At 47.6% G+C, this 117,269-nt stretch overlaps 3 protein-coding genes across 6 annotated transcripts; 1 reads left to right on the top strand and 2 right to left on the bottom strand.

Annotated features, from left to right (window-relative positions):
* Positions 1-626: 626 nt before the first annotated feature.
* On the bottom strand, positions 627-57,801 carry SOCS7 (suppressor of cytokine signaling 7). Of its 4 annotated transcripts, XM_009190457.3 has the most exons (10): positions 56,623-57,801; positions 47,934-47,998; positions 44,835-44,939; positions 44,286-44,387; positions 43,282-43,412; positions 41,641-41,809; positions 29,957-30,085; positions 10,767-10,902; positions 10,223-10,373; positions 627-6,709 (listed from the first exon to the last, which is right to left on the bottom strand). In XM_009190457.3, exons 1-9 carry the CDS (start codon positions 57,597-57,599, stop codon positions 10,253-10,255), a joined length of 1,935 nt encoding a protein of 644 aa, XP_009188721.4. In that variant the 5' UTR covers positions 57,600-57,801; the 3' UTR covers positions 627-6,709; positions 10,223-10,252. The 4 variants fall into 4 exon arrangements, 3 of the variants coding, with proteins under 3 accessions (XP_009188721.4, XP_021784828.2, XP_021784829.2); XM_021929136.2 differs by lacking the exon at positions 44,286-44,387 and having other exon boundaries at positions 56,623-57,778; XR_002518131.2 differs by lacking the exons at positions 627-6,709; positions 10,223-10,373 and adding an exon at positions 29,642-29,785 and having other exon boundaries at positions 10,818-10,902; positions 56,623-57,778.
* A 7,423-nt stretch (positions 57,802-65,224) lies between these two features.
* GPR179 (G protein-coupled receptor 179) lies at positions 65,225-84,797 on the top strand. Its single transcript, XM_003912900.5, has 11 exons — positions 65,225-67,163; positions 70,792-70,900; positions 72,610-72,697; positions 73,118-73,353; positions 74,187-74,255; positions 74,633-74,742; positions 75,062-75,300; positions 75,482-75,620; positions 76,277-76,382; positions 76,918-77,064; positions 78,761-84,797. The coding sequence occupies exons 1-11, from the start codon at positions 66,370-66,372 to the stop codon at positions 83,804-83,806; spliced, it is 7,083 nt and encodes a 2,360-aa protein (XP_003912949.3). The 5' UTR covers positions 65,225-66,369; the 3' UTR covers positions 83,807-84,797.
* A 3,465-nt stretch (positions 84,798-88,262) lies between these two features.
* Positions 88,263-115,875, bottom strand: MRPL45 (mitochondrial ribosomal protein L45). The gene is made up of 8 exons (XM_009190455.3): positions 115,654-115,875; positions 113,964-114,141; positions 113,107-113,224; positions 107,944-108,042; positions 92,673-92,721; positions 90,707-90,856; positions 89,191-89,364; positions 88,263-88,972 (listed from the first exon to the last, which is right to left on the bottom strand). The coding sequence occupies exons 1-8, from the start codon at positions 115,786-115,788 to the stop codon at positions 88,886-88,888; spliced, it is 990 nt and encodes a 329-aa protein (XP_009188719.1). The 5' UTR covers positions 115,789-115,875; the 3' UTR covers positions 88,263-88,885.
* Between the last annotated feature and the right edge of the window lie 1,394 nt (positions 115,876-117,269).

Here is a 117,269-nt window from a genome sequence, read left to right as displayed (position 1 = left end):
ATTACAGACTTGAGCCACCGTGCGTGGCCTAACATGACTTTTATATGCACTGGGAAACCAAAAAATTTGTGCAACTTGCTTTATTGTGATGTTCACTTTATTGCGGTTGTCTGGAACGGAACCCACAAAATCCCCAGGATATGCCTATACACACGTTGTCAACCAGAGGAACAACCTGGTCCTTTTCTCTCCGAAAAGCACAGCTTAAGCAACAGTAGGCTAGAAAGGCGGCAGGAGGGCTATGGGTTAAACTTAGGAAAAATCTTGGTGCCAGCCACGGGGAATACTAGGAATGACTGCTATGGTAAAATATGAACTCTCCCTAGGTAGAGCCCCACGCTTCTGCTCACCAAGACAAAAAGGCCACAGGCAGTCCCAGAAAGCTCTCTGGAATGCTCCTGCACTTCCTAGGGAAGGAGAAGGTAGCTCTGAGCAGTAGCCATCAGCCTCAGGGATTTTTCAGCACCTCTAATTCTGACAAGCCTAGTGCTGCGTGCACTCTGCTTGGCTGACATCACAAGGATCACCCATTCCCCGGGGCTGGGTCATCAGATCCTATTGGGGCATATCAGGAGTCACATGAGATGGGAGAGGGAGTGAAAAACACCAACCCAAAGAACATGAAATAATTTCTAAACATTTTTATTTCAAATCTCTTTTCACCCCTCCCCAAAAAGACATGGGTAGGTACAGCAATCATAAAAAGGAGATACAAACACAAGAGTCAAATGTCTCTCGCACTGACACTTACAAAAAACTGGGAATTGTACATGGGGTTTCCAAACAGGACCTGCAGCAGCTACTAATGTCCCTTTACGAGAGTCAAACATGCCTATTAATACAGTATATACAGACACCCCATTCTGGAACTAATCTACAGGGACATCCCTAACCCCACCCCCTCTATCCCCAGAAAAATACCAAAACACACCCAAAGTGCATTTGTTTTGTTTATATCAAAACCTCTTTCCCTTTCCCCATCCCACCCTCAGACCCCCCACCCCATTTAAGATTGGCCTGCAAGTCTATTTTAACCATTTAGTATTTTTTTATAGTTTATGAAAATAAATTATACAGCAACTATTTTAATAAATTAAGCACAAAAGGAAGGGCAAAACAGGAAAACTAAATGGGAAGACAAAAGCCAGGCCACGCTTTGGCTTGGAGGTCAGAGGGGGGCTAACGGGGACAGAAGTGGTTGCAGGGGGTGGCTCCCTTTCTGGTGAAAAATTGGCAACCACCCCGAGCCAGGAATGACACCCCTCTTCATCGAGTTTCTTAAAAACAACCAAAAACGTACAGCAGTGGCTATGCCACAGGCAGCACCAGTTTGGGCATTCCAACAGCCAGCTACCCAAAGTGGCACCTGGACCCTACCTGTCCCTTGGACAAGGTTCTGGGCCTAAGAGTGAGGGGCAGGTCCCCACCCAAGGGAGCACCAGAGATGGAGGAGTGAGACCAGGCTTCTGCTCCACCTGAGCTGGTTAGGGAGCTCAGGACGAAGCTCTGAGCGGGGCAGTGTGGTATGTGATGATCCCAGAGTCTGAGGAAGAGTGTCCTAAGTTCCTCACACTCGATCTCCAGGAGGAACTACGATCGCAGTCCAGCTGCAACCAAACATGCCCGTCTTCCCGCTGTGGCCAGCAGCTTTCTGTCTGCCCCTCCAGGCCTCTTGGCATTGAGGAGGAGCGGGTAGGAGAGGGAAAGGGAGCAGTTCCAGGTCCCCTCTAAACCCTCTAGAAATGAAATGGGAGTGAAGCAGGTCATGAACTAAGCATGCAGGGCTGGCTTCCTGGGAGGTAGATGGGATGGGACAGGATAGCAGGTGTGGAGAGGACAGGAAGGAAAACAGGAAGAAACTGAGCGACACCTACCAGGAAGGTCAAGAACCAATGAAAAGGACAAAGACAATATGAAATCTGCATGTAAAGAAAAGTCCTTTTCTGGCACACTAGAGAATCATCATTTTCAGTACAACTCATTACGCTACTTTCCTAACTGCAGTACCCGAGTCCCCAGTGCCTGTCTCTATGATCCAACCCCCATTTCACTGCTCCCAAGACTTTGCTCTCCATTTTCTCAAGGCCTCCGATTGTTTTGTGCTGAGCGAGAAGGCTCCAATGTGAAAGCAGGGTTTACCACAGGGACGTGCAGACTTGACCTTTGTGGCCCAACCATTCTATAGCTATCATGGCGAAGGAGGGGGGCACACTTTTCTTCTTTTTTTTCTTTTTCTTTTTTTAATAAAAAAGGTTTTACTCCCCAGGAGCAAATAAATCATTTTCAACTACTGATAAACACTGCTGCAGTGAAAAGAAAGATGGCTACAAGTATGCAATAGCACAAATTCAGTGGAAGAACAGCTGTGTTGACGATTAGAGATAAAAATCACTTCTCCATTCCCTCCTTTCCCATAAACCAAACCCAGGATTCCCATAGGGAAAATGTCTAACTCAATAGCTCCTCCCTTACATGACAGGGGGCGTGTCATTCTCTTAAAAGTGGAAACAAATGCCAGGTCTCCGCCCAGTGGAGATGCTCTTAACACCCCAACTGGTAGCAAGACTTCTGCAAATGACACACACACACACACACACACACACACACACGCATACGCATATGCACACACACAGACTCAGACGTTCCAGCAGCCGTAGAGCTTTATCCCAGTGTCTTGTCCACTAACTTTAGGGCTCCAAAGCTAAGGGAGAGAGGCAGCAGGGAAGGGAAAGCTCTAACTGAAGGAAAAAGCTCCTCCTCTCCCCACTTTCTGCAGGGAGCAGAGGGCTTCAAGCATGCCATGCTTTCCTGGGAGCCCCGGGGTGAGGGCTGACAAGGCTGGATTCCAGGGCACTTCTGGTTCTACTCCCACCTCTCACCTCTAGGCCTGAGAACTAGAATTACCCCCACTCCCCAATTCTTCCTGGATGTCTGTTACAGGGGTGTCTGCAGCTATCTCCACACCATCCCCAACCTCAAGGGGGGCTTACATGATTAGCCCAAGTGAAATGTAGGGAAGTGGAAGGAGCAGGAGCCATGCGGGAGCTTCCCTTGGTCACACCTTTCTCCTCAGGGAGGCGGTGCCACCTCCACGGCTCAGGTTCCAGGATGTAACATTCACTTTACCTAGGTAAAGTAAAAGGTGACCAGGCCAAGGTCAGCACCAATGGTTCCAAAGAGCCAGCTGCCACCCACTTATCTAGTGCCCACACCAAAACCCCCACCCGCCTACTCCTATGCTCCTAACATAGCACACAAATTTCAAGTAACAGCAAGTTGTAGCAGTAGTTGTCACTGGCTCACACTGGCTCTCAACCTGAGGAGGGTTACAGAAGATCAGTCATAAACAGGTGAGGGTTATACAGGCACTGAAGCCACTAGTCTCACCCACCCACAACTTAGAAATCAATAGTGGGTCTCTAGATGTAAGCCTTTTCCAATTTGTGACTTGAAAATACAACCAGAAAGGAAATTTTTTTTTTTTGAGATGGAGTCTTGCTCTGTCGCCCAGGCTGGAGGGTAGTGGAGCGATCTCAGCTCACTGCAACATCCGCCTCCTGGGTTCAAATGATTCTCTTGTCTCAGGCTCCCGAGTAGCTGGGACTACAAGTACAGGCCACCATGCCCAGCTTATTTTTGTATGTCAGTAGAGATGGGGTTTCACTATTTGGCCAAGCTGGTCTTGAACTCCCAACCTCGTGATCCGCCCACCTCAGCCTCCCAAAGTGCTGGGATTACAGGCGTGAGCCACTGCGCCCAGACCTAGAAATGAATACATTTAAATGAGCTCTACACAGCACTGGTGAAGGAGGGGTGGGCCTGGTTGGGGAGGTGAAGGGCAGGTGCTACCCCAGCTGCTGCACCTGTTCCTCTGCTCCATTTACTCTCTGACCAGGCTGCATCCCAGAGAGCTGGTCCAGCCCCATGCCTCCTCCTCATCTTCCTCTAACTGCTCTGTGCAAGGCCACCCTATGCAGGCACCAAACACCCACACCTGTCTCCTCTTGCACTGCTGTTTTGCAGCCCACTCCACAGAGGAAGGACTAGGCTGCAGCCAGGGCTGGGACCAGTGCACCGACAGATCACAGACACAGTTCAACACGACCTTCCCCAAGAGAAGAAAGGTGGGTGGTGAGGTTGGGTCACACCTCCTCAGTTGGGTTGTTTTGTACCTGAGTGTATGAGTTCTCCAGAAGAAACCCCAGTAACATAAGGTGTGTGCAGGTTCTGCCTCCCTCACATGGCCTGAGCTGACCATAGTGAGGCCCTGGCAATGGGCAGAAGCCTTGCTGACTCCTTTGGGCTTTGGGCTCCACCTAACCAGCATAAACCCTCGGCACTCAGGTCTGCCTGGTGGCTGAGAAGCTTCCATCTAGACAACTGCACTGGAAAGGATTCTTTAACCATGTAGCTCTAACAGGGCTGTGCACTGTTCAGTACATGCCATGCAGATTTCTGTTTCCTTGCTTTTGTTCATGTGTTTCTCATTTCACTGTCTGTCCTGCCATTAACTACAACCCAAAACCTCAGAGGCACAGAACTTTCCCAGACCATCTGTTCTACCCTGATCTTATCCACTACAAATGTCTTTAGATGGTCCTTGATTTTCTGCTTGATGTGCAGCAGTCACCTAAAAGCTCCCTTAGGCCACAGATTACGTCTTTTACCTTTTTTGTTTTCTATAGTATCTAGCACAAAGCCAGGCACACACACACTAAAAAATAATCTTAAAATTATGAGTGGTTGAAAAGGAACGAAAAAAAGAAAGCTCCCAGGCTGCATATCCGCCACCCAAGGATCTCAATGGATTCCAGACTTCAGGCTCTGTATCAGGGTGGCACTTCCTGCAAGATGGCGAGTTATATCACTTGTACTCTCAAGAGGCAACACTCACATGCTAAGCCAATTTCTGGGATCATAATCTTGCTTAATTGGTAATAGTTGGTAATACTACCATGGAAGCCAAGAAAAGAAGAGGTACCATATGACAAATGAGAGGTGGGCTGTGTTTATGGTGCAAAGCTCATCTTGTGGGCCGCCCCTCCATGGTCAGGTAATGGTGCAAGTTTCCTCCCTGTTCAGCTACAAGGAGGAAGACTGGTCATTACATGCAGGACTAAGGAAGAAGGCAATGCTCCCAGATGAGGTGGTCCTATAAATTACCAAGACACTGGGGCCCCACCCAAACCATCAGGAAGCCACAAACCTGACATTAGTATCTTGTGAGATGAGGCAGCTATAAGCATGGGGAACCCAGAAAGAGTCTCACAGAACACACGCAAAGGAGTCATGAAGACCCAACAGCTCCACTGTTACATCTCAATAGCAAACCTCTCCCCAGAGCAGCTCTACAAGAAAGCAAACTCACAGCGTCATATGAATTGGCCATGGCCAGCCGCAGAAACCATTAAAGACCATTGGAGTTTTTCTGCCCGCTCCTCCTGAGAGCCAGAAGACAGGCAGCTCTCAAATCGGCACCTGACAGACTTTCCAGTGAGTGGAGACCAGCAAGCTCTGATCTGGAAATGTCTGGGTTGCTAGAATGAACACAGGAAAATATAGAAGCCCTTGCTACCTCCCATCTCAGAAGTGGGACGGCAGTGATAAACCTAAAAACATGAGATGCGATGCTCTCCTCTGACCTAAGGAAATCCTGTGAGGGCTGCGTTCTGAGAGCTTTCTCTAGGAAGAGCACAACTGTGGGAGCTGCATTTCTCACCTTCCTCCACATTCCCCCTCATAAGCTGACAGGCATATGGAAGTAACACTGACTCCTAAGTCATGAGTACAGTTTGCCATGAAGAACCTGGAAGCACGCTCCATTAAATTCAGCAGCCCATGATTGGCTCTGAACCACCCAGGTGATGAGAAAAACGATTGCCTTGACAGCCAGCAGAAGCAATAGGGATGCCGTTACCATGACCAGAGTGACATGTACAGTTATCTCAAGGGGGAATGGGTTGAGAGCAGAGAAAGAATGGGTTAACTTCAGGTCATGGAACTTAAGGAATTAAGTAAATGACAACTAGTACAGCTTCCATGAGAGGTGTTTCTGAACTCAGATTCCTAAACCTTAAAAAAGGATGCAGGAGTCACTACTTCCCCCAGCTAAGGCCAATTGCCAGGTTTTGCCCAATATTCTTTTCGAGACCACCTACCCTCCTTTCTCTCCTGCTCCTACCACAGCTGCCCATGGCAACAAGAAGCAGACTCCCCCTCCCTCAGGAACTCTCAGTCCTTTGCAAACCTCAGGCCCTTCCTCCCATCTTCCAGGCCCACGGCACAGACTCTAACTCTGCCTTTGGCACCAGCTGAATGGCCGTCCCGTCCCCTCCTCCCACCCCTTCTTTGGACCTGCTCACCCTTCATACCACTTTCAATCTAATGGGCACAAACCCCAGCTGCCTTCAAGGTGAGTTTTCCATACCAAGTAATACAAATATCAAAAACAAAACTTCTGAAAAAGAAACAGTGTTGAGACTTCTTCCAGTTTTCCAAGGAGCCCCTCCAGTCCCAAGATGCCCAGGGGTGGGTATGAGGTGGAGCCCCACGCAGAGTACGGTCATGTGCTTCTTCCAAGCCCCAGGGCTGCGTGGGGAACCGAAGTCTCTGAACAGAGAATCCCAATCTTCCCGTTCCCTCACTTTTCCTCTTCTTTTCATGGTAGCTTAATTTGGTTCTTCAAAGCTGGAGCTTGGCAACCAAATGCCTAGGTAAAAAAGGAAAAAAAATTAAAACAGTTAAACAGAACAGAACCAAAATGGAGTGAAAGAACAGCCAGGCACTGGAGGTGGAGCAACACACCTCAAAAGGAGAATGGAGCCTGGAGAGCTGAATGCTTCCACGAGGGCCACATGTGACTAGGGATGCAGCAGTGGCCTTTGTCAGGGGACCTGAGCAGCCTATGACTTGGATGACAAAACAAGGTCCCGAAATAACTAATAAATATATCCTACCACATTGCATAAATTCTCTCTTTCCCTTTCCCTTACCCCTTCATTTCCTACCCACTTTTTCCCTGAGGCTGAATTGCTCTAGGGACTGAAAAGGGAAGTGAGCCCCTGGAGTAATCCCTTTTGAACCTGGCTAGAAAGAGCTCTATATTTCTTTTTTTGTTTTGTTTTGTTGGAGATGGAGTCTCGCTCTGTCACCCAGGCTGGAGTGCAATGGCATGATCTCGGCTCACTGCAATCTCTGCTTCCTGGGTTCAAGCGATTCTCCTGCCTCAGCCTCCCAAGTAGCTGGACAGGCGTGTGCCACCAAGCCTGGCTAATTTTTGTATTTTTAGTAGAGACAGGGTTTCACCATGTTGGCCAGGCTGGTCTCAAACTCCTGACCTTGTGATCTGCCCGCTTCAGCCTCCCAAACTGCTGGGATTACAGACGTGAGCCACCACACCTGGCCAGAGAGCTCTATATTTCTGCAGCTTCTGTCAACTGGACAGGGTTGACACAGAATCACAAAGGCCACTGTTGCGTCCACCTTCCGATTTGAGACAGGCACTGTTCTCGCCATTACTCTGTAGCCTGACTCCAAACCCCCTGGCATGAAATTCCACAGGTAACAGCACACATAGACCAAGCAGGCCATTCAGAACTCCCAAATTAAAATCAGTCTGAACAACCAGAAGTCATAAAGACCAAATTTCATACCCTAAAGACCTTTCCCGACGGGGCACAGTGGCTCATGCCTGTAATCCCAGAACTTTGGGAGGCCAAGATGGGTGGATCACTTGAGTGAGGTCAGGAGTTCGAGACCCACCTGACGAACATGGAGAAACACCATCTCTACTAAAAATACAAAATTAGCTGGGTGTGGTGGTGCACACCTGTAATCCCAGCTACTTGGGAGGCTGAGGTGTGAGAATTGCTTGAACCCAGGAGATGGAGGTTGCAGTGAGCCAAGATCACACCATCGCGCTCCAGCCTGGGCAACAAGAGCAAAACCCCATCTCAAAAAAAAAAAAAAAAAAAAAAGACTTTTCCCTTGGGAAGTGTTACATTCCCCCCCTTCCAGGGCTCCTAGGGTCTACAGCAGGAGCAAGTTCAGCATTACGCTTATTCTTTGCTACAGGCATCAATCCTGATGTCACAGCAAAAAGGGATCCTGGGAGTTCAGTTCAAACCTTTGCCAGTGCATGACTGCCCCCAACACTCAAGACAAATGGCTACCCACTGGCCTGTTCCTGATCATGCCACATCCCTCTCAGCTGAGGCAGGGCCTTTATACCTCTAGGTCCCCTTGCCCAGAATGTTCTGCTCCAAGGCACTCCCATGGCTGGCTCCTTGATATTCGGGTTTCAGCTGAAATGGCACCTCCTTGCAAGTCTCTCCCTGACTATCTAAACTTGAGGAGTACCCCACTACTAATCACTAAACTTTACCCAGTTTTATTTTCCTCACAACACTGTATAGTCACCTGAAATTAGCCCATTCATTTATGTTCGTGTTTGTTGCCTGTCTTTCCTTAGAAGGGAAGCTTAGTGAGAACAGGGCCTTTGCTTTGCTCAGCACTCTATTCTCAATTCTGGTGCCGAACAAACACAAATATACAGCTATCTGCTGAATGGAAGCTCTTGAGGAAAAGCATCCCAGTTTTGGACCTCTCTGCTAAAAACGTTCTTCTAAAGTTGGACTGAAATCTAGTTCCTTGTAACTTACATTCATTTTGGTCCTTGTCCATGTCTCTTTTTGCTGTGATATGGGAAGGCCTTGGAGCAGAGCATTCTGGGCAAGGGGACCTAGAGGTATAAAGGCCCTGCCTCAGCTGGAAAGGGTGTGGCATGATCAGGAACAGGCCGGTGGGGAGCCACTTGTCTTGAGTGTTGGGAGCAGTATGCACTGGCAAAGGTTTGAACTGAACCCTCAGGATCTCTTTTTGCTGTGACATCAGGATTGTTGCCTGTGGCAAAGAATAAGGGTAATGCTGAACTTCCTTCCCACTGGAACCACAGAGAGGAAGTTAATCACTCTCTTTCTCAGGAAAACCCATCAAATGCATCTTTCAGCTATCCCTCCCTAAAACCTCCATGCTCCCGGTTAATCACATTTCTTTCTAGGCCATTTATTCCTGTATGATGAAGTTTGAGCTCTCCAATGCTACAAGGCCCTTCTCTGAATGTGCTCCCTGTTTATGTGGGTTCTTCTACAGCACTGCACCCACAGATGTGGTCCTCTAACTGAATGGCCTAATTACTCTTCAAGGGTAGTCAGGTAGGTGGACCTCCCTAGTGCTCTCTCTACCTCTCAGCCTAATCTCAAGTGCAAAGCCATCATGCAGAGAAATCCACCTAGACACCAGACATTAGATGTTTAGTCACTTCCAAAGGCATAGAATTTGCATATAATTGAAGAAATGATGAGACTGTACATCTACTCCAGGATTCACACCAGAAGAAAGCAGTCATTACACACTGGCAGTCAATCTTGCTTTTCACCACCACCACCAAAGTCACGGCTCCCTGGCAATTGTGTTCCCTACTCAGGAACTTGGCCCCACAATGTTCACTTTAGTGCGATTTAAAAGACTAATTGGAATTCATCTGCACAAACCAGTATTGCAAGATATTTTACGGGAAAATAAATGAGTAGAACTGTGTAATGATGGGAGAAGAGCCTCGTAGATAAATGAATTCCTTAGTTAATTCACTTATTCTCTTCAACAATTTACTTTGTAATGGCCCAAATGGAACTCTAAATAGAAGAGTGGGCTGTTTTTCTTCATCCCCATATTCCAAGCTGTGGGACATGGTGGAGTCTCACTCAAGTGCATGCCTGTTGCAATTAAAGGCATGTTTGTGTTCTCTTTGATGAAGTTTCCTTTCCCTTTAGCTTCCTGCTTTATATGCCAATTGTGTGGTATCAGGGAGATCAGCCCAAGTCTGTATGAGAGGAGGCTGCACTCTTCTTTTTATTTTTTTCAATTACCCTCTCCTTGCCAGAGGCCGCACTCTTAGCTACACTTGGGTGTCCCCCTCCTTGCTCACATTCAGTGATTAGCTTGCACATTTCCTGGCAATCTGCTTTCACGTCTGTCTGCTTTCCTCCCAAATGGGTTGTGTGCCCCTTGGGGACTCCACAGTCAGATCTTGTCATTCTATGGGCAAATGCTTGGATCGGGGCTATCCATGTTGGGAGATGCAGGGAGGGGGCCCAAGGCTCAATGCATGATGATGACTGCCCAGTAAGAAATGTGGCTGGGCAGTGAGGCGGAGAGCTCATACCCTTGGTGGCGACCAGCAGGGAGCCCCTCGCTACGTGGAGGGTTCCACCTCTTGCTTCTGTTTGGAAATGAGCTGCGCTTCCTTTAGAGACAGGTATACCTCTTCCTGAGGATCATAGTAGTAGAACTTTCGGATATAAGAGATCAGAGGTCTGTGAAAAACAAATGAGGGATATACACAAAAGGTTTTTATGCAAAATATAAAAGAAGTAACTCCTTTGTTCAACTCTTCTTCATTCCCTACATGGTAGAGACCAAACACAATTCCCATTTTCTCAGTTATTATAGTTCTGTCTTCCTTACCCTTACCACTTCTACTCTATTCTGCAGAAGGGAGGCTGACACACACACCTTCCTCCCTCTGGCTGCAATATGACAGTTCTAAAGTTAGGTGCTAAGACACAAGAAATGTGAAAGAATGATGTCTGCAAATATTTTATGCCAGACTCTGCCTGTGAAGGTAGCTTGCAGGCCTCACTGACATTTGTTACCTCCCCACAACCCCCTTACTCATTCCTGTCCCAACCCTAAGAACCCCATTGTACTTAGGCAGTGGGAGATCTGGGATATGATCTATCCTGACGAGCTGTCGTATCCGGAATCTGCAAAGGTGCTGGAGGGATTTGACATTGCTGAATCGGGACACTGGATAGAGCAGCTGGACAGGAGTTGGTGGCAGTCCTTCAAGAAAGAAAACAAAGAAAAATATTCAGAGAAACAATGGAGCTAACTACCATTTCTTGTATGAAGAGAACCTAGGGAGGGGAAATGGGACTTCTTTATGGTTCATATATGTATTCTGTGCAAAAGCCCCTCCACAAAGGGCTGTTGATTTCCATTTCCAGAAGAACCACCACCACCTTCACACTTAAGGAAGTCTATTCTCTGCCAAAGGCCTCCCTAGCATCACTTTTGTGTGTGTGAGTGGTTTTTTTTTTTTTTTTGACAGAGTTTTTCTTTTTTTTTTTTTTTTTTTTTTTTTTTTTTGGTGAGACAGAGTCTCACTCTGTCACCCAGGCTGGAGTGCAGTGGCCGGATCTCAGCTCACTGCAAGCTCCGTCTCCCGGGTTTACGCCATTCTCCTGCCTCAGCCTCCCGAGTAGCTGGGACTACAGGCGCCCGCCACCTCGCCCAGCTAGTTTTTTTGTTTTTTTTTTTAGTAGAGACGGGGTTTCACCGTGTTAGCCAGGATGGTCTCGATCTCCTGACCTCGTGATCTGCCCGTCTCGGCCTCCCAAAGTGCTGGGATTAAGTGCTGGGATTACAGGCTTGAGCCACCGCACCCGGCCTGAGAGTTTTGCTCTTTTTGCCCAGGCTGGAGTGCAATGGCGCGATCTCGGCTCACCGCAACCTCCGCCTCCCGGGTTCAAGCAATTCTCCTGCCTCAGCCTCCCGAGTAGTTGGGATTACAGGCATGTGCCACCACCCCGGCAAATTTTGTATTTTTAGTAGAGACGGGGTTTCTCCATGTTGGTCAGGCTGGTCTTGAACTCCCGACCTCAGGTGATCCACCTGCCTTGGCCTCCCAAAGTGCTGGGATTACAAGCGTGAGCCACCGCACCCGGCCTGGTTTTTTGTTTTTTTGTTTTTTTTTGGAGACAGGGTCTCGTTCTGTCACCCAGGCTGCAGTGCAGTGGGCCAATCTCAGCTGCACTGCAGCCTTGACCTCCCAGACTCAAGAAATCCTCCTGCCTCAGCCTCCTGAGTAGCTGGGACCACAGGTGCATGCCACTGTACCCAGCTAATTTTTGTATTTTTAGTAGAGACGGGGTTTCCCTGTGTTGCCCAGGCTAGTCTCAAACTCCTGGGCTCAAGCAATCCACCTGCCTCGGCCTCCCAAAGTGCTAGAATTATAGGCGTGAGCCACTGTGCCTGGCTCCTAGCATCACTCATAAAAGCTGAGAGTCCTGCTCCTTGGAGTAGTCCAATGATGCCAAACTAGAGACACTGCTTGGACCCAAGTGGCCAGTCCCAGGCCTGAGGCTCTTGGGAAGGCCAAGAATCAAAAGGATCCCTGCTGGGAATGGGAGATACTTGTTGGACACATCTACTAGTATCCTGAGAGTGAGGACTCAGAAAAGCCGTTCAGAGGAGTCCCCACCAAATTCCAACTGGTTCAGCAGAGAGGCTGGTAAGTAGAAGGTAACAGCTGGGATCAAAGTTGACAAGCCTATTATTCCCGCTATTACTTCAAGCCAGGACAATCAGGTTTAGCCCCTCTTATACTCACCATCCACAACCCCCACTTCCTGCTTCTGAAATTTTAGGCCAGGAAACCAAAAAAAGATGATGCTTTTAAAAGAACAACCACCACAATAACTTGGGCAAGCTGGGTTTAGTACTACTCAGTGCAAACCTGCCTGCTGATTGATGCCAAATAGACTCAATGGGAGTACCACCTCCTTATGTATTAGCAGGCTATGTGCTGGGGAATCCCACCCCAAAAAGGGCCCCACGCCACAGCACAGAGACATCCAGAATGGCAGGAACACTGGGGTTCAAGGGAACTAAGAATATTTTGCTTTCAATAAACAAAGGGGCTATGGAAGGTAAACAAGATTCTTTGAGAAAGAATCTGAGTTGTAAAACCTGTCAAAGAATTCTCAGCCATTGTCATATCAAAAGACATTCTGTAGACAATTCTGTAGACACAACTGATTGGAAAATAAAATATCTACTATTATTGGGGTTTAAGTTCAAACAGTTTTTTTGTTTATTTGTTTGTTTAAGACGGCATCTTGCCCTTGTCGCCCAGGCTGGAGTGCAGTGGCGTGATTTCGGCTCACTGCAAGCTCCAACTCCTAGGTTCAAGCGATTCTCCTGCCTTAGCCTCCCGAGTAGCTGGGATTACAGGTGCCCACCAACATGCCCAGCTAATATTTGTATTTTTAGTAGAGACGGGGTTTCACCATGTTGGCTAGGTTGGTCTCGAACTCCTGACCTCGGGTGATCCACCTGCCTCAGCCTCCCAAAGTGCTGGGATTACAGGTGTGAGCCACCATGCCCGGCCCAGATAGTTTTAAAATTTTGTTTGAAGGCATGAAAACAAAACAAATGAAAGCTTGCACACTGCATCCCAAAGCTTTTTCATGATCACTGACAACAGACTTTCTGGGGGGGGGAAAAAAAAAAAAGAAATCAAAATATATTATTTTATTGTTACTGAGCAAGTAAGCTCATCTTAAAAACATACTCAGGCTAGGTGCAGTGGCACATGCCTGTAATCCTAGTACTTTGGGAGACCAAGGAGGAAAGATCACTTGAGGCCAGGAACTCGAGGCTACAGTGAGCCAAGATTGCGCTGCTGCACTCCAGCCTGGGTAACAGAGCATGACCCTGTCTCTAAAAAAAAATAATAGTAATAATGATAACTTATTTAGTCTTTAAAACTATACTTTGAGGCAAACACCACCATCCCCATTTCACATATAAAGAAACTGAGGCCCACTGAGCTTAGAGAACTTGCTGTGGCATGGAGCCAATAAAGTCGGCCTGCCTTGAACACCTGCCCTAAGGAAGAATTATCGGTGGCTCTACCATAGCCGAGGAACCTCTCAGCAGGGTTCTCCAGGAGGGTCTCTAGAGTGCCTACACCTCTGCCCATCTAACAAGGAGGTTGTCCAGGACACAGCACTCTGGTTCATGACCAGCCTCTCCTAGTCCTCTGCCTGGCACTCCCACCCCTTCAAAACTAAGTCTTGTATTTTGAAGCCCTACTGCTCTCCTCCAGCCACATGGTTGGTCCTCTCAATTAAAAGAAAAGAAAAAGAACTCATACGTGAATTTTTCCTTGAATATATTTAACTCAAGCGGTTTTAAGAAATAATTTTGGGTTCAAATGCCTCTTTGAATTTGTCCTGTCCCTCACTGGTATTTATATATTCTTTAGTAAATTAAACTATGGCAAACAGAAAGCTTTGGGGGGTTGGCTGTAATATTGGTAAACTCAACATGATGTTTCAGAGATAAAAGTAATTTATATATCTAATAATTTATTCCCAGAGATAACACTGTGCTGAAAGAGATCAGGATAATATACAACATACAATTATCTGATTGTTTGCCTACTTAAATTTTAATGACCACATATACTTGCCTATTTAATCATATTACTTTTAGCCTTTAGGTTTACAAATAGCAATTTGAAACCTGTTAATTTTCTGATATTCTCTGGTGTTTATCTGACCATTTACTGTTTGCCCACAAGCGCAGCAAACGATTAAAACTCTCACATTTAAAGCATGCTAACAGAAGCAGTTAAAAATAGAAAGAATCCAGGATAAGACCCAACTGGGGTTAAAAGAGTAAGGGTAAAGTCAAACATGAATCATCAGTAACTTTCTTCCAGTCCTCATGGGCACAAACCTAGTCTGTAGCCATGCACTATTTTTCATTTGTCTCAACAAAGACCATGTTAGGGGTAAGAAATCTCTTCCAGGTATAAACACCCAAACACCCACGTCTTTCTGCCACACCAAAGGTTTTTCTGTCCCCTGAAGACAGAATCAGATCAGGAATCACATCTGTTTCACATTCCAAGTCTCATTTTCTTAACAGTATAAGTAAAAATAGAATAAACTAGGGAGTCTAGTTGACTTATATATAATCCTTCAAAAAGAAAAAAATAAGCACAAGGGCAATAGTAAAAGGCAGCCCAGTGCGGTGGCTCGCGCCTGTAATCCCAGCACTTTGGGAGGATTGCTTGAGCCCATGAGTTCAAGATTGGCCTGGGCAACATAGGGAGACCTTACCTCTACAAAAATTAAAATTAAAAAAATTAGCCAGGCATGGTGGTGCACACCTGTGGTCCCAGCTACTCAGGAGGCTGAAGTGGGAGGACTGCTTGAGCCCAGGAGGCTGAGGCTGCAGTGAGCTATGATTGCACCACTGCGCTCCAGCCTGGGTTATGGAGTAAGACTCTGTCTACAAAAAAGATATTTAGCTAACAGTGAAGTACTGTTTTTTAATATCTCACTCCTTTCTTCAGCTTGAAACAGCTTAAGAAAAACTAAACAATAGTTTAGTTTAGTGGGAGCAGGGGTGAGAGGGCAGAAGATTCACTTTTCCTTATATTCCCTTGGGTACTATTTGACCTTTTTATCACATACATGTTATTTCAAAATTTGAAAAGAAATACATGTTATAACTAAAAAATGAGTTATGCAAGGTTACAGGATATAAGATGAATATGCAAAAAGCAATTAAATTTCTATATTCTAGCTATAAAAAATCCAAAATTCAAAAATAATTAAAATTAAGAAAGCAATTTACAATAGGATCAAAAACAAATGCTAAAAAATAAATTTAACAGAAGAAGTACAAAACTTATATTATGAAAAAATACGGGCCAGGCACAGTGGCTCATACCTATAATTCCAGCACTTTGGGAGGTGGAGACAGGTGGATGGCTTGAGCCAAAGGGTTAGAGACCAGCCTGGGCAACGTGGTGAGACCACATCTCTACTAAAAATATAAAGATTAGCCGAGCATGGTTGTGTGTGCCTATAGTCCCAGCTACACAGGAGGCTGAAGTGGAGGGCAGATTGAGCCAGGGAGGTAGAGGTTGTAGTGAGCCATGATGGCACCACTGCACACCAGACTGGATGATAGTGGGACAAAAAAAAAAAGACTGAAAGACAGAAAGAAAGATAAGGAAGGAAGGAAGGAAGGAAGGAAGGAAGGAAGGAAGGAAGGAAGGAAGGAAGGACAAACAAAAGAAAAAATACAAAACATTGTTCAGAGTTTTAAAAAGACCTAAATAAGCAGAAAGACAGCCTATGTCCATGGATCAGAAAACTTAATATTGTTGACATGTCAATACTCCCCAAATTGATGTACAGACTCAACTCCACACTCTTGCCAACACCAGGGTATTAAAGGGTATTAAAATCTCAGTAGGCTTCTTTGCAGAAATTGACAATCTGATCCTAAAATTCATATGGAAATGCAAGAAATCCAAAATAGCCAAAACCATCTTGAAAAACAACAAAGTTGGAAGACTCACACTTTTCCATCTCAAAACTTACTACAAAACTATAGGAATCAAGACAGTAATGGCATAAGGATGGACATACAGCTCAATGGAATAGAACTGAGTCTGGAAATTAACCTTCACAGTTACAATCAACTGATTTCAACAAGGATGCCAAGACAATTCAATGGGAAAAGAGTATCTTTTCAAAAAATGGTGCTAGAACTGAATAAAAAGAGTAAAGTTGGACTCCTTTCTCATGCCATACACAAAAATTCAAGGCTGGGTACAGTGGCTCACACCTGTAATCCCAGCTCTTTGGGCGGCTGAGGTGGGAGGATCACTTGAGGCCAGGAGGCAGAGGTTGCGGTGAGCCAAGATTGTGCCACTGCACTCCAGCCTGGGTGACAGAGAAAGAGTCTCTCTCTCTCTCTCTCTCTCTCTATATATATATATATATACACACACACACACACCAAACAAAAAAAAAAAGAAAAAACAAAAATTAACTCAAAATGGATAGTAGACCTAATGTAAAAGCTAAAAGTTTAAGTCTCCTAGAAGAAAATATAGGCATTAAGCTCCATTGCCTTTGGTTAGGCAAACTTTTCTAAATATAACAAGCAAAAAAAAAAAAAAAAACAACAACAACAGGTAAGTAAGAATAGGAACTCATCAAAATCCTTCATGCTTCAAAGAATACCATCAAGAAAGTAAAAAGACAACCCACAGAATGGGAGAAAATATTTGTAAATCACATCTGACAAGGGACTTGTATCTAGAATATATAAAGAACTTTATTTATTTATTTATCTATTTTGAGATAAAATAAAAGCTGGAGTGCAGTGGCGTGATCTTGACTCACTGCAACCTCCACCTCCTGGGCTCAAGCAATCTTCCCATCTCAGTCTTCCAAGTAGCTGGGATGACAGGCATGCACCACCACACTGGGCTAATTTTTAAATTTTTTGTAGAGACAGTGTCTCCCTGTCTTGCCCAGGCAGGTCTTGAGCTCCTGGGCTCAAGCAATCCTCCTGCCCTGGCCTCCCTAAGTACTGGGCTTATAGGCACCATGCCCAGCCTGTAAAGAACTCATAACTCAATAAGAAGACAAACAGCTCAATTACAAAATGAGCAAAGGATGTGAAGAGACACACAGTAGCCAATAAGCAGATGAAAAGATGTTAACATCATTAGTCATTAAGGCAATGCAAATCAAAACCACAATGAAATACCACTTCATACTCACTAGGATGGCTATATTCAAAAAGATGGACAATAACAAAGTCTTGGGTGCAGTTGTTTTGGGAGTCTGGCATGGGGTTAAACATGGGATTACCATATGACCCAGCAATTTCATGCCTAGGAATATATCCAAGAGAATTGAAAAGATATTCACATAAACAGCTGTACATGAATGTTCAAAGCAGCATTATTTATCTCATAATAGCCAAAAAGTGCAAACGACCTAAAGAATGGAGAAACAAAATGTGGTATATCCAGAGTGGAATGTTACTCAGTCATAAAAAGGAATGCAGTGCTGACACATGCTATGACACTGGTGAACTTTGAAAACATTATGCTAAGTAAAAGAAACAAGACATAAAAATATTGTATGATTCCATTTATGTGAAATGTACCAAATAGTCAAATCCATAGAAACGGAAAACAGATCAGTGGTTGGTAGGGGCCAGGAGGTAGAGGGAATAGGGAGTAACTGCTAATAGTCTGAGGTTTTCATTTTGGTGTGATGAAAACATTCTACAATTGATTGTGGTGATTGTTGTACAACTCTGTGAATATACTAAAAACCACTGAATTGCACAGTATTTTTTCTCTTTCTTGAGACACAGTCTTGTTCTGTTGCCCAGGATGAAGTGCAGTGGTGTGTTCTCAGCTCACTGCAACCTCTGCCTCCTGGGTTCAAGCAATTCTCCTGCATTGGCCTCCTGAGTAGCTGGAACTGGGAATGCAGGTGCTCACCACCGCTCCTAGCTAATTTATGTTTTTTTTTTTTTTTTTATCAAGATGGGGTTTCGTGCCATGTTGCCCAGGCTGGACTTGAACCCTTAGGCTCAAGCAATCTACCTTCCTTGGCTTTGAATGACACATTTTAGATGGGTGAATTGCATGTTATGTGAATTATATCTCAATAAAATTGTTAGATAAAAGCAAGGAAGGAAGGGAGGGAAAGAGGGAAAAAGAAATACCCCAACATGAAGAGCCTTCTGCTGGCCAAAGGTGAGACAATACGAGCTTCAATAATTGTAACTGTAATGAATTAAAAGCCAGTAAGTGGGCCAGGCACAGTGGTTCACACCTATGCCTATAATCCTAGCACTGTGGGAGGCCGAGGCAGCTGGATCACCTGAGATCAGAAGTTCAAGACCAGCCTGGCCAACATAGCGAAACCCCATCTCTACTAAAAATACAAAAAAATTAGCCAGGCGTGGTGGCACGTGCCTGTAATCTCAGCTACATGGGAGGCTGGGGCAGGAGAATCACTCGAACCCGGGAGTTGGAGGTTGCAGTGAGCCGAGATCGTGCCACTGCACTCTAGCCTGGGTGACAGAGCGAGACTCTGTCTCAAAAAAAAAAAAAAAGAAAGAAAGCCATTACGTATGTTTAATTCCATGAATTTTATATATATTTATATAAAATATATATATACATATTTTTGAGACACAGTGTCTCTCTGTCACCCAGGCTAGAGTACAGTGGTGCGATCTCAGCTCACTGCAACCTCTGACTCCTGAGTTCAAGCGATTCTTCTGCCCCTGCCTCCCAAGCAGCTGGGATTACAGGCACATGCCACCATGCCCAGCTAATTTTTTATATTTTTAGTAGAGACAAGGTTTTGCCATATTGGCCAGGCTGGTCTCCAACTCCTGACCTCAGGTGATCCAACTGCCTTGGCCTCCCAAAGTCTTGGATTACAGGCGTGAGTCACTGCACCTGGCTGAATTAATCACATATATATATATATGATAAAAAATATAGGCCGGGCGCGGTGGCTCAAGCCTGTAATCCCAGCACTTTGGGAGGCCGAGGCTGGGTCGGATGCACGAGGTCAGGAGATGCAGAGACATGATCCTCGGCTAACACGGTGCAAACTCTGCCTCCCGGGTTCACGCCATTCTCCCGCCTCGGCCTCCCGAGTAGCTGGGACAACAGGCGCCCGCCACCAGGTCCAGCTAATTTTTTGTATTTTTAGTAAAGACTGGGTTTCATCGTGTTAGCCAGGATAGTCTCAATCTCCTGACCTCATGATCCACCCGCCTCAGCCTCCCAAAGGGCTGGGATTACAGGCGTGAGCCACCGCGCCCGGCCATTAATTATAATTTTTAAATGATCACCTTCAAAGGATGATACGGAACCAATTCATTATCTTGAAAATTAGTAAATAAAGAAAAAGAATCAAGCATTTATCCTGCTTTTTCTATATGAATTTGGTAAAAGTTGAGGAGAAATGTCTCTAAAAAACTATTCCATCTAATAAATAAAAAGTGATAAAATTAGAGTATCATGATTTTGCAACTCCCAATGAACAGCTGCTAAGATCACAAAAAGAGACACAACCAGACACCATGTGTTTCCTATGGGCATGCCAAATACTGCCTATATAATCTTGCTAAAAGGATCAAGCCTCAGTTTTTTTGTTTGTTTTTGAGATACAGTCTCATTCTGTCGCCCAGGCTAGAGTGCAGTGGCATGAACATAGCTCAGTGTGGCTTTGACATCATGAACTCAAGCGATTACCCTGCCTCAGCCTCCTGGCTTTTTTTTTTTTTTTTTTTTTTGAGACACAGCCTCCCTGTTTCACCCAGGCTGGAGTGCTGTGGCGCAATCTTGGCTCATTGCAATCTCCGCCTCCTGGGTTCAGGCAATTCTCCTGCCTCAACCTTCCAAGTAGCTGGGATTACAAGTATGGGTCACCATGCCTGGCTAATTTTTATATTTTTAGTAGAGACGGGGTTTCTCCACGTTGGCCAGGCTGGTCTCAAACTCTTGACCTCAGGTGATCCACCTGCCTCGGCCTCCCAAAGTGCTGGGATTACAGGCCTGAGCCACTGCGCCTAGCCTCGGCTAATTTTTAATTTATTTTTTTGGTAAAGACAGGGTCTTACCATGTTGCCCAGGCAGGTCTTGAACTCCTGGGTTTAAGCGATCCCCCTGCCTCACCTCCCAAAGTGCTGGGATTTTAGGCATGAACTACTATTATATGTTCAGCCAAGCCTGAGTTTGAATCAGACTCCTGCTAATTTGTAAGAAATACAGAAGACAGGACAACATGCTAAACTCCAACAAGAGTATGTAATTAGTAAAATCTAGGGAAATTCTCCAGGTCAAACAGCCCAATTATTCAGTAAGTAAACTGTAAGGAAATGAAAGAAAAATCCAAGAATAAGAGATTTAAAAGATATGAATTTTTTTTTTTTTTTTTTTTTTTTTTTTTGAGACGGAGTCTCGCTCTGTCGCCCAGGCTGGAGTGCAGTGGCGGGATCTCGGCTCACTGCAAGCTCCACCTCCCGGGTTTACGCCATTCTCCTGCCTCAGCCTCCCAAGTAGCTGGGACTACAGGCGTCCGCCACCTTGCCCGGCTAGTTTTTTGTATTTTTTAGTAGAGACGGGGTTTCACCGGGTTAGCCAGCATGGTCTTGATCTCCTGACCTCGTGATCCACCCATCTCGGCCTCCCGATATGAAAATTTTTTTAAATGAGCAACATCAAACTATAGTGCTCAGGGATACACATTTGGGTGATAAAAGCATTCATGGAAAAATGAAAGGAAGTGATTATTATAAAGACAGTTGTAGAGATTAGTATGGGGAACACGGAAGGATTTCTGGAGCACCTGGAAAAGTTTTGGTTCCTTTGCCTGAGTGGTATTCATCTTATAATAATATTAAACCAGCCGGGCACTGTGGCTCACGCCTGTAATCCCAGCACTTTGGGAGGCCGAGATGGGCGGATCACGAGGTCAGGAGATTGAGACCATCCTGGCTAACACGGTGAAACCCCGTCTTTACTAAAAAATACAAAAAACTAGCTGGGCGAGGTTGGTGGGCGCCTGTAGTCCCAGCTACTCGGGAGGCTGAGGCAGGAGAATGGCGTGAACCCGGGAGGCGGAGCTTGCAGTGAGCCGAGATCGCACCACTGCACTCCAGCCTGGGCAACAAAGCGAGACTCCATCTCAAAAATAATAATAATAATAATAATAATAATAATAATATTAAACCATGCATATGATTTTTGTGGTTTTCTATTTTATTAAAAAAAAAAGAAAGAAAAGAAATTTAGATGAAGTAGTGCTGTCATGCCGCTCCCCATCCCCAGCGAATCCAAATTGGGTGAGCCTTTGGATTCAATTACCATTTTACAGAAAATTCAGAGGACAGAGAAACATATTAAACAATGTCATGGAGATGCAATAGGTAAACTCCAGACAGAACAATATTTTAAATATATAAATTGCAAGAAAAAAAGGGAAAAAGAAATGGAGGAAGAAAACCACAAATTAAAATAGAAGTGCTGCCGGGCCTGGCGGCTCACACCTGTAATCCCAGCACTTTGGGAGGCTGAGGCGGGTGGATCACAAGGTCAGCAGTTCGAGACCAGCCTGACCAACATGATGAAACCCCATCTCTACTAAAAATACAAAAAATTAGCTGGGCATGGTGGCGGGCACCTGTAATCCCAGTGACTTGGGAGGCTGAGGCAGGAGAATTGCTTGAAACCGGAAGGCGGAGATTGCAGTGAGCCAAGATTGTGCCACTGCATTCTAGCCTGGATAATAAGAGCAAAACTCCATCTCAAAAAAAAAAAAAAAAAAGAGCTGGGTGCAGTGGCTCACGCCTGTAATCCCAGCACTTTGGGAGGCTGAGGCAGATGGATCACGAAGTCAGGAGTTCAAGACCAGCCTGACCAACACGGTAAAACCCTGTCTCTACTAAAAATAAAAAAATTAAGGCCGGGCGCGGTGGCTCACGCCTGTAATCCCAGCACTTCGGGAGGCCGAGATGGGCGGATCACGAGGTCAGGAGATCGAGACCATCCTGGCTAACACGGTGAAACCCCATCTCTACTGAAAATACAAAAAAAAAATTAGCCGGGTGCGGTGGTGGGCGCCTGTAGTCCCAGCACACGGGAGGCTGAGGCAGGAGAATGGCATGAACCCGGGAGGCGGAGCTTGCAGTGAGCCAAGATCGTGCCACTGCACTCCAACCTGGGCGACAGAGCAAGACTCCGTCTCAAAAAAAAAAAAAAAAATTAGCCAGGTGGTGCGTGCCTGTAATCCCAGCTACTCAGGAGGCTGAGGCAGGAGAATCGCTTGAACCCAGGAGGTGGCTGGTTGCAGTGAGCCGAGATCGCACCACTGCACTCCAGCCAGGGTGACAGAGGGAGACTCCATCTCAAAGAAAAAAAAAAAGAACCTGGGCATGGTGGTTCATGCCTGTAATCTCAACACTTTGGAAGGCTGAGGAGGGAAGATCACTTGAGCCCAGGAGTTTATGACCAGCCTGCGCAACATAGAAACACCTTGTCTCAACAAAAAAATTGAAAAATTAGCCAACCATGGTGGCCCATGACTGTAGTCCTAGCTACTCGGGAGGCTGAGGTGGAAGGATCACTTAAGCCTGGGAGGCCAAGGCATGACTGCACTACTATACTCCAGCCTGAGTGACAGAGACCCTGTCTCAAAACAAAACAAAACAAAAGTATATTTAAAAACAAAACACTAGTATGCAATGAAGAAGTGGACAGGTATACAAACAGGGCAGGAGTGGCCATGGGCTGATGGTTGCTGGGGCTGGGTGATGGATACATAGGGTTTATTACATCATTCTGCATACCAAACAAATAAACATAAAGAAGGTAATAATCCAGGAATAAGTCTAGTTTGCAAATACACTCAAGGGAGTCTTACAGTGTTGCTGGAGGGGGTCATGCAGCCAGAGCAAGGAGGGGAGCCCAATCAGTGGCATGACCCTGTACCTATAAAATAAGGACAAACCACTTACTGGGGAGATGCCCAGAGACACTGGTCACAAATCCCCAGGAAAGGACTCCTGGCTTCCTTCTTTCACAAGCATAAGTGTAATAATCTCTTCTTAGTATGCCTAATACCTCATCAGCAAATGTTTGAGTGTTCTAATATACAAAATAATATAGAGCAGGCTGGGCGCGGTGGCTCACCCCTGTAATTCCAGCACTTTGGGAGGCCGAGGCGGGTGGATCACCTAAGGTCAGGAGTTCGAGACCAGCCTGACCAACACGGTGAAACCCCGTCTCTAAAAAATACAAAAAATTAGCCGGGCGTGATGGTGGGCGCCTGTAATTCCAGCTACTCAGGAGAATTGCTTGAACCCAGGAGGCAGAGTTTGTGGTGAGCCGAGATTGCGCCACTGCACTCCAGCCTGGGCACTACAAAGCAAGACTCTGTCTCAAAATAATATAGAGCAAAGGAAAGACAGTTCTTGCTCTGGATGACCTGGCAATCAGATAGGTAAGATAAAATAACGACAAAGGGCATCTCAAAGGATATCACAAGGATATCTGAGGGGCCACCCAGAGTATCATTCAACACATATATCTTGAGTACCACCTTTATAGGGCCAGGAGAACACCAGAGATACCACCTTAAACACTTCCTATGCACCTACATCTTAGAGACCACTGAGAAAAGTAACATCTGTTGAGTGCTTACTCTGTGTCAGGCATTGTCTTAAATATTTTACATGAGTTAATTCTTGCATTCCTCTAAACAACCCTATAAGTTATGTACTATAATCATCCCCATTTTACTGTTGAGGAAACTGAGGCAAGAGAGGTTCAGTTCATGCCTAAGATCACAGAGCTAATAACTGGCAGGACCTGGGGTAGCACTCGGTGCTCTGGATCCAGAACCTGTACTTTTTAACCACTATGGTATATAGCAATGGTTCCCAACTGGGTATGATTTTGGCCCCCAGGGACATATGGAGACATAATGTGATTGTCACAGCTTTGGGGGGGCGGGTGAGTGCTCCTGGTATTTAGTGGGCAAAAGTTAGGGCTTCCTCTAATACACAGGACAGACCCCACAACAAAAAACTGTCCAGCCTAAAATGTCAATAATGCTGAGCTGAGAAACTCTGATAAACAGGGAAGACATGTCACTGAACAAGTAATTATAAACTTAACAAGAGTTACAAAAGAGGAAGTAACCAATTTCCTTAAAAAGCTGTCCAATTCGGCCTGGTGTGGTGGCTCACGCCTGTAATCCCAGCACTTTGGGAGACCAAGGCAGGCGGACTATGAGGTCAAGAGTTCAAGACCAGCCTGGCCAACATGGTGAAACCCCGTCTCTACTAAAAATACAAAAATTAGCTGGGCATGGTGGCAGGTGCCTATACCATCCGAGTACGGGAGGCTGAGGAAGGAGAAACGTTTGAACTTGGGAGGTGGAGGAGGTTGCAGTGAGCCGAGATCATGCCACTACACTCCAGCCTGGGTGACTGGGGGAGACTCCATCTCAAAACAAACAAAAAAGATCTGTCCAACTCAAAGCGTGTTTTTTTTTGTTTTTGTTTTTGTTTAAGATAGGGTCTCACTCTGTCACTTAGGCTGGAGTGCCGTGGCGCAATCACAGCTCACTGCAGCCTTGACCTACCAGGCCTAAAAGATCCTCCCACCTCAGCCTCCCAAGCAGCTGGGACCAAAGGCGCATACCACCACGTGTGGCTAGGTGTTTTTGTTTTGTTTTGTTTTTGTAGAGATGAGGTCTCTCTTTATTATCCAGGCTAGTCTAGAACTCCTGGGCTCAAACAATCCTTCTACCTCTACCTCCCACAAGTGCTGGGATTACAGATGTGAGCCACCAAGTCTGATCAAAGTATGATTTTTTAAAGACATTTTTTGTTCATGAACTTTACAGATGAAGATTCTCTCAATTAAAAAGGGTATGTTTGCTTTTAGCCTGGCTCTAATAGGATCAGAGGTTTTGTGTGAAATCAGTCACACTCTCACTGCTCTCTGGTGTTAGGGGTTTAGTTTTTTTTGTTTTTGTTTTTGTTTTGAGATAGTCTCTGGAGTGCAGAGACTTGGCTCACTGCAACCTCCACCTCCCAGGTTCAAGCAATTCTCCTGGCCTTAGCCTCCTGAGTAGCTGGGATTACAGGCGCCTGCCACCACGCCCAGCTAACTTTTGTATTTTTAGTAGACACGGGGTTTCACCATATTGGCCAGGCTGGTCTCAAACTCCTGACCTCGTGATCCAGCCACCTCGGCCTCCCAAAGTGCTGGGACTACAGGTGTGAGCCACTGCGCCCAGCAGGGGTTTAGTTTATAATTGTGAAATGGATGAGGCCAGACTGAGATGTAATCAGTGACCTCAGATCTGCTGGGACCAGGATTCAGTATTACAATAACCCCAAACTTCAAATTAAAAAAAAATTATATATATATTTACATTAAAAAAAAAAAAAAACAATGAGAAAGGATAAGGTCAAACCAAACTCAGGCACCATTATTTTACCAAGGGTTCTTCCCCCAGATGCTAATTATTCAATTTATTCTATTCTACTTAATTTATCTCTGTTCCTTATTTGTCACCACTCAGAACCTTCCCATTAGTCCTAGCTTTGCAACTCCTGTGATCCCTGGTATCCCTTTGACACCAGTCTTTTTTTTTTTTTGAAATGGAGTCTCACTCCATAGCCCAAGCTGGAGTGCAGTGGCATGATCTTGGCTCACTGCAACCTCCAATTCCGGGGCTCAAGCAATTCTCATGTCTCAGCCTCCCAAGTAGCTAGGACTACAGGTGTGTGCCACCATGCCCAGCTAATTTTTTGTATTTTAGTAGAGATGGGATTTCACCATATTGCCCAGGGTGGTCTTGAACTCCTGAGCTCAGGCGATCTGCCCACCTTGGCCTCCCAAAGTGCTGGGATTACAGGCATGAGGCACCATGCCCAGCCTGACACCAGTCTCAACACCTTCCTACTGCATCCAGCTCTGGGAACTGAGCCAGAAAAACCTGAGATCGCATCCTAGCTCTGCAACTCACTGGACCTCAGTTTCTTTTGCTTTTCCAAAAAGAAAAAAAAAAAAGGAGACTGTACTATCCCCTCAAAGGATAACACTTGGTTAAATGGAATAACACCTGGCTCCTTGTAGGTGTTCAGTTTTCATCATTCCAAAGTTTGAACACACAGGATCCTTTCTGAATCGATCAAGTTAAAATCCTTGACGCAGACTAACAGAGCTCAACCTAAATGCTAATACCTACCTCCTTCTTCACCCCAATCCTCTCCTCTAATAAAGTCAAGCTTATATAATGCCTTCCCCTTTATGATAAGCAAAAGAGGGCAGCAAACAGTGGTAAAGGCTTTGTCTTCTTTGGCCCTATCCTTCAAAGTGAGGTCACTTAGGGTTGAGAGGCAACAACTCTGCTTTGCCCTCTCAACTTGATTACAATTTTAAGTCTACACAGATCTTTAACTGGAGCATTTGCACCCTCCTGCCCCCAATAAACATGGTTCTACCTTCTTCAGGTAGTTTCCATAAATGCCAGCAAACTTTCAATCTGATTACTACTACCTCTTCCAATAACAGACTGGTGGGAAATAAAGCCAAGGATTTGTAGTCGGGCCCAGGTTTGAATTCTGGCTTCAGCACTGATCAACTGAGTTAACTTTAGAGTACATAATCTAACTTTTGAGCCTCAGCCTCAGTTTCCTCACTGGCAAAATGAAGTCTTATGTATTATTTTATTTTTAAATTTATTTTATTTTATTTTTTTGGAGACAGAGTCTCCCTCTGTTGCCCAGGCTGAAATGCAATGGTGCAATCGTGGCTCACTGCAACCTCCACCTCCTAGGTTCAAGTGATTCTCCTGCTTCAGCCTGCTAAGTAGCTGGGACTACAGGCACCCGCCACCACGCCTGGCTAATTTTTGTATTTTTAGTAGAGGTGAGGTTTCACCATGTTGGACACATTATTATTATTATTATTATTATTATTATTATTATTATTTTTGAGACAGAGTCTTGCTTGGGGGCCCAGGCTAGAGTGTAGTAGCACAATCTCAGCTCACTGCAATCAGCCTCCTGGGTTTTAAGCGATTCTCCTGCCTCAGCTGCTGGAGTAGCTAGGATTACAGGCGTGTGCCACCACGCCCGGCAAATTTTGTATTTTTAGTAGAGGCAAGGTTTCACCATGTGGGTCAGGCTGGTCTCGAACTCCTGACCTGAGGTGATCCACCCACCTTGGACTCCCAAAGTGCTGGGATTACAGGCGTGAGCCACCGCGCCAGGCCATATTATTTTTATAGATTGATCTGTATTACCTAACTTTGAGGTTGTTGTAAAAATGTCAATATCTTTAAATAAAGAACCTGGCCAGTACCTGGCATCTAACAGGCACTCAATATTAACAGTGGCAAACACTATACACTCTAGCCCTTAATACAATGCTAAGAATCTTGGTTAAAATATCTGCAGACAGGGTACATTTGTAGAATGAAATAAGCTGCATCTGAGGAGTCCAATATTCCACGAAGTTTCTCAATATTCTACCAGTAGAGTGATGCTCCAGAGTCCAGAATACTCTCTGAGATTTTCCAGACTTGCCCACAGGCAGAGCTGACTACCCTAATCTTGCTGGTCACCGCCACAAGCTTTATACTGACTTGAACATGTGCTCTCACCTTTGTCTTCCTTCCTGTCCCCTCTGTGAGACTATGACTTCTCTGAAGGCAGAAATGTAGCTTATTTTTTATAATAAATTGCAAAACAAATGTTTGTTAAATAAAACCCCCCCCAAAAGCCAAAAACTTTAAAAACTGCTAAGCAGAGTCAACTCTTATATGGAAGGAATCTAACTTTTCCCTTTAAGCAAGTCAACTGCACAAGACCCAACTGTGTTGACAGCACTGAGGCAAAACTAAATGAAGTGAGAATTAATACAGTTCACACCCTGTCATGCCTGATTTAAATCACCAAGATTACAAGAAACATTCCTGTCACCTGGCTCAATCCTGTTCCTAGTCTTCCGCCTGAGGCTCCCCTGAGCTCCTACAGTTTAGACCAATTTCTTGGCATTCTGTTTAAGAATCTTAATTTGATTCAATGGTAAAGCATGAAGTTCTCATTTTAAATTGTTTATTTTTTTGTTTTGTTTTTTTTTTTTTGAAAGAGTCTGGGCTCTGTCACCCAGGCTGGAGTGCAATGGCGCAATCTCAGCTCACTGCAACCTCTGCTTTCCCAGGTTCAAGCAATTCTCCCTCTTCAGCCTCCCGAGTAGCTGGGATTACAGGCACCCACCACCACGCCTGGCTAATTTTTGTATTTTTAGTAGAAACGGGGTTTCACCATGTTGGCCAGGCTGTCTCGAACTCCTGACCTCAGGTGATCTGCCCTCCTCAGCCTCCCAAAGTGCTGAGATTACAGGTGTGAGCTACCACCCCATGCCTTTTCTTTTTGAGACAGGGTCTCACTGTGTCACCCAGGCTGGAGTGCAGTGGCTTAATCTTGGCTCATTGGAGCCTCTGCCTCCCAGGCTCAAGTGATCCTCCCACCTCAGCCTCCCAAGTAGCTGGGACTACAGATGCCCGGCATCACACCCAGCTAACTTTTGTGTATTTTGTAGAGATATGGTTTCACCATGTTGCCCAGCCTGGTCTTGAACCCCTGGACTTGAGCAATCTGCCCGTCTCAGCCTCCCAAAGTACTGGGATTATTACAGTGTGAGCCACCATGCCTGGCTTAAGTTGTTTGTGTCTTACAAGTTCCTCATATTAATGTCCTTGTCATTTTGTCTTACCAACACTATAAAGGCAGATTGCTCCAAAGAATCCCCTCTTGCCCTCCACAAACTATACAGACACCTCCCTAACTTAGTGTGCAGGAAGACTATACAATCACACCAGCAAGAATAGCAACTGCCCAGTGCTCCCAAATGGAGAGAGGTCTTGTATTCATCAATGGTAGGGACGGCAAGATACAAAACAAAGAATTTACTGTTCAGCAGCAAGTTTAGTACAACATGGGCAAACCCACAGCAGATACTTCCTAACAGAGCGCAATGTGCAACTGGATTTGGCCCTTGTTTTTTCTTTTTTTGGGGGAGACAGGGTTTTGTTCTATCACCCAGACTAGAGTGCAGTGGCACGATCACGGCTCAGTGCAGCCTTGACCTCTTGGGCTCAAGCGATCCTCCCATCTCAGCCTCCTAACTAGCTGGAACTACAGGCATGTACCACTATGTCTGGCTAATTTTTTAAAGAGATGGGGGTCTCAAATTCCTGGGCTCAAGCAATCCTCCCACGTTGGCCTCTCAAAGTGCTGGGATTACAGGCATGAGCCACCATGCCTAGCCAGACTGAGCCCTCCTGACACTCGCGCTGCCTTCCTGGTAAACATTCTCTTACCTTTCCCATTCCTATGGGTAGGACCTGAGAGCTCTCACCTTTCTCCTTCACTTATAAATGTTGACATGCCTAGATCAGGGACACCTCCAAATGTCAAATGTTCACATGATGCCTGGACATCAGAGGTGGAAGCAGTTTTCTCATTCACGTGGTCAGAGAAGCAAAGATTCTTCCTCAGTATGCTGAGAGATTAACGTACAAAGGCAGGGGATTAACCACAGGACCAGGAGTGGTAGCTACAACAGCCAGGGGAAAGAAGCTTAACCATGGCCTTTTGTGGGGGTGGTGTTTTTTGACACTAAACTGGATCATACCGAAGTTAAGTTAAATAATTAACAGAAATACAGCCTTACCTGGAACCCTGGATCTTAAGAAATACAGAAACTTTCCATTCTTGGAGTGCATAATGGCTCTCTTAATAAACTCTACAACAGATTGACAGCGGTCCTCAAACTTAGGATGACACCACAGGCTGAAGGTTCCTGCCATGGAAAATTAAGAAGTAAAAATTTTAAAACTTACTTTAGAAGATAGGAGAGGCTGGTTTGAATATTTTAACAATGATTCTCACTTTTGGGAGGGCAGTTTGGGGGCAAGCTGGCTCAAAAGTCTCTGAAGCTACCTGTTCCTGCTTATCTCACAGTTAACTGTAAAAAGATGTTGCCTTTTGTAAGACATAAATTAGATCTTACAAAGTTTTTGTTAAGTAAATACAAGTTAAGTACTCCTTATCCAAAATGCTTGAGACCAGAAGTGTTTCAGATTTTGGATTTTTTTCAGATTTTGGAATATTTGCATTATACTTACCCATTGAACATCCCTAATCCAAAACTCTGAAATCCAAAGTGCTCCAGTGAGCATTTCCTTTGAGCATCATGTCAGTGTGCAAAAAGTTTCAGATTTTTAAGCATTTTGGACTTCAGTTTAGGGATACTCAACCTTTAATAATTTCAAATCAGAAAAAAAGATATGAAATTTTTCATCAAGTATGAACATTAATCTTTAAATCACAGACTTCCTCTCTCTATATATATGTATTTATGTATATTAAGTATAGGTACAGTCATGCATTACTTAATGAGAGGAATATGTTCAGAGAAATGCATCATTAGGCAAACATCAGAGTGTACTTATCCAAACCTAGATGGTATAGCCTACTACACACCTAGGCTATGTGGTAGAGCCTACTGCTCCTAGGCTACAGACCTGAATAGCATGTTACTGTGCTGAATACTGGAGGCAACTCTAACACAATGGTAAGTATATGAATACTTAAACATATTTATGTTTAAATATGTATCTAAACATATTTAAACATAGAAAAAGTACAGTAAAAATACAGTAATATAATCTTATGGAACCACCGTCATATATGTAGTCTATCATTGACCAAAATGTTGCTAAACAGTGTATGACTGTGTGTGTGTGTACACATATAAGCAGGTCTTTGAATAACATTTTGTTCAGTGTTGTTTCCTTATAACTTTTTTTTTTTTTTTTTTTTTAGACAGGATCTTGCTCTGTCACCCAGGCTGGAGTGCACTGGAGTGATCTTGGCTCACTGCAACCTCCACTTCCTGGGTTCAAGTGATTCTCCTGCCTCAGACTCCTGAGTAGCTGGGATTACAGGCACCTGCCACCACGCCTGGCTAATTTTTGTATTTTTAGTAGAGACGGGGTTTCGTCACATTGGTCAGGCTGGTCTCGAACTCCTGACCTCAAGTGATCCACCTGCCTCGGCCTCCCAAAGTGCTGGGATTACAGGTGTAAGGCACCATGCTTGTTCCCTTATAATGTTGGTAAGAAACAAAAATTGGCCGGGCGTGGTGGCTCAAGCCTGTAATCCTAGCACTTTGGGAGGCCGAGACGGGCGGATCACAAGGTCAGGAGATCGAGACCATCCTGGCTAACACGGCGAAACCCCGTCTCTACTAAAAACACAAAAAATTAGCCGGGCGAGGTGGCGGCGCCTGTGGTCCCAGCTACTCGGGAGGCTGAGGCAGGAGAATGGCGGGAACCCGGGAGGCGGAGCTTGCAGTGAGCTGAGATCTGGCCACTGCACTCCAGCCTGGGCGACAGAGCGAGACTCCGAAAAAAAAAAAAAAAAAAAAAAAGAAACAAAAATTGATTTCTGGCCAGGACCACTGTCTGTGTGGAGTTGGCACATCTGCATGGGTTTTCTCTGGGTATGCTGGTTTCCTTCCATATCCCAGAGATGTGTGTGTAAGGTGAAATGGCATGCTAAGCTGTGCCAGTCTGAGTGAGTGTGGGTGTGTGGGTATACACCTCCCGATGGAATGGTGTCCTGTCCAGAGTTGTTCTGCCTTGCATCCTGAACTGCCATGATAGGCTCCGGCCACTTGTGATCCTGAGCTGGAATACTTGGGTAAATGATTATCTAATTTGTTTTCATTAATCTTTCTTACATGTGTGTATAGTTTACATATATTTCACTGTTTAATATTAGAAGTGTTTTGGTCTTTTTTTTTTTTTTGAGATGGAGTCTAGCCCTGTCACCCAGGCTGGAGTACAGTGGCGAGATCTCAGCTCACTGCAAGCTCCGCCTCCCGGGTTCACGCCAATTCTCCTGCCTCAGCCTCCTGAGTAGCTGGGACTACAGGCGCCCACCACCACGCCTGGCCAATTTTTTGTATTTTTAGTAGAGACGGGGTTTCACCATGTTAGCCAGAATGGTCTTGATCTCTTGACCTTGTGATCCGCCTACCTCAGCCTCCCAAAGTGCTGGGATTACAGGCGTGAGCCACTGTGTCCAGCTGTGTTTTGGTCTTTATGTAGAAGTTTGGTCTTTATTTCAGCCTGACCAACATGGAGAAACCCCATCTCTACTAAAAATACAAAATTAGCCGAGCGTCGTGGTGCATGCCTGTAATCCCAGCTACTCGGGAGGCTGAGGCAGGAGAACTGTTTGAACCCAGGAGGCAGAGGTTTCAGTAAGCCAAGACTACACCATTGCACTCCAGCCTGGGCAATAAGAGCGAAACTTCATCTTAAAAAAAAAAAAATTGGTTTTGTTATGCGTCATTTTGCTTAAAGTCAGTTTCTAAGAACCTATTAATGACCTTTAAGTGAGGACTGACTGACTTATGTACGTACACTGACCCTTGAATAATGACGGGGGGGGCATGAACCCAATCCCAATGGCCCAACATCCTCCTCAACCCCACCAAAATCAAAAATCCACATATAACTTTTGACTCCCCAAAAACTTTACTAACAACCTACTGTTGACTGAAAACCTTACCAATAATATAAACAGTTGATTAACATATGTTTTGTATGTGACATGTATTATATACCATATTCTTACAATTAAGCTAGAAAAAGGAATACTATTAAGAAAATAAGAAAATATATTTACTATTGATTAAATGGAAGTGGATCATCATAAAGTGATCATAAAGTGGATCATCATAAAGGTCTTCATCCTCATTGTCTTCAAACCAAATAGACTGAGGAGGAAGAGGAAGAGGAGTGTGTCTCAGGGTTGGCAGAGGTAGAGAAGGTGGAAGGGGAGGCAGGAGAGGAAGGCACACATAGTATAAATTTACAGAAATGTTATAATTTGTCTAACTTTTTTTGCTTTTTCTATTTTTTAGAAACAGGGTCTCAGGCCGGGCGCGGTGGCTCAAGCCTGTAATCCCAGCACTTTGGGAGGCCGAGGCGGGTGGATCACGAGGTCAGGAGATCGAGACCATCCTGGCTAACATGGTGAAACCCCGTCTCTACTAAAAATACAAAGAAAAACTAGCCGGGCGTGGTGGCGGGCGCCTGTAGTCCCAGCTACTCGGAGGCTGAGGCAGGAGAATGGCGTGAACCTGGGAGGCGGAGCTTGCAGTGAGCCGAGATCGCGCCACTGCACTCCAGCCTGGGTGACACAGCGCGAGACTCCGTCTCAAAAAAAAAAAAAAAAAAAAGAAACAGGGTCTCACTCTATCACCCAGGCTGGAGTGCAGTGGTATGATCACAGCTCGCTGCATCCTCGAACTACTGGGTTTAAGTGATCCTCCTGGCCTAGCCTCCTGCATAGCTGAAGCTATCAGCCCAGGCTGGTCTTGAACTCCTGGCCTCAAGTGATCCTCCTGCCTTGGCCTCCCAACTGCTGGGATTACAGGCATGAGCCTCCACACTCAGGCTTGGTTTTTCATTTCTCTAAAAATGTTTCCATATGGTACCAATTCTTCTTCCACCATTTGCTTTGGTTTTAGTGCTCATATCATCGAAGGGTCCAAGTCTAAAATAACTCAAAAGCAGTCTCAAATAACCTGAACCCTTCTGCCAGATTGCCTGACATCAATGTTTTCTGGCACTGTTTCTTCTATGTCTTCTTCCTCGTCATCTGGCACTGGCTCAGAAGAACTCATCTCTATCAAGTCATCTTCAGTTAATTCCTCTGATGTGCTGTTCTTGAATTTCTCTAAAATCCCTCTCTTGAAATCTTTCACCCCTTACCTTCTATTTTTGCCATATCTCTTTCATGATTTCCTTGATTGGCTCTGTCACAGATCCTATGAAGTCACACATAATTTCTGGACACAGTTTTCTTCAGCAGGAATTTATTGTTTTCGGCTTGATGGTTTTCACAACTTTTTCTTCTGAGACAGGGTCACACTCTGTTGCCCAGGCTGGAGTGCAGTGGCATGATCACCCGCTCACTGCAGTTTTGACCCTCCCGAGTACCTGGGACTAGAGGTATGCATGACCATGCCCAGCTTATTTTTGTATCTTTTGTGGAAATGTGGTTTCACCACATTGCCCAGGCTGGTCTCTAACTTCCAGGTTCAAGTGATCTGCCCACCTCAGCCTCCCAAAGTGCTGGGATTACAGGCATGAGCCACTGCACCTGGCCCACAATTTCTTCTATAACAACTACGGCATCTTTTTTTTTGAGATGGAGTCTCACTCTGTCGCCCAGGCTGGAACGCAGTGAAGCGATTTTGGCTCACTGTAACCTCCACCTCCCAAGTTCGAGTGATTCTCCTGCCTCAGCCTCCCAAGTAGCTGGGATTATAGGCATGCGCCACCAGGCCTGGCTAATTTTTGTATTTTTCGTAGAGACAGGGTTTCGCCACATTGGCCAGGCTGGCCTCACACTCCTGACCTCAGGTGATCCACCCACCTTGGCCTCTCAAAGTGCTGGGATTATAGGCGTTAGCCACTCCACCCGGGCAACTATGGTATCTTCAATGGAGAAATCCTTCCAGACATTCATGATGTTCTATCGGTGTCTTCTTCCACAGCACTTAAAATCCGTTGCATAGAGTACCAAGTGCAATGAGTGTGAAAGGTCCTTATCACCCATCTGATCTAGAGGCTGAATTAGAGACACTGTGTCTAGGGGCAAGCAGACCACTTTGACACCTTCAGTGTTGAACTCATGGGGTTCTGGGTGGCCAGGGGCATTGACCAATATCAAAAGAGCTTTAAGGGCAGTCCCTTACTGGCAAGGTACTTCCTGACTTCAGAGACAAAGCACTGATGAAACGAATCCAGAAAAAAAGGTTCTCATTGTGCATGCCTTCTTGCTGTACAACCAAAAGACTGTAGCTTTATAGGTAAAGGTAGTCCTGATTATTAACCCAATTGCATTTGCACAAAACGAGAGAGTTAGCCTACCCTTTCCTGCCTTAAATTCTGGTTCTTACTTCTCTTCCTTACTAATAAATATCCTTTGTGGCATTTTCTTTCCCCCAGAATAGGGCACTTTCATCTTCATTAAAAACCTGTTCAGGCAGATATCCTTTCTCCTCAGTGATTTTCCCCATGGTGTCTGGGAACCTGTCTGCTGCCTCTTGGTCAGTAGAAGCTACGCCTCCTGTTATCTTGACATTTTTCAAGTCAAATTGTCCTAAAATTATCAAACCATCCATTGCCGGAATTAAATTCTCCAGCTCTAGTTCCTTCACTTTCCTCTTGCTTTAAGTTGTCATATAATGACTTTACTTTTTCCTAAATCATATTAATCTATAGGTATGCTTTGCTTTTCTGTTTTCTTTTTTGAGACAGGCTCTTGCTCTGCCACCCAGACTGGAGTGCAGTGGAGCAATCATGGCTCACTGCAGCCTTAACCTCCTAGGCTCAAGTAATCCTCTCACTTCATCCCCATGAGTAGCCAGGACCACAGACAGGCATCACCATGCCCAGCTAATTTTTAAATATTTTAGATCTCACTATCTTGCCCAGGCTGGTCTTGAACTCCTGCCCTCAAATGATCCTCCCGACTTAGCCTCCCAAAGTGCTGGGATTACAAGCATGAGCCACTGCACCCGGCCAAGGTATCCATTTCTTATAGTAGCAATCTGGCACCCATATAAAAGCTGCATTTTCACTATGAGATTAAAAAGTATTTCATAATAAATGAAAGCAGAAACAGTGGCTTCACGAACGAATGTCTTTTCCTTTTCTTTCTTTTTTTTTTTTTTTTTTTGAGACGGAGTTTCGCTCTTGTTGCCCAGGCTGCAGTGCAATGGCATAATCTCGGCTCACCACAACCTCTGCCTCCTGGGTTCAATCGATTCTCCTGCCTCAGCCTCCTGAGTAGCTGGGATTACAGGCATGCACCACCACATCCGGCTAATTTTCTATTTTTAGTAAAGACGGGGTTTCTCCATGTTGGTTAGGCTGGTCTCGATCTCCCGACCTCATGTGATCCGCCCGCCTTGGCCTCCCAAAGTGTTAGGATTACAGGCGTGAGCCACCACACCCAGCCTTTTTTCTTTTATTACAACAGTCCTTATGCTGAATTCACTTATCTTGAAATGGTGAACCACCACAGCTGCAGACCTCAAACTATGTACAAACTGAGCAATTTTTCTTGTGATGTTCTAACTTTTCTCTGCTTCTTAGGAGAACTTCCAGCAACACTAGTGGCACTAGTGGGTCCTACAGTATTATTCAAGGTTTACTGTATTGCACTAAACACAATGAAAACTATACAAGAACCATGAGAGATCAATTTTTACTGTGATACACAATTAGCTGGAGAGAGAAACGCTCACGTGGTGATGACTAGCGTCACACAGCATTTTAAGTGGATACTTGCAACACTTGAGCTCACCACAGTAGTAACAGGGAGTTGGCTATGAAACATTACAGTAGTACATCCAGTATGTAACAGTTAATTTTATGCAGTTATGATTTAATACTGCACCTTTACATTTGTTTACATTTTCTCTCAACAGTGAATGGTGCCATGTACGGTTTGTGTGCATAAGTTTTGATAAAGTTTTAACTTTTTATAATAGATTTGTATTTATTTCATGGTAGCAAATGTTAAAATAGACTAGTATCCACATATATTTTATTCATTCATAACATACCTTTTTAACTTTTTTGATATTTCTAGGCTAGTTTATCTGTAAGATTTTACAAACTGTCACAAATCTCCTAAATATTTTCCAATGTATTTATTTTTTTAAATCCATATATAAACAGACTTGCACAGTTCAAACCCAGGTTGTTCAAGGGTCAACTGCATATACTTCTTAGAGACCATATGGAATAGTCGAGGAAAGACAGGAACAGCAGTTTTGTGGGTCTCATTCATTCATGTGTGTGTTGAGTGCAAAAAATAAAAATCTAAGTCTTTCCTTCTTTAACTGTAAAACCCCATGCCAACATATTACAAAGATCCCACCTCAAACTTTAAAATCCCAAATGGAAAAGGGAATCTGAACTCCTATGACTTAAAAAAATAAAACAACAAAAAACTCAAAAAAATGAAGCACCAGATTCCAAAGGAATCACCCACAAAAAAAAAAAAAAAGAAAAAGAAAGGGCCAGGCGCATTGGCTTATACCTGTAATCTCAGCACTTTGGGAGGCAGAGGTGGGCAGATAGCTTGAGCGCAGGAGTTCAAGACCAACCTGGACAACAGAAAAATCCCTGTCCTGGCCAGGCACGGTGGCTCACGCCAGTAATCCCAACACTTTGGGAGGCTATAGGTGGGCAGATCACCTGAGGTCAGGAGTTCGAGGTCAACCTGGCCAACATGGTGAAACTCCGTCTCTACTAAAAATACAAAAATTAGCCAGGCGTGGTGGCATGCGCCCAGGAGCTACTCAGGAGGCGGAGGCAGGAGAATCGCCTGAACCCAGGACGCAGAGGTTGCAGTGAGCCGAGATTGTGCCACTGTACTCCCCTGGGCAAGAGAGCGAGACTGCCTCAAAAAAAAGAAAAAAAAAAAATTAGTTGGGCATGGTGGCACCCATCTGTAATCCCAACTACTCAGGAGACTGAGGCAGGAGGATCGCTTGAACTCAGGAGGTGGAGATTGCAGTGAGCCGAGATCGTGGCACTGCACTCCAGCCTGGGCACAGAGCCAGACCCTCTCTTTAAAAAACAAAACAAAAACAAAACAAAACAAAACACAAAAAAGGGATAGTAATCAGTCAAGAGAACTGCAGATTTGAGTCTCTCTACCTACTCTTATAGTATAACTTTAAAAAGACAAAGACAAATGCTCCACTGCAAACCGGTAACTGAAAGGCCCATAGGTTTCCATTAAAAATTCCAGTTATAGGCCGGGCACGGTGGCCCAAGCCTGTAATCCCAGCACTTTGGGAGGCCGAGACGGGCGGATCACAAGGTCAGGAGATGGAGACCATCCTGGCTAACACAGTGAAACCCCGTCTCTACTAAAAAATGCGAAAAAACTAGCCGGGTGGGTTGGCGGGCGCCTGTAGTCCCAGCTACTCGGGAGGCTGAGGTAGGAGAATGGCGTAAACCTGGGAGGCGGAGCTTGCAATGAGCTGAGATCCGGCCACTGCACCCCAGCCTGGGCTACAGAGCAAGACTCCATCTCAAAAAAAAAAAAAAAAAAAAAAAAAATTCCAGTTATAGGCCAGGCACTGTGGCTTATGTCTATAATCCCAGCTCTTTGGGAGGCCAAGGCAGTAGAATTGCTCCAGTCCAGGAGTTCAAGACCAGCCTGGGCAACACAGTGAGACGGTGTCTCTACTAAAAAAATATTATTTTTTAATTAGCTGGGCATGATGATGCATACCTCTAGTCCCACCTACTAGCAAGGTTGAGATAGGAGGATCACTTGAACCTGGGAGGTTGAGGCTACGATAAGGAGTGATCTCACCACTACACTCCAACTTCCAACTTGGGCAGCAGGGTGAGACCCCGTCTTAAAAAAAAGAAATTCCGGCCGGGCGCGGTGGCTCAAGCCTGTAATCCCAGCACTTTGGGAGGCCGAGACGGGCGGATCACGAGGTCAGGAGATCGAGACCATCCTGGCTAACACAGTGAAACCCCATCTCTACTAAAGAAAAAATAAAAAACTAGCCGGGCGAGGTGGCGGGCGCCTGTAGTCCCAGCTACTCGGGAGGCTGAGGCAGGAGAATGGCGTAAATCCGGGAGGCGGAGCTTGCAGTGAGCCACTGCACTCCAGCCTGGGTGACAGAGCGAGACTCCACCTCAAAAAAAAAAAAAAAAAAAAAAGAAATTCCACTTATTCAAGGAAACAAAGTCCCTTTAACAAAAAGTAACTGGTGGCCAGGTGCAGTGGCTCACACGTGTCATCCCAGCACTTTGGGAAGCCGAGGCAGGCAGATCACGTGAGGCTAGCAGTCGAGATCAGCCTGGCCAACAAGGCGAAATCCTGTCTCTACTAAAAATATAAAAATTAGCTGGTCGTGGTAGTGCACACCTGTAATCCCAGCTACTTGGGAGGTTGAGGTACAAGAATTGCTTGAACCCGGCCAGGCATGGTGGCTCACTCCTGTAATCCCACCACTTTGGGAGGCCAAGGCAGGCAAATCACGAGGTCAGGAGTTCAAGACCAGCCTGACCAACATGGTGAAACCCAGTCTCTATTAAAAATATAAAAAATCAGCTGGGCGTAGTGGCAGCCGCCTGTAATCCCAGCTACATAGGAGGCTGAGGCAGGAGAATTGCTTGAACCCGGGAGGTGGAGGTTGCAGTGAGCCGAGATCATGCCACTGCACTCCATCCAGTCTGGCGACAGCGAGACTCTGTCTCAAAAAAAAAAAAAGAAATTGCTTGAACCCAGGAGGCGGAGGCTGCAATAAGCCGAGACTGTGCTACTGTACTCCAGCCTGGGTGACGAAGTGAGATTCTATCTCAAAAAAAAAAAAGGAATCAGAGAATCATTTGAAAGACCTCTCCGGCGGGGCGCGGTGGCTCACGCCTGTAATCCCAGCACTTTGGGAGGCCGAGGCGGGCGGATCACAAGGTCAGGAGATCGAGACCACAGTGAAACCCCGTCTCTACTAAAAATACAAAAAATTAGCCGGGCGCGGTGGTGGGCGCCTGTAGTCCCAGTTACTCAGGAGGCTGAGGCAGGAGAATGGCGTGAACCCGGGAGGCGGAGCTTGCAGTGAGCCGAGATGGCGCCACTGCACTCCAGCCTGGGCGACAGCGCGAGACTCCGTCTCAAAAAAAAAAAAAAAAAAGAAAGACCTCTCATTCCTGGCATCTTACCTATCAAAAACTTACAGGTCAAGTATTTATTTATAATTCCCATGGCCTAGTCATTTGAATAGGTTTAACAAAATACTTCACTCTGAAAAGCTTTGCTTCATATTTTGTTTTTTACTTGTGTATTTTAATTTTTACAAACAGCAGAACAGCAGGCAGTCCCCCTCACCTACCCCACCTAGTTCATTTCCAGGTCATTGAATTAAAGTTCCTTTCTCTTCATGTTATCTCTAAGGTAGAAGTGGGTACAGAGGAAACCATGGACAAAGCTATGCTGACCTAAACAGCTACTTCCTGCCTTACAAGAGAACCAGGCAGTATGGGCTGAGAATGGGGAAGATGCTGTGATGCCTGAGAAGAGGCAGGACAGAGGCTCTTACCTCAGATGCAATGTCTCAGAGCATTCATTTAAGGTTGACCACCATGGGAAGATTGTGAGGGATGGGAAACAAATCCCTGAAACACCCCAAAGAGCTCTATGCTTTTTAAGTTTGTAGCATACACAGGTATTTTGACAAAGGATGTATTACCCAGCCTCAGAACCAATGACCATCACAAGTTTCTGGCCCAAGTTAAATACAGATACCAAGTCAATCCAGAGAGCTGTGTTTAACAAGTCGGCTTTTAGGTATGACTGGCACATGAAGTACCACCTGATCACAAAGGAAGAGGTACCACTAGGAGGATGGCAGATAGTCTAAAGCATGTTGATCTCACAAACTCTTAGCATTTTAATGAGTATTTCCTAAGAGACTACAACACTGACAAAAAGAGGAAATTATCACCATGCTGCCTGGGAGAAAGGGACTATCAGACAAAGAAATTCAGACACGCCTGTAATCCCAGCCCTTTGGGAGGCCAAGGCAGGTGGATCACCTGAGGTCAGGAGTTCGAGACCAGCCTGGCCAACATGGTAAAACCCTGTTTCTACTAAAAATACAAAAATTAGCCAAGCGTGGTGGCACAGGCCTGTAATCCCAGCTACTTGGGAGGCTGAGGCAGAAGAATCACTTGAACCCAGGAGGCGGAGGTTGCAGTGAGCTGAGATTGTACCACTGCACTCCAGCCTAGGTGACAGAGCGAGACTCCGTCTCAAAAAAAAAAAAAAAAAAAAAAAAAGAGAAATTCAGAACAGAACAGTTACAGGATCAACACTAAATTCTCCTCTTTGTATATGTGATTTAACAAAGTATCTCTAGATGATAAGTTTAATTCCAAACAAAGCTTGTGAGAATTTGCCTAATGGTCCTAGGTTCTTTTTTCCTTTTACCTAAAGAGTTTTACTGGCTCAGTTCTTGGCAGCCTCTCCAACAGTTTTGTTCAGGCCCTCCTATTTAGGAGACAAGATGCTGCTGACAAGACTTTTAAATGGAACCCTTACTCTCCCTTCCCTACCCCCTCCATTTCTTCTAGTGACTGAAACAAGTGCCCATATCAATATTCAACTAAGTCTAAGATAATTTTTCCCCTATTCGTAGTTCCATTCCCATGAATCTCTTCCACAAAAAAGTCAGACAGCAAGGGCAGAGCAAAGCAAGTGGGGGAAGAAGGCTCTCTTATCAGCATCTCTTACCTCTGTAGTGCTCCATTCTAGTGTGGTGGGTGATACCCTGCGATCGGAAACTGAGGCTCAGGATGTAACGAGGATCAGAACTGTCTCGTACCAGGAAAGAACCATCTGGTTTCCCTTTCAGCTTCATCTCTGCATCTTCCCAATTCATTGGCCCCCAATACCAACCACACTATCAAAGACAAGAAGCAGTCCACTAGTTATCAGGACAGAGAAATGTCAAAGTTTTCAGCACAATCTGTCTTAACATGGGAGAACCCTCTGCATTCTCTCCAAAACATTTTAATAGGTAAAAGCCACTTACAAGTGTCTCAACCATTAGCAATGAACATCACGCTCACTATACTTTTAGCCCTCCAAAGTAACAGAATAATAATTCTGGCCGTGAGCTGTGGCTCATGCCTGTAATTCCAACACTTTGGAAGGCTGAGGTGGACGGATCACTTGAGGTCAGGAGTTCGAGACCAGCCTGGCCAACATGGTGAAACCCCATCTCTACCAAAAATACAAAAATTAGCTGAGTTTGGTGGCACATGCCAGTAATCCCAGCTATTCAGGAGGCTGAGGCAGAAGACTCGCTTGAACCTGGGAGGCGGAGGTTGCAGTGAGCTGGGATTGTACCACTGCACCGCACTCCAGCCTGGGTGACACAGTGAGACTATGTCTCAAAAAAAAAAAAAAAAAAAAAAAAGGCTGGGTGCAGTGGTTTACACCTGTAATCCCAGCACTTTGGGAGGCCAAGGCAGATGGCTCACCTGAGGTCAGGAGTTTGAGACAAGCCTGGCCAACATGGTGAAACCCCATCTCTACTAAAAATACAGTAATTAGCTGGGCATGGTGGTGGGCGTCTGTAATCCCAGCTACTCGGGAGGCTGAGGCAGGAGAATTGCTTGAACCCAGGAGGCAGAGGTTGCAGTAAGCCAAGATCACACCATTGCACTCCAGCCTGGGCGACAAGAGTGAAACTCAGTCCCAAAAACAAAACAAGACAACAACAACAACAAAAAAAAAACAACAAAAAAGAATAATAATTCTACAATTATGTTACCAAAGACCCTACCAAGAAAAGAAGAGGGAATTGGGTCCGTTAATCAATCAAAATCAGCTTAGACTGTAAACATTTCTCCAACAACCTTTATCAGGTCCAAAATTTTTTCCCCAAATTCAATTTTATTATATCTCATGGAATTAACAGCAGTAGCACACTGCTTTTGTCACTGTAAATATGGAAGAAAGTAAACTATTCTTCCTCTAAAAACAATAAATAGGGACTGAGTATGGTGGCTCATGCCTATAATCCTAGAGTTTTGGGAGGCAGAGGCAAGAGGATCACGTTGAGCCTAGGAGTTCAAGACCAGCCTGGGAAAAAGCAAGACCAATCTCTACAAAAAATATAAATAAATTTTAGCTGGGCTTGGTCGTGCGTGCCTGTAGTCCTAGCTACTTGGGAGGCTGAGGCAGAAGGATCCTTTGGCCCAGGAGTTCGAGGCTACAGTGAGCTATGATTACGCCACCACCCCCTAGCCTGGGCAACAGAGCAAGACCCTGTCTCTAAAAATAAATAAACAAATAAATAAAAGTGTGCCCAGGTACAGAATTTAGCTAATGGGAGAAGTGATCCGCCAGTCCTTAGGTACCACCTACCTTCTCCAACTCTCGAAGGCTGGCTGCAAAGCTGCTTGAGTCAGGCCGATAGAGAGGACACTGGAGGTGCTGTGGGGGTTGGCTGTGCAGGGATTCAGCTGCTCGGATGGGAGCAATCCGGGGAAATGCATCTGCAGGGCAAGAAAGTGGTGGTCACTTGTTTACCCTCACTGCTCCCAACCACAAATAGACCCTCCCCCAAAAACAGAAATGCTAACTGAAGAGGGCAAGGCATTAGAAGCTAAGCTGGAAAGGGTAGAAGCCAAAGCAGTGGGAAAGAGCTGGATGGGCTGGAACAAAAAGCTGTGTGGCCTTGTGTAAGCTGTGAAGGATGGGTGGGGGCAGTTAACCCCAGGAAAGGGGAGGGGAGCTGCTCACTAACCTGACTAAGGTGACTACTTCAGGGGCTTCACCAGCCTAGAGCGATTCCAACTTCTCCCACCTCGAAGTGAAGTGCCGATAAGGCAGCCTTGGAAATAGTGACTCGCTTACTTGCCCAGGAAGAGTAATGATTTTGCCAGGCAAGTAGAAAACAAAGCTGATTTCATTCATTTTATTTCTTGGGTACTGGTAGCTGGCAAAGCAGGTGTGGGCTACTGAATGCTTGGTACTTATTTACAAGGCTGCAGTAAGTACTAAAAGCTTAGAATAACCACAGAACCTTGAAAACCAGCAACATATTAAACCTCACTATCCTGAAATTAAGGCAGTTTCTTAAGTGATATCTACTCAAGGATTGCAAAACAGTCTCAGCAGCAAAGAGATGAAAAATTCAGTAGTCTTTTATCCCTAACAAAAATCAGATTGACCTCCATAAAGAAAACGGGTTAGGAAAACCAGTTCTCGGCCTCATTTCCAAGGAGTCTGGTACAGCCAAGGGGAAAAGAGTTAAACTTTCTACTAAGCTATTATTTCCATAAATAGATTTCTCCCATCCTTCTATGGTACAAAGTATCACTTTGTACTCCCAACTCTTACAAGTCTTGCCTCTAAACTAAGCTAACCTGGGGCATGGGGTGGAGGAGGCGGAGGTAGGGGGAAAGACTGCAAGGAAGACCCCATCGGAGCCACAAGGACAGATGTAGGCAGCGTCCCACTGATATCATCTAGAAGAGAGAACAAAAGCAAGAGGTTCAGAAATGTGAGCACAGAATGAGCACGGTGAAGGCAGAGGAGAGGGAGAAGGACTATCAGGCTGCCCTCTGGGGCAGGATGGCCCAACCTTCACCCAGTCTTTTTGGACAGAGGGCAACAATCACCTTACTCTGGTTTGCTTTTGGAAAGCAGGGTAGTAAGGATATTCCTAATGCAGCCCAATAGCAGTGGGTTCAAGGCAAGATAAATGTAAATCGAATTAATATATGCACAGTATTATAGCATGCAGGTGAGACCCATTTAATTGCTTAGGGAGATGACGGGGTACTGAGAAAGAGCTAGGAAATAATTAAGTCATCATCGGAAACACAGAAGCATGGTCGGCCCCCAGCAAAGAACAAGTCCCTGGAGCTCACCCTCCCACTAGGCAAGAAGGAGGAGAGGGGAAGAAACTATACCTAGGAGGCTGAGGCTTCTTCTTGGAGGAGGAGGGGGAGTTGGAGGGTGTGGAGAGGTCAGGCCCCGCTGAGAAATGTCCACATCCACAAGCGACACAGTTTCACCTGAGGGATTCATGGAGCAAGCAAGTTACAGAAGCGCCTTGCTCAAAGCTGACACAGAAAGCAAAGGGAAGCAAAGGGCAAGCAGGCGAGGCTGGGAGTCTGCTGCTCTCAGAAAGCTCAAAACCTAATGCCCCGAGGGCTGAAATCACCCCAACACCAGGAAGTCAATTTTTAAATTCTATCATTAAACCTTGGCCCTGTTAAGGGTCAAGGATTCTTTAGGACAAAACCATGGGACTGACGGTGGAAAACCATCTAATTCTGATTCCGTCACTGACTTACAACGTACCCTCAAACAAGAGGTCTTCTTTATCCAATGGAACCCACACCATTTATTTTTTCAGAACTGTGTATCAATTTCTGCCTTAGGAAGCAAGCCAAGTGGCTTGTTATATGCCCAAATAGACATGGAAAGCAAGGGCCAGAAAACCTAAGAACTGCACGGTAAGCGGAATACAGATAAAGTTCCCAATGTTAGTCCTAACTTCTTCCTAGAGGGCAGTCCATATCTTAATTTTCCAGAGTATTCACGCATAAGAGAATCTACCTGAATAAGATATCTGTTCTTAATAGCTGAGGCTACAAAGGCCGAAAGTACAATTTATATTCCTAAAAATTAACTACTTTCACAGTCAGACAAAAGTCAAGTAATCTAAGAGGCAGCTTCTCCATAGGAAGTTGGTGGGAGGAGGCACATGGCCTCTCTTCTTCCCAGCATGTCATGCAGTTCTGTTCCCTGCCATATATAAGAGTCCTTGCCACCCAACTCAGTCTATTCCCTCTCCACTTGAGTCATGAGAGGATGAAGGGTATTTTATTAATATTAACACAAGCTGATAGCCAGGAATAGGGTTATTTTGGCAGGCCTGATCCACAGGTCAGAACTCAGAATTTCTCTAATTTAGCCCTTAGGGTGTTCCTTCCAACACCTTTTTTTTATTCAGGGCTGAATGAGTCCCTCGGCTAGTATTTTAATGTTTCCCCATTAAGAAAATGAGGTGACCAATATTTACCAGAAGGACAGAAACTGGATTTTCAGAACCTAAATACACAGTTTTTTTTACAAAGGTCTTGAATATTAATTAAGATAAACAGAAAAGCTCTTCTAAAAGTCATCAGTGAGACCCGGTGCAGTGGCTCACGCCTGTAATTCCAACACTTTGGGAGGCCAAGGTAGGCGAATCACTTGCACTCAGGAGTTCAAGACCAGCCTGGGCAACATCGTAAGACCCCGTCTCCACAAAAATAAAAAAATTAGTCAGGTATGGTGGTGCATGCCTGTAGTCCCAGCTATTCTGGAGGCTGAGGAGAGAGGATCATTTGGGTCTAGGAAGTTGAGGCTGCAGTAAGCTGAGACTGCACCACTGCACTCCAGCCTGGGAGACAAAATGAGGCCCTGTGTCAAAAATAAACAAACAAAACTCATCAGTGGAAGTTCTAGAAAACTGGTACCAGACTCACCACACAGCTTGGTAATTGAGAGGCTGGCTGCCCAGAGCAATGCAATGGGGCCAGGCAAGCGTGTTTCCTGACAGGCCAGAGTAGTCTAGACTGTTGGTAGGGCACTTAACATAAAGGATGTCATTCCAGAGGGCTGAGGCTGACCTGAACCTCAAACCACAAATGTAGGTAGCGTTCCTTTTTTTTTCAGACGGAGTCTCACTCTATCACTCAGGCTGGAGTGCAGTGGCAAAATCTCTGCTCACTGCAACCTCAGCCTCTCAGGTTCAAGCGATTCTCTTGCCTCAGCCTCCCGAGTAGCTGGACTACAAGGTATGTGGCACCATGCTCAGCTAATTTTTTGTATTTTTAGTAGAGAAGGGGTTTCACACCATGTTGGCCAGGCTGGTCTGAAACTCCTGACCTCAGGTGATCCACTCACTTCAACCTCCCAAAGTGCTGGGATTACAAGCCTAAGCCACTGTGACCGCGACCAGCCATGTTCCTTACTTTAAGGAGGAAACAACTATTAACTAGAAAGACATGCTATCACAACATAAGCTTTTTAAATTCTGGGCTTGGATAAGAACAGAGACCTCCTTCTCCACTACAGTAGATGTCTATACAGGTACCAATTCACTTGTTTTGACAGTTCACAGCAGTCTACCCAGCTGCAGGTCTCATTGGCCTGCTTAACATTTTCCTGGAAGCATCCATTCCCAAATCATATGTCTTCCAATCACCTTTTTGAGGGACATTATATCCAAAGGAGTTTGAGATTGAGATTTTTTTTTAAAGGCTTCTCAGTCACAACCAATGAGAAGTACTCAGTTTCTGAGACACAGGCAGTGTGGCAAAGCCCCACTTTTCTACAGCTTATTCATGCAGGAGCTTCACATGTGACTGACATAATAGAAGGTCTCCATCTCTGAAAAAGCTCCCTACGAAATGAGAAGGCAGTTACCCATCATCCAAAGGAGATTCTACAGTCTTCCTAGTTTAGCAACTGTGTTCCCTGCTGCAAGAGGGCAGACTTAAATTAGATACAATAAAGAACTCTAACAGCTGCAGGAACTGCAAGCCCCTAAAAAGACAAGAGCTCATGTAATCCCCTCTGCCCAAAAAAGTCTTCAAAAATAGACCAGATAATCATGGATCATTTTTATGAGATAACCCATGAACTCCCTTGGAAGCAGAGACAGAAACTGTATGACTTCTAGAGAGTCTTTTATGCACTGTAAGCCCATAAATTTGTAATTCCTAGTTTTAATTTATATGTGATTACCCTGAGCTAAGCACTGCATAACTGCTAGGGCCACCCAGGTCACCCAATTACCAACAAGCAGCCTTTACCTCCAACTATAAAGCATCCAAAGTCAAGAACACATTCCATACCATAAAAATAGCCTCATCTCAAACCCACTAAGCATGGAATGAAGGAAATAACTGCAGACACGCCTACAGCTCCCTGTGACGCATCTGCAAGTGTTTCCCAACAGGTCTCAGAACACCCCTGTTTTCAGATGTCAGAAGACAGAAAGATATTACCCTTACCTGTGAACAGGGGGCTGAAGGAGACTGGAGAAAAGGCACTTTGAGTTCTTGTCAACCTGGGTTTCCTAGGGAGTGAGAAAGCAGAGAGGGAATAGAGGGGAGAAATGAACACATACGCATTTAAGTCACCACAACACTCAGTTCCAGATGCACTGAAAAATAAAGCAAACCCTAGTCGTTGTCAGCAACACTCTTGTAATAAAGCATAAAATAAAGGGGAAGAAGGAAATAATTAAGGCAATTCCTTAAATAGCTTTGGCTACAGAATTCACCAGCCTACAAAGCAATGAGAAATCCCTTTGGAGCTCACCATACCCAGTACATTAAAAGAGTAAAACACCTTGAGTGGTAATTAGCAAGTCCATTTCAAGAGGAAGGAAGTCTGATGCAGAGCTGACTTCCATCTGGGAGCCAAGAAAAAGGCTCTTGACCTGAACAGGCACCACCTCAGAGCAGATTTTCCCTCTGGGCTTGCCTGTAGGATAGGTCATTCCAAAGTGAACCAGGGAACAGGTTCTGACCTGAGAATAGCACTGTAGGATGCACATGCAGTCTTCAACCTTGAAGACCTCTGATTTCCGCACAATTGCCCCAAGGCATGAGTCAAAGCCATCAGCTAGCTACTAAGTGGGCCTCCTCAGATTAGGGGCTCTGCCTAGCACCCAAGAAGAGGGCCCATTCCTCTCTCTGAGCTGCCACTCACACGGCCCTCCCCATGACTTCTTGATGCTGTTCCAGGCAACCAGTCTGAAAACCCAGATCTTTTGGTGAATATACCAAAGATCACTTCTTACCACACTTTCAAGTGGCTTTTCAGCAATAAATGAAAGAAACTCAAAAGACTCCAATGAACACATTATGGTCGGAAGTGTGTTAAACTCAAAAAACTCACCTCAGAATGACTGAACTTGTCGAGGTGACAGAAATATAATATATGCTGGCCGAGCAGTGTCTCACAAGGTCAGGAGATCAAGACCATCCTGACTAACATGGTGAAACCCCATCTCTACTAAAAATACAAAAACTTAGCCGGGCGTGGTGGTGGGCGCCTGTAATCCCACCTACTCGGGAGGCTGAGGCAGGAGAATGGCATGAACCCGGGTGGTGGAGCTTGCAGTGAGCTGAGATCGCCCCTCTGCACTCCAGCCTGGGCGACAGAGTGAGACTCCGTCTCAAAAAATAAAAATAAAAATAAAAATAAAAAATAAAAATAAGAAATATGCTATATGCTGGCTGGGCACGGTGGCTCACACCTGTAATCCCAGCACTTTGGGAGGTCGAGGTGGGCAAATCACAAGGTCAGAAGTTCGAGACCAGCCTGGCCAACATGGTGAAAAACCCCGTCTCTACTAAAAATACAAAAATTAGCTGGGTGTGGTGGCGTGCACCTGTAATCCCAGCTACTCAGGAGGCTGAAGTACGAGAACTGCTTGAGCCCGGGAGGTGAAGGTTGCAGTGAACCAAGATCACGCCACTGCACTTCAGCCTGGGTGACAGAGTGAGACTCCATCTCAAAAAAAAAAAAAAAAGGAAATATGCTATATGCTGATTATGGTAGAGATTATGATGACTATATATAAATTTGTCAAAATGAATAGAGCTGGACACTTAAAAGGGTAAATTTTGCAATATATAAATTATATCTCAGGCCCGGTGCGATGGCTCACACCTGTAATCCCAACACTTTGGGAGGCTGAGGTGGGCAGAATGCTTGAGCCCAGGAATTCGTGACCAGCCTGGGCAACATGGTGAAACTTTGTCTCTACAAAAAATACAAAAATTAGCTGGGCGTGGTGGTGTACACCTCTAGTCCCAGTTACTCAGGAGTGTGAGGTGGGAGGATCACCTGAACCTGGGAAGGTCAAGGCTGCAGTGAGTCATGATTGAGCTGCTGCATTCCAGCCTCGGTGACAGAGTGAGACCCTGTCTCAAAAATAAATAAATAAATAAATAAATAAATAAATAATATTTATTTATTATTTTTTTATTTTTTTATTTTTTATTGTTAACAATAAAACAGACTTAAAGAAAATCCTACCCCAGAATTAAGTGTTTGTCTCCTAGCATTGTAGCTGGCTCACCTTCCAAAAATACTCTTACCCAAAGGTCTAAATAGAACTTAAACTCTTTTCAACTATAAATTGCACCAATAAAGAGGGGCAAAAGCAAAGAAAATCCAAAATGAAATTCTATTTTAAATTATTTGATTTCAGAAGATGTTTATGCATTTATGTTTTAACATCGATGTCTGAGCTTCTCAGAATTCACTTCAAACAAAATTCTAAAACCATACCATGAAGATCTTATTCAGAAAGAGCTGAAACCCTGGTCCGTCTTTCTCTTGACCTAGCTTTACATTCCCTTGGCAACCTCTTCCGTACTTGAGGGGTCTGATGATCACGCTCACTATGAATATTCCACCCACAGCACCCACAGGAGAGGTGGCTACATAAAAATAAGATACGGCCACACAGTTGCTTTGCTCATAAAAGTGGCTCATGACTGCAGCTTAGTTCCAACAATCCAGAGGACTGGAATGCAATGTTAATTCCACTGGACATGAACTTTAGGACTGCTGAAGAGCTTCCAAGCTGATTTTTATTTGATAACTTGTGGGTACAACATTAAACCCAGCAAGTAGAAACCTAAAGCACTGGCCTTTCAAAAGGTTCACACCTCAGCCATTTGGCCGTTTGCCTCTTTTCAAAGGAAGCTGCATTACTCTGCCATCTGCCCATGCTGGGGACGAGTCTCTTCAGTGCCAAGCACTGAAGAACGGCAGGACCCAAATGCACACATCTTGCGGAGGCCTTCTCACTTCAGCTCATCTTCTCCCCCACCCCCGGCATTTTGAAGAAGAAAAATCATAGTTTCTAGGATCTAGAAAAAGAAAAACATCTGAATCCAGGGAGAGCTGTTCGAGAGTGCCAGAATGGTTTTTCCTGGCAAATAAGGGGGCTTCATAGCTGGATGCTTGGAAAGGTAAAAGGTCTAAAGTCTAGGAGGCTTAAAAGGCTACTAATAAATAGACATGCTTCTTTCTCTCTTTGGGAAGACAAGCCTAACTACAAACCCAACGCAGTATCTGTCTCAAGCGTCCTGAGAGCATTATAATGGCAGTCATTCATGAAACAACCAATCTAGATGACTATAAAAAAAAAAAAACAACAAAGCAAGGTACTGATTAACATAAAATTGAGGATGGTGGTTACCAGGGGGAGGGATAAGATGTAATTAGAAAGCAACACTCTTCAAAGGTACTGATAACATTCTATTTGTTAAGTTTAGTGAAGGTACCTATGCTTGTATTTTATTATTATTAAAAGACATACACTTTATACATCCCCTTTTGTACACATGAACCATTTGGAATGATAAAAGGCCATTCTAAGCTGACACACTATATTTTGGAGAGCAATATAATGGAATTTCAGATAATATTTTAAACTAACCCTCTATACTACATTCCCATGCTATTTATTCTTCCCCAGATCACCTCAACAAGCATTAGGGTGCAAAGTTATACCCCTGTAACTTTGCCAGTAGGCCACTTTCATCTTAGCAGCAACAAAGACTGGAGGAGTAGGGTGGGATAAAACAGCATTTGGTGGGCTGTGCTTCAGGTGACATAAAAGGACAGGGCAGAAGGCCTCAGGCAAAGGTCTTTGAGACTAGCAGTCCTTTGTGTCAGCTAAGTTACTGCCTATGCTGTAGGTAACAAAAAAACAGGATGCCTCTGTCCATTTCTACCCTGCAAATTATTAACTGTACTACAACAGATTTATGGGATAAAGGAGTTAAAAGCATTAGATTAGACAGAACAACAACACATAGACGTAACCATTGGCCGGTTTTCAAATTCCTTGAAACCTAAAATAAAAACAGTGAAATAATAATAACCTATTTGCCCATAAGTGCCCTGTACTGATGCCCTAAGACTTACACGTCCTTTTCTAAAGTAACTTCCAAATTAGGATGTCCAAATACCAGATTTTACGGCTCCAATGTACCTCTGCCCCTGCTAAAGCACACAGTGCCAAGACAGCCAGCCTGTGCCATTTCCAACACGTCATAAGCCAGTGTCTGTTCATGTGCTACAGGCACAAAAACCATGTGTTCATTTTTAGTTCCAATACACAGACATCTGTGCAGCAAGGTCAGATCCAAAACTCCATCATAAACCCACTAAAGAACCTATAGAGGGAACTTCCAGGGAAAAGCCAAGAGGCACGGTCCAAGGTCTAAAACCTTAGAAATGATGTTGGCAGAGAGAATGTTAAGGAGTAAGAAGCACGGCACGGGACTCAAATGGACAGAGATTTTTTTTAAGCCCAGGAGTTCATTCTAAAAGAGAGCTGCCAACCGCAACCACTTCATGGAAAAAATAGTTAAAAAGATCAACATTGTGTGGACCCAAAACCCAAACATAAAATCAGAACTTCCTCAACACACCATAAAATCATTTTGCTCTCAGCATGTCATGCTATTACTCAAAAAGACCCCTTTAGACCTGAAGACCCAAGGATACAGTGAAAAAGGTTTCTCACGTCTGCCAGGTCTGTCCACGACAGCAGGGCCCCAAATGGATGCCAAAGCAGCCTGCCTCTCTTTCCAGAATTCTATCTTTCCACCCCCCACCAAATACATAGACAGGAAACCACCACAGAACCGTCCTCCATTTCTCCACCTCACTACCATGAAGACGGCCAGTAATAGCCTCATTTGTTAACTTGGTAAAAAACTAATGTTGAAAAGTGAACAAGGTACCTATTTCCAACCAAGTGTGTATTACATGATGATTCAAAATGGTCAGATCAAATTAGATCTCTCACCAAATCCAAAGGAAGGCAATCAGTTCAACATATGAGAAACAGACATGGGAACTCCACTGGTTTTCCTGAAATAGCAATGCTAGATTACACTGAGGACCACAGGCATCAAGCCCAGCTCTTTGAATTCCAACATATGTGTGTTATAAGCCCTAGCCCAGTTCCCCAGAACAGAAACCTGATTAGTTGCTGGGCCCATTTCTTTCTTTCTTTCTTTTTTAAAGAGATGGAGTCAGCCGGGCGCGGTGGCTCTAGCCTGTAATCCCAGCACTTTGGGAGGCTGAGGTGGGCAGACTGCCTGAGCTCAGGAGTTCGAGACCAGCCTGGGCAACACGGTGAAATGCAGTCTCTACTAAAATGCAAAAAATTAGCCAGGCGTGGTGGCATGCATCTGTAGTCCCAGCTACTCGGGAGGATGAGGCAGAAGAATTGCTTGAACCTGAGAGGCGGAGGTTGTAGTGAGCCAAGATTGGGCCACTGCGCTCCAGCACGGACGACAGAGCGAGACTACGTCTCCCAAAAAAAAAAAAAAGAGAGATGGAGTCTGGCTCTGTTGCCCAGGCTGGAGTGCAGTGGCACATCATAGCTCACTGTGCCCTTAAACTCCTGGGCTCAAGTAATCCTCCTGCCTCTGCCTTCCAAGTATTGGGACTACAGGTGCGCACTACCACACCCAATTGGTGAACCCATTTCTTACCTCGCTTAAAAAGAGTTATCTAAGTTGGCCCGGGGGTGGTGGCTCATGCCTGTAATCCCAGCACTTTGAGAGGCCAAGGCAGGCAGATCACCTGAGGTCAGGAGTTCAGGACCAGTCTGGCCAACATGGCAAAACTCCAGCTCTACTAAAAATTAAAAATTAAAAAATTAGCCGGGCATGATGGTGTGCCCCTATAATCCCAGCCACTGGAGAGGCTGACGCAGGAGAATCGCTTGAACCCAGGAGGCGGAGGTTGCAGTAAGCCAAGATTGCACCACTGCACTCCAGCCTGGGCCACAGAGCAAGACTCCACCTCAAAACAAAAAACAAAACAAAAACAAATCTCTAAACTAACTCATACTACACTGAAGACAATATATCCATGTAGGTCCACTTACTAGACTCAAAAGCAACTAAAAGGAAGTTTTGCTTAGTGCTAAAATGTGGGAATTGTTAAACCTTCTAAAATGATTGTAGGAAGGCAGATGTTGAGAATAGCAAAGGGAATTATGCCCAGAGGTTACTGTAAAAGTCCCAAATTGTACAGCAAAGACTGTAGAAGCCCATAATTAACTCCAATCAACAATGAGGACAAAGGCATATACCCTTTGGCAAAAGACTGAAATTTCTCACCACTTCCAGGTCCTACCAATCAAAACAAGAGAAAAGCTAAAAATCCAACCTCATCCTCCCACTATTGCGGACTTAGGAGGTGCAGATCCACAGAAATCACAACTACCCTGGCCAGACTCACCAAGTTTCTCACAGCTGCGAGGCTGCCAGCAAGACTGGCACATAGTAAGCTGTGGAAAAGCTCACAAGCAGCACCAAATCCTAAGCATTAAAAAATTTACCAGCTCAGTCTTATTACTTATCTTCTAAAAAGCACAAACTATTCCATCTAGATTTCTTCTCAACAATCTATTCTTATAAGGACAGGAACAAGACAGTCAACACTCACCCATTTTACAGATAGGGGAAAAAGGGAAGCATGAAGACAACAAATTTGGTCATCTCCCAGCTGATGTTGGAGTTTACATGGAATCTAGACTTTCACATTCTCTATACAGCATGCTGCCTCCAAACAGCAGTCAACTAAACGTTTATACACAAATACCTAGCTCTTCTCCAATTCATCAGAAAAAGCCCTTGGACCAAAAAATGTAATTCTCCAGTGCCCTGAACTAAGCTTCTTTGCAAAGCTACAGCCCAATTTGCTCTGCGGCAGAAATCTGTATTGTGCTTAGTGTGAGGGTTGGTGGCAGAGCAGCCAATGACCATTAAATTCTGCTTCCAAAGGCAAAAAACCGTATAATGTTATATGCCTTTTCCTCTTCCTAATCTGTTAGACGTAGCAGCTAATTTCACGCCACACCTCGTATTTGGCATCTCTGGAATCTCAGATGAACTCCTGGTCAACATGGAACAAAGGCAAGACAAACCACAAGAAAATTAGCAACCTATCCTGTATCATTACCCATAGCTTTAATCCCGCCCTCCCCTGCATCTGATGAAAATTTCATCTGTGCTGGTAAGGGGAGCATTGAATACAGAGCCTACCACAAAAAAGCTGTTTCAGCAGCCACACACCAAGATCTGAACTCCCAGCATGAATTCACTAGGAGGCAAAGGCAGAAACACTGGCCTACCTAAAGGGGCAACACACTGATTTCTTCAGAAAGTTTGGATTTGGCCTGATCTCCAAGACGAGTCCATGGCACAGCTGTTCAGAAAGGGCAAGAAAGCCAAATCCACCCAACATTTTCTTCTTGGAGTACCCAAGTTCCCTTGAAAAGAGAAGTCCATGAATGAGTGGTTCCCAGTCAGGATCAACTGGGGAGCTTTTAAAAAATTCAAACTCTTAGGCTTTTCAAAAAGCTCCCCAAGTGATCCTAGTTCACGGTAAGGTTATCAATTTATACCTGTTCTTTAGCTTTGGTTTATGGCTGCCAGTATGTCTCAAGAATCCATCACGTAAACCACAACAAAACCAATTCCAATCTTTCTGAGAACCTGCTCAAAGAAGTACAAACCACAATGGCAGTTACCACAAGGTTAACTCATTTCACTAACACCAAAGTTGACAGTTTTGTAAACCAACGCTACAGATCTAACACTGGATGCCAAAGATCAGTCCACCCCTCAGAAATGCAGGAAAAAAACTCAATGTCTACGTTTGGAATTTTCATCAACTGGCCTAGAACTCATGTACCTGTCTCTACCTTGTCTATGTCTTACTGGTAGTTAGAATTCTCAAATGGCCTTGAGAGAGCACAGAACTATTTTCTCGAGACAGGCTCTCACTCTGTCAGGCAAACTGGAGTACAGTGGCATGATCACTATTCACTGCAACCTCCGCCTCCTGGGCTCCAGTGATCCTCCTCCTTCAGCCTCCCAAGTAGCTGAGACCACTCCCGGCTAATTTTTTATTTATTTTTTGTAGAAATAAGGGATTTTTTTTTTTGTAGAGATGGGGTTTCGCATGTTGCCCAAGCTGGTCTCAAACTCCTGAGCTCAGGTTATCCGCCATCCTCGGCCTCCAAAGTGCTGGGATTACAGGTGTGAGCCACTGTGCCCAGTCTATTCTCTATTCTCACAGACAGTGGTCAGCACCCAAATTTGATATGCCAAGTTCATCTAAGGGAACAACCAGGAAAACATTAAAACTTTGAACAGATGTCCAATTGATTGCTGGCCTACAACTGCATTTGAAGATTCTCCTGTCATTTGCATGCATGAGTGTGAAGGGGGGTGCGGTGCTGCTACACAGAATAAGCAAGGCGGTCAAGATGCAACACCAGCTTTTTGCCCCAAAGGCCAAACATTTCCAGCAATCTCCCTTCCAGGGATAATGGCACACAGCCGCCTTGGAAAACCTTAAAAAGCTATGCCAGGGTGGGGATGGGGGGATGGTCTGAAACCATCTTCCAACAAGAGATGCAAACCAGCTCAGAAGTGTCATGGAGTGTGCACTCTTTAAGAGTGAAAGCTGTTTCCACAATTAGCTCTGACCTTATGCGAGATGTTATCACCTTTGGTACCAAGTCTCTGCCTCCTCCTGAAGACCCTATCTTAAGAACTGTCAGGATCGCGGTAGCAATAGATAAAAAGGGAAACCTAACAAGAAAAGGAAGTTTGTCGGCCAGCCCCCCGCCGGTCTCACCTCCCCGCGTCCAGCTCCCGGCCCGCAGAACCTCCCATGTCTGTCAGGCTCGCAGCTGAAGCAGCCAGCTCTCCAGAAGGCCTCTTGCCGTTCCCATCCCCACCGCCGGAGCCACCGTTGCAGCTCTTGGTGCGAAAGAGGCGACTGAGGCGGATTTTGAAGGAGCCCTTCCGAGAAGGACCCGCGAGTGGCCGGAGGGGCCCGGGAGGAGGCGGGGGTGGGGGAGGTTGCTGCTGCTGCTGCTGCTGCTCCCCTCTACTCAGGCGCCCCAGAGGGACCAAGTCCTGCAGCGGGAAGGGCACCGGAGGTAATTCAGGGCCTGGGGGCTGCAGCAGAAGCCGGCCGCCCCCTCCTCCTCCGCGACCCGGGCTGCTGAGCTCCTCTTCCGAGCAGCTGTTAGTCTCCAGGCTCTCGGCCTCCGATTCCAAGCCCTCCAGGACTAGCAGCGCATCGCTCGTTTCCGTGGGGTCCTCCCCGGCCTGCGGGGCGACAGCAGGCGGCTGGGGCTGGGGAGGGGGCGGCTGAGGGGGACACGGGCACGGGCAGCAACCCCCACCGACTGTCTTGACCCCCGGCCCTGCCGGCTGCCCGAGCCCCAGAGCCGCCAACTGCGCCTCTAGTCCAGCCGCCGGGCCCCAGGTCCGCTCGAGCGCCAAGCCCGGCGGCAGGGCCTTGGGGTCCAGGGCACAGCGGTGCCGGGGACACAGCAGTTCCGAGGGTCCCGGCTCCGGGGCCGCCTCCACGTCCTCCTCCTCCGGCGGCCGACCCACGTTGCGGAACACCATCAGCTGCGGCGGCCGGGAGCCCCGCGGGCCGGGCCGCGCAAGGAAGGGTGGCGGCGGGGGGCCATGGCCCGGGGGCGGCGGCGGCGGGCCTGGCTCGGGGGCCGCCTCTCCATAGCCAAGGAGGCGGCTCAGGACGCGGTACGAAGCGGCCGCCGCCGCCGCCTCGCCATCCCGGAGCTCGGCCCCCTGCATCGGGGAGAGGGAGGGAGGAGGGCGGGCGGCTGGAAGCCGGGCTGGGGTGGGGACTAGGCCGGGCCCGGCCGGAGCCCCGCCCGCCGCGGCCCCCGGAGCGACAGCGCTAACGGCCGCCGCGGCCTCTGCCTCATAGAGGGGGGCGGGGGACGCGCGGAGCCCAGCGCGAGCCCAGGCCGCGCTCTGCCACCGCGGAGCACCGCCCCCCAAGGCGACGTCACTTCCGGAAGGGCTTAGCCACGCCACTTTCCCCAGGGCGTGCTCGCGCTGGCCTCCACGGCGAGTGACGTCGCGCGCGCCCCCGGCCGCTATTGGCGGTGAGCTGTCTGTCGGCTGGCGTTGGTCTCCTTTCCCAGCGCTTGCTTTTCACTTCCTGGGCGCCCAGGCCCAGGCCATCCCATTCGGTAGAATGGAGAGGCCTTGGAAACCATGGTCTGGTCCTGGGAGAGAGCCGCTGGCCTTGGAAGCACATATGGTTCTCCCACCTATGCCACTTTGCGATGTGTGACCTTGGCTGAGTCATTTCATCATTAATCTGTATCTCTCTCCTGGCACCCAGTGAATGTTTGTGGAATCACTACATGAATCGTGTTCTAGACCCAGTGCTGTACTGATAAATGTGTAACAACCAGCCGTCTGGGGGGAGAAAGGGAATGTATGCACATATATAGGTACATAAATTTGTCGTTAAGTTTTACTGACATAAAGGATGTGTAGTTCACAATTTACAAATAGTAGCAAATTGGCAAATTCCATATAACTTTCTCACAGAATGCTTTCATTGATTTTTGCCAAACTCTGATATAGGTAGACGAACTGTGATTGCAGTTGACCAAGGAGTGTAATTGTAAACGTGAATGTTGGTTGATACGAGTGAAAAAGACAAAACGTAACCGGATTGTCAATGATGGGAGCAACTTCTTTGCTGAGTCAGAAAACGGTTTCAAATACTGGAAGAATATTTACTCAATTTTTGTGCTATTCATAATGTAACGGGTACAGACAACACATTAAGTTTTTGTTGTTGTTGTTGAGATGGAGTCTTGCTCTGTTGCCCAGGCTGGAGTGCAATGGCGCGATCTTGGCTCACTGCAACCTCTGCCTCCCGGGTTCAAGCAATTCTCCTGTCTCGCTCCAGGTAATTTTTTGTATTCTTAGCAGAGACAGGGTTTCACCATGTTGGCCAAGGTGGTTTTGAACTCCTGACCTCAGGTGATCCACCCACCTCGGCCTCCCAAAATGCTGGGATTACAGGCATAAGCCACCATGCCCGGCCTTCTTATCTGTTATATAGGGATAAGGATTGCAACTTTGCTTACTTGCAGGCATGTTGTGAGGATCAAATAAGGTCAAGCTTTTTGTGTGGAGGAGGTGAGACTGGAGGCAGGGAGCCCACTGAAATAGTCCCAGTGGGAGATATTGAGAAATACAAGGGAAAAGGAGGAAGGATTAGCCGCAGAACTCAGTGACTTCAATACCTGAGGGTGCATTGAGGGGAAGAGGGTGGAGGGTTGAGTCCTGCAACCAGAGGGACCTTTTCAGAATGGAAGTGTGTTCATAGCCTGTGATTATAATTGCTCATGGTTTCCCAATGTTCTTAGGCTAATGTGTGATCTTGTGATCTGACCCCTGTGTGATCCAACTCCTGCCTCTCTAGCCACATCCCCCGCTAAGCTCCACCTTGTTCTCTCTTCCCTGCATTCCCATCAGCCTTGCGGCAGGCTCCCACACATGTGGGCATTGCATAAGCTATTTCCTTTTCTTGCAAGACTTTTCTCTTTTTGCTTAGTAAACTCCTACTCATCCTTCAGATTGAACTCACTCCTCACTACCTTAGGGAAATCTCCCTGCCTGGGCACTTCTTCCTCCCCAGGCTCTGAGATCATTCCTTTGTTGCACTTACTTGCACAGGTGTAATTTGCAATCTGTCTGTGGGGTCAGTTGATTAAAAGCAGTCCTCCCTACTAAACTGTAAATTCTATGAGGGCAGAAGCCATGTTTGCTTTTTTGCCCCTTGTGGACTCTCCAGTGCCAAGGACAGTGCCTCGAATTGTTGTTCAACCTTAAGCCCTGTGAGAGGCTCCTGAGACAAATTCTGCACAACAGAATTATCTTTCCTCACACATAAAGAGACAAACTGAAACTCACTGAGTTATTTAGCTAGAGTCACTCAGTTCAAAAGGATGCAGTGAAAATCAAAACCAGTTCTGACTCCAGAGAGTTCATTCTCTTTCCCTGGCTGCCTCTCAGGTGTCACTCAGGTTTCTGAAGAAAAGAAGAGTGATTGAGAGGGGCATGTTTACTCACGTCTGTAATTCCAGCACTTTGGGAGGCCAAGGCAGGTCGTGGATCACTTGAAGCCAGGAGTTTAACGCCAGCCTGGGCAACATAGCAACACTCTGCCTCTACAAAAAAATTTAAAATTAGCCAGGCATCGTGGTGTGCCCAAATGTGGTCTCAGCCACTCAGGAGGCTGAGGCAGGAGGATTGCTTGAGCCCAGGAGGTGGAGACTGCAGGGAGCTGAGATAACACCACTGCACTCCAGCCTGGGTAACAGAGCAAGACCCTGTCTCTATATAGATAAATGAATAAAATAAGAGAAATTGCTGTAGAATCACACAACACCTGAGGCCTAAGAAGACTACCCAAGATCCCTAGCTTTCTGTCTGAGAAATTCTCTGGCCTCAGAGCCCATTACAAGCCGATTACAGGCAAAGTCCGTGGCTCTTCATCGCCCTCTGCTGTCCAGCTGCTTTCCTGGCCACAGAAGAAGCGGACTATGTCGGTTATCTGGAGTATCTCTACTTGCACAGAGTGCACAGAGATACAGGGGAACACCCCCGAGCTCTTTCCAAGGCATGGCAAGCCAGGGGGTAGACTTTTCCCATTTCCATAATTGTCCGTTTCCGTAGCCCAGATCCTGGAAAAAACATTGAAAGTTAAATTCCAAGCAAAGAAAATGTATCTTTGCATTTGTATGACTTGAATTTGTGTTGGGTTTTTTGTTTGAGACAGAGTTTCATTCTTTTTTTGTTGTTGTTTATTTATTTATTTTTTATTTTATTTTATTTTATTTTTGAGACGGAGTCTCGCTCTGTCGCCCAGGCTGGAGTGCAGTGGCCGGATCTCAGCTCACTGCAAGCTCCGCCTCCCGGGTTTACGCCATTCTCCTGCCTCAGCCTCCCGAGTAGCTGGGACTACAGGCGCCGGCCACCGCGCCCGGCTAGTTTTTTGTATTTTTTTAGTAGAGACGGGGTTTCACCGCGTTAGCCAGGATGGTCTCGATCTCCTGACCTCGTGATCCGCCCGTCTCAGCCTCCCAAAGTGCTGGGATTACAGGCTTGAGCCACCGCGCCCGGCCTTGTTGTTGTTTAGATGGAATTTCGCTCTTGTTGACCAGGCTGGAGTGCAATGGCGCTATCTTGGCTCACTGCAACCTCCGCCTCCCAGGTTCAAGCAATTTTCCTGCCTCAATTTCCCGAGTAGCTGGGATTACAGGCATGTGACACCACGCCCAGCTAATTTTGTATTTTTGGTAGAGACAGGGTTTCTCCATGTTGGTCAGCCTTGTCTCGAACTCCTGAGCTCATTGATCCGCCTGCCTGAGCCTCCCAAAGTGCTGGGATTACAGGCGTGAGCCACCGCGCGAGCCTCAGAGTTTCATTCTTGTTGCCCAGGCTGGAGTGCAATGGTATGATCTCGGCTCACTGCAAACTCCGCCTCCTGGTTTCAAGTGATTCTCCTGCCTCAGCCTCCTGAGTAGCTGAGATTACAGTCTCATGCCACCAGGCCCAGCTAATTTTTTTGTTTTTAGTAGAGACAGGGTTCCACCATGTTGACCAGGCTGGTCTCAAACTCCTGACCTCAAGTGATCCACCTGCCTCAGCCTCCCAAAGTGCTGGGATTACAGGCGTGAGCCACTGCACCCTGCCAAATTTGTGTTTATTGAGCTGACTTTATGTCTAAATATACCTCTTTCACTGAGCACTATAAAAGTGGTCCTCAGCCGAGCATGGTGGCTCAAGCCTATAATCCCAGCACTTTGGGAGGCCAAGGTAGGCGGATCACTTGAGCCTGGGAGTTTGTGACCAGGTTGGGCAACAAAGAGACCCAATGTTGTGAGGATGTTGTGAGACCTCGTCTCTACAAAAAATAAAAAAAATTAGTTGGGCGTGGTGGCATGCACCTGTAATCCCAGCTACTTGGGAGGCTGAGGCAGGAGAATCTTGAGCCCGGGAGGCAGAGGTGGAGTGAGCTGTGTTCATGCCACTGCACCCCTGCCTGGATGACAGAGTGAGAGACCCTGTCTCAAAAAAGTAAAAATAGAAAATAAGTTGGGCACAGTGGCTCATGCCTATAATCCCAGCACTTTGGGAGATTGAAGTGCTCAGATCACTTGAGTCCAGGAGTTTGAGACCAGCCAGGGCAACAAGGCAAAACCCCATCTCTATCCCTCGCCAAAATATATATATATATGTATATGTATTTACCCAGGTATGATGGCATGCACCTGTAGTCTCAGCTACTTGGGAAGCTAAGGTGGAAGGATCCATTAAGTAAGTCCTGGAGGTGGAGACTGCAGTGAGCTGTGATTGTGCCACTGCACTTTAGTCTGGGTGATAGACGCTCCAGCTTGGGTGACTGAGCAAGACCCTGTCTCAAAAAAAAATAAAAAAGTGGTCCCTACAGAGGAATACTAGTTAAAAACTTTTATGAAGGATGACGTAGAGAATTTAAGGTCTTGGCCAGTCACGGTGGCTCACGCCTGTAATCCCAGCACTCTGGGAGGCTGAGGCTGGTGGATCACCTGAGCTCAGGAGTTTGTGACCAGCCTGGTCAACAGGGTGAAACCCAATCTCTACTAAAAAATACAAAAAATTAGCCGGGCATGGAAGTGTGTGCCTGTAATTCCAGCTACTCAGGAGGCTGAGGCAGGAGAATCGCTTGAATCCGCTAGGTGGAGGTTGCAGCGAGCTGAGATCGTGACGCTGCACTCCAACCTGGGTGACAGAGTGAGACTCCATCTCAAAAAAACAAAGAGAATTTAAAGTCTGGCACAGTGGCTCACACATGTAATCCTAGCACTTTGGGAGGCCAAGGTAGGAGGATCACTTGAGCCCAGGAGTTCGAGACCACCCTAGACAACATAGTGAGACCTTGTCTCCATAAATTCTTTTTTTTTTTTTTTTTTTGAGATGTTCCGTCTCTCTGTTGCCCAGGCCGGAGTGCAGTGACGCGATCTCGGCTCACTGCAACCTCTGCCTCCTGGGTTCAAGCAGTTTTCTGCCTCAGCCTCCCGAGTAGCTGGAATCACAGGTGTTCACCACCATGCCTGGCTAATTCTTTTATATTTTTAGTAGAGACGGGGTTTCACCATCTTGGCCAGGCTGGATCTTTTCTTCTTTTCTTTTTTTTTTTTGAGACGGAGTCTTGACCTGTTGCCCAGGCTGGAGTGCAGTGGCGCAATCTCGGCTCACTGCAAGCTCCACCTCCCGGATTCATACCATTCTCCTGCCTCAGCCTCCTGAGTAGCTGGGACTACAGGCGCCCGCCACCATGCCTGGCTAATTTTTTTGTATTTTTAGTAGAGACGGGGTTTCGTTGTGTTAGCCAGATGGTCTCGATCTCCTGACCTCGTGATCTGCCCGCCTCAACCTCCCAAAGTGCTAGGATTACAGGTGTGAGCCACTGTGCCCAGCTTTTTTTTTTTTTAATTAGCCAGGTATGGTGGCACATGCCTGTAGTCCCAGCTACTCAGGAGGCTGAGGTGGGAGGCTCACTTGAGCCTGGGAGGCTGAGGCTGTAGTAAGCCATGATCTCACCACTGCCCTTCAGCCTGGTGATAGAGCGAGACCCTGCCTCAAAACAAAAAAAATGATAAAGAATCCAAGGAATTTCTGAGATTCATTTGGTCATTCAACAATGGGCTAGGTTTGGGGATGCAGTAATAAATGAGACAGACACAATCCCTGCCCCTCTGGACTTTGTGGTTGGTCTAGTTAGTCTTAATCATGCCACTTTCTGAATATATGAGCAAACGCAAATAATTAAACATCTCCGAACCTGTGTTTCATTTGTAAAAATGGGTCAGTAATAATCCCCCCTTGACATGGCTATTGTGGGGAATTAAATGAAAACTTACATGTAAAGGTACTTAATAAATTCTGCAGTGCTATACAAATGTTAGTTAATACATTTTTTCCCAAGAAGCTTTTCATGATAATAACTTAATACATTTTTTCCCAAGAAGTTTTTCATGGTAATAAGTTACTATTGTCTTCACCCAGTGTGAAGTAACCAGCAATAAATAACAGTAACCAGTAATAAATACCAAGAAATGGAATAAATCACTCTCAGAAAGGCCAAAGAAAGAGCTATGGATGTGCAATACAGGTTTCTGCTCCCAGCAGTACCACTAACTGGCTGGTTGACCTCATGAATGTCACTTTCCCTTCAGTGTTTTAGTTTCCTAATTTGTTTAAAAAAAAAAAAAAAAAACCGTCTGGGCTGTGGGCCCTGCTAGTTTGCCATCATAGAGATTCCCCTGGGGGCTTGTCCTCTAGCCCCCCCGTCCCCACAGCCTTGGCACTCCCACTCAGGTTGCACAGCACAATTGTTCTTTGCAAGGCTGGGCACGGTGGCTCACACCTGTAATCCCCGCACTTTGGGAGGTTGAGGCATGCAGATCACCTGAGTTCAGGTTTCAAGATCAGCCTAGCCAACATGGTGAAACACCATCTCTACTAAAAATACAAAAATTAGCCAAGCGTGGTGGCGCACGCCTGTACTCCCAGCTACTTGGGAGGCTGAGGCAGGAGAATCACTTGAACCTGGGAGGCAGAGGTGGCAGTGAGCTGAGATTGTGCCACTGTGCTCCAGCCTGGGCAACAGAACAAGACTCTAAGAAAAAAGAATTGTTGTTTGCAGAGGTCAACTGGAAAGCAAGGGACATTTTTGGCAACCACCACTCATCCTTCCTACATACACTCAATGATCTTGGACATCAAAGGTTCAAGACATTGGGGGTTTGGAGGGGGTTCGAAGGGAAGAAGCCAAGAGATGGCCTGTGCCTGCGGGGCCAGATTGCCTCGTGAAGCAGGAAGCCCATCATCGATGGAAAAGTGATGGGTGGGCAGGCAGGAGCTTTGTTCTGTGGCTTCCCCAAGAATCCATGCCCTTCCGGATCCAAGGAGGCTGGCTCAGACAGCACTGACTCGGGGCCCCCCAGTTACTGTGCCTAGCTGCAGGAAGGAGGTGAGGGGTAAGAAAACAGGAAAAAGCAAGAGAGAGTAGCCACAGTTTTCATGAAGAAAAGGAGAAGGAGCCAGGTGCGGTGGCTCACACTTGTAATCCTAGCACTTTGGGAGGCTGAGGCAGGTGGATCACTTGTCAGGAATTCGAGATCAGCCTGGCCAACATGGTGAAGGCCCCGTCTCCACTAAAACATACAAAAAAAAAAAAAAAAAAATTAGCCGACCATGGTGGCACATGCCTGTAGTCCCAGCTACTCAGGAAGCTGAAGCAGGAGAATCGCTTGAACCCAGGAGGCAGAGGTTGCAGTGAGCCGAGATCACGCCACTGCACTCCAGCTGGGTGGACAAAGAAAGAATCTATCTCAAAAAAAAAAAAAAAAAGGTAGAACTTAGAATGACAAAATGAAGGTTTAAGAAGTAGAGGCAAAGCTGTGTTCACTGTCTTCTCCATGCCTGCCTCTCTCCCGCCACCATTGCCGCTGTGCTTGTCGACTTTGTGGTTCAGAAGGAGGCCTGGGTTGTGGGGACGGACACCTGGGTGGAGTCTCCAGCTCTGTCACAAACAACACCACTGTGGTTCTAGGGAAGTCCCTTGACCCCTCTGCAAGGAGGCTTTGTTATAGTCCCTGAGGCTGAGTAATGGTGATGGTGGTGGTTTGGGTGGGCAATGTAGGGGAGTCAGAGCTCTGGGTGTAAGTCTCTGAGTGAGCTGCTTTGTGACCTTGGGTGAGTCTCAGTGTCTGCATCTGTGAAATGGGGATAAGAATATTCACCTTACATGGCTGTGGGGAAGATTCATTCAGATAAAGCACATGAAAAGCACTTTATAAGCTGCCTCAGTCTGTACAAAGACCGATTACGGTACTATTAGGCTGTCTTTCCTACCCTCGGCATCCCCATTCTCAAATCCCGGCTCAGCAGCACGGGGTCACGGGGGTGCAGGCAGCCAGAGCAGACTGCCAGGAGATGCAGCGTGGCCCCTTAGTGTGCCTGTTGCAGTTGCTGCCAGGAGCTTGAGTGGAGCAGAGGGGTGGAGAGAGGGGCACAAGCTCATCTGTGGTTGCTATGGCGCCCCATCCTGGATTTGCCCATTTCTCCTAATGGAGCAAAGGGCAGGCAGAGGGAGGGAGAGAGGGAGAAAGAGCACAACTGGTGCCTTCGTCTCCCCTTCCCTCCCATCTCTCTCTCTGGAGCAGATGTGGGTGGGGGATGGAGGGAGCCTGGATACTGGATAGGAGGGGAGGAAAGAGTTGGGTGCCAGGATTAAGAGGTTTGAGACAGTGGGCCGCACTGAGAGAGGAGGGGGCAGGGCCCTCATACCTACATCCAGAAGCCAGCTGGTGACGTTAGAGAAGAAAAAAGCAGGCGAGCCAGCACCAGCGTGAGAGGGAGAGGGAGAGAGGAAAAGGGAATGCCAGCATAGGAAGTGTGGAGGCAGACAGCCCCCAGACTGCAGCCAGCCTCTGCCTGGGCTCTCCTGAGCCTGGATCCCAGGGTCCTGAGAGCTGTCCCAAGGATGGGCACCAGGGGAGCGGTCATGCCCCCTACTGTGTGGGGGCTGCTGGGCTGCTGTTTCATCTGTGACTGGGCTCTGGGGGGTCCGCGGCCCCTCCGCTCTCTGCCCCCTCTGTCTTCCCAAGTCAAGCCAGGATCTGTGCCCATGAGGGTACCCCCAGAGGGGGCTGAGGCCGCCCTCACTTATCTCTACTCCGGAGATGCCCAGCAGCTGTCACAGGCGAATTGCAGTGAGCGGTATGAAGCGCGTGGGGCAGGAGCCATGCCAGGGCTCCCCCCAATCCTACAGGGAGCAGCGGGCACCCTTGCCCAGGCCGCCAATTTTCTTAACATGCTGCTGCAAGCCAACGACATCCGTGAGTCCAGTGTGGAGGAGGATGTGGAATGGTACCAGGCACTGGTCCGCAGCATGGCCGAGGGGGACCCAAGGGTGTACAGGGCTTTGCTGACCTTTAACCCTCCACCAGGGGCCAGCCACCTACAGCTGGCCCTGCGGGCCACCCGGACTGGGGAGGAAACCATCCTTCAGGACTTGTCTGGGAACTGGGTGCAGGAGGAGAACCCACCTGGGGACCTGGACACCCCTGCCCTGAAGAAGCGGGTGTTGACCAATGACCTAGGGAGCCTCGGCAGCCCCAAGTGGCCACGGGCAGATGGATATGTGGGGGACACACAGCAGGTGAGGCTGTCTCCTCCTTTCCTGGAATGCCAGGAGGAACAGTTCCGACCTGGCTGGCTGATCACACTCTCTGCCACCTTCTATGGACTCAAGCCAGACCTAAGCCCAGAGGTCAGGTAAGTGGGTTTGTGCAGGATTTGATGTGTGTGTGGGGATGTAGGAGAAGGAAGTACAGGTCCCCTCAGCTGTGCATGGACCATTTGGCACAAACATGTGCATGCCTGGAGGGCACACAGATGTGGGTGTTTGTACTCAGCTGTGTGTACTCACAGTCGGCTCTGGGAATCTGTAACTATCTATTAACACATACAGGTATGAGTGTACATGTGTATAAATCAATCCATATTTATCTGGGTTTATGTGCTTGAGCACATGCAGGAATGTCTGTGAGCCTGTGCATATACAAATAGGTATACATATGTAGCATACCTCTATATGCAGGTATACACATGTGTGTAGAGATATGTCAGTATAGCCGGGTGTGGTGGCTCACGCCTGTAATCCCAACTTTGGGAGGCCGAGGCGGATGGATCACCTGGAGGTCGGGAGTTCGAGACTAGACTGACCAACACGGAGAAACCCCGTCTCTACTAAAAATACAAAATTAGGCAGATGTGGTGGTGCATGCCTGTAATCCCAGCTACTCTGGAGGCTGAGGCAGGAGAACCGCTTGAACCTGAACCCAGGAGGTAGAAGTTGCGGTGAGCTGACATCGCACCATTGCACTCAGTCTGGGCAACAAGAGCAAAACTCTGTCTCAAAAAAAAAAAAAGAAAAGAAAAGAAAGAGATATGACAGTATAGACAGGCAGAGGTCTTGGCCCCCCAGGCCTGAGGAGGGAGTGTAAGAGGTAGGAGAGGTCTTGGTGTAGATGACAGTGACAATCTATGCACCAGGCTTGTCAGAGGAGAGCCGGGTGGGCCCTCCAGGGGTTCAACCTGCTGCTGTCTAGCAATTGAGAGCTGTACAATGAGGCTTCCCAGGAGAAGGAAAACTTTTTTTTTTTTGAGACAGAGTCTCTCTCTGTCACCCAGGCTGTAGTGCAGTGGTGCAACCTCAGCTCACTGCACCCGCAGCCTCCCAGGTTCAGAGGACTCTCCTGCCTCAGCCTCCTGAGTAGCTGAGATTACAGGTGCACACCATCACGCTTGGCTAATTTTGTATTTTTAGTAGAGACGGGGTTTCACCATGTTGGCCAGGCTGGTCTCAAACTCCTGACCTCAGGTGATCTGCCTGCCTCAGCCTTCCAAAGTGCTGGGAGTACAGGCATGAGCCACCATGCCCAGCGGAAGGAAAACTCTTGAGGGGGCTTGGAACCAAAGCTCTTTCTGCCAAGGAGCTGGCTGAGTCCCCAGGGCCAACTCTTTACAACAAGCAAGCCCTACTATCCTGCCAAGCAGAAGCTTGTGATTCTCCTCCAGTAACTTACCTCCTCCCTCAACCACAGGAAAGGATTGAGGGTCCTATTGGGAAGGGAGCAGCAACTGAGCCCAGGACTGCAGGGCATTCAACATTAAACACTGCTTCTCCAGCTCTGTGTCCCCATTCATTGTTCCCACCAGGATTCCCCTCCTGCCAGCATGCAGCCTGGCTCCTTGCCAGCTCAGCCCAGAGCAGAGACTGGGGAGCTGCTGGTCCAGGCAGTGCCAGGTCAGGGCTCCTCAATTTCATATCTCCTTTGCTGTGATCAGTTCAGACCTGGCTTGGGCAGAGAGAGGAGATGGTTAACAGCTGAGCTGATCTCTGTGTGTGTGCATGTGTACATGCATGAGGAAGTGTGAAAATCCTCTTCAGAGATCATCATGGCTCCTGCCATGTTTTGACATGTGCCCTCTCTCTACTCCTTGATAGAAACCAGGAAATGATAGGATATCAAAAAGCTGAGGGGTGGAAAGAACAACCTGGTAGAAAGAAAATTGTTGTCCACAGAGACAGTGAACATTCATAATACTGGAGAAATGGAATGCACGCATGCCCTTCGCACACACTGCAGGTGCTGGGCTAAAGTTTGCAAAGACTGCATTGTCCCCAGATCTAGTGCCTGTAGGGGCAGAAAAGTGTGATCCCTTTCCTCACTCATCATAAGGGTCACAACACTCCTATAACAAAAGACAGATTACCAAGAGAAAGGCATGACGAATTTATTTAATCAAAGGTTTTTTTTTCTTTTATTTTTTCCTTTTGTTTGAGATGGAGTCTCTCTCTGTTGGCAGGCTGGAGTGCAGTGGCACGATCTCGGCTCATTGCAACCTCCGCCTCCCGGATTCAAGCAATTCTCCGGCCTCAGCCTCCTGAGTATCTGGGACTACAGGTGCATGCCATCACACCCGGCTAATTTTTGTATTTTCAGTAGAGACGGGGTTTCAGCATGTTGGCCAGGATGGTCTCGATCTCTTGACCTCATGATCCACCTGCCTCGGCCTCCCAAAGTGCTGAGATTACAGGGGTGAGCCACCGCTCCTGGCCGTTTTTTGTTTCGTTTTGTTTTGTTTTTTTGAGATTGCCTCTCGGTCTGTCACCAGGCTGAAGTGTAGTGGCGCGATCTTGGCTCACTGTAACCTCTGCCTCCTGGGTTCAAGTGATTCTCCTGCCTTAACCTCCCGAGTAGCTGGGATTACAGGCATGAGCTACCACACCCAGCTAATTTTTGTATTTTTAGTAGAGACAGGCTTTCTCCATGCTGTCCAGGCTGGTCTCGAACTCCTGGCCTCAGGTTATTTACCCACCTTGGCCTCCCAAAGCGCTGGGATTACAGGTGTGAGCCACTGCACCCCGCCTATTTAGCCAAAGTTTTACATGACACAAGAGCCTTCAGAAATGAAGACCCAGTGGCAGAGGCTCAGTGGCTTACACATATAATCCCAGCACTTTGGGAGGCCCAGGTGGGAGGATGGCTTGAGTCCAGGAGTTCAAGACCAGCCTGAACAATATAACCAAAACTTGTCTCCACTAAAAATAATTTTTAAAAACTAGCCAGGCATGGTGGCACAAGCCTGCAGTCCCAGCTACTTGGGAGGCTGAGGTGGGAGATCAGCTGAGCCAAGGAGGTGGAGGTTGCAGTGAGCTATGATCATGCCACTGCACTCCAGCCTGGGCAACAGAGCAAGACTGTGTGTCTAAGAAAAAGAGAAAAAATAGACTCAGGGAAAATTGTTCACTGTTATGCTTAGATTCCATGAAGCATGGTCAGCCCTGTAGAACTGTGATTGGACAAAAAAGGCTATGATCTAATGGTGGTAGACTAAGTAGGGAAACTCAGCCAGGCCTCTGTTCAGCTTCCTCTTGGCCTGTCTATGTAGCATCCTTCCTCCCAGGTAGAGGGCAGGATCCCTCTGGAATGAGGGTCATATGACCTACTTACTATCAGTCAAGGCAGGCCAGAGAATTTCTTTATGACCAGCTCCTACACAGAAAGGTAGGGGAAGATGAGAGTAATATTTCTTGGTTTTACATCTCGCTCTGGGGGAGGGGGATTCTAGTGTCTATGACCTGCCTTGGGGAAGGGGAATTCTGGTTTCTAGAACTCACTTCAGCGGGGAGAAAGAGGGATGGGAGACAAGAGGGAAGGAGAAGGTCGGAGATACCTTACTTCTGAGCCCTTCTAATCTCCTTTAGTTCAAAGTCCTCAGCATGCCAAAGTGCCATAATTTGGAGCATCGTTTTCTGGGCCCCAACAACGCCCAGGGACACACATCCACTTTGGCATCCATCACTGTGCCCCTAATTGCCAATTCACTGCCGTAGGGGGCAGGTGCAGATGGACGTAGATCTCCAGAGTGTGGACATCAATCAGTGTGCAAGTGGCCCAGGCTGGTACTCTAACACACACCTGTGTGATCTCAACAGCACCCAGGTAAGGATGAGGAGGATGGGGGGGCACTACTAGAGTCCTGCCTCCCTCCCCTTTTCCCATCATTGCCACCACGCAGCTCCCAGGAGCAGCAGACAAAGCTACCCCAGCATCTCAGGGCTAAGGGGAGTTCCTAGTGATTGGCAGAGGTGAGATACTAGGCTTTTAAAAAGTCAGGTTACCTACAGCCTGCCCTCCCTTCCCCTATTCCCCCTACTCTTGCCCTCACTCCTTTGAAGTTTCAGTGTTCCTTCCTGTCTGCTCTCCTTTCTGGTACTCAGTGCTCCAGGACCCCTCTCCAGGGTGACTTCCTGAGCCTCAGTTACTTATCTCCTTTCCTTCCCCGGGAACACATTCTTCATGTAACACAGCTCTGGGCTCCTCTTGGCCCACAAAGGATGTTCCATTGGTCTGTCTACAAAAGGATATTCCATATTGCTGAAATAAATGGAATTGCTGGTTGGGGTGTAGGAGGAATCTAACCAACCAAGGAGCTCGAAGAGGCCTGGGACCGGTGAATGTGATGGAACCTAGGCCAGATGCAGGTCGATTCAAAGCTACGGGTGCAGGTGACTCACAATGATGGAGAACACTGGCTGGTAATCATGCAAACCCAGTACTGGGAAACTGGGAGGCCAGTGAATTCACCCACTCCATGGTTACAATCACTGCCTGCTTGTTCCTGAGCTGAGCTGAAGCCAGAGCGAGCCCTGTGACCTGCTGGGGCTGGCAGGCATATTGTTCTGTGTGCACAGGTGGTCCTACTGCTCTTCAGGGAACATGTGTCTGCAGCTAGAGGTGGAGGGATGGAAAAGGACTCCCACCATCCAGTTCACTGTTTAACCCAGACACATGCACTTCTCTGGGTGCGTGTTTGTCTAATTGTACAGACTGTGGCAGGAACAGAGTGTAGTTCGGTGGTCCAAGCAAGAGGGGAAGTTGGACCACAGCTTCACAAGCACCACACACTAACCCTACTAGGTGAGGTCAGGGGCTCGATATAGAATCTTCCAAGGTTAACCCCTTCCTTTGCGTCACTGATGTCTGTTCCCAGCCACTCCCTATAATAGATCTGACCTCATTTGCTCATATTCCCTGCCTGGCTCTGAGGTCTGCTCTGTCCCCTGCCAGGCAAACATCAATAGGAGGAGGTGGAATAAAGGCTGGCCTTGGCATCCCACCAGCCTGGCATTAGCCTGGCATTAAGGCTGGGAAAAACAGTCCTGTGCCAAAGCCAGATGGTCCCTGATGAAGGAAGCTGCTCCTCTGTGGGGGCCTTTCCAGTCTATTTGTGTGCCAAAGATGGAAGCTGATGGGGACCCTTTGAAGTAGGATGTAGGCACACAAGGCGTGGCTGGGCTCAGAACTTTCCCTACTTCCATCTCCCGCAGTACCTTGCCCTAGCAAGAGCTGGGCACTAGGAAATGGGTCTTATGAGGCTCCTGTCACTGCCGGTCTGAACAAAAGGGTGATTTCTCCCTGGGCTCTTTGCTTAGGATCTCTTTGGGAAGAGAGAAAACAGCAGGGGCCAGGTAGGGTTTCCACAGAGGGAAGGCTTCCCAAGAGCTAGAGAGGGCTTCTGGAGGGATTCCCTAGTGTGGACACAAGTCCCATGGATAGGGAGGTAGATGGACCCTCCATCTCTCCCAGGAGGGAAATTTCTTCCAGAGATAGCCCCACATAAACACATACTGTGTTTGTCGTCCCCATAGTGTGTCCCCCTGGAGAGTCAGGGCTTTGTTCTTGGCCGCTACCTCTGCCGCTGCCGACCTGGATTCTACGGGGCAAGCCCCTCTGGGGGTATGTAAGTGTGATGGGGGCCAGACATGCGTTTTATAGGAGAGGCTGGTTGGGTGGGTACATCTGGGGAAGAAAGCCAGATTGGGGTGAGACACTGGGAGGGAACTTGTGGGGCAAGAGCAGAAGGTTGAGAGAGGCAGGAAAGGCAAGCAAGTTGCAGTGTGGGGGTGTCTGCACCTTCTGAGTATGAGCTTATAACATGCAAATATGATGCAAGTTGACCTCTCAAGGAGCCCTAGCCTGGTGTCACCTCTTCCTGGTACTCTTCCATCCCAAGGAAGCACCCATTCCCACTTGTCCCTGGAGCCCCAGATCACAGGAGAACAGGGAGAGGGCTGTGGTGACTATCAGGAGAAAAGGCTGGGATGTCAGGATGCTCTAGCTGGGCCCCTCTCCCTGCACCCATCTTATTCTTTATAGGGTTAGAGAAGAGTGCTTTCCAGACTACCGGGCAATTCGGGTCCCCAGAAGGCAGATCTGGGAGATTGCTGCGGTGCCTGCCATGTCCTGAGGGCTGCACTAGCTGCATGGATGCCACACCGTGCCTGGTGGAAGAGGCCGTGGCTCTGCGGGCTGCCGTGCTGGCCTGCCAGGCCTGCTGCATGCTGGCCATCTTCCTGAGCATGCTGGTCTCCTACCGCTGCCGCCGGAACAAGGCAAGGAAGGCCCTACACCTCCTGCACACATGTCCGACCCGTCTCAACAGGAGACCTGAGATTACCTAAGACCAGAATTTAGGAGAAATTGGTTCTAATCTCGATTCTAAATCTAACTCACTATGTAGCATGATGCAAATGATTTCTCCGCCTTGGACCTGCTTCCTCATCTGTAAAATAAGGGCATTGAACTTGATTCAATAAATGCCAGTTGAGTATCTACTCTAAGCAAAACACTGCCTAGGCTCTAGAGGAAGTGATCTGGGCTCGCATGGAGCTCCCAGTTTAATGGAGGAAGCAGACATGTAAATAAAATGACAGCACAGTGCGATGGGGGCAAGGATGGAGGTGTCTGTCAGCTGCCGTGGGAGCTTATAGAAAGTCATTCTGCCTGAGATGGCATGGGAAAGACTTTCTGGATGTGACATGAGCCAGGCTTGAAGGTTAACTGGACACTTACTGGGCCAAGAAGGGGTACCCTGTTCTAGACAAGGGAGCAGCCTGACACAATGCTTAAGGAATGAGTAAGATCCCTTCCAGCTCCAGCAGCCTCTGATTTGAGCCTAGGTCTGCAGCAAGGCCCTAAGTGGGACTGGGAGGAACACAGGGATGTGTGTGTGGGGATGATGTGAAACCTTGGCCTTAGCCATGTTTAGTGCCAGTGGAGTTGAGCCTGGGGTGACAGGGGGCATGGCTATGGGTAGAGAGGGCAGAGCCAGTGTTACAGGGTGAAGCCTTAGCTCAGGGCCACTGAGTTACCCTTCACATAGGCTTGAGAGCCTCTAGAACCATCATCCAGACTCTGCTCATATGCCTCTCTCCTTGCTTCACAGAGGATCTGGGCATCTGGAGTGGTCCTGCTAGAAACTGTCCTTTTTGGATTCCTGCTGCTTTACTTTCCTGTGAGTCTGTGGCCAGAGGCTGGCCCCACCTTCCAGCATCCCCCACAGCCAAAACCTGGCACCCTCCAAGCCCCAGAACCCTTCCTCTTCTCTGCCCTCTGGAGGGGATTCAGAGACCACAGATTTCCCCTACTCATACCCACAAATGATAAGCTCTATGAGCTCCGGAGCCCCAGGCTTAAAAGAGCTCTGTGACTTGCAGTGTGATTTAGGGCAAGTTACCTAACCTCTTTGACACTTCAGCTGCTCCTCTGCAGAATGAAGGTGGTGATGGCTCTATTGCGGGGGTGTTGGGAGGATCCACAGTGTGCTTAGCATAGGCCTGGCCCACAGCAGAAGCACAGTGGAGAGCAGAGATTTTTGCCCCTTCCCACCAGGTCTTCATCCTATACTTCAAGCCCAGTGTATTCCGCTGCATCGCTCTTCGCTGGGTGCGGCTGCTGGGTTTTGCCATTGTCTACGGCACCATCATACTCAAGCTTTACAGGTACGGCCTGGGACAGACTTTGCCCTCATGCTGCTCATTCCAGACCACCCCAGCTCACTCATGGAATGGTGTTTTTCAAAGCCAGACTCTTGCCAGCCCCACTCCCCTGTACCCCCAAGGCCAACTCCCATCACCATAGCCTTGTCCTCCATGTTACTTTTTGCGGGGGTAGCAAGAGGCAGCAAATCACAAAAAGGATGGAAGGACAAGTACCTGTGTGGAGGAGAGGGCAGCAATGGACAGACACCAGGGTGCTGGTGCCCTCTTCGCGGTCCACCCAGGTCTCTGCCATCCACCCTGTGTATTCTAACCCTCGCAGAGTGCTGCAGCTCTTTTTGTCTCGAACGGCCCAGCGGAGCGCCCTTCTGAGCAGCGGGCGGCTGCTGCGGCGCCTGGGGCTGCTCCTGCTACCTGTGCTGGGCTTCCTGGCTGTGTGGACCGTGGGTGCCCTGGAGCGAGGCATCCAGCACGCACCTCTGGTGATCCGAAGCCACACTCCCACTGGCCGCCATTTCTACCTCTGTCACCACGACCGCTGGGACTACATCATGGTTGTGGGTGAGCTGCTTCTGCTGAGCCCAGCCTTCTGCTAGTCCCTGACTCTGTGCCTCAGGGATTCTCTTGTTCTGGTTCTCCTGTCTTTTCCCCAGACCCCTGGCCCAGGCTCCCCCCAGCACACCCTTCAGAGAAAGGGGTGGGACGGCTGCTGAGGCAGTGCTGGCTCTCTCCCTCCCTGCAGCTGAGCTGCTGCTGCTGTGCTGGGGCAGCTTCCTCTGCTACGCCACACGGGCTGTGCTCTCGGCCTTCCACGAGCCACGCTACATGGGCATTGCCCTGCACAATGAGCTGCTGCTTTCCACTGCCTTCCACACGGCGAGGTGAGGACGGACCCCCCTACCCACACCCCCTTCCACTCTAACACCACTCCTCACCTCTCACAGGTGAGGTGCCCCCATCCCATGCCATCCTGGCGACACTGCTATGCCTCAGCACTTTGAGGAAGGCCCCCACTTCTGGTTTTCTCCCTACCCCCCAGATGTTCCTTCTGTACTCCATGCCTGGCCCAGGTGAGGAGGCCCCCAACACACAAGAGGAGGAAGAGGACCTTCCTCCTAACTCCTCACCCCTCCCAAAGCACCTCTCCAGCACCCCAATATACCCCTTTCCATGCATGCTCAGTCCTCCCTGCCTTCTCCCCTTACTCCTCAGCCATAAGAGCAGCAGTGTGTCCATAAGGACCAGGCCCTGTGGTGGAGGCCGTTAACCCACAGAGTGGGCCTAAGAGTCTGGAGCACAGGTCCGTGCTATACACAGCCAAAGAAAGTGAGCTGGAGTAGTCTGGGAGGGCTTCTTGGAGGTGGGGATTAACAGGATTGAGGTGGGACCTAAATCCTGGAGAGAGCAGGAGAGGACAGAATGCCCCCTCGTCCTAAGGGTATCAGGGCTAGGGCTGGGGTGAAATGCCAGTGAGAAGGCGAAGTGGAAGAGGCCATTCCCACCTGTGGTAATGACCTGTGCCCCCATCCCGCCCTAGGTTTGTGCTGGTTCCCTCCCTGCACCCGGACTGGACCCTCCTCCTCTTCTTCTTCCACACCCACAGCACCGTCACCACCACGCTGGCTCTGATCTTCATCCCTAAGGTAAGGCCCTCCCCTCCTGCCTGTGAGGCCGACCCCAGCCCCTCTGTCTGGGGCACTGTGGAGCTGTTGTCTCGCAGTGCCCTCTGCAGGCCAGGGTGAGGACGGCAGAAGTTGCTGGGTGAGTGAGCAGAGTGCCAGGGGCCCTAAGCTAGGAGCCGACTTGAGTGGAGACACTCTCTGCTTCCAGTTCCTGGACAAGGGAAAGAAGAGCCAGGGCTGGAGGGGCCCCCTCCTGCAATTGGAAGGTTAGCACACTCTGAAAATCTACTCAGAAGCAGGTACACAGAGAGAGGTGGGAGAGCTGAAGGACCCAACTAGGAATTGCAGGGTCAGGGACCTGGAACCACCCCGCTCTCTGAGCTAGAGAAGGTCAGGGAGGATGAGGGGAGTAAAACTCTAAAGATCCCCAGAATTCCAAATCAGAGAAGGGGGTGAAGCGTCACAAAGTAAGGACGCGTTCCACAGGGCTGGTGAGTGCAGGAGTGGACAGGGAGCCAGGGTGAGTCTTTTTCCCACTCATATGCTCCCCTGCCAGTTCTGGAAGCTGGGGGCTCCTCCCCGAGAGGAGATGGTGGATGAGGTGTGCGAGGACGAGCTGGACCTGCAGCACTCGGGCTCTTACCTCGGCAGCAGCATCGCCTCAGCCTGGAGCGAGCGCAGCCTGGACCCTGGAGACATTCGGGTATGTGCCACCCTCCCTGCCTCCTTTCAGTGCTAGCTTTTAGCAACGGGGCAGAGGAAGGACTGGGCCCTGCCACCTGGGCTATGTGCCACTGCAAGTCCTCTTCCCTCCAAGACCTGCCCTCTCCCTTCTCCACCACTGGCCTAAACTGATTCCCCTGACTCTATTCAAAGGAGGCCACACACACCCAAGTGAGAAGACCCCAAAGCTCCAGAATGAGATCCTGGAGGCTCAGGCCATGTGGCAAGCTAGAGGCAGGGCCGAGAGTAGAGCCCTACTCCCTCACATCCTTCACTCTCACTCAGCAGGGGCATCAGGTCGGTGGCAGACTAAGAAATCCCTCAGCTGGCCGGGCACAATAGTTCATGCCTGTAATCCCAGCATTTTGGGAGGTCGAGGCAGGCGGATCACTTGAGGTCAGGAGTTCAAGACCAACCTGGCCAACATGGCAAAATCTCGTCTCTACTAAAAATACAAAAATTAGTCGGGCATGGTGGTGCATGTCTGTGGTCCCAGCTACTCAGGAGGCAGGATCACTGGAGCCTGCTAAGTTGAGGTTGCAGTGAACTGAGATTACACCACTGCACTCCACCTTGGGTGACAGAGCAAGACTCCGTCTCAAAAAAAAAAAAAAAAGAAAGAAATCCTCAGCCCCCAGCAAAGCAGGCTGGTTGGTGCCTAGGGCACCTAGGGACAGCTGTGGGGTTGGGTAGTTCAGGTGGCCACCAGGATCCCCTTTCCCTGGACCTGACAGGTCTTAGAGAGAGGAAGTTCTTCCTGGGTCTACACTGGAAGAGCATGCTTATTTTAATTTATGTGCTCAAGGGTATCATTATAGTCACCAGAACCCTAACAAGAGGCTCAGTGGGTAAGATATAAGGAGAGCTGATAATCTAAGCCCATTGTTTTATACAATCCAGAGTCTAGGAACCATTGTGGTGAACCCCTCCACCTCTACTGGGGCCCTCTTCACACCTGACTTGTTTACAGGCTCACAAAGCAGAGTCCTCCGCATCTCCCGAGTCCTTCCTTGTCCCAGCTGCCTCTGCCTGTTTCCCCCTTGTGTCCTCAGCCTCTAAGCTCTGCCTGCCCTGCATCCTGAGACCCCAGTCCAGCTGAAGGGCCAGGGAGTATGGAGGGACAACTCCACCTCGACCCTCCACTTTCTGGAACACAAGCCAATCTGTGGCCCCAATGCTGGGTCTGGGGAGAAACCCAGAACAGAAGACTTTTAAAGCCCTGTTCCATCACTTACACCTGAACACTGCACATCTCATACCCACTAGTCTCATCAATCTCATATAATGCTCTTAAGGAAGTTAACACTGGTCACCCAGGTAACAGTGCTTTACAGAAGATCCAGAGGCTCAGAGGGAGGGGTCATGAAAACAGCCTCCAGGCACACAGCATATTGAGGGTCCCCAGGCTACAGACTTCTCACCAGACCACAATGCCCCAGAGAAGGGGGTACATCTGAGCCCTCTGAGCTGACTGGATCTGGCTGGGACTCAGGTTGGCAACTGGTCTCACAGGAACAAAGAGGTGAATTCTGAGAGTTTTGGAAGCAGGGATGAGATACAGCTTGATGGAAAGAGATCCCTCAGGGAAAAAGGTCTAATTAAGGGCAGACTAACAGACAGCCAGAGGATGGAGAGAGCTCACCTGCAGCCCTGCTTTCCTTCCTGCCGCCCCACAGGACGAGCTGAAGAAGCTCTATGCCCAGCTAGAGGTCCATAAAACCAAGGAAATGGCTGCAAACAACCCCCACCTGCCCAAAAAGCGGGGCAGCTCACGCCAGGGGCTGGGCCGCTCCTTCATGAGGTACCTGGCGGAATTCCCTGAGGCCCTGGCCAGGCAGCACTCCCAGGACTCAGGCTCCCCGGGCCGTGGCAGCCTGCCCGGCTCCTCCCGCCGCCGGCTCCTCAGCTCCAGCCTCCAGGAACCGGAGGGGACACCGGCTCTGCGCAAGTCCCACAGCACCTATGACCAGCGCAGGGAGCAGGACCCGCCTCTTCTTGACTCACTGCTGAGGAGGAAACTGGCCAAGAAGGCCTCTCGAACAGAGAGCAGGGAGTCGGTGGAGGGGCCCCCTGCCCTGGGCTTCAGGTCAGCCAGCGCCCACAACCTGACGGTGGGAGAGAGGCTACCCAGAGCCCGGCCCGCCTCTCTGCAGAAGTCGCTCAGTGTGGCTGGCTCCAGGGAAAAGGCCTTGCTCATGGCCAGCCAGGCCTACCTGGAGGAGACCTACCGGCAAGCAAAGGAGCGGGAGGAACGGAAGAAGGCCGAGGCAGCCATGGCCAGCCTGGTGCGGAGGCCATCGGCCAGGAGGCTGGAGCGGCCTCGAGGGGCCCCCCTGTCAGCTCCACCTTCCCCTGCCAAGAGCAGCAGCATGGACAGCTCTCACGCCTCTGGGAGGCTTCATGAGGAGGCTGGGAGAAGGCTGCCTCACCCACCTATCCGGCACCAGGTCTCCACCCCCACCTTGACCCTGTCTGGGACCTGCCTGGGAGAGCCAAGGATGCTATCTCCCACCTCCACCTTGGCGCCAGCTCTGCTGCCGGCTCTAGCTCCAACCCCAGTCCCTGCCCCAGCACTAGTCCCAGTACCCCCTCAAAGCCCCAACTTACTCACCTACATCTGCCCCTGGGAGAACGCAGAACTGCCAGTCAAGAAAGAAAATGTGCCCCAGGAAGGCCCCTCAGGGCCAGAGCAAGGCCACCACTCCCCTGCCCCAGCTCGAGCCAGGCTCTGGAGGGCCCTCTCTGTTGCAGTAGAGAAAAGCAAGGCTGGGGAGAATGAGATGGACGCAGAGGACGCACATCACCAGAGGGAAGCTAACGATGCGGACGAAGACAGGCCCAAGATCTTCCCTAAATCCCACAGCCTCAAGGCCCCTGTTCAGCAGGGTTCCATGCGCAGCCTGGGGCTGGCGATTAAAGCTCTGACCCGTTCTCGGAGCACCTACAGAGAGAAGGAGAGAGTGGAGGAGAGTCCCAAGGGGCAGAACAGCGGGACTGTGGGAGAGAGTGTGGGGGCACCCTCTCGATCGCCCAGGCTAGGCCGGCCCAAGGCAGTGAGTAAGCAGGCCGCTCTTGCCCCCTGTGATGATGAGGAGTCCCTCCAGAACCAACAGAATGCTCACACCAGCAGGATGCTCCAAGTCTGTCAACAGGAGGGCAGCAGGGAACAAGAAGACAGAGGCAGGAGGACATCCCAGGGTCTAGGGGAGCAGAAAGCTGAGAGAGCAGGTAAAACAGGGCTTGCTGTGCTGAGGCAAGTTTCCAGGGACAAAAATGTCAAGCAATCAAAGGACGCCCCTGTTGGGTGGCAGGAACTGCCCAAAGTTGGCATCCAGTCCCTGGGCAGTGTTGACCACAGGGTGGCAGAGGTATGCCCCTGGGAGGTCACTGAATCAGAAACACGTCAGCCAGATAGTGGCAACAAGGCCGAAATCTGCCCCTGGGAGATGAGTGAAGGAGCCCCTGAGTCGAGGGCACTAAGACAAGACCCAGGTGACTCCCAAGAAAAGAGCGGGGAGGCCCGCGGAAAATCGGAGCCCACGGATGTGGTTCCCATGATGCGGAAAAAGCCAGATAGGCTGGTGAGGGAGCAGGAAGCAGTGTGTCCCTGGGAGAGTGCCGATCAAGGAGGTCTGTGCCCTGGGTCAGCTCCTCAGGACCCTGGCAGAATCAGAGACAAATCTGAGATTGGGGGAAGTGTGGAGGCCAGGAAGGTGGAGAAACCTGGGTGGGAAGCTGCTGGCTCAGAAGCTCATACATCTGACATCGCCAAGGCAGAGCTGTGTCCCTGGGAGGCAAGTGAAGGAGGCGAGGATGGGAAACTGGCCCTAGAGGTAGTGAAGGATCTCCCTCAGGAAAAGCAGAAAACCAGGAAAGCAACCTTTTGGAAAGAACAGAAACCGGGCGGAGACTTGGAGTCTCTTTGTCCATGGGAGAGTACAGATTTCCGGGGCCCCTCAGCAGTCTCAGTTCAGGCCCTGGGAAGTTCAGAGTGTTCAGGGAGTTTGGGTAGTGGCATTGCTGAAGTGTGTCCGTGGGAGGCAGGAGATGCTCCTGCTATCCGGAAAGCAGAGATCTGTCCCTGGGAGCTGGATGATAACGTGATGGGGCAGGAAATGCTGAGTCTGGGGACAGGTGGAGAATCTCTCCAAAAGGAAAAAGCCTCCAGAAAAGGAAGCTTTGGAGAGATGGGGGAACACACTGTGAAAGCAGTGCAGAAATTAAGTCAACAGCAGGAGTCAGTGTGTCCCAGGGAGAGCACGGTCCCTGGGCACTCCAGCCCATGTCTAGACAATTCCTCATCCAAAGCTGGTGGCCAATTCCTACGCAATGGAGGAAGCAGAGCAACACAGGTGTGTCCACAGGAAGATCTCAGGCCGGAGGCACAGGAAGCAACACCTGCCAAAGCAGAAATCTGTCCCTGGGAGGTAAATGAAAGAACAAGAGAGGAATGGACATCAGCACAGGCACCAAGAAGAGGAGACTCTCAAAAGGACAAGGAGAAAATGCCTGGAAAATCAGAAATCAAAGATGTCACAGCTTGGGAAAAGCCTGAGGGGCAGATCCAAAAGCAAGAAGCGGTCAGCCCCTGGGAGAGTGTGAACCCTGGCAGCTTCTCCCCACAACCACATCCTCAAGACACAGAGAGACCCCAAACCCTTCTCCAGATATCAGGCAGTGTGGGAAGCAAAGCTGCCGACATTTGCTCTTTGGATGTGGAGGAAACCCTGACTGCTGGGAAGGCAGAAATCTGTCCCTGGGAGGTGGGTGCTGGAGCGGGGGACGAAAGAGCTTTGGGAGCTGAGGCCATTAGGATATCTCCAAACGATATAGGAAAGGTTTCTGCAGATCTTGGACCCAGGGAGACAGCTGTTACTGTTCCAGAGAAGCCACAGAAGCCAACCCCAGAGTGGGACGTGGCTTGTCCCTGGGGGAGTGTGGGTCCAGATACTCTGGATGCTGATGGACCAAAAGCTGGGTTCCAGGAACTGGACCATATGGGGTGCAGGCCAGGTGAGGTGTGTCCCTGGGAAGCACAGGAAGCTGCTACCAGTGAAAAAGCCAAGCTGTGTCCCTGGGAGGTGAATGAAGGAACTACTGGGAAGGGACTGGACCAAGAGACAGGGAGTGAATCAGCAGAGCAGAGGGAGAAAGCTCTAGAAAAGGGGAGACTCGCTTCCCTGGGAGAAGACGCATCAAAACGGATGGCAAAACTGTGTCAAGAACAGGAAGCTATTTGTCTTTGGGAAAACAAGAACCTGAGGGAATCCCCTGCTCAGGCGCCCAAGATCTCAGACTTGCCCAGCAGCATGAGAAGTGAAGTGGCAGAGGGACATTCCTTGGAAGCAACAGAGAAGGCAGACCTGAGACAAGACCCAAAGGTAGGTTCCTTCCCAGAACACATAACCCAAGAAAAAGCTCCAGCTCCAAACGCAGAAGAATTCACCACCGAAGATGGGGAAAAAACAAGCCATGAGCTACAATCTGTCTATACATGGGCGACCACTGCCCCAGCAGTTTCCTTCTCCCACCCAAACAGACAGCGCCCTGACCAACCTAAAGCCAGTTCCCAGAGACTGGTCAGCACTGGGGGCAGGGCCGCTGATGTGTGTCCATGGGATGTGCCTGATGCAGGTGTGTATAAACCTGACAGAAGTGCCAAGGCCGAGACCTGTCCCTGGGAAGTTACTGAAAGAATCCCTGTCAAAGGGGTGTCAAGGCAGGATGGAAAAGGGGACTCTCAAGAAGAGAAAGGCAGAGCCCCAGAAAAATCAGAGCCCAAAGGTGTGCCAGTTCAGAAAAAGCCAGAGATGGCAGACTTCAGGCAGCAGGAGGCTGTGTGTCCCTGGGAGAGTCAACATGGCAAAGATCTGTCCCCACAGCCAGCCCCAGATGCTTCTGACAGCAACAGAGGAAGTTCTGAGGCAGCAGGCAGTGTGGAGACCAGGGTAGTGGAAGTGTGTCTGTGGGAAGTGGAAGAGGCTCCCTCTACCAAGAAAGCAGAGATCAGCCCTTGGGAGGTGGGTGGAGGAGCAGCAGAGGAAAGGGAACTGGAACAAGAATCACAAGGGCAAGGAGAGATGTTTCTTCAGAAGGCAGGACCTGGAGGGACTGAAGAACACTTCTCAAAAGCAGCAGCAAAGCCCAGAGAGCAGGAGGTAGTCTGCCTTGGGGAAGGCACAGGCTCAGGAGGGCTCTTGCCCCAGTCAGGTGCCCTGGACCCAGAACTCAAAGTCAGCCCCGAAGGAGCAGGCAGCATGGGGAGCAGGATGGCAGAGCTGTGCCAATGGGAAATCACAGATCCAGAAGGAAATAAAATAAAGGGTACCATGGCAGACATCTGTCCTGGGGAGGAAACTGGAGTCCCACCTGAGGAATCTGGCCTCCTAGCTTTAACAGCAACTCAGAGAGAATTTTTCCCCACAGCTCCTGAAAAACCACTATGCCTTTTAGTCCATGGGCCTCTGGATCACTTCTTTCCAGAAAGCAAAATCCCCTGCCCCAAGGTAAGCAGGCCAGCCAGTACTTTCACTCTTGAAGGTGTCAGAGAACTACAAGGACCTTCAGGGCTTGAGCCAAGGACCAGCTTAGCCCCAGAGCCAAGTCTCCAGGAAGCTGAGGCTCAGTCTTCCTCCTCAACTGAAGACTCAGGCCAAGTGGCTTTTGAAGCTCAGTATGAAGAATTCACCCCTCCAACTGTCTATCCTTGGGATTGGGAGTAACAGCCTTATTAGGTGAGGTCAAACACAGAGCTAGCTTTCAGGAGCCAAGGCTCTCTCCAAGTCCAAGTGTTCCCAAAGAGCTGAATCAAAGACAGCTTGGCCACTTCCCCTCCTTGAGAAGACCAGAAGTCAACTCATCCCAAAGACAAATTGTATGAAAAGGGTACAGCTTGGACCCCAATGGGAAGGCCCATCCTCTCTTTACTTCTAACTTTTCTTCCTGTTCGAGGAAACAAAGACTGGACACTCTGCTTCCAAGGACTCCTCCCATCCACCTATAGTACTCACAACACAAACCACCTAAGTCTGGACACTCACCCACAGAGCCAGTGTTAGGGACGAAAGGAAGTCAGCTGTGCCCAGCCTGCCTTCTCTCACAGGGAGACCCAATTCTCTGAAGTCTATGACGGAGCATTTTTTGAGAAGAAACTAAACCATACAAAGTGTTGGCAACATAGGGATGGTGGACCATAGAAGGCTATAAAGGCCACCATAGGAAGCTGAAGAGCCATTTAATTGAAGCTGAAAGATAAATTGGGGGAAAAGCTAAAATGACTCAAAATAGGTGCCTGAAAATGCATTAAGGACCTTGTCATTTTGACTTTGAATCTCCTGTTTCTGCTTTATTGCTTCTCACACCTGCCTTGCTTGACTGCTGAAGCAGAAACGACTAGGCACGCTGACATCCTTACCAACATCTGGCATCCAAAGCAACGTAAGAGAGAAAGAACACAGAAGAAAAGCAATTTCCCCAGGTCCTCCCCACAGTCAAGGGAGGTCTTCCTTCTAGACATCCTTGTGTGCCTCTTGCTAGTTTTTTAGGGGGTCTCCCCCTCTTCCTGCCCCAGCTCTCACCAGTCTCCAGAGCTCGCCTCACTGGCTCATTTGTCTCCCCCTAGCTTTTCAGCGCTGCCATCAACAGGACCTCTCTCTTTTGTCAAAGCAACTGGAGTCAAGGGGAATCTCTGGTTCTGATGCAAGACCCACCCCTCCCCCCACCCCCACCTCTCCCTGCCCAGGAATCACTTGCTCAGTAACAAGAGGCCACATCAATCTCCTTCCAGAGGAGCTCAAGAAAGGCGGTCCTGTACACAGCCAGCACTCTAATTCTTCTGCCCTCTGAAAGAGGAGTGCTATGGGGCAGGTTAGAAGCCTGAGGGGCGGGAAAAGGGCACTGTTGAAGACAAAGCCTTCTTTCTTAGGGAGCTCTTTCTTAGCTCGGCTCTCTTGTCTCCTCAGTTCAGGCTACCCTTGCTTAAGCAGTACTAGATTACAAAGTGCTGAGATTAGATGATAATACCAGAGGAAAATGAGGAAGGAGAAAAACATACAAAGAAGTCCCAAGATTGGCAAAGGGAGGTGGGAAAGCAGGGAAGGGGCAGCTAGAGATGGCAGAGCTGGACGGGGCACTAAAGATGGCAGTAAGTCACACCCTCTAACAGTACAACAGTACCGACACTGATGTCATTCATGGGGAGAAAAAGATGAAACAGGGAGACCAAATACCCAAAGGGAAAATGAGCCGTTAACATCTAGTCTGCATATAAATATCCTGGGTGGTTATGGGACTTCACAGAGAAAGTAACAAACTACTCCATTTCTAAAAGGGAGCAGAGGAATGGAGTAACCTACTCTCCTTTGGGGACCAGATGTCCTCATTCCCTTACCTAGGGCCCTTATTCTGGGCTTTTAGAGCAGTAATTTAAGTGTGGTGTTGTTCTGGGCTCTGGCTAGTTAGCCTTACAGTTTCTGAGCTAAAGTGGATTTCGCTGTGCACCCCAAAACAGTCCCGTTGGGTCTGGTCTAGCTGGAAACAGCAAAGTGGGTTTGCCGCCAAACCCACTCTTGTGAAATAAACCATGGGGAGCGGAAATAAAGAGTGCTTTTTCTTGATGCTGCAGTTGGCTCTAGCTTATTCATAATGATGATTATCTTTTTTAACATTTTTAAACAGTAACAGAAGATAGATAAGGAAAGAACAATGCCTGCTCCAAGGCTCAAGGTAGTAACACTGCAGCCTTGGGACTTTCGGTTATCTGGCTAATGCTCTGCCAGTGCCCAGGTCAGTGCTGACACTGCAGATGGTCTCTGCCTGGTCCTTCTAGCGAGCCCCTCACATCTGGAGGCCATTTGCTCAGCTGGATTTAATCCCAAGGGGAAATGGAAATTGCACTCATCCTCTGGCTCTCTGGTGGCAGCTACTGCTTAGCTGCTATTTAGGATTATCTAGAGAACCCCGAGATATCCAGGGGAGTGGGATGAAGGTTTATTTGAAGCATTGTTTTTACATATTCAAAGGAATCAATGTATTGTTTGCCCACTAATGTGCTTTTTTTTTTCATTTCTTTGCTTCCTTACCCTGCAAGGATTATTTCCCCTTCCTCCATATTCCCTGGCAGTGGGTCCTGCTCAAAGCACGTCCCTTCTCATTTTGCCTTAATCCAGGGCTCAAGCGAATAGGATGTGATCAAACCTCACTTGGGCAGTAATTAAAGTGATGTACACTTTAAGCCAAAAAGGTTGGGACTAAGTAGTATGATGAGAGTGGTTGATGAGAGACACCAGGGCTGTCTCTTCCCTAAGCATATATATCTTTGTTTCCATAGTTAACACTTAACAGGCTGGGCATGGTGACTCACACCTATAATCCCAGCACTTTGGGAGGCCAAGGCAGGTGGATCACCTGAGGTCAGGAGTTTGTGACCACCCTGGCCAACAAGGTGAAACCCTGTCTCTACTAAAAATACAAAATTAGCCAGGTGTGGTGGCGCATGCCTGTAATCCCAGGTACTTTGGAAGGCTGAGGCAGGAGAATCACTTGAACCTGGGAGGCGGAGGCTGCAGTGAGCTGAGATCGCACCATTGCACTCCAGCTGGGGCAACAAGAGCAAAACTCCATCTCAAAAAAACCACAAAAAAACATTTAACAGCTGCTGTGAAAACATCAGTCTCTCCTTAGCAAGCTCGGCTTTGGTTGCTGAGGTAGGTAGCCGAGACCGGAGAGTTAGCTGGCTGGCCTTGACCCAGATTCCAGTTTCTTTACCCCAGTTCTGTGACAAGGTCAGTACAGATTAATCTTTACTTTTAAACATGACTCTCTTCAAAGAAAATCTGTAGCTTGGAGAAAGCATAGAATTTAGGCCCTATTTTTCTTTTCTTTTTTTTTTTTTTTTTTCAGACGAGTCTCAAGCTGTCACGCCCAGGCTGAGTGCAGTGGCGCCATTCCCTGCTCACTGCAAGCTCCTGCCCTCGGGTTCACGCCCATTCTCCTGCCTCCCCAGCCTCCTCCCTGAGTAGCTGGGACTACAGGCGCACTTTCACCTCCGGCTAATTTTTTATTTTTTAGTAGAGACGGGTTTCACTCGTGGTCTCATCTCTCCTGACCTTGTGATCCTACCTCACTGCCTCCCAGTGCTGGGATTACAAACCAGGTCCCGGCCCTCTTTTTTCCTTTTTTTTTTTTTTTGAGACGGAGTCACTTCAGGCTTGATGCAGTGGCTTGATCTCAGCTCACTGCAAGTCTCATTCCCTGGTTCACGAGCCTCCTGCCCTCAGCCTCCCAGGCTGGGACTACAGGCTTCTGCCACTCCTGGGCCTCCTGGCTAAGGTTTTGTATTTTTAGTAGAGACGGTTTTCTTTTCACTGCAGCAGCTAGGATGGTTCTTAATCTCCTAACCTTGATCCACCTGCCCCGCCTCCCAAAGTGCTGGGATTACAGGCTTGAACTAATGGAATGTCAGAGTCTCACAAGAGGAGGACGCACACTGGACTGATGAAAGCAACAGTACTACAAGCTAAGTTTATTGGTACAGTAACCTTCCTGGCTGCATGGCAGTGTGGCTCATGCCTAACCCTGGGTGCTAGCACTTTGGGAGGACGAGGCAGGCAGATCACCTGAGGTCAGGAGTTCGAGACCAGCCTAGCCAACACATAGTGAAACCCCATCTCTACTAAAAACAAAAAATACAAAAATTAGCTAGGCATGGTGGTGCATGCCTGTAGTCCCAGCTACTTGGGAAGCTGAGGCAGGAGAATAGCTTGAATCTGGGAGGTGGAGCTTGCAGTGAGCCGAGATCATGCCACTGCACTCCAGCCTGGGCGACAGAGTAAGACTCCATCTCTAAAAAATAAAACAAAACAAAAACAAAGTGATTTCTCTTGTCACGCTCAGATGACCTAGGACACATGGGCATGTGAGATCCCACACCCTTCTAACAGCCCATCTGGAGCTAAGGAACAAGGAGGGGCTGGCCTATTTTCCTCTGCACAGGTTCATACTCTTGTACACTCACCTTCAACACTGGGCTGGAAAGAACAGTCCCCATCTCCAAGTGGTGCTAGAAATCAGGGAACCAAATACTGCAGATAAATTTTCCAAATGTAACCATCTCTCCATGGTCCCTCCCTCCCCCAGTGCTTCCTGATACAGCCAATAATTAAGAACACAATCAAAGGCTGAGGGACAAATTATTTTTTTGGATTTATATTTTTCCATAAAATACAAATGCTGATTCATCAGTGAGTCAGTAAATGAAAAAGGGCCTCTTAAATATCTTATAAACACTAATTATTCTTTCCCAGTCTAGATTTCCTTAAAGTCACATCACTCACAAGCAGGCTTATCTTCCACTTCTGCCATTTGAAGACCGGTCTATGCCCAGCCTGAACCAGGGGAAATGTACAGAACTCACCAAAATTTTACCAACACTCTGACAGCGTTTTATTTCAAACTCTGATCCCTGCCCTGTGATTACAAAGAGGATGCTGCTGGTTCTCTCTCTCAGTCCCTGCTGTGGAAAAAACTGGTATCCAATGTTCTCTGAAACATACTGTCTTTCATCTAGACTCAGAAGCTAGACATAAAATTTAAAAAAGAAGAGTGTACATGGCCATGTTATACCTGCCACCTGCTAGGGCCCAGCCATCAGCCATGGTTGCTGAGGATGAGACTACTGAAAAGACCTGAGCAGGATGGGAGAGAACAAAGGCAGTTCTTTCTATAGCATGATGGGAATGGGAGACTTCAAAGCTTCCAGCAGCCTCATCACCCAGGCTTCACCCTAGAAGTCATTTTTGTCATCAGGCTAGCTGAGGCTTCTGGGCCTCTCCTTGTGCCTCTTCATATTCTTCTTCTGGTTTCAGCTGAGGGCCAGGGATCATCACCGTCTGAAAGAGTAGGATGCCAAGTTACCCACCAACCAAGCCCATGGCTAACCCAGAAGAACTTCATCCCCTGCTCCCACCCATCCATCCACCCACCCACCAAGCCTTCCCTTCCCCGGTGGTGCATCACCCCCTCTTGCCACTAGGGGGAGCCCAACAGAGTGGCTTAGCAGACCCCAAGTACTGCCTCAGCTCTCTTTAAACCATGCAAGCCACCTTACCTTAAGGATGGGCTGCTTAGGGGGTGCCCATGGCGGAACGATCTTGCTATGCATTCTCCAGCTTCCATATGGGTTTGTCAACTGCTTTTCGAATACAACATACTCCAGGACATCCCTGGGTACATCTTCCTGTCCATACATCAACCGGCCAAACCGGTCATAGATGGCCAGAGTCTGCAAGGATAAAAGCAAATCTGGCCTCTTAGTTTTTTTGGTGTGTGTGTGTGAGTTGTTTGTTTTATTGTCACACAATCTTTTTTTTTTAAGATGGAGTCTCACTCTGTTGCCTTGGCTGGAGTGCAGTGGTATGAGATTGTCTCACTGCAACCTCCGCCTCCTAGGTTCAAGCGATTCTCCTGCCTCAACCTCCTGAGTAGGTGAGAGTACAGGCACACACTATCATGCCTGGCCAATTTTTCTATTTTTAGTATACACGGGGTTTTGCCATGTTGGCCAGGCTGGTATTAAACTCCTGACCTTGTGATCTGCCCGCTGTGGCCTCCCAAAGTGCTAGGATTACAGGCGTGAGTTACTGTGCCCAGCCAGAAAAAAATCTTTTTTTTTTTTTTTTTTTGTTTGAGATGGAGTCTCGCTCTGTCGCCCGGGCTGGAGTGTAGTGGCCAGATCTCGGCTCACTGCAAGCTCCGCCTCCGGGTTTATTTATTCTCCTGCCTCAGCCTCCGAGTAGCTAGACCACAGGCCTCGCCTCACCTCGGGCCTCGCTAGTTTTTTGTATTTTTTTTTTAGTAGAGACGGGTTTCACCGTGTTAGCTACAGGATGGTCTCGACTCCTCTGACCTTGTGGGATCCGCCTGGCTCCCTCGGCCTCCCAAAGTGCTGGGATTACAGGCTTGAGCCACTGTGCCCGGCCCAGAAAAAATCTTAACGGGTAGAAAAAAATTATCTCGGAATTCTGAATCTAGGACTATCTGATCAACTACTGACACTTTACTCTTACAAGTTCTTTGACAGGCGGCAGGGATGGGGGAAGTCAAGACCAAGAAGGAGTGAGGCACAATGGCTCATGCCTATAGTCCCAGCACTTTGGGAGGCTGAGGTGGGCAGATCACTTGAGCCCAGAAGTCTGAGACCAGCTTGGGCAAAATGACAAGACTGGTCTCTACAAAAAATACTAAAATTAGCCAGGCGTGGTGGCATGCCCCTATAGTCCCCGTTACTTGGAGGCTGAGGTGGGAGGATTGCTTCAGCCCAGGAGGTTGAGGCTGCAGTGAGCCATAATCACATCACTGCACTCCAGCCTGGGTGACAGAATGAGACCCTGTCTTGGAGGAAAAAAAAAAAAACAGGAAGGGTGGGAGAGAATATCCTCACACATGTCTTAGTAGAGCCAACATGTAACAGTGGGAAGGCGACAGCAGCACAGCAAGGAAGACAGATCACAGTGTACCTTTTGTTACTGCTTACAGTCCTGGGCAACCACACCCAGCACTCCAGAGGGAGGTGCCCAAGCTCAGTGTGAAGAAAAGCTGGGAGGAAGGCAGACTAGTGCCTCTACCTGCCGGGTGTGCATGCGTACGGTGACCTGGCCGTACACGTTGCCCTGGTTCATCATACTTGAACAGCGAACTTGAACAACATGGGAGGGCTCTAAAGATTCCACGAAGCTCCAGCGGACGGTCTTATATTTGATGTCCCAGGTCATGTCCTAAGGGCAGAGGAGAACAAGTTCAACTGGATTTTTCCCTCCCTTTAAGGAAGCTGGTGCTGCCACACTGCTCTTACTTCCTGCAAGACTACAGCCAACAGGCAGCCCATTTCCCACCACATGCTCTCTTGTGCCTGTTTTCTCTCGCACCTTCCCAAGTTTTGATTAAGCTATTGGGCAAGTTCACCTGACAACTCTCTCTTTATCTAAATCACAACTTCAGACCCACCTTCCTCTTTGAGCACCCTTCTCCAAATCAATGAAAACCACATTCCAAACTGCCAGCATGCCCAATACACCATCATCCCTCCCATACACTTTCATAATCTGGCAATTATTGCATGTACTTGTGTTGACTGCATATATATATATATTTTTCCCACTCACCTATTAACAATGAAAAGTGGGAATTTTACAGGACTTAAGGGCTAAACTGCTAGGACTGGGGAAGACTTATAGAAACTGAAGTTCTATTGATAGAAACCCAAGGTTCTTTTTTCTTTTTGAGACGGGAGTCTCGCTCTGTCGCCCAAGCTGAAGCAGTGGCGCGATCTCGGCTCACTGCAAGCTCCACCTCCCAGCTTCACACCATTTTCTTGCCTCAGCCTCCCAAGTAGCTGGGACTACAGGCGCCCGCCACCATGCCCCGCTAATTTATTTGTATTTTCAGTAGAGACGGGTTTCACCATGTTAGCCAGGATGGTCTTGATTTCCTGACCTTGTGATCCACCCGCCTCAGCCTCCCAAAGTGCTGGGATTACAGGCGTGAGCCACTGCACCCAGCCCCAAGTTCTTATTCTTGAATCCCTAACTGAACTACAAAGTTCTTATCCTTGGGGGTCCCTCCAAGTGCCTCACACTGCTGTTACCACTCAATATAAGCCTCACGAACTCTGGTTAAATCCTTCATGATAGTGCAGGCATATGGAGATGTGGCCTCGTATAGTCCATATCCAAGCCTCAGGATGCTCCTGCAGTGTCATGACTGCTGGTTGAGTGACCTCTTTTATTCACCAGGGCCCTTACCAGAGTCCGTGTCAAGACATTATCATTCGGCTACAAGCAATGAAACTTCAGCCTGTACCTTAAACTTCCTACACTCTCAAAACTGATCCTTCCTAAGAGAAACCAGGCAGGGCATGGTGGGGCTGGCTCATGCCTGTAATCCCAGCACTTTGGGAGGCCAAGGTCAGTGGATCACCTGAGGTCGGGAGTTAGAGATCAGCCTGACCAACATGGAGAAACCCCATCTCTACTAAAAATACAAAATTAGGCCATGTGCAGTAGCTCAGACCTGTAATCCCAGCACTTTGGGAGGCCGAGGCGGATGGATCGCGAAGTCAGAAGACTGAGACCATCCTGGCTAACACGGTGAAACCCCGTCTCTACTAAAAAGACAAAAAATTAGCTGGGTGTGGTGGCGGGTGCCTGCAGTCCCAGCTACTCAGGAGGCTGAGGCAGGAGAATGGCATGAACCCGGGAGGCGGAACTTGCAGTGAGCCGAGATCTCGCCACTCCACTCCAGCCTGGGCGACAGAGCAAGACTCTGTCTCAAAATAAATAAGTAAATAAATAATTAGGCGGGCATGGTGGTGGGCACCTGTAATCCCAGCTACTTGGGAGGCTGAGGCAGAAGAATCACTTGAACCCGGGAGGTGGAGGTTGCGGTGAGCCAACATCGCACCATTGCACTCCAGCCTGGGCAACAAGAGCGAAAATCTGTCTCAAAAAAAAAACAGAAAAGAAAAGAAAAACCAGAGACGATGTCTAGAATCTGTCCAGTCACCCCAAAGTTCTAAGGAGGATGAGAACTTACTGGAAAACAGTGTTCAGTTACCAAGGTATGAAGTCGGTCATGGTCTGAGCTACAAAAGAAAACAATAAATATCATTGATTACTGCTCTTATAATACCCTGTATGAAGACTGAAAATGGCCCTGAAAATGGAAAACAATTCATTTTTACAAATGTTTTCGGCACATCTTGTATAAGCCAGGTATATAATATGCTAAATTCTAGGGGCACAAAGACAAACAATAATGTGATTTACCAGAAAACCCTGAGATCTAGTAGCAGAATAAAATTATATTACAAAAAAAAATTTTTTTTTTTAATTATGTTTAAATCTAAGGAGCAGGAGGAAATTTCTCTAAAATTACCATATATCCTTAAGATGGGTACCCTCACTGGGACATAGGACCTGATTTTTGCTCTAAGCTGGTATGAGCAACAAAGTTCAACACAAGTAACAATCAATAGCTTGTTTTATCTCCTCTTGCCTCTGACCTAGCATCAGTACCATCTGGCTTGGCCTTATATCTTTTTTTTTTTTTTTTTTTTTTTGGAGTCAGAGTCTCACTCTGTTGCCAGGCTGGAGTGCAGTGGCGCGATCTCGGCTCACTGCAACCTCCACCTCCCGGGTTCAAGCCATTCTCCTGCCTCAGCCTCCTGAGTAGCTGGGATTACAGGCGCATGCCATGACGCCCACCTAATTTTTGTATTTTTAGTAAAGATGGGGTTTCACCATGTTGTTGGCCTTGTATCTTACAATCTCATCTTTGAACCTAGTCAAAGATAATCATGTCTTTCCTGGTCCTATTATCTCTCCTTTATCTTGTTGCTGCCAGAGTGGCCAAGTTATGCTGACTCTATACAGTAATGGTTAGAAAAACACAAAACAGCCGGGCGCAGTGGCTCACGCCTGTAATTCCAGCACTTTGGGAGGCCGAGACGGGCGGATCACGAGGTCAGGAGATCGAGACCATCCTGGTTAACAAGGTGAAACCCCATCTCCACTAAAAATACAAAAAAAATTAGCTGAGTGTAGTGGCGGGTGCCTATAGTCCCAGCTACTTGGAAGGCTGAGGCAGGAGAACGGCATGAATCCGGGAGGCAGAGGTTGCGCTGAGCTGAGATTGTGCCACTGCACTCCAGCCTGGGCGACAGAGCAAGACTCCGTCTCAAAAAAAAAAACCAAAAAACAAAAAAAACAAAAAACCCCACAAAACAGATAACAAACCCTAGCTGCTGTAGGTACAAGATTTTAGGAGGGATCCTAACTGATGAGTATCAAATCTAAGGCCATAGATTAGCTTCTTTCAGATACACACACGACTTTTCCCCAGTTTACTATGAGCAGTTTAACTCTTTGTTCCCTTTGAAAAATCTTGCTCTCTAAGCCCAGAGTGGGTAAAGGATTAGTTCTAACATGTCTATCTGCTTCCCTTTCATCTCCATTCCTAATAGGAAAGATTCCAAGTCATTTCCTCTACTGTAGGAACAGACTAGACTAGACTGAGCTGTGGTGACAAACTACCATGACTGGCACCTCTGAGTGAACTCTTCCTCCTCACTATCCTGGCATAGAAGTCTTCGGTGGAAATAAATAAACTCAATTTTCCATGAGTTCACTTACTATTTTGCAATTGAATTTACTCTGAAAAGGTAGACATCTGCTTCTGCAACATAACAGACTGAGTTAATGTAAAACTACTCCTACTATAAACATTTTAAAATGTTGGATAAAATGGGCCAGATGCGGTGGCTCACCCCTGCAATCCTAGCACTTTGGGAGGCCAAGGCAGGCGTATCATGAGGTCAGGAGATCAAGACCATCCTGGCCAACATGGTGAAACCGTGTCTCTACTAAAAATACAAAAATTAGCCAGGTGCAGTGGTATACGCCCGTAGTCTCAGCTACTCAGGAGGCTGAGGCAGGAGAATCTACTAAAAATACAAAAATTAGCCAGGTGCAGTGGTACACGCCTGTAGTCTCAGCTACTCAGGAGGCTGAGGCAGGAGAATGGCTTGAACCCAGGAGGTGGAGGTTGCAGTGAGCCAAGATCGCGCCACTGCACTCCAGCCTGGCAACAGAGTGAGACTCCATCTCAAAAAAAAGAAGGACATGTTGGATAAAATGTGAAATAGACAAATACACTTTTTTTGGTTGGGGGGGATTGCACCATGGCCCTCCAGCCTGGGCGACAGAATGAGACTCTGGGATTACAGGTGCGTGCCACCACATGCAGCTTATTTTTAGTAGAGTTGGGGTATCACTATGTTGGCCAGGTTGGTCTCGAACTCCTGGACTCAGGTGATCTGCCCGCCTCGGCCTCCCAAAGTACTGCAATTATAGGCATGAGCCACCATACCCGGCCAAAAAATAATTTGACAGAAACCACCGCTAAGGAAACCCAGACATTGTAATTATTAGTAAAGACACAAATCAATTGTCCTAAATATGCCCAATGAGCTAAAGGAAACCACGGACAAAGAAGTAATGAAATCAGAAAAACAATGTGTGAACACATTGAGAATATTGCTAAAGAGACAGAAATTATACAAGGGAACCAAACAGAAATTATGGAGCTAAAAAGTACAATAAATTTTAAAATTCACTAGAGGGGTTCAACAGCAGATTTGAGCAGGCAAAAATCAGTGAACTTGAGGATAAGGTAATTAAAATTACATAGTCTAAAATGCAAAGAGAAAAAAGAATGAAGAAAAACGAACAAAACCTTGAGGAACCTATGGGACATCATTAAGTATACCAAATACACATCACAGGAGTCCCAGAAAAAGAAGAAAGAAATGGATTGAAAAAAAAATTTGAAGAAATAATGCGGCCAGACACAGTGGCTCACACCTGTAATCCCAGCACTTTGGGAGGCCAAGGCAGGTGGATCACCTGAGGTCAGGAGTTCAAGACCAGCCTGGCCAACAGGGTGAAACCCTATCTCTACTAAAAAGTACAAAAATTAGCCGGGTGTGGTGGCAAGCACCTGTAATCCCAGCTACTTGGGAGACTGAGGCAGGAGAATCACTTGAACCTAGGAGGCAGAGGCTACAATGAGCCGAGATCAGGCCACTGCACTCCAGCCTGGGCAACAAGAGTAAAGCTCAATCTCAAAAAATAAAATTAAATTAAATTAAATGCAAAAAAGAAAGAAAGAAATAATGGCCACAGACATCCCAAATCTGATGAAAGACATTAATATGTACATCCAGGAAGCTAAAAAACCTGCAAGCAAGATAAATTAAAAGAAATCCATACCAAGAAACATTAAAACCAAAGTGTCAAAACCCAAAGACAAAAGAATGAATCTTGAAAGCAGCAACAGGCTGGGCATAGCAGCTCATGTCTATCATCCCAACACATTGGGAGGCAGAGGCAAGAGGATCACTTGAGGCCAGGAGTTCGAGACCAGCCTGGGCAACAAAGCAAGACCCCTGTCTCTACAAAAAATTAGGGGAAAAAAAAAATTAGCCAGGTGCTGTAGCACACACCTGTAGTCCCAGCTACTCAGGGGCTAAGGTGGGAAGATCGCTTGAGCCCAGCAGGTTGAGGCTGCAGTGGAGCTATCATTGCACCAGTGTGCTCACTCCAGCCTGGCTGATGAAGTGAGAACCTGACAGGAAAAGAAAGAAGGAAAGAAAGAAAGAGAGAGAGAGAGAAAGAGAGAAGAAAGAAAGACAGGAAAGAAACAAAGGCTAAAGGGGATCCTTCAGGCTAAAATGAAAGGACACCAGAAAGTAACTCAAAACCACAAGAAAAAAACAAAAAACACTAGTAAAAGTAACTACATAGGTAAATATAAAAGCCTGCATTATTGTACTTTTGGTTTGTAGTTCCTCATTTTTCATTCTATATGATTTAAAAGGCAAATGCATAAAATAATAATTATGAATTGATGTAATGGGCACCCAAGGTATAAAACTGTAATCTGTGATAATGAAGCAGGAGAGACATAATAAAGTGGGAGAGAGAGACATATAGGAGCAGAGTGTTTGTATATTATTGAAACTAAGTTGATATTATTCAAACTAGGTTGAACTAGCCACCGCGCCTGACCGTGTTTCTCTATTTCTGCAAAAACCACTGTTGGGGACAGGCACGCTGGTTCATGCCTGTAATCCCAACACTTTGGGAGGTCAAGGCGGGTGGATCATTTGAGGTCAGGAGTTTGAGACCAGCCTGGCCACTTAATGGGAAAGGACAGTCTCCAATAAATGGTGCTAGAAAAATGAATATTCACATGCAAAAAAAAGCAAAAACATCACATACTTTTCACTACATACAAAAACTAACTCGGCCGGGTGCGGTGGCTCAAGCCTGTAATCCCAGCACTTTGGGAGGCCGAGACGGGCGGATCACGAGGTCAGGAAATCGAGACCATCCTGGCTAACCCGGTGAAACCCCATCTCTACTAAAAAATACAAAAAAAAATCCAGTCTCGGGCGAGGTGGCGGGCGCCTCTGTAGTCCCAGCTACTCGGGAGGCTGAGGCAGGAGAATGGCGCGGAACCCGGGAGGTGGCCGGGAGCTTGCAGAGCAGGAGATCACCAATCAAGACTCCAGCCTGGGCGACAGAGCCAGACTCTCAAAAAAAAAAAAAACTAACTCCAAATGGAGCAAAGACCTGTACCGTGAGAACTAAAACTATAAAAATCTTAGAGAAAAAAGAAAGGGGAAATACTTCATGACACTGGATTTGGCAATGATTTCTTGAATACGACACCAAAAAAATCCCAATATGGTAACAAAAGAAAAACTTGATAAACTGGATTTTCATCAAAATTACAAACTTTTTGCATCAAAAGATACTATCATGAGTGAAAAGATGGCCGTGGCGCCGGGTGGCTCATGTGCCTGTAATCCCAGCACTTTGGGAGGCCGAGGCAGGTGGATCACCCAAGGCTGGGAGTTCAAGACCAGCCCGGCCAACATGCTGAAACCCTGTCTCTATTAAAAATACAAAAATTAGCCAGGTGTGGTGGCACATGCCTGTAATCCCAGCTACATGGGAGGCTGAGGCAGGAGAATTGCTTGAACCCAGGAGGCAGAGGTTGCAGTGAGCCGAGATCGCGCCATTGCACTCCAGCCTGGGCTTCGAGAGCAAAACTCCATCTCTAAAAAAATAATAATAAAAGTGAAAAGTCAAACCATAAAATGGGGGAAAATATTAGCAAAGCATTTATCTGATAAGGGATTAATATCCAAAATAAATAAAAAACTCCTATAACTCAACAATAAAATAACAGTCTAATCTCTCTAAAATAGACCTTTTCTGTTGGTGGTGGAGCCTGGGTTTGCCCCAGCACCTGGAAGGCTGAGGCGGTGGATCATCTGAGGTCAGGATTTGAGACCAGCCTCACAATATGGTGAAAAACCCCTCAGATTCACTAAAAATACAAAATTAGCTGGGCATGGTGGTGCATGCCTGTAATGCCAGCTACTCAGGAGCCTGAGGCAGGAGAATCGCTTGAACCCAGGAGGTGGAGGCTGTTACAGCCAAGATCGCGGCCACTGCAGTCCCGGGCCAAGTGACAGAGAAAGATTTTTATCTCAAAAAAAAAGACCTGTCTTCAAAGAAGATGTACAAAAGGCCAACAGCACATGAAAAGATGCTCAATGTCACTATTAGCTATTAGAGAAATACAAAGCAAAACCATAATGAGATACCACACTTCACACCCATGAGGATGGCTATTATAAAAGAAAAGGTTGGCCATGGTGGCTCACACCTGTAGTCCTAGCACTTTGAAGGCTGAAGCAAGAGGACTGCTTGAGCCCAGGAGTTTGAGGCCAGCTTGGGCAATACAGTGAGTATCTCATTTCATATATATATATATATATATATATATTTTTTTTTTTCTTTTTTTGAGATCGAGTCTGCTCTGCCAATCTCGGCTGGAGTGCAGTGGCCGGATCTCAGCTTCACTGCAAGCCTCAAGCCCCGGTTCACGCATTTTCCCTGCCTCAGCCTCCTGAGTAGCTGGGACTACAGGCTTCGCCACCGGGCCCGGCTATTTTTGTATTTTTAGTAGAGATGGTTTCAACAATAGATGTCTCGATCTCCTAACCTGCGGATCCGGCCTGCCTCGCCTTCCTTCCTCAGTGTTAGATTGGTGGGCTTGAGTTACCGCGCCCGGGCCTTTTTTAAAGAATAAAAAAGGAAAGTGGCCGGGCACGGTGGCTCATGCCTGTAATCCCAGGACTTTGGGAGGCCAAGGCGGGTGCATCATGAGGTCAGGAGATCGAGACCATCCTGGCTAACACGGTAAAACCCTCGCCTCTTACTAAAATACAAAAATTAACTAGGGCGTGGTGGTGGCGGCGTAGTCCCAGCTACTCAGGAGGCTGAGGCAGGAGAATGGCGCGGAACCCGAGAGGCATGGAGGCTGAAGCGAGCCGGTGATCTCAGCCATTGCATCTCCAGCCTGGGCAGGATAGAGCAAGACTCCATCTCAAAAAAAAAAAAAAAAAGAATAAAAAGGAAAGTAATAGGTATCAGTGAGGATGTAGAGAAACTGGAATCCTTGTGCATTGGTCGTAGGAATGTAAAACAGTGTAGCTGCTATGGAAAACCATATGGTGGTTCCTCAAAAAGTTAGGGTTTTTTTTGAGACAGAGTCTCATTTTGTCACTGAGGCTGGAGTCTAGTGACACAATCTTAGCTCACCACAGCCTCAAAAATCCCTGGGCTCAAGCAATCCTTCTGCCTTAGCACCTCAAATAGCTGGGACTACAGGCATGCGCCCAATTACTGGCTTTTTTTTTTTTTTTTTTTTTTTTTTTTTTGAGACGGAGTCTTGTTGTCGCCCAGGCTGGAATGCAGTGGCCATCTCCACTCACTGCAAGCCCGCCCCAGGTTCACGCCATTCTCCTGCCTCAGCCTCCCGTAGTTGGGACTACAGGTGCCCGGGCCATCACTGCCACTCCTTTTGTATTTTTTTGAGACGAAGTCTCGCTTCTCTTGTCACTTCAGGCTGGAGTACAGTGGCCGATCTCAGCTCACTGCAAGCCCGCCTCGGTTTATGCCATTCTCCTGCCTCAGCCTCCTCGGAGTAGCTGGGACTACAGGCGCCTCAGCCACCTCGGCCTGCCATTTTTGTATTTTAGTAGAGACGGGTTTCACCGTTCGCCAGGATGGTCTCGGACCTCCTGACCTCGCGGATCCGCCTCGCCTCCTCGCCTCCTAAAGTGCTGGGATTACAGGCTTGAGCCACCGGGCACCGGGCGGTATTTTTCTTTTTAGTAGAGACAGGGGTTTCACCTGTTAGCCAGGATGGTCTTGATCTCCCTGACCTCGCGGATCTCGCTGCCTCAGCCTCCCAAAGTGCTGGGATTACAGGCGTGAGCCACCACACCTGGCCCCTGGCTGATTTTTAAAATGTTTTTGTAGAGATGGGGGTCTCACTCTCTGTTGCCCAGAAACAATCCTCCCACTTTGGCCTCCAAAAGTGCTGGATTACAGGTATGAGCCACCTAGCCCCTCAAAAAGTTAAACATAGAGCTACCATGTGATCCACCAACTTCAGTTGTGAGTATATACCCAAATGAATTGAAAGCACGAACTCGAAGAGATATTTGTACACCAACAATCACAGGAGCATTATGCCACAATAAAAAGTGGAAACAACCTGAATGTCCATCACTAGATGAATGGATAAACAAAATGTGGGCCAGGTGCAGTGGCTCAAGCCTATAATCCCAGCACTTTGGGAGGCCGAGACGGGCCATCCTGGCTAACACGGTGAAACCCCGTCTCTACTAAAAAATACAAAAAACTAGCCGGGCGAGGTGGCGGGCGCCTGTAGTCCTAGCTACTCGGGAGGCTGAGGCCAGAGAATGGCATGAACCCGGGAGGCGGAGCTTGCAGTGAGCTGAGGTCCGGCCACTGCACTCCAGCCTGGTCGACAGAGTGAGACTCCGTCTCAAAAAAAAAAAAAAAAAAACAAAACTGTGGTGTATATACATACAATGAAATATTATTCAGCCTTAATAAGGAAACACATGTAGCCAGGCATGGTGGCCCACACCTGTAATCCCTGCACTTAGGGAGGCTGAGGCGGGTGGATCACCTGAGGTCAGGAGTTTGAGACCAGTCTGGCCAACATGGTGAACCCCATCTCTACTAAAAATACAAAAATTAGCTGGGTGTGGTGGCAGGCGTCTGTAATCCCAGCTACTTGGGAGGCTGAGGCTGGAGAATCGCTTGAACCCAGGAGGCGGAGGTTGCAGTGACCGGAGATAGAGCCACTGCACTCCAGCCTGGGTGACAAGAGCGAAACTCCATCTCAGAAAACAAATAAGTAAATAAATAAAAATAAGGAGACATATACTACAATATATATGAACACTGAAGACATCATGCTAAGTGAACTAAGCCAATCACAAAAGGTCAAAAACTGTAAGATTCCACTTATGTGAGATACCTAGATGCCTTTGTCCATTCAGGATGCTATAACAAAAATACCATAAACCAGGTGGCTTATAAACAACATGTATTTCTCACAGTTCTAGAGGCTGGGAAGTCCAAGATCAAGATCAAGGCACTGGCAAGTCTGGTGTCTGGTGAGAGCCTGTTCCTCATAGATGGTGACTTCTTGCTGTGTCCTCAATGGGCAGAAGGGGTGCACGAGCTCCCTCGCTCCCTCGGGTCTTTTTTTTTTTTTTTTTGAGACGGAGTCTCGCTCTGTTGCCAGGATGGAGTGCAGTGGTGCAATCTCAGCTCACTGCAAGCAACCTCCACTTCCTGGGTTCAAGCAATTCTCTTGCCTCAGCCTCCCGAGTAACTGGGACTATAGGTACATGCCACCACGCCCAGCTAATTTTTGTGTTTTTAGTAGAGACGGGGTTTCACCATGTTGGCCAGGATGGCCTCGATCTCTTGATCCACCTGCCTCGGCCTCCCAAAGTGCTGGGATTACAGGCGTGAACCACCACGCCCAGCCCCCTAGTTCTTTTTTTTTTTTTAGTAGAGACGGGGTTTCACCGTGTCAGCCAGGATGGTCTCGATCTCCTGACCTCGTGATCCGCCCGTCTCGGCCTCCCAAAGTGCTGGGATTACAGGCTTGAGCCACCGCGCCCGGCCTTCAGGTCTCTTTTATAAGGGCACTATTCCCATTCATGAGGGCTCCACTCTCATGACCTCATCACTTCCCAGAGGTCCCCCCACAGCCTATACCATCACCTTGGGAGTTAGAATTTCGACAAATGAATTTTCAGGAACACAAACATTCAGACCATAGCATCAGGATGGTTAAATTCATAGAGAAAGAAAGTAGACGGCTGGGTGTGGTGGCTCAAGTCTGTAATCCCAGCACTTTGGGAGGCTGAGGTAGGAGAATTACTCGAGGCCAGGAGTTTGAGACCAGCCTGGTTAACATGGTAAAACCCCATCTCTACTAAAAATACCAAATAAATAAATAAATAAATAAAGTAGAATGGAGGTTACCAGGTGATAAGGAAAGAGGGCAATGGGGAATTACTGCTTAGTGGGTACAAAATTTCTGTTTGGGATGAACACAATCTGGAAATGGATAGTGGTAAGAATTGTACAACACTGTGAATGTACTTAATGCCACTGAATTATATACTTCAAAATGATAAAATGGTAAATGTTATATTGTGTGTATTTTACCACAAATGTGTAAAAGCTATTATTAATCATATATGGAACGGAATTCGCTTAGCCGCTCTGTAGTTGGAGTGGTGGCTAATCCTCGCTCACTGTAAGCTGTGCCTCTCGGAATACCGCCTGCTCAGCTCCTTTCCTGAGTAGCTGGGACTACAGGTGCCCGCCAACGCACCTGGCCAATTTTTGTATTTCTTAGTAGAGACGGGTTTCACCGCAGTTAGCCAGGATGGTCTCTCGGGATCTCCCTGACCTCGATCCTACCTGCCTCGCCTCCCAAAGTGCTGGGATTACAGGCATGAGCCACTGCGCCTGGCCCCAATCTTATAATTTTTAAGATAAATGATTGTCTTTGATTTTTCTAAAATATCTATTTGTTAAAATAAAAAAATGCAGGAATACAAAATGACAAGAAAACTGTACCAACACTTTGGGAGGCCAAGGTGAGAGGACTGCTTGAGGCCAGAGTTCGAGACCAGCCTAGGCAACATAGCAAGACCCTGCAGAGATCGCACCACTACACTCCAGCCAGGGCAAGAGAGCAAGACTTCATCTCAAAAACAAAAACAAAAATGACAAGAACTAACTAAAACCCAAAAGAAACAAATAAGATGGCTGGGCGCGGTGGCTCAAGCCTGTAATCCCAGCACTTTGGGAGGCCGAGACGGGCGGATCACGCAGGTCAGGGAGATCGGAGACCATCCTGGCTAACACGGGTGAAACCCCATCTTTACTAAAATACAAAAACTAGCCGGGCAATGTGGCGGTGCCTATAGTCCCAGCTACCGGGAGGCTGAGGCAGGAGAATGGCGAACCCAGGAGATGGAGTTTCTGCAGTGAGCTGAGATCCGCCACTGTACTCCAGCCTGGGCAACAGGATTGCAGACTCCGTCTCAAAAAAAAAAAAAAAAAAGAAACAAATAAGAGAAAATGGACCTATTGAAGACATAGATTTTGAAGTTATCAGACACAGATTTTAAAATAACTGTGATTAGTATGTTCAAGAAATTAGATGACAGAATAGAGAATTTTACCAGAGAACTGGACACACACACACACACACACACACACACACACACACACAAATCAATGAAAATTCTAAAAGTGAAAAACAGAAAATAAATATAAAATTAAAAACTCGATAGGTAGGTTAACAGCAGATTAGCTACAATTTGAAAGAAGACAGGAAGATAGATCAGAGAATATCCAGACTAAAGCTGGAGGGGGAAAAAAAAAGGTTGGAAAAATATAGAAAAGAGCTGAAGACACATTTGGCACATAGTGAAAGATCTAACATATGTGTATTCAGAACTACACAAGGAGACGAGAAAGTGGAGCAGAAGCAACATCTGAAGAGATGAGTTCTGACTGAGAATTTTCCAACACTGACAAAAAAAGCACCCAAAGATTTAAGAAGCAATATGAACCCAGAGCAGGATAAAAGACACACACATGGCCCGGTGTGGTGGCACATGCCTATAATCCCAGCATTTTGGGAGTCTGAGGGGAAGGATCGCTTGAAGGCAGGGATTCAAGACCAGCCTGGGCAACAAGGCCAGACCCTGTCTCTACAAAAAAACTAAAAAATAAATAAATAAAATAAATAAAAATTTAAGAAGACATAGATAAATCATAGTAAACTGCTGAATACTAAAGAGAGAGAGAAAAATCGTTTTTGCTTTTTTTTTTTTTGAGATGGAGTTTTGCTCTGTCGCTGAGGCTGGAGTGCAGTGGCACGATCTCAGCTCACTGCAACCTCGGACTCCCGGATTCAAGTGATTCTCCTGCCTCAGCCCCTCCAGAGTAGCTAAGATTACAGGCATGCACCACCACATCTGACTAATTATTGGACTTTTCTTTTTTTTTTTTTTTTGAGACGGAGTTCTGCCTGTCACCCAGGCTGGAGTGCAGTGGCCAGGATCTCAGCTCACTGCAGCCTCAGCCCCGGTTCACGCTATTCTTCCTGCCTCAGCCTCCAGAGTAGCTAGGGACTACAGGTCCGCCACCACGCTCGCTAGTTTTTGTATTTTAGTAGAGATAATGCACTGATAGGCCAGGATGGTCTCACCCCTGACCTCGTGATTCGCCCGCTCCCCTGCCTCCCAAAGTGCTGGGATTACAGGCTTGAGCCACCGCTCGCCTCCCTTCTTTTTTTTTTTTTTTTTTGAGATGAGTCTTGCTCTGTCACCCAGGCTGGAGTGCAATGGCACGACTGCCTCACTGCAACCTCCGGGCCAGCCTCGGTTCAAGCAATTTCCCAAGGCCACCCCTCCCATGTAGCTGAGATTACACGCATGTGCCACCACATTCCGCAAATTTTTTATTATTATTATTAGTAGACGGGTTTCACTTATTGGCCAGGCTGGAGCCAACTCCTAACCTTGTGGATCTGCCAGCCTCGGCCTCCCAAAGCACTGGGATTACAGGCGAGAGCCACCATGCCCAGCCCGAGAGAAAATCTTCAAAGCACACAAAGTCAGCTGGGCACGGTGGCTCACACCTGTAATCCCAGCATTTTGGGAGGCCAAGGTGGGTGGATCACAAAGTCAGGAGTTCGAGACCAGCCTGGCCAATATGGTGAAACCCTGTCTCTACCAAAAATACAAAAATTAGCTGGGCGTGGTAGCGGGCACCTGTAGTTCCAGCTACTCTAGAGGCTGAGGCAGAAGAATCATTTCAAATCGGAAGGCGGAGGTTGCAGTGAGTAAAAATTGTGCTACTGCACTCCAGCCTGGGCGACAGAGCAAGACTCTGTCTCGAAAGAAAAAGATAAATAAAGCCATTGTGCAAAAATAAACTTTAACAAAATTTAAAAAAAAAAGTTAATTTCTCAATAGAAACAACAGTAACGCCGAGGAAGGCGGATCACCTGAGGTCAGGAGTTCGAGATCAGCCTGGCCAACATGACAAAACCCCGTCTCGGCCGGGCGTGGCTCAAGCCTGTAATCCCAGCACTTTGGGAGGCCGAGACGGGCGGATCACGAGGTCGGGAGATCGGCGACCATCCGGCTAACACGGTGAAACCCGCTCTACTAAAAAAAATACAAAAACTAGCCGGGGCGAGGTGGCTGGCACCTGTAGTCCCAGCTACCGAGGCTGAGGCAGGAGAATGGCGTGAACTGGAGTACGGAGCTTGCAGTGAGCTGAGATCCGCCACTGCACTCCAGCCTGGCTTATTGTGAGCCGCAGACTGGCCTCAAAAAAACAAAACCCCGCCTCATTAAACTACAAAAATTGGCCAGGGCACGTGGCTCAATGCCTGTAATCCCAGCACTTTGGGGAGGCCAAGACAGGCAGATCAATGAGGTCAGGAGATCGAGACCATCCTGGCTTGAGCACGATGAAACCCCATCTCTACTAAAAATACAAAAAATTAGCCAGGCATGGTGGCGGGCGCCTATAATCCCAGCTACTCAGGAGACTGAGGCAGGAGAATGGTGTGAACCTGGGAGGCAGAGCTTGCAGTGAGCCGAGATCAGGCGACTGCACTCCAGCCTGGGCGACACAGCGAGACTCCGTCTCAAAAAAAAAAAAAAAAATTAGGCCGAGCGCAGTGGCTCATGCCTGTAATCCCAGCACTTTGGGAGGCCAAGGTGGGTGGATTACTTGAGGTCAGGAGTTCAAGACCAGCCTGGCCAACATGGTGAAACCCATCTCTATTAAAAATGCAGAAAACAGTCAGGTGTGGTGGTACGTGCCTGTAATCCCAGTTACTTGGGAGGGTAAGCAGAATTGCTTGAATCCAGGAGGTAGAGGTTGCAGTGAGCCAAGATCACGTCACTGCACTCCAGCCTGAGCAACAGAACAAGAGTCTATCTCAAAAAAAAAAACAACAACGTTTTGAGAAATAAAACAAGGCTGGGCATAGTGGCTCACATCTGTAATCACAACACTTTGGGAGGCTGAGGCAGGCAGATAACCTGAGGTCAGGAGTTTCAGACCACCTGGCCAACATGGTAAAACCCCATCTGTACTAAAAATACAAAAATTAGCTGGGTGTGGTGGCATGCACCTGAAATCCCAGTTACTTGGGAGGCTAAGGCAGGAGAATCGCTTGAACCCAGGAGGCAAAGGCTGCAGTGAGCCAAGATTGCACCACTACACTCCAGCCTGGGTGACAGAGCCAGACTCCATCTCAAAAAGGGAAAAAAAAAAAAAAAAAAAAATGACCAGCCTCCGTAGTCCGGGCAATGTGGTGAAATCCTATCTCTACAAAAAATATGAAAACTGGCAGGGTGTGGTGGTACACCCCTAGAGTTCCAGCTACTCAGGGAGCTAAGGTGGGAGGATCGCTTGAGCCCCGGAGCCGAGGCTGCAATAAGCGTGATTGCACCACTGCACTCCAGCTTGAGCAACAGAATGAGACAGTCTCAAAACAAGAAACAAAAATAAGAACAGCCTGGGCAACATCGTGAGATCCCATCTCTATTCAAAATAAATAAATTTTTTAAAAGAAATAAAAGTAAAATTAAATAATTAATGGATTTTAGACTACAGGTTTTGGGTCCCACCTGAAGCCCAGCCACAGCAGCCACAGATCAAAGAATGCCAGCAACAGTCCATGGCTAGTACTTAAGATATTCCAGCCTCCTAATATTGATTCTTCATATTCCTAGCAGCCCTAATTTGAATGAATCAAGAAAAAGCTGGGTGGCCAGGCATGGTGGATCATGCCTATAATCTTATCACTGTGGGAGGCCAAGGGAGGGGGATTGCTTGAGCCCAGGAATTTGAGACTCATCTAGGTAACACAGCAAAACCTTGTCTCTACAAAAAAAAAATTATTTTAATTAGCCGGGTGTAGTGGCAGACGCCGGTGGTCCCAGCTCTACTTTGGGAACTAAGTAGAGTCCCTGAGAGAACCACTTGAGTCCAGGAGGTCAAGGCTGCAGTGAGCTATGATCATGTCACTGCATTCCAGACTGCACAACAGTGCGACTCCATCTCAATTTAAAAAAAAAAAAAAAATGGTGGGCGGGCTGGGCGTAGTGGCTGACGCCTGTAATCCTAACACTTTGGGAGACCGAGGCGGGCGGATTGCCTGAGGTCAGGAGTTCGGGACCAGTCTGGCCAACATGGTGAAATCCTGTCTCTACTAAAATACAAAAAAATTAGCTGGACATGGTGGCATGTGCCTCCAATCCCAGCTACTTGGGAGGCTGAGGCAGGGGAATTGCTTGAACCAGGGAGGTGGAGGTTGAGCCTAAATTGTGCCATTGCACTCCAGCCTGGGTGAGACAGCAAGACACCATCTCAAAACAAAAAATTAAAAAATAAAAGTGGAGGGAGAGCTGGAAATTTTCACAAGAAATATATTCAAAATAGCCAAGGAAAGGGAAATGAAGATACATAAGACAAACACACAAAAAAGATCAGGATGAATTCAGGGATCAGATGGGGTGAAAAAGGCAGCTATTCTAGCACAAGGTCCTAACACATGCAGGTGGAACTGAGACAGACCAAATGGTAGAAATTCCCAGAAGCAGAGAGAGGAGTGAAAGACAGCTTCAGTCACTAATTACTTCCAATATAGGAAGTTCTCTCACTCTAGATATCTTATCTGAAGGCAGAAAACAAATTTGTGCAAAACAAAAACAAACAAAAAACTGTGCCTAAAATAATAACTAACTGCTGAGAACAGAATGGGTAAAGATAGGAAGTTCACTTACTTGTTGAGACAAAGGTGAGCTTCAATAAAGATATCCTTAGCTTTTTCAGGAAAGTCCTTTATTTTAAAATTGGCATCATAGTCTTTTATCCTCCGGATTCTGTAAAATTAAGGCTGAGTATTACTTCTAAAGGTCTTCTCACAATTCCATAATTCACAGCTTACACTGAGCTCCATTCATGTCCATCTACTTACTCAATAATTGATTTTTTTTTTCTTTTTTGAGACGGAGTCTCGCTTCGTCACCCAGGCTGGAGTGCAGTAGCTCACGCCTGTAATCTCAGCACTATGGGAGGCCGAAGCAGGTAGATCACTTGAGGTTAGGAGTTTGAGACCAGCCTAATCAACATGGTGAAACACCATCTCTACTAAAAAAATAAAAATATGCTGGGCGTGATGGTGCATACCTGTAATCCCAGCTACTCGGGAGGCTGAGGCACAAGAATCACTTCAACCCGGGAGGCAGAGGTTGCAGTGAGCAGAGATCGTACCACTGCATTCCAGCCTGGGTCACAGAGAGAGACTGCATCTCAAAAAGAAAAAAAAAAAAAAAGGTAGCTGGGCATGGTGGTGCTGTCTGTAATCCCAGCTACTCAGGAGGCTGAGGCAGGAGAATCACTTGAACTTAGGCAGAGGTTGTAGTGATTGTGCCACTGCACTCTGGACTGGGCAACAGAGCGAGACTCCATCTCAAAAAAAAAAAGAGTCAGAATAACGCTGGGCTTCTTTTTTATGAGATGGAGTCTCACTCTGTCGCCCTGACTGGAGTGCAGTGGCACGATCTCGGCTCACTGCAAGCTCTGCCTCCCGGGTTCATGCCATTCTCCTGCCTCAGTCTCCTCAGTAGCTGGGACTACAGGCGCCCACCATCATGCCCAGCTAATTTTCTTTGTATTTTTAATGGAGACAGGGTTTTACCGTATTAGCCAGGATGGTCTCGATCTCCTGACCTCGTGATCCACCCACCTTGGCCTCCCAAAGTGCTGGGATTACAGGCGTGAGCCACCGTGCCTGGCCTTATTTTTTTTTTTGAGATGGAGTGTCCGTCACACAGGCTAGAGTGCAGTGGCGCAATCTCGGCTCACTGCAACCTCCGCCTCCTGGGTTCAAGTCATTCTCCTGCCTCAGACTCCCGAGTAGCTCAGACGACAGGCACACACTACCCCGCCTGGCTAATTTTTGTATTTTTAGTAGACACGAGGTTTCACCATGCTGGCCAGGCTGGTCTCAAACTCCTGACCTCATGATCTGCCTGCCTCAGCCTCCCAAAGTGCTGGGATTACAGGCCTGAGCCACCGCACCCGGCAACACTGGGCTTCCTAACACCAACATTAGGAGTTTCAAAGACAGGCCGGGTGCGGTAGCTGACGCCTGTAATCCCAGCACTTTGGGAAGCCGAGGCAGGCAGATCATGAGGTCAGGAGATCGAGACCATCCTGGCCAACATGGTGAAACCCCATCTCCACTAAAAATACAAAAAATTAGCCAGGCATGATGACAGGTGCCTAGAGTTCCAGCTACTCGGGAGACTGAGGCAGAAGAATCACTTGAACCCGGGAGGCAGAGGTTGCAGTGAGCTGAGATCCTGCCACCACACTCCAGCCTGGGTGACAGAGCAAGACTCCGTCTCAAAAAAAAAAAAAAAAAGAAGAAGTTACGGCCAGGTGGCTCATGCCTGCTGTAATCCCAGCACTTTGGGAGGCTGAGGTGGGCTGATCATAAGGTCAGGAGTTCGAGACCAGCCTGGCCAATGTGGTGAAACTCTGTCTACTAAAAACACAAAATTAGCCGGGCATGGTGATGGGCACCTGTAGTCTCAGCTACTCAGGAGGCTGAGGCAGAAGAATCGCTTGAATCCGAGGTAGAGGTTGCACTGGGCGACAGAGTAAGACTCCGTCTCAAAAAAAATAAAAATAAAAATAAGTTACAAAGACAACAGAGCAGCGCTTTTATTATTAATTAATTCATTCATTCATTCACTGAGACGGGGTCTCACTCTGTCGCCCAGGCTAGAGTACAGTGATGCCATCAGGGCTCACTGCAGCCTTGACCTCTGGGGCTCAAGCAATCCTCCCACTTCAGCCTCCCAAGTAACTGGAACTACAAGTGTGCACTACCATGCTTGGCTAATTTTCACTTTTTTTTTAGTTTTTGTAGAGACAAGGTCTCACTGTGTTGCCCAGCTGGTATTCAACTCCTGCTCAAGTGATCCTCCTGCCTCAGCATCCCAAAGTATTGAGATTACAGGCATGACCCACCACGCCCAGACTTTGAGCAGTACTTTTAATTGAGGAAAAAATTATTTCTATCGCAGAAGTCAATACCTGGGCAAATTATATATGAAGTGCGAGAATAAAAGAAAGACTTCTTTTTAGACTTGCAAGATCTCATTTATCCACCATGCAGCCTTTCTCAGGAAGCTGCTAGAAAATGTGCTCCATCAAAGTAATGAAATAAATTATGAAAACATAAAGACATAGGACCCAAGCAACAGGGACTACAACATAAGAGGGAGGCAAGAGGAATATTAGATCCTAAGATGTACAGTTGGCCTTAAGAGCAACTAGTCCAGATTGAAACAGGTAAGAAGACTCTAGGAAGGATTTCTTGAAAAAGATGAAATTAATAAAATATTTAATGTTGCAGGGCGCAGTGGCTCACACCTGTAATCCCAGTACTTTGGGAGGCTGAGGCGTGTAGATAACGAGGTCAGGAGTTTGAGACCAGCCTGGCCGATATGGTGAAATCCCGTCTATACTAAAAATACAAAAAAATTAGCCAGGCATGGTGGCGAATGCCTGTAGTCCCACCTACTGGGGAGGCTAAGGCAGAAGAATTGCTTGAACCTAGGAGGCAGGGGTTGCAGTGAGCCAAGATCACGCCACTGCACCCCAGCCTGGGCGACAGAGTGAAACTCCTTCTCCAAAAAAAAAATCTAATGTTTTGAATGCACAGAGAGGAAATTACATAACCCATAGTTCCATAAGCAAATGAGCAAATTAAGACACTTTACTTCAGAAAAAAAAAAAAAAATTATGCAGGAAAGAAAAAATATTTATAATGTACTCTATAACTCAGCCGTCAACAGCATTTTCCAAGTTATAACAATGTAAATAGAGAATTTCATTAAATTAAAGTATTAATTTAAGTATGTTAAAGAAATTTAGGCTGGGCGCGGTGGCTCAAGCCTGTAATCCCAGCACTTTGGGAGGCCGAGATGGGCGGATCACAAGGTCAGGAGATCGAGACCATCCTGGCTAACACAGTGAAACCCCGTCTCTAGTAAAAATACGAAAAAATAGCCGGGCATGGTGGTGGGCGCCTGTAGTCCCAGCTACTCGGGAGGCTGAGGCGGGAGAATGGCGTGAACCCGGGAGGCGGAGCTTGCAGTGAGCGGAGATCCGGCCACTGCACCCCAGCCTGGGCGACAGAGCGAGACTCCGTCTCAAAAAAAAAAAAGAAATTTATCCCAGGAATGTGAAGTTGGTTTAATATTTGAAAATCAATTAATAAGACGAGGCATGGTACCTCATGCCTGTAATGTCAGAACTTTGGGAGGTCAGGGAGGGTGGATCACCTGAAGTCAAGAGTCCAGGCTGGCTAACATGGTGAAACCCTGTCTCTACTAAAAATGCAAAAATTAGTGGGGTATGGTGGTGCGCACCTGTAGTCTCAGCTACTCGGGAGGCTGAGACAGGAGAGTCACTTGAACTTGGGAGGCGGAGGCTGCAGTGGGCTACACTGGCGGAGTCACTCACACCCAGCCCGGGCAAAGAACAAGACCCATTTCAAAAAAAAAGAAGGCCGGGCGCCGGGTGGCTCAAGCCTGTAATCCCAGCATCTTTGGGAGGCCGAGACGGGCGATCACGAGGTCAGGAGATCGACCATCCTGGCTAACACGGTGAAACCCCGGGCTCTACTAAAAATACAAAAAACTAGCCGGGCGAGGTGGCGGCGCTGCTGTAGTCCCAGCTACTCGGGAGGCTGGAGGTATGAGAACGGGCGCGGAACCTCGGGAGGCGGAGCTTGCAGTCAGCTGAGATCTGGCCACTGCACTCCAGCCTGGGCCACAGAGTGGGACTCCGTCTCAAAAAAAAAAAAAAAAATCAATTAATATGTCATATCAACAAAATAAAGAACAAATATCACATGATCATCTCAATAGACACAAAAAAGCATTTGACAAAATCTGACACCCCTTTATACTCTTTTAACCTCAAAGCCTTGCTTGTACTGTTCTGTTTCCCTAGAATGCTGGTCCTCACCACACTTCTCCATCTGGCTAACTCTAAAAAAATCCCAACTTTTTTTTTTTTTTTTTTGAGATCATAAGGTGGATCATAAGGTCAGGAGTTCGAGACCAGCCTGGCCAATATGGTGAAACCCTATCTCTACTAAAAATACAAAATTAGCCGGGCATGGTGGCACATGCCTGAAATCCCAGCTACTCAGGAGGCTGAGGCAGGAGAATTGCTTGAACCCAGGAGGCGGAGGTTGCGGTGAGCCAAGATTGCGCCATTGCACTCCAGTCTGGGCAACAAGAGCAAAACTCCATCTCAAAAACAAACAAACAAAATCAAATATATGATTAAAAAAGGATTCAACACACTCCAAAGTCAACTCCCTAACTGATGTTACCAATAAACGCAGGGATGCTAAGAATCAGAAGGCCCGCCGGGCGCAGTGGCTAATACCTGCAATCCCAGCACTTTGGGAGGCCGAGGCGGGTGGATCACGAGGTCAGGAGATCGAGACCATCCTGGCTAACACAGTGAAACCCCGTCTCTACTAAAAATAAAAAATAAAAATAAAAAAATTAGCCGGGCGTGGTGGCAGGCACCTGTAGTCCCAGCTACTCGGGAGGCTAAGGCAGGAGAATGGTGTGAACCTGGGAGACGGAGCTTGCAGTAAGCTGAGATCGCGCCACTGCACTCCAGCCTGGGCGACAGAGCAAGACTCCGTCTCAAAAAAAAAAAAAAAAAAAGATCAGAAGGCCCATATTATTCTGCATTAAATACAGACTCTACTACAAAGAAGAAAATACCATCATGTTATTTAAGAGAGTGATACCCAATCCAATTAACCCCAAAAGATCTCTTTGGGATAAAGTAGCAACAAGAAATTGTTATTCTAATACCAAGTCCCAACTGTGTCAGACACCTACGACATTTGCGATGCCACAGTCTTCTTCATTCGTTCAGTTCTCTGTATCAGTCCCTCCTTTAAAAGAGATGATATGCGTGCATCACCCTCAGGAGGAATATAGGCATCAAATATACCAGCTGTAATAAGGGAACAAAAAAATTAAGAAAGCGTTGAAAGATTGAGAAAAACTCGTAAAATTGAAGTAATGTACAATTGGGAAGGATTGTGGATATGAAGTAGACTAATGAAACAGACTTCCATGTAGACAGAACTATGTTACACTAGAAAAAAAACAGAACAAGGCTGGGCGCGGTGGCTCATGCCTGTAATCCCAGCACTTTGGGAGGCTGAGGTGGGCAGATCACAAGGTCAGGAGTTCAAGACCAGCCTGGCCAAGATGGTGAAACCCCTTCTCTACTAAAAACACAAAAACTAGCCAGGTACGGTGGCAGGTGCCTATAATCCCAGCTACTTGGAAGGCTGAGGTAGGAGAATCACCTGAACCTGGGGGGCAGAGGTTGCAGTGAGCTGAGATTGTGCCACTGGGTGACAGAATAAGACTCTGTCTCAAAAAACAAAAACAAAAACAAAAACAAAAAACAAAACAAAAAAAGCCAGAAAGATTTAAGTCTTCTCTCAGAGCCTCAGCTTCTACTTCCACAAAATGGGGAAATTTCACTCTTGCCTTCTACAGACAGTGTGAAAGTAAGTTCAAAGAACAACTTCATGATATACAGTGTATTTAAGGCTAATCATTATTGAAGTTGAACTGACTTCATGCTTAATTAAATATCATCAATCATAGTCTAAGTCATCCCAAGTTCCAGAAGATCTCTGACAGAAGGATCCCAGGTCAGGGTCCCAGAAATACCTCACCTGTACAGGCCAGATGTATGGGATGGTCCAATTTTTCTGGAGGAATAACCAATCCTGCTTTCCGGGCATGTTCCATAAACTCTTTTTCTGTTTTAAATTTAGGTTGATAAACAGGAGGTGTGAAACGTTTTTTAGTTCTTACTGGAACTATAGCTGAGGACTGAGTCACCAGAACTGGCTGGAAGGTAAAGGAAAGGTTAGGAACCTAGAAAAAACATCTACTATCTTTTACAAACTCTAAGCAAAGCACTATAGAAAGGGCATATCCAAAGAATGCTTCAGGAACAATTATAAAACAATGAAAAATTGCATTAGGACCTTAATACTTATGGGTGTCTCTAAATAGAAGACAGTTGGCAACCTTTATTAACATCACATTTACTAAAGGCTTTCCTTTAGAACTTTCCACAGTACAGGACTATGCTAACTCTACGGATACTGAGTTGATTAAAGCAAGTTTCAAAGAACTGATGGTGATAGGGAAACACCAACCCAATACTGAAATGAGCAGAATACTATTCTTTATTACTTTATTTTTATTTTTTGAGACAGATCGCTAGCCTGGAGTGCAGTTGCACGATCACGGCTCACTGCAGCCTTGGCCTCCTGGGCTCTAGCTATCCTCCCACCGCAGCCTCCCAAGTAGCTGGGACTACAGGAGTGCGCCATCGCACTCGACTAATTTAAACATTTTTGTAAAGACGGGTTCTTACTATGTTGCCCAGGCTCATTTCGAACTCCCGGGCTCAAGCCATCCTTCTGCCTCGGACTTCCAAGTGCTGGGATTACAAGTGTGAACCACCGCGCCTGGCCCTGAATGCTATTCTTAAACCATAAGCAAAGTCCTCTTGTAGGCATCTGCTCCATATTTACTCGAGATATTTTGCTCATTCTATCGGGAGTCTCACTGGTAAACTTTATTCTGTCGTTTTAGCACCCAACTGACCAATAAACTCTTGAAAGACCAGGGAGCCTTTTCTCTCTGATCATGAGGTTTGCTCAGACAGGGGCAGTGACAATATGGGACGCCCTCATTTTCGGCTAGTCTTCAACGTAGTTCATTTATAAGAATCGAAGAGGCCGGGCGCGGTGGCTCAAGCCTGTAATCCCAGCACTTTGGGAGGCCGAGACGGGCGGATCACGAGGTCAGGAGATCGATACCATCCTGGCTAACACGGTGAAACCCCATCTCTACTAAAAATTACAAAAAACTAGCCGGGCGAGGTGGCGGGTGCCTGTAGTCCCAGCTACTCGGGAGGCTGAGGCAGGAGAATGGCATGAACCCGGGAGGCGGAGCTTGCAGTGAGCCGAGATCCGGCCACTGCACTCCAGCCTGGGTGACAGAGCAAGACTCCGTCTCAAAAAAAAAAAAAAAAGAATCGAAGATTACGAAGTCCACCTTCCAACCCATTACTTGTCTCCCCTTTAACATCTCCTCGCCAGACAGACCCAAATCAGTCCGGAAAAACTTAATCCCCGTTAATTCACTCGCTCTCACGGCCTTGTCTAGGCTCTGCCCATTCGACCACTGAGCTCAGTAGCTGGGTCCTGTCCACCTCAGCCTCTTCCACGGCCTAGGTATGACTCGTATTGTCCCAGCTCACCAAGGACAATTGCACAGAGAGTATTTCCCTCGACTCTGTCCTCCTCTTCTAGCCCCTAGGGTCCTACCGACCCCGTCCCTACCCACCTGCCGAGACCACCAGCCCAAAACCCTGGATAAACGAGACAACCCTTGAGGTATGGGGGCTGCCATCTTGTTCCCGCAAAGGCCGCCGGGAAGGGAGCTGCGAGTGAAGAGCGTCGGGTACGAGAGAAGCCGCATAGGGTGGAGCTAGCACAGGAGTGGAATTTTCCAGGGAGCGCGCCCTCCGCCGAAATGTGAGCAGCGAGGACGCGCACGTGCTCGCGGGAGTGGGGGAGGGTGGAGAAGGGAGGGTGGAGTACGGCCGCGCGTGCGCAGGGAGACGACGTTGGGCGTAGGGTGGAACGCACGGTTGTCACGCGCCAGCAAGAGAGCGCTGGAAAGCGAGCTGCGCCTGCGCGCGAGGCTTTCTGGCTGCCGGGGAATAGGCATTTCTGTATGCTTGGCACATTGATTGCTGTTTATACCATTCTTTAAAAAAGGAAAGGGAGGCCAGAAGCGGTAGCTCACACCTGTAATCCCAGCACTTTGGGAGGCTGAGGCGGGTGGATCACCTGAAGTCAGGAGTTCCAGACCAGCCTGGCCAACATGGCGAAACCCCGTCTCTACTAAAATTACAAAAATTAGCCAGATGTGGTGGCACGCGCCTGTAGTCCCAGCTGCTCGTGAGACTGAGGCAGGAGAATCGCTTGAACCCAGGTGGCAGAAGTTGCAGTGAGCCAAGATCGCGCCACTGACTCCAGCCACAGCTAGACTCCGTCTCAAAAAAAAAAAAAAGAAAAAGAAAAATTAGCTGGGCTTGGTGGCGGGCGGCTGTAGTCCGAGCTACTTGGGAGGCTAAGGCAGGAGAATCCCTCGAACACAGGAGGCAGAGGCTGCAGTGATCCGAGATCGCGCCACTGCACTCCAGCCTGGGTGACAGAGAAAAACTTTATCTCAAAAAACAACAACAACAATGGCCGGGCGTGGTGGCTCAAGCCTGTAATCCGGGGAGGCGGAGGCGGGTGGATCACGAGACGAGATCGAGACTATCCTGGCTAACATGGTGAAACCCCGCTCTCTACTAAAAATACAAAAAACTAGCTCCATGGGTATGGGATGCCTGTAGTCTCAGCTACTTGGGAGGCTGAGGCGAGAATGGCGTGAACTCCGGGAGGCGGAGCTTGCAGTGAGGAGATCACGCCACTGCACTCCAGCCTGGGAGACACAGCGAGACCTCGGCCTCAAAAAAAAAAAAAAAACAACAACAAAAAAATGACTGCTGTGTTTACTAAAGTAGAAGACACGTGAATTGACAAAAACATTTGTGATTTGTCATTTCGGAAAAGAGTCACAGAGCAATTACGTAATTTACTTAAGATTAGATAGATAATAACTGGCACAACTGAGATTCGAATCTAAGCAGTCTAATTCCAGAACCCATGCAGGTAACTGCTACGTGCTGCTTCACGTTCAGTTGTTAAAGGATTCGTGATGTTGGGATCATCCTGGTAAATTCAGTAGTGTAAACGTTGCTGAAAGGCAGACACTTTCCACAACTTAACCGTTGGTTATTATTCTGCCTATTAGAGCTTACAGAGCTCTTATCTACAATATTTTGCGATAAGTTGGGAGCTACAGGCTGTACATACAAGAAATTTCAGGCTGAAGTAGATTTGCTA

Source organism: Papio anubis, chromosome 17 (assembly GCF_008728515.1).
Source record: "Papio anubis isolate 15944 chromosome 17, Panubis1.0, whole genome shotgun sequence".
Taxonomy (NCBI): Eukaryota; Metazoa; Chordata; class Mammalia; order Primates; family Cercopithecidae; genus Papio; species Papio anubis.
The sequence above is the reverse complement of the archived record's forward strand: the minus strand, read 5'-3'. Positions and strand labels throughout refer to the sequence as shown.

Bases quoted from the DNA above. Each gene is read 5' to 3' on its own strand.
- GPR179 (XM_003912900.5), top strand. From the start codon at position 66,370: ATGGGCACCAGGGGAGCGGTCATGCCCCCTACTGTGTGGGGGCTGCTG. The intron at 70,901-72,609 runs GTAAGGATGAGG...TCGTCCCCATAG, and splicing joins GTGATCTCAACAGCACCCAG to TGTGTCCCCCTGGAGAGTCA. The intron at 74,743-75,061 runs GTACGGCCTGGG...TAACCCTCGCAG, and splicing joins ATCATACTCAAGCTTTACAG to AGTGCTGCAGCTCTTTTTGT.
- MRPL45 (XM_009190455.3), bottom strand. From the start codon at position 115,788: ATGCGGCTTCTCTCGTACCCGACGCTCTTCACTCGCAGCTCCCTTCCC. The intron at 92,722-107,943 runs GTAAGTGAACTT...TTTCTTTTGTAG, and splicing joins GCTCACCTTTGTCTCAACAA to CTCAGACCATGACCGACTTC. The intron at 89,365-90,706 runs GTAGAGGCACTA...TTATCCTTGCAG, and splicing joins TACGCATGCACACCCGGCAG to ACTCTGGCCATCTATGACCG.
- SOCS7 (XM_009190457.3), bottom strand. From the start codon at position 57,599: ATGCAGGGGGCCGAGCTCCGGGATGGCGAGGCGGCGGCGGCGGCCGCT. The intron at 44,388-44,834 runs GTATAGTTTCTT...TCTCTCTTCTAG, and splicing joins AAGAAGCCTCAGCCTCCTAG to ATGATATCAGTGGGACGCTG. The intron at 43,413-44,285 runs GTTAGCTTAGTT...CTTGCCCTGCAG, and splicing joins TCCTCCACCCCATGCCCCAG to ATGCATTTCCCCGGATTGCT.